At 42.4% G+C, this 144,179-nt stretch overlaps 3 protein-coding genes across 7 annotated transcripts in view; 1 reads left to right on the forward strand and 2 right to left on the reverse strand.

The window, feature by feature from the left end:
- The first annotated feature begins 9,792 nt into the window (after window positions 1–9,792).
- Window positions 9,793–40,019, forward strand: DLD (dihydrolipoamide dehydrogenase). The gene is made up of 14 exons (XM_046669709.1): window positions 9,793–9,914; window positions 11,409–11,487; window positions 17,117–17,196; window positions 17,695–17,763; window positions 18,325–18,394; window positions 19,563–19,663; window positions 19,976–20,119; window positions 20,557–20,658; window positions 33,886–34,076; window positions 34,749–34,919; window positions 35,231–35,420; window positions 35,841–35,978; window positions 36,900–36,989; window positions 37,085–40,019. The coding sequence occupies exons 1-14, from the start codon at window positions 9,876–9,878 to the stop codon at window positions 37,148–37,150; spliced, it is 1,530 nt and encodes a 509-aa protein (XP_046525665.1). The 5' UTR covers window positions 9,793–9,875; the 3' UTR covers window positions 37,151–40,019.
- Window positions 40,020–40,510: 491 nt separating this feature from the next.
- Window positions 40,511–110,254, reverse strand: LAMB1 (laminin subunit beta 1). Of its 2 annotated transcripts, none has more exons than XM_046669708.1 (34): window positions 110,085–110,254; window positions 109,131–109,253; window positions 107,885–108,060; window positions 105,205–105,340; window positions 102,152–102,225; window positions 95,044–95,232; window positions 94,886–94,949; window positions 90,309–90,511; window positions 87,972–88,092; window positions 86,309–86,497; window positions 85,880–86,059; window positions 85,632–85,744; window positions 84,045–84,124; window positions 76,350–76,485; window positions 74,913–75,071; window positions 73,891–74,018; window positions 73,555–73,678; window positions 72,927–73,131; window positions 72,157–72,300; window positions 71,697–71,928; window positions 68,794–68,957; window positions 67,524–67,748; window positions 66,086–66,300; window positions 65,232–65,328; window positions 55,473–55,842; window positions 52,593–52,777; window positions 51,406–51,647; window positions 48,559–48,762; window positions 47,749–47,893; window positions 45,401–45,608; window positions 45,070–45,211; window positions 42,683–42,859; window positions 41,013–41,172; window positions 40,511–40,817 (listed from the first exon to the last, which is right to left on the reverse strand). In XM_046669708.1, exons 2-34 carry the CDS (start codon window positions 109,165–109,167, stop codon window positions 40,681–40,683), a joined length of 5,361 nt encoding a protein of 1,786 aa, XP_046525664.1. In that variant the 5' UTR covers window positions 109,168–109,253; window positions 110,085–110,254; the 3' UTR covers window positions 40,511–40,680. The 2 variants fall into 2 exon arrangements, with proteins under 2 accessions (XP_046525664.1, XP_046525663.1); XM_046669707.1 differs by lacking the exon at window positions 110,085–110,254 and adding an exon at window positions 109,390–109,516.
- A 15,966-nt stretch (window positions 110,255–126,220) lies between these two features.
- LAMB4 (laminin subunit beta 4) overlaps window positions 126,221–144,179 on the reverse strand; it is a 106,664-nt gene continuing 88,705 nt past the window's right edge. For all 4 annotated transcript variants that reach the window (XM_046670493.1, XM_046670494.1, XM_046670495.1 and 1 more), the window contains 5 exons: window positions 140,963–141,170; window positions 138,018–138,156; window positions 135,169–135,342; window positions 133,639–133,792; window positions 126,221–128,215 (listed from right to left, as the gene is read on the reverse strand). In XM_046670493.1, coding sequence (XP_046526449.1) covers window positions 128,076–128,215; window positions 133,639–133,792; window positions 135,169–135,342; window positions 138,018–138,156; window positions 140,963–141,170 — 815 coding nt within the window. In that variant the 3' untranslated portion in view covers window positions 126,221–128,075. The remainder of the gene's footprint in view (window positions 128,216–133,638; window positions 133,793–135,168; window positions 135,343–138,017; window positions 138,157–140,962; window positions 141,171–144,179) is intronic.

Below are 144,179 nucleotides of genomic sequence, written 5' to 3' on the forward strand. Positions count from 1 at the left end.
CCTTTCCTCTAGTCAACCACTTAGTGCTTTAGTTGTGTATTCTTACTATTTCCTTCATCTCTTCTCTTCTCTCCACCTCAAGCACTCATCACTTGTTGCTTGGGTGACTTCAAGAGATCTCTCTTCCCGGGCGGGGGGAAGCCCAGACTCTAAGGCTACTCTCCTGAGAGAGTGAGGGGAGAGGCCTCTTTGTTCTTCTTGACCCCAAAAGCCAGGGAAATGAGGCAGTGAGGGTATTCCAGTTCCCCCCAAACCAGAACTCCAATGAACAGAAAACCCATTCCTCTTCACCCATTCCTCCTTTGAGTAGACTCTGATCTTTCTTTTTACCACAAAATGTCGCATTTACATTTTCTGCCTACATTTCCTTACCACGCAGTTTTTATAATCCTTAAATCATGGCTTTCGTCACTTTATGACTGAAATTTTCTCTTAAAGATCATTAATGTCAAACACAAAGGCGTCATGATTAGGAATCCTTCTGCTGAAAGTGATAGAAATTCTAAACCAAACTAGCTTAAGCAAAGAAGAGAATGTATTAGCTCCCATAAGTGAGGAGTCCAGGGACAGAACTAAGTCAGGCATGGCTTCATCCAGGACTCAAAAAATACCACCAAGAGGTCATTTCTCTCCTTTTACTGGGTCTAAGTCCTTGGTGTTCACTCCATCTTAGGTACGTGAATGGAAGCAAGACAGTTGCAATGTCTCCAGTTCCTACATCCACTTAGATGGACATTTAGAAGGAACAAGATTCTGTTTCCCTTTCTAATTGTGCCCTAAGTCCCTGAACCAATCACTGTGGCCATCAGTATGTGTCACTCTGATAAGGCAGACTAGAGTCACATGTTCTATTTTTAACCTTAGGGGCAGAGATGTCCAATAAAAATATAATGGGAGTCACAAATGTGAGATACAGATGTGAGCCATATATGTAATTTTAAATGTTCTAGTAGCCACATTATAAAAAGTAAAAAGAAACAGGAGAAATTAAATTTAATGATATATTTTATTTAATCCAGTATATCCAAACTATTATCATTTCAACATTAATCAATATAAACTATTACTAATGAAGTATTTTACACACTTGTACTAAGTTTTCAAAATCAGAGTTTTAACAAGGCTTCCAAGTGACGATAATGTAAGCGAGGGGAGCATCCTTTGAGAAACACTGTCCTATAGTCTCTTTTCTTTTATTTTGTCTGTTTTCCCCAAATCACATTTATAGTGGTGGGAGTACTGAGAGATCTGCTGAAATATGTTTGAGCAAGCGAGACTGAAGGTAGGATTGTTGCTGGTTAGATCAAGGATAGAATTAGCGACATTTAATATTGCTTGCATGTTGCTGCCACCTGTTGGTTGTAACACACATTGCAGCCACAGAAACAACCGAACCCATTTTGGTCATTTGTGAGCCTTTGACATTTCTGTCAACACACCTCAACTGTGTCTTGAGATGACTTTCCTTTGCAATTCCCATTCATACCGGAGCACAGAAACTCTTAATAGTTTGTTTTATGGGTTCTCAGACCTACGTTTACCAGGATGACTTTTTTTTCTGCTCGCTGCAGCACACATGGATTTCTCCCTCCTTTTAACCCTTATCACCTATATAAGTCAGCAATCCATTGTAACTGTTCCTGCTTTCTGTTTCTACAGGTCATTTCCCTTGCTATTACTGTACACCCTCTGAAGGCAGGGGCCAGAGGAAATTTCTTAACATCTCTAAGCCCTCAGCTGTAAAATGTAGCACAATCATGTCAGCTTCTTCTCAGGATCACTGTGAAAATTAAATTGCCTACTGTTTGTAAAATGTTTGGCACAGTGACTGACGTATACGAAGAACTCTGTAAATATTATTGTTCATAATGACAGATCTTAAATGGAAATTTGAACAGCAACTGCACATCTGATGATATTAAGGAATTAATTTTTATGTTCTATTTTTTAAGACTTTATGTTTTAAAAATCCTTATCTTTTAGAGATACATACTGAGATAGTTATGGATAAAATGATATGACTACTGAGGTTTTGCTTTAAAATAAAACAGGAGGAGGGAAGTGGTGGTGATATAGGTGAGCAAATATTGGCCACAAGTTGATGATTGTTGAAGCTGGGTGATGGATATATGGGATTCATTACACGGTTTCATCTATCTTGCGTGTGTTTGAAAATTTCCATAAAAATTAAATTAAAAAAGAATCATAAGTTTTTCTATTTCTCACAGCATTGTGTGCTAAACATACTGTGGGTACTACCTGATTTGTTGATTAATTGCTACCATAGGATAGAATTCTGGCATTTTTAGGAGAGAGTTGTTATTGTCTTTTCTGAAGATGAACTTCAAAAAGTTGGCTGCATATGCTTCCAGAAAAAATGTTAGATGGGAGCATGTTCTAGCCACCAACTAAGGCTCATTTTGTCAGAAAAATAATGATAAGGTGTAACACCATTGGTGCAGGAAAAATTTGCAATTCTTTAAGAGGTGCCAAAAGAATGAATTGCAGAGATTACCTCTTTGAGCATCTTTCTTCTCGGTTCTAGTAAATGAATGAAGAAAATACTTACTTGGCTTGTGGACGGTGATCAAAGAAGTGCCCAGTTGGTGCAGACGATGATTATGGTCTCCAGTACAGTATATCAGAGACCCCGCTTAATCACAGGGATGGCTGTATTTCCACAGAAGTTGCATCTCTCTCATACACTCTTCTAATCCCATGGCATCAAGTTCCTTCATAAACCTGCCCCTAGGTCCTTCACACCCTGTCACGTCAAGAACAAGGTCACTTTCCTCCCTGCTTAATGGGTTTTCTAGTAGCCTACCACAATTTCTCCAGTGTTATTTCTTGCTCCGTTAATCCTTAGATGTAGCAACAACCCTCTCACCTCATGTATTCACGTATCCTAAGTGTTTTGGTTATTTCACTTCTTTTTCTTTCCATTTCTTAATGACTACCATGAATTCCTTCTTAACGGAAACATTAAATGAAATATGTTGAATGAGATAAAGTAAAGGGTATTTCCAACTCACTTCCCCTCAAGGACCATTTCCACCTTAAGGGGTTTAAATTCTGTGAGAACAAAAACCACCAAGAGGAAATCTTTCATAAGCTGGCAGCAAGTGGCCTTGAGAGACACATTCCAATTCTCCAGTTGCTCTCATCTCAGTCTCAACATGAGAGAGAGAGAGAGAGAGAGAAAAAGAGAGAGAGAGAGGCCAATTGAAGTCTAGGCAGCTACGGATTTGAGAAGCATCAGGAATTTTCCCATTGATTGAACAGGTCAACAATATAATTATGCGGTTCAAATCCACACAATTTCTTTTTGGTGTTAAATACATTTATTGTAAACTTTAGACACAAAAAGAGATTCTCTACGCTATTCACATGCACATTAAAACCAAAAAGCCACAAACAACAACAACAAGGCATATAATTATACAAACGATGCCACTCTCTGGTGTTCACAGAATTGCTGTCCATGCAAGTGATGACCTAGAAGCAGAAATCCTGGATAGGAGTCCTGCCTTTATCACTTCATAGATCTGTAAGCGTAGATAAGCCCTTCATCCCACTGAAGCAGGAATTTCTTCTTTACGGTCAGAAATGGTGCTGCTAATACTATTGATATTAGGGGCACCACGTAGACCTGGGCTAATGTATGAATTTTATAAACTGTAAAATGCCAGTCGCCTTCTCATTCTGAGAGATCCTTAAAGATTCACACTTCCTGACCACCACCTTAACGCATTTTATGAAAGTCTCACTAGAACACCCACAGAGACTCAAGTCAAGTGACTTGTATTTTTTTATATATAATTTTTTTTTTGAGGAAGATTAGCCCTGAGCTAACATCTGCCGCCAATCCTCCTCTTTTTGCTGGGGAAGACTGGCCCTGAGCTAACATCCATTCCCATCTTCTTCCACTTTATATGTGGGACGCCTGCCACAGCATAGCTTGACAAGCAGGGTGTAGGTCCGCACCCGGGATCCTAATTGGCGAACCCCGGGTCACCTAAGTGGAACGTGTGAACTTAACCATTGTGCCACCGGGTCAGCCCTTTAAATGTGTTTTGAATGTGAATTCAAGTCACCTGCTTGATAAGTGTCAGAGCGTGTTACAGTGGTGTAATAATAATTTCCCTTTTTAAGGACCTACTACGTGCCAGGTGCATTATTTAAGTTTTTAAAAATCTTTCGAACAATCTTCAACGTAAGTATTATTCTCTCCACTTTACAGATGAGGAAACAATTTAGAGACAGTAGTAAATTTGTCCAAGAGCATGAGCAAATGAACTGAAAAAGGAGAATTCATGACCAGAATGCCCATGCCCTTTTCCTCTACCACACTGTAAATTATTGTGCTTTTTTGCCCTTCATTCCTATTTGCCCACATGTCTCCATGCCTCAGAAATCACATTCTCCTTGGTCTTTCCTCTCCTCCCAACAAAATCCTAGCCACTTTTCAAAGACCAGTTTAAGTGATTATATCTTGCATGAAGGCTTCCCTCAGGTCCCCAGCTGTTATAATCTCCCTACCTCTAAATTCCTGCAGTACTTATCATCTTTTTCACTTACTTTCATGCATCCAACGATATTTTTGAATGTTTATCCTGTGCAAGGCACTGTTCTAGGCTTTGGGGAGGTAGCAATGAACAAAACAGACAGGAACTTAGCTCTCGTGGAGATTAGATCCTTGTGGCAGCAGAAGACTTTATAAAATAAACACAACAAAGTAATTATACAGTATGTTAGAAGACGATGAGTGCTGTAGAAAAAATAAAGTCTGGTCAGGGAGAATGAGCGTGAAGGGCAGAGATGGTGTTTATTAGGTGGTCAGGACAGGCCTCATTGAGAAAGTAACTTTAGAGCAAGGAGGAAGGGAGCAAGCCATTGGCTAACGGTAGTTGGGGGTGGAAAGGTGTGAATAGAAGGTCAGCTGGAGCTGGCTTCTGTCTCATATTTCTTGACTGCTTGGATCTATGCCTGATCTCTTCAACTAAATTATGAGCTCTCTCAGATCTGGGAGATTTGCTGAAAGTATTTTTGCATTCCTCTCATTGTCCCACACAATATTTTGTACCTAGTAGATATTCAACAAACAACACTTGGTAATTGTTGATTTATTGATTCTGCGCATTAGTGACCTAATATCTCTGTATTTAGAATCATTTTGAAGCATTACTGGTAAATCCCTCCATCCTTACCCCAATATACACATTTCATTTGGGGAGTTTCCTGCTTGTTCAGAAGTTACGGCAGAGTGACTATCGCAATGAGAGAACACTGCCCCCTTTGGGCAGGTAGTACTAGCCACTTTTGACTAAATTATTCTCTACCTTCATACTGTTAACTACACTGTAACTCATTATTACCTAGTCAGTCAACCACAAATGCTTAGATTAGCATTTTGATACAATTTTGTTGTTGTTGTTTAAGCATCATTGAAGAAAACGAAATTTCTCGGGAACAAAGGAGATGATTAAGAAATGGAGTATAGCTATTCCCTCAATAAACCACAAACTATCCAAGAGAGAGGGCTGTATGGCAGTAGCTCTGAAACCATTTGGGCTGGTTTGTCTCATAATAGATGGGGAAGTTCAACCCCCGTAAACCTGGGTTAAACAATCAAGGCAGGCCAATGCCAGCGAGGAAGACTTCCACCGCAAGAGTGTGAGGGAGTAGAAGAAAGAGCCGAGGAACTCTATCGCCTACCACTTAGCACTGTGTCCAGCATGAACGGATGTAGCATGGAATTGTAGAAAGAGCGGGGGCAAGCTGGTGTTTGCCCCTTACTGACTGCATGATGTTAGGTTTGTTATTTAAACTCTCTGAGCTTCTGTCACCATGCCTGAAAAATGAGGTTAATAATACCTGTCTTGCAGTGTTAAGAGATCTTTAAAAATAGTTCATTTAGAGAGTTTGGTATGCAGTAGCTTTTCAATAAATAGTAGTGGACCCGTTCTGATTCTGGATTGTAAGTAATCGCTGAGAAATAATCTCTAGTCCACCTTTGGAAAAAGGACTTTGTTGGCAGGCTATCTGATAGCCACAGATCCAATGTGAAGTTTTGAGAAGCAGCAGGAAGCTAGATGACCCAGCTGAGATTTTCCACAGGAAGGGTCTAAATAGGACACTGACATTGCTACCATTGGCCATTGACACTGGAGTCAATGCAGCTGGCAGTGGGGTGAATTCTAAATTGTCAGTTTCTTTGTGCCACCTCTTTTGACTCAGGTCCTGGTGGGAGCATCTGATTGGCTTAGATCCTGTGCCTGCTCTACATGCCAGCAGCCAGGAGAGCCAGGGGAAGCCACTTGGGCTTCCTAGTGGAGTCTGGTCTCTCGTTGTAGTGGATCCCTCAAACATGGAAAGGGGGTTCCAATAGACAGCAGCCCCCAAAGTAACAAACATCTACTACAGATAGCTACTGTGACTATAATGTGGTTTTCTAGAAGCCAACTCTTTGCAACTCAGTGGAACAGCTCTATAGCTAGAAGGGAGCCCCTCATTTTAAAGTTTGGGAACCCAAGGTCCAAAGAGATGACTTCTCCTGAATTACACAGAAAGGGAATAGCAGTCAGGTCTAGAACTCAGGTCCCCTAACTGTCAGTTCAGTTTCCCTCACAATCTTCTTTCCCATCTGTAAAATAAGCACGATGATAATGCTCCTGCCTGGAACACTCCTCATTGTTTGAGTCTTAGCTGAAACATCACCTTCTTAGGGGAGACTTCTGTCCCCACCTTGTCCAACTGGTCCAAATCCCCCCTTAGATCACCATAGCTTCATCATAATTATACTTTCTATTTCATTAAGGAAGTGTTTGGTTGGTGTTGTGTTCCCATTAGGGTAGGGACTGCTTCTGCTTTGGCTCCCTGTTGCTTCCCCAGCTTTTAAGACAGTGCCCAGCACACAGTGGACCCTTGGTGATGACTGGACCAGCGAATAAGTGAATGGATAAAGACAGCTTACAGACTATAAAGAAAATTCAGGTTAGTATTAGAGTTGTTACTATTATTGCAGAGGTTACTACTCAAAGTGAGGGTCAGGCAGAAGTCTTTGACTTCTCATCTATTTTGGCTCCTCTTTTCTTTCTGCCTATGCCCTTCACCCTGTGTCCACTTGTCATCCATTCTGTTTCATTACCCCCATCCCAGGTCTTGGGACTATTCTTACCCTCCAGGGGAATCCCTCCAGCCATCTGAGGATCTTATTTTTTTTGCCAACCACCCAGAAGAAGATCCACTGATAAACCATTTCACAGGGCTGGGGTGAGCATTAAATGGAAGAATGATGTAATTAAATGCTAGAGGGATCCCTCTAGCACAGGCATTAGAACTTCTGCTCAACAGATGTTAATACCCTTACCCTCTTTTCCCTCAGGGGAGAATTGTAACCAGCAACTGATAGCTTATTTCAACAGAGAATTTTTGAGAAAAGGACAATAGGAATGAATGTCTAATGGGAAACTTTCAGGCTGGGAGTTAGAGCAGTGGTTGGGTGGAGTAGAAATATCTTGGGGCAGAGGGCCATTTAAGGATCCCTTAAACCCCACTGTGTGGGTATTACCAATTCTGCCCTTGTTGAGGCAGTCTGGAGGACAGTGGCAGTATATGGGGCATTCTACTGGTGCAGCAGTCTCTTCCAGGGGGCCACATACCTCAATTAAGAAGTAATTTAACGAAGAGTAATTGGGACTTGCTCTGTGCCAGACACTGTGTTAAGTGCACAATCTCTCTGATAGCTCCTTCTCACTCCCCCTCATAAGCTCCTTTTACAGTGTTATCCTTAGTGAATTCATCTCTTCCTACAAGTGTTAACCACTACCCACATGCCAGCAAACTTTCAAATCCGTGTCTAGAGTTTCTAAGCTCTAGACATGTGTTTCCAGTAACTACTCAGATCTCAACTGGGTTGTCTAGCTGGCATCTCAGATTCAAAGAACTTAACTCTTCTCCCCAAAGCTGTTCTTTCTCCTACATTGCCTATTTCTGTATTGGTTTCACTACCCACCCAGCCATTTAAGCTAGAATCTTTGGAGCTATCGTCTATGTTTCCTTCACTCTCATTCTCACATTGAGATTTGACAGAACTTGGTGATTGCAGCAGATCTTATTGGTGTCTCACCTGTATCCTTTTAGCACTCACTCTTCCTCTGTGTGCTCACCCAAAGCCTTCTTACCGCAAGCACCAGGGACTCTTTGCCTGAGAGATTTCTCTGGCTGCTGGTGCTCGCTCAGCCCACTTATGGGGCAGGCCAGAAGTGCCGGGGAGTTAAAATCCCTGGGAGCAGTTCTCGACCAATCACTGATGGAAGTTGATGGATATATTTTGGGTAGGATAACTCTGAAGCATGCTCTGTGCTGTCTCCCAGAGGTCTCCAGTGAGTCCGAGCCTCCACTGCCCACAGTGGTAATCTATTCACTAATGTGTGTGAAATAGTTTCCATCCCTTTTCCATCCTCTACTGATGCGTCCTTGGATTGCCTCTCAAACAAACTTGTTGCACTCAAATCCTTGTCTCTGGGTCTGCTTCTAAGAGTAGTCAGCTAAAACAGTGACCGCTTAGACATTGAGGTAAAGGGAGGCATTGCGAATGGCTACAACATTTTTTACTATGGATGATCGGCCATTTGGAGGTCTCAATAATCCTAAATATAAGGGAGGAAATATGTATTTTATGTTTTAGACATTAGATAATTGAAACCGAGGTGGCAGCAGGACCACCCACTTGGATGTGTTCAGCAGACAGCTGAAAACACAGAACTGGAGGTCAAAAGAGAAGTAGAGGCCAGAGATAAGGATCTAGGAGTTATCAGTGTATGTAGTCTGGTACTAAAGCCATAAAAATGGTTGAGATTGCCAAAATGCTTATGTACAGAGGGAAGAACAGGAAGAATGGATAGTAGATGACAACTAGCAACCTCTATAACCAACACTAGATATCAGTCATATCTTCTCCCCTAAAACTGAGCATATTTAGGTAAGAAGTAATTTCTAACTAGTGTTTAAATCCACAGAGCCCAACAAAGTGCATGGGCAGTAAACTTTCAAGAAATGTAGAATTAAGTTTCATCCATATAGAGTTCTTACAAAGCAAGAATCAGAACCTAGACCTCTGTGCTCAGTCTTGAAGACAACGTTTTTCACGGTCTCCTATGAAACCCTAAAATCTCATCTGCCCATTCTTATTTGCCCTGCCCGGGAGGTGTGTTTCCCACCTAAGGAAGTAGAAGATAGCGTGTTTTCTACATATTGCCAGTTAGTTACTTAGAGCAGGATGATGGTGATGCCCAAGTCTGTGGCCCCATCCCTTATGATTTGAGGGAAGAGATTATAAACTGGTAGTTAAGACCAAAGGCTTTGATCTCAGCGCTGCAGTAATCTTTCTCTTGTGACTCCGCGTGGTATTGTTCAACCTCTCGGGGGACCTCACTCAAGAACTGGAAATAGTCCTCGTAATCCTTCGCATGCACATTGTAAAGAGGAAGCGAGATAATGCCTGCAAAGTACTGACAATCAAGAATTTATGAAGCTCTACTTTCTGTAGCGTGCATTAAGCAAACGACAGTTCTGTTTACTTGTCTTCCGAGTACAGTATCACGTTACAATTCCGGACATTTCTCTATTACTGCTAAAATGGTCCCTCCACCCACTGCTGCCACAAAGCACCACGCTTCTTACGGCAGTGTACGACGCCGACCCTGACAGGACCGCTTCGCCCGGAGGGCCCGGGCCGCGCGAGCCAATCGCGCCGCTCCCAGCCGATGACGTCACTGCGTCCGTGCATGCGCAGGGCGGGGAGACCTTGGCGGGGCGGTGGAGGCTCTTGGCGGAGGTGAAGGCGGTGGCGGAAAGGAACATACACCGGCGACATGCAGGGCTGGAGTCGTGTGTACTGCTCTTTGGCCAAGGTGAGGGCCGGCGCGGGTGGTGCCGAGCCCGAGGCGCTGGGAGGCCCGCCCACGGCGTCTGGGGCGCGGCCTGACTGGTAGTGTGGGAGAAGCCGGCTCCGCCTTGGAACCAGGTCTGCCCGGCCGCGGCTCGGGGGCAAGGCCCGCGCTGGAGAGGCCCTGCGGGTGTATGATGGCCCTCGGCCACACGCACCACTCCCGAGCCTGGGCCGTGGGCCCTGCGGGTCACACACAGGCCTCTCTCTCCACATTTGCGGAGGAAGTGCAGGTCGCCCTTGCTCCACATGGCCCGGCTCTGCATACCTTCTACTTTTTCCTAATGCCGGCCCTTGAGCAGCCTCACTTGTTGCAGTGGGCAGGTCACCTTGGGGCCAATGCTTGAAGATCCAGGCCCAGTCAGCCCCAGCAGGTAGCCTTAGGAATTTCTCAAAGGTCCCGTCAGTGTGGGCGGCTCTAAGCTGGTGTCCATTGCCTTCCCTTCTGGAGGTTTGTAGTTTGAGTTCCGGCAGGTTGTCGTTCGGCTCTCCCTTTGCATCTTCGTGCCAAATACGGCCAGGTCGTATAGAGGGGAGGATCGTGGCTGAGTATTATATCGATGGAGACCTTAAAGGTCATACTATGGCGGTCAGACTCCTTTGTTTCAGAGATGAGTAGCCTGTGTTTCCGAAAGTTAAGGTAACATCCTGGAAGTTGGACTTTTAGTGAGAGGCAGGGCTGGGACTGAAACTCAGGACTAACATCTAGTCTGCAGCTCTTTGGTCGGCTGTCCCGACCTCGGGTGCAAGAATTGCCTTGGCATAGAGAACATTCAGTGTAGGATTTGCCTGCTCTGATAGGAGCTTTTTGCCTTGTTTCTTTGTGCCTCAAGGTTCTTAGGAAATAGTAGCCATCCCTATTTAGAGATTGTTGTGGAGATTCTGATGCACTTTGTAAAACTGTAGCAGCTGTTGAATATGAGTCCATAGTGCGTTTTCCTGAGTTACCTTGTCTAACTTTCTGTTCCCAGTTGATGGTTCAGGAGCATCTTCATAGATTATACGTTTGAGTGGATTTGAGTTAGGAAACAATAATTACAAATGAAATGATTGTCCTACCGTAGACTATTCAAGTACTTAAGTTAGAACTTTAAGAGCTTTAATTACGACATGAAGACACTTGGTGGCACAAAAAATTAGCCATGCTTTCTGCAAATCTAGTAAAATTTAACACCATTAGTAAAATTTAACACCATTCAAAAACACTTTTTCATTAGGTTCAATATGAGACAGTTTGTTGAATAGTCATGATAAAGGGATAATGTAGCAAGCTGAGTTCGATAAGTTTAAATAATTTTTGTTACCGAAGAGGAGAAATGGATATGTAACCTGTGTGGCAGTGGAAGATACATTAATAATCAGCACTCGATACATTTGCCCAAAATCAGTGTTTTCGTCAACCTTCAGTAGTTCTGTGTTTTGAATGCATATTACATAATAGGAACATTTTCTTTTCCAGAGAGGCCATTTCAATCGAATATCTCATGGCCTACAGGGAGTTTCCGCAGTGCCTCTGAGGACTTATGCAGACCAACCAAGTAAGTACTTGGTAAAACAGGTTTTCCTCAAATTAGCTCATAGTTCCTTTGTGTTTAAGTGTAAAAGCTAGTGAGTATTAGAGTAACTAACGATAAAGTGATCTGTTGTAGAATTCGTTTGTTCATGTGTTTAGTCACTTAAAAGTTTATCGTGCACCTAATGTGTTCCTGGTGGTGAACAAGGCAAAGCTCTGCTCTTGTGGAGCTTACAGTCTGATGATAAAAGACAAGCAGTACAGGGGCTGGCCCCTGGCATGGTGGTGAGGTTCGTGCACTCCTCTTCAGCAGGCCCGGTTTGCAAGTTCGGATCCTGGGTGTGGACCTACACCACTCATCAGCTATACAGTGGTGGCGACCCACATACAAAATAGAGGAAGACTGGCACAGATGTTAGCTCAGGGCAAATCTTCCTCAGGCAAAAAAAAGAAAAGAAGACAAACAGTACATAAGTGATGGTAAATATTTGGGGAAGTGATTGAAAATTAAAGCAGGTAGTTGGGAGGAAAAGAGTCTATTTTAGATAGCGTATCGGGCTTTTCTGAGGAGATGATGTCCAAGGTGGGGCCTGAGTGCAGTGAGGGAGTGAGGAGGTTATTTCAGGCAGAGGGAAACAGTAAGAAGGGTCTGAGGTGAGAATTAACTTGTGAGGTGTAAGAATTTGCAAGGAGGCTGGTGTGGCTGGCGCAGAGTCCCATGGAACGTAAAATCAGAGAGGCAGACAGGGGTCAGATCTTGGAGTGTTTTGGAAGCTGGGCCGAGGAGTTTGGATTTTACTCCAGCTGTGATGGGAAACCACCGAACGGTTTGGAGCAGGGGAGCGGTTTTATGTGCTGACATTTGAAAAGCTAATTCTGTCCACTGGGTAAGATTGAGTGTGTGGTTGCTTAACACTATTTAGAATGGTGAGACGACTTTTTTAGTATCCTGAATGGAAGTCTTGAGGAGCTCATCAAAAGCACATTTTAAAGACTAGAAGGATATAGACTGAAAGGAAGCTATGGGTTATGGATATTTTCTTTATACTTTTCTGTATTTTTGAAGTTTCCATAAAGGATATATATTTTATTTTTTAAGTATTTAAAACGGAAAGTTAATGGACTTGTAGTAAAGTATTTTGGCCTCCCAGTACCAAGGATATTGATTATTTGAAATTATCTATTTTGACATTTACTGGAATCACCCATATGATTGTAATTTGCACGTGATGTCCTAAAGCTTTATTGTGGAAACCTTTAGCTGGGGGGAACTGTGACCCTCAGTCTCCCTGCATTCTGTGAAATAATTTTATCCTGGATCCTTAACTGCTGTCAGACTATTATCACTTTGGATATTTTATTTGGAGAAGAAAGAGTAGGGGGAGGTTTCTGGTCACCAATGACCAACAGTGCGTGATTTATCCTAGCTTTGAGCAGGTCAAGAAATCCTTTAAAAATACTAATTTGATGGTAGGGAGAAAAGTTGAACCCATCGTATCCTTTGTCCTTTTTTTCCTTTTGGTTTTATTGAGATGTAATTAGCATATACCCTTGGTTTCCTTTGTTAAATGGGAATATTACGTGTTCTTCTCATCTCACACAACAGGAGAAATGTTAGATTTTCATTTCGAAAGCATGCAGCTAAAGACTTTTCATGGCTAATTCTCCACCTTTGGAATCATTCAGCAAAGATTCATTCAGTGCCTTCTATTTGACAGGCAGTCCCTGAGCAGGAACTTAGATTTCCATGGAACGAGGGTAGCTGAGCACTCGTGAATCAATTTAGTGATCCCTTGATGCCCACGTAGATACAGTGTGTAAAGCCTTTCGTTGGAGTAACAAGCATTTTGTGTACATAGTTATATTCATCTGAGGTGTTTATTTAATGGCTATCTTTTCCTCAAGAATGCACACTTCATTAGGGCAAGGACTGTGACTGTTTAGCACCTGAAATGGTGCACTGGGTGCTCAGTACATATGTATTTGAATAAATGAACCCTGAGACCATGTCTGTCTTAGTTACTGCTCTATCGCAAGCATCCATTATGGTGCTGCTACAAAGTAAGTACCCAGCAACAACAACAATATTAACTGATGCGTTGATGGCTTACTCTGTCTCAAGCACTGTTTTTAATCATCATGGCAATCCTACAAAATATATGCTGCTTTGGGGCTGGCCCAGTGGTGTAGTAGTTAAGTTCATGTGCTCTGCCTCGGCAGCCCACGGTTCACAGGTTTGGATCCCAGGTGAGACCTACACACTGCTCATCAGCCATGCTGTGGTGGCATCCCACATACAAAGTAGAGGAAGATTGGCACAGATATTAGCTCAGGACCAATCTTCCTCACCAAAAAAAAAAAGAAAGAAGAGTACTATTTTCCCCATTTTATAAATGGAAGAGCTGAGTCAAGAGAGGTTCCTAGCTAGGAAAGGACAGAGCTCGGAAAATTCTTCTGATTCTAGACCCTACACTCTTAATCACTATTCTATTTGGTCTGCTGCTTTAGATGAGTATTGGTTGACCAGCGTGAGGAATTCAAAGCTTATTATGATATAGTCTCTGTTATAACAGCTGGGGGATGTTTGTATGAACCAAGTTCATCAAGATTTGAAAAGTATTGTGTGTTATGGTTGCTATGACCTTCCATTTCATGGCAGGAACAGACTTAAAGCACTTACATTTGCTGTATTCATTCATTCATTTATTCTTTTATTTATTCATTATCTCAACAAACATGAACTATCTACTATGTGCTATTCTTGGGCTAGTTGCTGGGATACAGCAGTGAACAAGATAGACAAGACGTGACTTTTATACGTCCATTTTGCAGTCCATTTGGGGAAGACAAACACCGAACAAATAATTATAATTGGGCTAAAAACTCCACAGGCTAAGCACAGGGAGCTATGAAATTTGTAAATAGATTGGGAATGGTCACAGAATTCTTGCTTAAGAAAATCATGTTGACATCTGAAACGGGTTGGGGTGGGGGTGGGCATGGGAGGAGGTGTTCCAGGTAGAAGGAACAGCATGTGGAATATTTTGATGTGAGAATGGGCCTAATACACTTGAGGAGCTTGAAAAGGGCCAGTGTGGCTGAAATATGTTGGAGATTGAGATTTGACTTCTCCAGATATGAAGACCCTTTATTTTAAAGGCAGCTGGAAGTCATTGAAGTGTTTTAAGCAGGGGCTTGTTACGATCAGATTTGTTTTGAAAGATATTCTGGTTTCAGGTTGGAGTTTTCATTGTAATGTTTTTTCCTTCTCTCTTCTTAGACTATAAGAACCAGGGCTGTGTCGCATTACTTCTAGGTAGATGGAACAGAATGTACATGGGTAGATAAGCATAATTCTGTGAGTGAAAGCTAAGAGTAGTTCACTATTGCTGAAGCCTCAACTGCATGGTATTGGTGGATAAGCAGAATATGGTGGGAGATGGATGAATCTGGAGAGATAGTTATTGATGAGATTTGGATGCTGTATTTAGGAACTTGGACTTTATCCAGTGAGATGCGGAAACCAATGAAGAGCAAGAGAATAAGGTCTCAGTTGGATTTTTAGCAGGCGGTAACACTTGGGTAGCAGTGTGCAGGGGGTTATGGAGGGTGGGAATGAGACTGGAGGCTGCAAGACTAAAGGCGGGAAGTGGATCTTAGATGGGGAGAAACATTTATTGAGCGCCTGGTATGCCACTGGCATCCTCCCAGGGTCTTGACGTACATTTTCTCTGACCTCACAGCCCAGGGACGTAGATATTACTGTCACTATTATCTCTACGCTATATCACAGCCCAGAGAGGTTAAATAATTTGCCCAAGAATTTAGAGGTGGTGGAGCTCATATTTGAACTCAGTTTTGTTTTACTTTAAATCCTTTCTTCTTTTACTATATTCTCCTTTCTTATGGACTATGAGGTTGTAGGGTTAATGTGAGAAACTGAAGTAATAGAATTCAAGATTTTAGAGGCTGAGCAGTTTGGGGTGATGACCAGTATTGGGTGTGACTATGGAGGAAGGTCACTGAAATATACTGGAGATTAAGGCCATTGATAATTTAAAAACAGCCCCCCTCCCCAAGAAAACAACAACAGATAACCTTACCAAGTAGCTCTTCTACTCATTTACTGAATTCAGTCATGAATGATTACTGCCTTATGATACCTCTTTTCCTGTTCCTTTTTTTCTTTTTAAAAATAATATTGATTTATCTACGTTTTGTTAATGTGCCTGTTTTCCCTAACTATAACGTAACGCTGTTGACGGTGGCGATCATTTCCTCATAGGATAGGCATTCATAAATATTTGTTGATTTCATTCTAATAGTGAAGGAGCTTCTTGTCATTTTAGTTGGAGTTCCTGATTGCCCTGGAGATTATGGGATCATCTGAATGTTTTGGAAGGCATTAATGATATAGGAGCATAGGTTTCAGAATCTAAACCTGGTTTGAACCTGGCTAGATCGCTTATTAGTTGTGCAACCTTATGCAAGTAGTTGAATTATTCAGCCTTATTTTCCCCCTGTTAAATGGAGGTAATCGTAATAACAATGTCATAGAGATGTAATGAGGCTTAAATAATACAACATGAAGCGTTTAGCTCACTGCCTGGCACATAGTAAATTATCTAAATGGTAGATATTATCGCAGTCTGACTTCTTTTTTCTTCTTCTCCTTTTTTTGCGAGGAAGATTCGCCCTGAGCTAACATACATTGCCAATCCTCCTCTTTTTTTGCTTGAGAAAGATTAGCCCTGAACATCTGCACCAGTCTTTCTCTACTTTGTATGTGGGATGCCGCCATGGCATGACTGATGAGTGGAGTAGGTCAGCACCTGGGATCTGAACCCGTGAATTGGACTTATATTTACATTTGTATAAGATTATATTATATTTTTATATTTGTATTATGATTATTATTTTCCTAAGCCTGCTGATCAAAGTTAATTTTCAGTTTTTTATCTTTGATAAATGTCCAGAATAGTTCATTGAATATTCTGGTTAGCTTAGTCTATTATCTTAAACTATACAAGTTTTATCAGTATTCAAATAAATTTCAAAACATAGTTGCCATGTATTATAGGATGCTGATTTTTTCCCCCTGGTATCTCAGAAGTTAAGTACCCAAAAAGGGTATAATCAGTCTTAAATTTATTGACAGTACTAAGGTATTATACAAAATTATCTTATTTAATCCTAACGTCAATCATTTAAGGCAGTGTTATTATTCTTATATGATGGAAAAGTAAGTCACTTGGTCACACACTAATAAGTGGAGAGCTGAGATTTGAAGGCAAGTATGTCAGATGCCAAGCTCAGGCTCTTTCATACAGGTGTCTCTTCCAGTGTTGCTAAGTGCACATCTGTTATCATTAAATACAACTGTATGGAATGTAGCGAAGTCGGTGGATGCAGAACTCCGTTGTATTTTCATGTGCCATAATGAACAAGTAGAAAATGAAATTTAAAAATCTCTGCCATTTTCAGTTACATCAAAGAATGTCAAGTACCTACGAATAAAATAATGCTGTGTAGAAAACGCTGGTTATTTGCACTTTCTTTGAGGTTTAAAATATCAGGTTTTTTGTTTGTTTTTTAATGTACTGTTTAGTACATTAAGCAGCTTACTGTTTTATATCAATTTGCTTTTATTGTAGTTGATGCTGATGTAACAGTGATAGGTTCTGGTCCTGGAGGCTATGTCGCTGCTATTAAAGCTGCCCAGTTGGGCTTCAAGGTAAGGTTTAGACTCAGACTAGGTGTTGATTCATTTTTATTTGGGATGAATTGATGTATTCACAAAATACTTGGCAGGTAAATAATAATGGTAAATAATTTCTTATTTCAATACAGTATATTTAAGCCTGAGACTAACGAAGAGAGGGTTTATTATAATGGTTGTATTATTCTCATGAAATGGAGAGTGAAGTCCATTATTCTTCCCTTCCACCCAGTAGTTTTCATTTTGGTTTCTAATCACACTTTGGAAGGTAGAGTAATAGAACTGAAAGCATGTATTCAGTAATGTTAAACAAAATATCTTTTAAATAATTCACTTTTGAGTTAGAGTTCAGTAGTAGTCATATGATAAATTATAGGAGACTATATTTCATTCTCACAAATACAGCTTGAGTAGCTTGTTTTGTAGAATAATTAAGATAGATAGATTTGGAATTTTAGTGAGCTGAAACATTGCAGGTTATGTGCAGTGAAATAATGTTTTCTTTGGTTGTAGACAGTCTGCGTTGAGAAAAATGAAACACTTGGTGGAACATGCTTGAATGTTGGTTGTATTCCTTCTAAGGTGAGCATATGTTTTGTACAGTGCAGAGATCTTTTCATTAGCCACCAAACCAGAAGAATGTTATCGAGACTAGAATACTAGACTATTATAGTTATTAAAACATAACCCATTGATGATAAAAACACCTTTTTCTTGGTTAAACTTAGAGTGCTGTCACCGGTCTGCCATGCAGGCTAGCCTTTCCATTCAGACAGACTCTGATGTTCCATTTTTTTCTTTAGCTTTCTTTTACCAATAGATAATAGGTAGTAAATTCTTCTTTTATCTCCTTTATGTATGTAAACATGACTGCCTTTTTCACCTGCCACCCTGAAGTGTGTACTTATTCTTTTGCTTTTAAAGAAAGTTAAGGTGCTTTGTTTTTCATTCTTGTTTGTTGAATGATTTTTATGTCATTATTGTTTGTCTTAGATTAATTACATAAGAACAGAAACTGAGTTGATATAGTCTTATGTAGAGTTATATAGTTTTCCATGTAGAGAATGTTATTTCATAAGTGTTTTTGATTGTGTATAGTCTGTTTATGAACATTTGATAATTTCATCTTTCTATTTCCTTTAGGCTTTATTAAATAACTCTCATTATTACCATCTGGCCCATGGAAAAGATTTTGCATCTAGGGGAATTGAAAGTAAGTCTACCTTTCATATTTAGCGATATTACCAGCCATACTTGACTTGACACTTCTGGATAAAGACTTAGGTGTGTTTAATGAGTGTGTAATATATGTTTTGTGAGGGAAGAGTGAGAAAAAGATCTTAAAAATGTAGAGAGATTTACTTAAGAAAGAAGGTTTAAATCCTGATTTTTACTCTGACATCTTCTGTTCCTCTGCCAACTTTTGCATGAAGACTACTTTTTCTGTGTAGAGTCAGTTTTTGTTTCTCTGAAACCTGGAGATCCTGGGATAGGGGCTGGATTCCTGAGTGCTAGGGACAGGTAATGACAAAGGAAGGAAGAAAGGTCTACCTAAGTTGTTGGTAGTGGAAAGAACAGAGGGGAGAGGGAGGGATGTGGCATAGTGGAAAAGAAGGACGTCTCATAACATTCTCATTTGGTATTAAAATTCTCATTAAAATCAGGTTGGTGGGCCCGGCCCCGTGGCCAAATGGTTAAGTTCACGCACTCTGCTTCAGCAGCCCAGGGTTTCGCCGCTTCATATCCTGGGTGTGGACCTAGCACTGCTCATCAAGCCGTGCTGAGGCAGCATCCCACGTGGTAGAATTAGAAGGACCTACAACTAGAATATACAACTATGTACTGTGGGGCTTTGGGGAGAAGGAAAAAAAAAAAGATTGGCAACAGATGTTAGCTCAGGGCCAGTCTTTTAAAAAAAATCAGGTTGATTAAACTCTTTTATATTAAACTTCTGTATTGGAAGTCTTCAGATGTGTATTTTTATTAGTTGTTGTTTCATGAAATTTAGCATTTCCTTTTACTTAAAATTTCAGGTGATGTTGTACTTTGTCATGTCTACTTAAATCTCTTCCAGTCTTGAATAATCATTGTAAGGTGTTTGGAGAATATGTTGTCACAGTGGGATGTAATGTTTTACTTTGGACTACGTTTTTCCCAAAGGGGACAGTGTTTGACAGGTTCTCTTGTTGTGATATGAGGCTCTCGGCCTTTTGCCAGCTATGATTATTGTATCATTTATTAAAATTAAAAATTTTAGTACTACCTTTTATACAATTCTGTAAGCATTAGGCTAAAATTTTCTGGACTTTGATTAGTGAAAAATATCTAACATCGCTTCAAGAATTTAGCTAAGGACTAAAGATTTATTTAACCAATTACAGTGTCTGAAGTTCGCTTGAATTTAGAGAAGATGATGGAGCAGAAGAGTACTGCAGTGAAAGCTCTAACCGGGGGGATTGCCCACCTGTTCAAACAGAACAAGGTCAGTGTGCTTAATGTTCAGACGTGCTTGTTTTATATACACATCCAGCATTGCTTTATGCTGACAGAGTGGTGCTATTAGAATGTGGCTGTTGGGGGGTATTTATTTAATTTAAAACAGTGTGCTAACCTGAAATAGATTTCCCTGACGTTGTTAACAAACTTTTTACTGCCCCATGTGTAGCATTACTAAGTAAAGAAGCATTTTGTATTGGATACATTATTTAATAGAGTATTTTGTTCCTATTAATCATGTTTGTTTATCAGAAAATCATTTTAAACCTTTTGAATTTATAAACATTGTTTTATAAAGGTTGTTCACGTAAATGGATATGGAAAGATAACTGGCAAAAATCAGGTCACTGCTGCGAAAGCCGATGGCAGCACTCAAGTTATTGACACAAAGAACATTCTTATAGCTACAGGTTCAGAAGTTACTCCTTTTCCTGGAATCACGGTATTTACGTTTTTTACAACTGTCACAACCTTCCTTCAGAAATACATTTTATAAACTACTTTATTCATGTTATTTATGAACTTTGAATGACAGACATCTGACTGAAATACTGTATGTTTATAGTCATTCAGCTTTGGGAAATTGCCTGTCTTTATTCTGCAGTGATTTTGACCAGAAATATAACACTTTATATTTAGATATATTTGGATTCAATATGAAGTTAAAATTGACCATTTCGTTTCGAAATGCTGAATGATAAAATTTAAGTGAGCGTTTTTAACGGGATTTACTAAAATTGACTGTATGGATGGAAATCATAAATACTTCACAACAAATAAATGACTTAGTATTTTTAGTGATTATACTTAGATCACAGTTTAGAAATCAGTAGGTTTTCCAAATAATTTTGATTGTCTGTCTTGGTTTTTTTATTATAGATTGATGAAGATACAATAGTGTCATCTACAGGTGCTTTATCTTTAAAAAAAGTTCCAGAAAAGATGGTTGTCATTGGTGCAGGAGTAATAGGTGTAGAATTGGTAAGTGCTGTCTTTTCTGTCTCCTATTGCCCCTGTGGAGTTGGAAGTGACTTAACTATTTGATTCTTTGTACAACATTGCAGATAGGTCAGCATTGAGTTTTGCTTAAACACTTGTAGTAATAAAGAGTTTTCAAGACAACTTATTTCTGTAATCATTAGTTGTTAGAACTTTCTCTTCAATTTGAAACCTGCTTCCCTGTATCTTCCACCCTTTCTGTTCCCTAAAACTGGACTAATTTTTTAAAAAATCTAACAGCCCTTCACTTATTTAAATTTGATGGCCCTTCACAAGATGACTCTGAGCAAATTGCATTTCAGATAAAGACCATGACTTACGTGATCTGGCTCTTCCCTTCCTATTTATCCTTGTCTTGATCCTTCTTAAGTTTTAGAAATGTCAAAGTACTTGCAATTCTCTGGATTTCTGAAGTATAAGCTATTGCATACCTTCTCCTTGCCGTGTTCTTCCTTTTTGTCCATCTGGCAAATTTCCTGTGTTTCCAGTGACCTATTCCCTCCATTTTAGGTATCCTTTCCCAGGGGTGTTGTATTTTGTAATTGCCAGGAATTGCTCTACTTCTGAAATCACAAATTGAGACATTTTATTCTCTAACCATAAGCCCCTTTCCTCTCTTTACTCAGTTATTCCTAGTAGCAGGCTTTTTAACTTTATTAGGTTTTCTGGTCCATAGATCCCTCTACGTTTTTGCTGTCTGCCCTTTCCTGTCTCGATTGCTTTCCTGATCAGCTTAGATTCCATAGTCCATCACTTAACCACTCTCTTTGCCTTGCTTTTCTGTCATACCTACTTGGCAAAACTCTGGTCCTGGTTGAATCGAGCTGTTTGCCTTTTTTATGCTATACTCAGGCTATTGACTATACCAGGAGAAAAACACACTCTCTACGGATTAGCCTGTGTAAATTCTTGGTCACAAATCTCAACGGAAACTTCAACCTTGTTGACAGTGCCGTTATTTCCCTAGCTGGTGTCTGCAGTGGCTGTTTCATTTCCCACTTGTCTCAAACCTCTGTGGTACACTGTCTTTCCCTGCCTGCTGATGACCTTGTCTCCTAAATATCCCGTGAAGGAGAAACCATCAGATGAGAACTCCCTCAACTTGATGCCCCAGATTTGAAGATGTTCTTACCTGGTGTACACCTGTCCTCTTCATCTTCTCTCCCGTAACTGTGGAACTGCTGTTTTCCCTGACACTGAGCCCCTCACCTGTGCTTGGTAGTGCTTCATCTCCTGCCTTCTCAGAGACTTGGTTTTGTGATTTTTATTTTTGTATTTTTTTAGTCTTCGAACTCCCCTACTTTTGCTTTCTTCTCATTTATATTTAAACGTGCCTCTATGTGGGCATCTATGTGCCATACACACATGCTCACATGCATTTGCACTCATAGATACGGGCTGTGTCCACATAAATAAGCCTTTTCTTGATCCCATGTCCTCCTTCAATTAACTAATTTGCCCCTCACTGTGGCCCGGGGTTCGCAGGTTCAGATCCTGGGCACAGACCTACACACCACTCATCAAGCCACGCTGCAGCAGAATCTCACATACAAATTAGAGGAAGATTGTCACAGATGTTAGCTCAGGGCCAATCTTCCTCACACACACACACACACACACACACATTCTTGAAAGGGTTGTCCATGCTCTGTTTCATCAACTCCCACTCCTCGCTCCATGGCTTCTTTGCCATCCAGTTGCTCTTGCCAGCACACCAGTGGATCTATTGCTCAGTCCAGTCACTGTTTTCTTCACTGCTTTAATGGTAGCAGTCAGCGTTACTGAGTTTCTTGCCTTTGAAACTCTTTCCCTAGCTTCTCTGATTCCATATTCTGTTGGTTTTCCATCTACCCTTTGGGCTCACTTCTCTATCCTCTCTGCAGGTTCCTCTTCCTCAGCTTTCCCTTTAATTGTTAGTGTTATGCTAGCTTCTGTCTCAGGGTTCTATCCCAGACCCTTTTTGTCTTTCCACAGAATATTCTCTTCACTTCCATCCCAGTTACTGAAGGACTCATAAATACTTGCAGCCTAATCCTCTCTCCTTGCCTCTGGACCCTTATCTGAATGCCTGCCAGCGTCTCTCCGTATAGGTCTCCCAGACGCCCAATTCACCGAATGTATAACTTAGCCTTTCCCTTCCCCCCCTCCCTCTTCCACCCCCAAACAAACAAAACCAAACCTGTTCCTTTTCTAACATCTCCCATCTCAGTGAATGGTTTTGCCATCCATCTAGAGGCCTAAGCAAGAGTTTGGGAATTGCGCATGCCTTCTCTCATGCTTCATGCCCTATATTGCGTCAGTCACTGGGTCCTAATGTGATACTACCTGATAGATGGCTCATGCATATATCCTCCTCTTTTCATGCAACTACTTAGATCCCCGTTCAGGCCAGCATCACGTTTTGCCCTAGGTGTCTCTAGCTTTTTTCATCTTTTTCTAGTCTCTTCTCCCCAGAGTGGCTGCAGTGATCTTTCTGTAACCCGGATGTAATCATGTCCTTTCCCTGTTAAAAACACTTCAGTGACGTACTATAGCCGTTAAAATAAATCCAAACTCTTCAATTTTGTTTAGAGGCCAGCATGAGGTGGTGCTGGCTCAAATCTCCAGCCTCATTTCCAGCCCCTCTCCCTCTCAAACTATGTTCCAGGTATACTGAAGTATCAGTTCTTGAACAAACCGTGCTCTTTCTTTTATCTGTAGGCCTGCCTTCTGTTTGGAACATTTCTTCCTTCTCCCAGTCTTTGACTCGTATGAGCCCTTCCCTGACTACCCTAGATGTCTTTAGGTACATTGCACCCTGAACTTGTTACAGTATTTATCTCACTTTCCTGATATTACCTGTTCACTTATGTCTCTTTCATTAAATTGTAAACTCCATGAGCGCAGAGATCATGGCTTTTTCATTTACTGTGTGTCTTTAGCACCTAGCATAGTGTCTGGTATGTGATACGTACTCACGTAATAGCTTTTATTATTGCTCAATGAACATTGTTGATATAATCAATATCTTTCAAAAGTTAGTTTAGAAGTTACCTTTTTAGTGAAGATTTCTTTCTTCTATGAAAGCTCGTCTTTCCTTGAGTCCTTAGTATAGGGTATCTATATCTTTCTACCATATACTAATAACAGTAGCTTGGATTTATTTGTTTATGTCTGTCTTTTCTACAGGACCGTAAGCTCCTTGAAAGCAGAGACTGAGTTTTATTCATATTTGATCTCCATTGCTTTTTTTTTTAATTGAGTTAATGATATGTTACGATCTTGTGAAATTTCAGTTGTACATTATTGTTTGTCAGTCGTGTTGTAGGTGCACCACTTCACCGTTTGTGCCCACCCCTCACCCCATCTTTCCCCTGGTAGCCACTAATCTGTTCTCTTTGTCTACGTTTCTAAATTCCTCATATGAGTGGAGTCATACAGAGATTGTCCTTCTCTAACTTGCTTATTTCACTTAACATAATTCCCTCAAGGTCCATCCATGTTATTGTAAATGGAATGATTTTGTTCTGTTTTACAGCTGAGTAGTATTCCGTTGTATAGATATACCACATCTTCTTTATCCATTCATCTGTTGATGGGCACTTAGGTTGCTTCCATGTCTTAGCTATTGTAAATAATGCTGCAGTAAACATTGGGGTGCATAGGACTTTTGGAATTGCTGACTTCAAGCTCTTTGGATAGATACCCAGTAATGGAATAGCTGGGTCGTATGGTAGTTCTATTTTTAATTTTTTGAGGAATCTCCGTACTGTTTTCCATAGTGGCTGCACCAGTTTGCATTCCCACCAGCAGTGTATGAGGGTTCCTTTTTCTCCACAACCTCTCCAACATTTGTTACTATTAGTTTTAGATATTTTTGTCATTCCACTGGGTGTAAGGTGATATCTTAGTGTAGTTTTGATTTGCATTTCCCTGATGATCAGCGATGATGAACATCTTTTCATGTGCCTATTGGCCATCCGTATATCTTCTTTGGAGAAATGTCTGTTCATGTCTCCAGCCCACTTTTTGATTGGGTTGTTTGATGTTTTGTTGTTGAGTTGCGTGAGGTCTTTATATATTATGGATATTAAGCCTTTGTCAGATATATGACTTGCAAATATTTTTTCCCAGTTAGTGGGTTGTTTTTTTGTTTCAATCCTGTTTTCATTTGCCTTGAAGAAGCTCTTTAGTCTGATGAAGGCCCATTTGTTTATTCTTCTATTGTTTCCCTTGTCTGAGAAGACATGGTGTCCGAAAAGATCCTTTTAATACTGATGTCAAAGAGTGTACTGCCTACGTTTTCTTCTAGAAGCCTTATAGTTTCAGGTCTCACCTTTAGGTCTTTGATCCATTTTGAGTTTATTTTGGTGAATGGTGAGAAAGAATGGTCAATTTTCATTCTTTTACATATGCCTTTCCAGTTTTCCCAGCACCATTTGTTGAAAAGACTTTCTTTTCTCCATTGTATGCCCTCAGCTCCTTTGTCGAAGATAAGCTGTCCATAGATGTGTGGTTTTATTTCTGGGCTTTCAATTCTGTTCCATTCATCTGTGCACCTGTTTTTGTACCAGTACCATGGTGTTTTGATTACTGTAGCTTTGTAGTATGTTTTGAAGTCAGGGATTGTGATACCTCCCATTTTGTTCTTTTTTCTCAGGATTGCTTTAGCAATTCGGGGTCTTTTGTTGCCCCATATGAATTTTAGGATTCTATGTTCTAATTCTGTAAAGAATGTCATTGGGATTCTGATTGGGATGGCGTTGACTCTGTAGATTGCTGTACGTAGAACGGACATTTTAACTATGTTTATTCTTCCAATCCATGTACATGGAATGTCTTTCCATCTCCTTATCCAATTCTCATCCAGTTCTCTCAGAAAGGCCTTGTAATTTTCATGGTATAGGTCCTTCACTTCCTTAGTTAAATTCACCCTGAGGTATTTTATTCTTTTTGTTCCGATTGTGAATGGTATTGTGTTCTTGAGTTCTTTTTCTGTTGGTTTGTTATTAGAATATAGAAATGCTACTGATTTATGCAAATTGATTTTATACCCTGCAACTTTGCTGTAGTTGTTGATTACTTCTAAGAGTTTTCCAATGGATTCTTTGGGGTTTTCTATGTATAAGATCATGTCATCTGCAAACAGCGAGAGTTTCACTGCTTCCCTCCCTATTTGGATTCCTTTTATTCCTTTTTCTTGCCTGATTGCTCTGGCCAGGACCTCCAGTACTATGTTAAATAAGAGTGGTGATAGAGGGCATCCTTGTCTCATTCCTGTTTTCAGGGGCATGGCGCTCAGTTTTTGCCCATTGAGTACGACTTTGGCTGTGGGTTTGTCATATATGGCCTTTATTATGTTGAGGGAGTTCCCTTCTATGCCCATTTTGTTCAGAGTTTTTATCATAAATGGCTGTTGGATCTTGTCAAATGCTTTCTCTGCATCTATTGAGATGATCATGTGGTTTTTATTCCTCAGTTTGTTGATGTGGTGTATCACGTTGATTGATTTGCGGATGTTCAACCATCCCTCTGTCTCTGGTATGAATCCCACTTGATCATGATGTATGATCCTTTTGATGAATTGCTGAATTCTGGTGTAGATTTGCTGAATTCTGGTGAAAATTTTGTTTAGAATTTTGCATCTGTGTTCATCAGTGATATTGGCCTGTGGTTCTCTTTTTTCGTGGTGTCTTTGTCAGGCTTTGGTATCAGCGTGATGGTGGCCTCGTAGAATGTATTAGGAAGTGTTCCATTCTCCCTAATTTTTTGGAATAGCTTGAAAAGGATAGGTATTAAATCCTCTCTGAAAGTTTGGTAGAATTCCCCAGGAAAGCCATCTGGTCCTGGGGTTTTATTCTTTGGGATGTTTTTGATTGCTGTTTCAATCTCTTTCCTTGTGATTGGTGTGTTCAAATTGTCTGCTTTTTCTTGAGTGAGCTGTGGGAGATTGTAGGAGTCCAAGAATTTATCCATTTCCTCTAGGTTATCCATTTTGTTGGCATATAATTTTTCGTAGTATTCTCTTATAATCCATTGTATTTCTGCAGAGTCTGTTGTTATTTCTCGTCTTTCATTTCGGATTTTGTTTATTTGAGCTTTCTCCCTTTTTTTCTTTGTAAGTCTGGCTAGGGGTTTGTCAATTTTATTTATCTTATCAAAGAACCAGCTCTTTGTTTCATTGATCCTGTCTACCGCCTTTTTCGTTTCAATAGCATTTATTTCTGCTCTGATTTTTATTATTTCTCTCCTTCTGCTGACTTTGGGCTTTATTGGTTCTTCTTTCTCTAGTTCAGTTAGGTCTAGTTTAAGATTGCTTATTTGGGATTTTTCTTGTTTATTAAGATGTGCCCGTATTGCAGTAAATTTTCCTCTAAATACAGCTTTTGGTGTATCCCATATGAGTTGGTATGGCATGTTATCATTTTCATTTGTTTCCAGGTATTTTTTGATTTCTTCAGTGATCCATTGCTTGTTCAGTAGTGTATTGTTTAGTCTCCACATCTTTGTGACTTTCTCTGCTTTTTTCTTGTAATTAATTTCTAGCCTTATAGCATTATGATTGGAGAAGATGCTTGTTATTATTTCATTTTTTTTAAATTTGTAGAAGCTTGCCTTATTTCCCAACATATGGTCTATCCTTGAGACTGTTCCATGTGCACTTGAGAAGAATGTGTATTCTGCTGTTTTAGGATGAAGTGATCTATATATGTCTATTAAGTCCAATTGTTTTAGTTTTTCATTCAGCTCCACTATTTCCTTGTTGATTTTCTGTCTGGATGATCTGTCCATTGATGTGATTGGGGTGTTGAGGTCCCCTACTATTATTGTGTTGTTTTTAACATCTTCCTTTAGGTCTGTTAATAGTTGCTTTATGAACCTTGGTGCTCCTGTGTTGGGTGCATAGATATTTATAAGCGTTATCTCTTCTTGATGAAGTGTCCCTTTGATCATTATATATTGTCCCTCTGTGTCTCTCTTTACCTGTCTTATTTTGAAATCCACTTGGTCTGATATGAGAATTGCAACACCTGCCTTTTTGTCCTTGCTATTTGCTTGAAGTATTGTCCTCCACCCCTTCACCCTGAGTCTGTGTTTGTCCTTGGGGCTGAGGTGTGTTTCCTGGAGGCAACAAATTGTTGGATCTTCTTCTTCAATCCATTTTGCCACTCTGTGTCTTTTTATTGGAGAGTTCGATCTGTTTACATTGAGGGTGATTATTGATGCATGTGGACTTAATGCTGACAATCTGTCGCTTGTTGTCTGGATTTCCTGCATTACCTTTGTTTCTCGTCCTGTGTGCTTTAGCCTACCCATTGAATACTGCAATTTCTTATGCTGGGTTTCATAGATTTTTCCTTATTTATGTTTTGTGGCTCTGTTCTGTTTTTTAGTTTAGTGGCTACCCTGAAGTTTGTGTTTAGAATCTCATGAATAATATAGTCTATTCTCTGGTGGTCTCTTACTTACTTGGCCTAGACTGATTTAGTCCCTTTGCTCTTCCCCTCCTAAATTATTATTTTCATTTCTTATTCCAACTCGTGTTATGAGTTTGTAGTTAGAGTGATAAGATCATCTTTGCTTTGGTAGTTTCCTTACCTTTATCCTAATGGTGTAGTCGAATATTTGCTATCCTATTCTGGTTCTATCTGTCTGTCTCCCTACTGTGTGGTTTGTGACCCTTTCTCCCTTTTTTCTTTTTTCAGGTATGAGAGCCTTCTTGAGGATTTCTTGTAGTGGAGGACTTTTGGTTACAAATTCCCTTAACTTTTGTTTGTCTGGAAAAGATTTAATTTCTCACTCATATCTGAAGGATAGTCTTGCTGGATAGAGTATTCTTGGCTGAAGATTTTTATCTTTTAAAGTTTTGAATATGTCACTCCATTCTCTCCTAGCTTGTAAGGTTTCTGTAGAGAAATCCCCTGACAGTCTGATAGGAGTTCCTTTGTAGGTTATTTTCTTCTGTCTTGCTGCCCTAAGTATTCTTTCGTTGTTTTTCCTTTTTGCCATTTTTACTACTATATGCCTTGCAGTAGGTCTTTTTACATTTACAAATCTAGGAGATCTGAAATCTTCCTCCACACGCATTTCTCCCTTAATCCCTAGATTTGGGAAGTTCTCTTCTGTAATTTCATTAAGCACACTTTCTGCTCCATTTTCCTTTTCCACGTTCTCAGGAATTCCAGTGATTCTTAAATTCTTTCTCCTCCTTGAATCTGCTATTTCTCTGATATTTCCCTCATTCTTTTTAATCCTTAGTTCTCTTTCTTCCTCTGGAGCCATTCAGCCTGTCTATCTTCGATTATGCTAATTTGCTCCTCTATGGTGTCTACATGGTTATTCAGGGAATCCGTATTCTGTTTTATCTGGTCCATTGTATTTTTCATCTCTAGTATTTCTGTTTGATTCTTCTTTATAGTTTCAATTTCTTTTGTGATGTAACTCCAGAACTCATTGACTTGTTTCTCTATCTTTCCCTCTACCTCATTGAGTTTTTTGATGATAGCTACTCTGATCTCATTTTCACTTAGTTCACCTATTTCCAAGTCCTCAGGACTTCATTCTGTGTTTTTATTGTTTTCCTTCTGGTCTGGAGCTTTTATAAATTGCTGAATGGTAGAGGAGTGGTCTTTTTGCATGGTGGTAGAATTCGGTTGCAGTTACAGCCTGTCGCCACTAGATGGGGGTCGAGAGCTGTGCATTCTGAGCCCTCTGCGTTCAGCCAACATGGCAGCACCCAGCGCGGGTAGGGGTGGGAGGGGCAGTTTCTCTCGCCCACCGATCTGGATTCGGCTCAGCTCTCGTTCTCTGGTCTCCCCGGGGCGTGGCTTGATGGGGTCCCTGCACACGGAAGCTTTCCCTCATCAGCGGGTTTCCACTGCACCGGCGGCGGCAGGAGTCCTGGACGATCCCCCGGTTGCGCGGCCCCTCCCCTGCTCCTTCCCTCACCCGCGGCAGCCATCCCAGTCTCTAGCGGAGGGAGCGAAGTTCTCTCCTACCCTGTTCCAGTTCCTCTGAGGCCGGCTACAGCCTCTCCGTCCTCTGTCTTCTTGCTCTGTAGGTCTCTGATGGTCTTGACATTAGGGGTCATTGGTTGAAATTCAGTTTTTCTATTTCTTTGATTGTATTTTGGAGGGGAGAGAATCCTGGGTCAGCTCACCCTGCCATTTTGCTCCGCCTCCTCTCTTCCATTGCTTTTCTTAATGCTTCTTCCTTAGGTTTCATAGATCCACATCACTTATTTTGTCATCATCCTTTTGATCCAGTCTAGTCTGCAGGATCACTTGTAAATGGTGTTCGAAATTAAACATAATATTCTGGATTTTGGAGAGAACTTTTTTTGATAGGTGTACTTCTTTTAATGTAATCCTTTAAGATCAGTTTAGTGGTTTGTTTTTTTAAAGGTATCGTCGAGCTTGTTGTCAGGTGACAACCTCACATCTTTTGCTTGAGGAATTTCTGATTTTTTAAACCTAAATGAAGGACTTTGAACTTTTATCTTTGCTTTAATTTCATCTTGTTCACTTGTACCCGTTATTCCAGTTTATTTCTCTGTCTTGATTCTGTCATTCTTATACTTAACTCCTTTTTTCTTGCTTTGTGTAATTCATAAATTTGGGAAGGATGTTAACTAAGGCATGTGGTCCATCATCTGATGTTATCTAACTTGGTCAATCAAACCTTCCCTGATGTCATTCAGGTTGTCAGTACAAAGTATTGAAAGCTATCTGACACTGTAATGTTTAACCAGTTACAAGCATATTTGATTCCCCATTGATCCATCACATCTACGAGGCTATCATGAAATTTTCTTTTTTTGAACACCTTGCTAATAGCAAAATATGCTACGTTAACCAGTCCAGAAAAACCTTCAGAAAATAAGTCATTTACACTTGTTTTTTGTGGTAGCATCTGCTAACTATCAAACCAGCTGTTGACTCATCTCTTCTAGTATTTAGTAGTGGTTGACCTCTGCTCCACATTTTAGAATCTATTCTTTTCTAGAATCTATTTTTTTAAATTTAGGCAATATTTGCCTGTCTGCCACCTTTTGACAGTTCTCTTATGCTAATTAAGTTCTCAGAGTTCACTGACAATGTTTCTGTTATCAAAGTTAATGATCTAATTTGTTTGATTGGGAAGTTAACACATCAAAAATGACTGGTTGCTCTTATTTTGGGCTTCGCTTCTTGCTTAATGATATTTCTTCTATTTAGTCCACTTTGAAAATTATTCTCATAGGTGGATAAAACAAGAAAAAAGGAATAACAGGTTTACTTTGTTTTGTTGGTCAGTATAATAATATCCCCAGGCAATAATTCTCTCTCTTCCATCTCAGCACTTTTGTGTGTGTGTGTGAGGAAGATTGGCCCTGAGCTAATGTCTGTGGCAATCTTCCTCTCTTTTGTGTGTGAGATTCTGCTACAGCGTGGCTTGTTGAGTGGTGTGTAGGTCAGTGCCCAGGATCTGAACCTGCAAACCCTGGGCCACCAACATGGAGCACACAAACTTTACCACTCTGCCACTGGGCTGGCCTTTTAGATTTTTTCTAAGGCTTGGGTCATTTCAAACTTCTTGACACAATGTTTTAGGTGTCTGTTACTATATTGAGTTAGTTTTCATGTCTTTTTAAAAGTTGAAACTTAGAGAATTTATTGTGTAGTTATACATATCTCTTTACTTTCTCATAAAGATTATTCATGTGACTACTTTTTAGTTTACCTTCCTTCTTCATTTAAAGAACATAGGTTTTGGAATCAGATAGATTAAATTTGAATTTCAGCTCTGCCTCTTAATGACTTTATGCCCTTGTTACATTAATGAGCCTCTGTGAACTAGTTGATTCATGATAAAATGGGGATAAGAATAATTGCCTTACAGGGTTATTATTGCGATTTAATAAGGTAATACATTTAAAACACTTAGCACAGTGCTTGGCCTCCAATAAGCTCTAGGTAAATAGTAGATATTATTGGAGTTTTCCTATCTTTAAGGGTTTTGTGATAGTATTCCTAAAAGTAGGGCACTTGTCTAGCTATGCTCGTCGTTCTCCACTTCGAATTATAGACATCAAGATGATTTTTCATTTCCACACTCTTACTATTTCTTACTATTCTGATTTAGGTTCAGAGGAGTGTTTGGGGTTTTTTTATTACCTTTATTAAGATATAATTCACATATCATATGGTTCACCCATTTAAAGTATACATTTCAATGATTTTTAGTATATTCACAGAATTGTGCAGCTGTCACCAATATCCAGAACATTTTTGTCACCTCAAAAGGGAACTCCGTGCCCATTAGCAGTCACTCTGCATTCCTCCCTTCTCCCAGCCTCTGGACTCCACTAATCTACTTTCTGTGTCTGTGGATTTTCTAGTCTGGACATTTCATATAAACGGAGTCATACAATATGTGGCATTTTGTGTTTGGCTTCTTCACTTAGCATGATGTTCTCAAGGTTCACGTACACTTCATTTCTCTTTATGGCCAAGTAGTAGTCCCTTCTGTGGCTGTAACACATTCTGTTTATCCATTCAACAGTTGGTGGATACTTGGGTTGTTTCGATTTGAGACTATTATGGATAATGCTTCTATGAACATTTGTGTACAAGTTTTTGTGTGGACATCTGTTATCATTTCTCTTGAGTATATAGCTAGGAGTGCAGTTGTTGGGTCAAATGGTAATTCTGTGTTTAACCTTTCGAGAAACTTTGTTTTCCAAAGTGGCCACACCATTTTACAGTCCCACTAGCAATGTAGATTTCAGTTGCTCCACTTCCTCACCATTACTTTAATACTGGATGTTTTGATTTGAGCCATTCTAATGGGTGTGTGGTAGTATCTGCTTGTGGTTTTAATTTGCATTTCTCTGGTGGCTTGTAATCTTGAGTATCTTTTTATGTGTTTATTTGCCATCTTTATATCTTCTTTGGTGAAGTGCCTGTTTAAATATTTTGTGTTTTTTATTGGGTTTGTTTGTTTTGTTAATGAGTTTTGAGAGTTCTTTATGTAATTTGGATATAAATCTTTATCATATAGATGTTTTGCAAATAACTTTTCCTTGTCTGCGGCTTATCTTTTTGTGCTCTGAGTATATTTTGAAGAGAAGAAGTTTTTAATTTTGATGAAGTCTAATTTATCTTTTTCTTTCTTTTATGGATTGTGCTTTTGGTGTTGTAGCTAAGAAATCTTTGCCTAACTCACGGCCACAAAGATCCTCTCCTGTGTCGTCTTCCAGAAGTTTTATAGTCTTGGTTTTTACGTTTAGCTCCATGATCCCTTTTGAGTTAATTTTATGTATGCTTGTTACTGGATTTTTAGTGTCATTGTATTGCCTCTAGTTAATTCAGCTCTCACCAGAAAAACTCATGAAATTTTGTAAATGAATGTACAAACCTAATTTAATTGGAAAAGTAAAGTCTTATGGTGAATTATAAGTTACTAGATGATTCTAATATAAATTCTCACAAAGGATATCCATTCATAGGTTTTCATATTTTATGTAATGCTGTAAAATTATGTTCATCTTGCCTGTTTCACATGTAAGTATTCAGAAGTTATAATTGTTAAAATAAAAAATGAGCATTGAGTTTAAATTATAATTTGAATGAAAAAGCAACATTTCTCTATTGAGAAAATAAAAATATGAAGCCAGTTTAATATTTTGCAAACATCAGTAATTAGTAGTAATAAGAGGCTACTTCTTCTCCCTCAGGACCTTCCTTCCCACTTGGTGTCTCTTCTTCCTGAATCAGTTACCTGTATAGTTCATTCCCTCTCTTTGTTCAAGTCTCTGCAAACGTCACTCCTAGTGAGGACTCCCCCCAAACACACTATTTAAAATTGCGCTTCTTTTCCTTTCCGGAGTCCGGGTTCTACTTCCTGCTTTTTTTTCCTCATAGCATTTTACTCTCCTCTGCATGAATTTTACTTATTTGTCTGTCTCCCTACCAGAATATAAGGTCCTCGAGGGCAGTTCACTGATGTCTGCCTAACACCTGAAATGGTGCCTAGCATATAGTATAGTGTAGCTGCTCAGTAACTGTTGGAGCAATGAATGGGTCAATAAAAACGTAAAGGTATACGTAGTTGCCACTGTGTTAGTTTTAAACCTCAGAGCTTCTAATCGGGACATATTAAGAAAAGAAAATCTTACAATAAACTGTTTAAGATGATTCAGTAAACATTTGCTATAGAAACTTTTATTTTTATGATTTTTATTTGCAGGGTTCAGTTTGGCAAAGACTTGGTGCAGATGTGACAGCAGTTGAGTTTTTGGGTCATGTTGGTGGAGTTGGAATTGATATGGAGATATCTAAAAACTTTCAACGCATCCTTCAAAAACAAGGATTTAAATTTAAATTGAATACAAAAGTTACTGGTGCTACCAAGAAGTCAGATGGAAAAATTGATGTTTCGTAAGTGTACTGCTTGTTTTCGATATGAAATCCTTGTCTGTGTGTTTAAGAAAAACACTCAGTTTTCAGAATCAGATTTTTTATAATTTAAGACCATTTCATTGCTTAGTATATCTCCGTATTGCTTATTAAATCAGTCCTTTGAAATTCATGATTAAGTTGATGCTAGAAATATTAATCCATTGTTCTCATTGTAAGTTACTTTTTTATAGTATACATCCAGAAAAACTTAAACTCCCAGCATTCAGTAAAATTAATTCAATATTTTTAGACATATATGGGGAAATCATAATAATAATACTAATTAGATTGCTTCCTATGTGCCTGGCTCTCTATTTATTAAATATTTATGTGACTTGGTGAAATAACTTGCCTGAGGTCACACACTTAGTGAGTGGCAGAGCCACTGCTTGAACTTGGATCTTTCTGACTGTAAGACTTGTGTTCTTAACCCGTGTTATACTGCCTGTCTTTATGAGGTTTTAATGATAGACCTCTGGAGGATATGTGCATTTCTTCATTGCCTGACCCTTAAGTTTGTTATATTTATAATAAAGTGAACGTACACTGTTAGAAGTGTCATCAACACCTGAGAAATGTCTGGTCTTAAATTTCCAAGTCTACCAGCTATTTATGTAGATGTATGTAACAGTTATACTATTCATTTTCTAGTATTGAAGCTGCTTCTGGTGGTAAAGCTGAAGTTATCACTTGTGATGTACTCTTGGTTTGCATTGGCCGACGACCCTTTACTCAGAATTTGGGACTAGAAGAGCTTGGAATTGAACTAGATCCTCGAGGTAGAATTCCAATCAATACCAGATTCCAAACTAAAATTCCAAAGTAAGTTGGCTCATTATCTGCATTTTCAATATTTAAAAATTTCAAACACTATTTTCAAAATAAGACTTTTGTCATGCTTAAAAAATGCATTGGCTTTGGAAAAGAAGGGTAAACATATAATATGTAAAAGCGAAAATAATTTTTTCATTACATAAAGGCTAGAAACCAAATTCATAGATACTTGAAGAACTGTATTTGATACATTTTTTGGTGACTTAATAACTAGAAACTTACCTTTTTGTTACCATGGCATAACTGAAAATGAGTATCTGATTTCAGAAGTTCACTGTTTCTTTTGGTCTCTCTGGTAGTATCTATGCTATTGGTGATGTGGTTGCTGGTCCAATGCTGGCTCACAAAGCAGAGGATGAAGGCATTATCTGTGTTGAAGGAATGGCTGGTGGTGCTGTGCACATTGACTACAATTGTGTACCGTCGGTGATTTACACACACCCTGAAGTTGCTTGGGTTGGCAAATCCGAAGAGCAGTTGAAAGAAGAGGTAATCCTGAATGGGGGTAGTTTTATTCCAGTGTGTGAATTGAATTAATGATACTGGTAGCTGAGAATCATTATATTACTGTATTAATGCATTCTAATAACTATGTGGAATATTATAGTTTATTTTTTCTTCCTTTTTTAGTATCATAAAGGAGATATTCACTTGTCTATATTCAAAAACTAGTAATTCCACAGCTTTTATATTGGGCTTTTAAATATACCCACATGAACCAATACTTGCATTTGCTTGTGTTTGTACCCAAAATATATTTCATTAACAAGCCTTTTGGTCTTTCCTTCAATATGCTCTGTGAAGAATTACCTTCTTGGGATTTATGTTCTGAACAAATGTAGATGATTTCACCAATGGGAGCAAACTTTTTCAGAGTTTATGTAGCTTCTCGTTTTCTGTCTCTCACAGGGTATTGAGTACAAGGTTGGGAAATTCCCTTTTGCTGCTAACAGCAGAGCTAAGACAAATGCTGACACAGATGGCATGGTGAAGATTCTTGGGCAGAAATCGACGGACAGAGTATTGGGAGCACATATTCTGGGACCAGTGAGTATTGAAAACCAGAAATCCCATTAGGATTTCTGGAAAGCATTGCTATTTAGTAGATTAATTTAAAACCACCTGGTATTTACGTTCTGAGGTTATTTTTTACCAGCTAAAGTTTCAGTGTGACCTTTTTGTGTGCCATTTCTAGCAAGATACTGACAGCACTTGGAAAATCTTCCCTACCATATCCTCTACCTTCCACGTGCAACTAAGGTTATCCTTTTAAAACATGCACAGGCCATGGGCCTGCTTACAGCTCTCCAGTGGTCCTTTTCAACTTCAGACTGTTAACATACAAGGCCCCACTAAATCTGCTCCTGCCTACCTTTTACCTCATCTTTTCCACTCTTCCCTTTTGCTCATTAATTCCCTGCCTCCTGGGCCTTCTCTCAATTTCATAACAGGCCAAACTTGTTCCTATTTTAGAGCCTTCATGCTGGTGGTGGCCTTTACCTAGAATGCTCTGGCTCCAGATCTTTGCATGACTGGCTCCTTATTATTCAGGTCTCAGCTCAAAATGTTACCTTCTAAGAGAAGCCTTTCCTACCACTGAATCTGACGGATCTTACGTAGATGGTATAACAATGATCATAGAACATCTGAATGCTTACTTTGTAATTTTTCCTAAATACATGCGTTAACTTTAATTTTTACAACTCTGTGAGGTAGGTGTTGCTATTCCCATTTTTGAGGTGATAAATGGAACGAAGCACACAGAGTAAGTGGTTGAGGTAAGTGGTGGTAGGATTTGAATCCAGGCCATCTGGCTCTGGATCCTGAGCTCTTCTGTGCCACCTTTTCTGTTAAACTTTTCTTGACTGGAGGCAGTTATTTAACTGCTCTAACAACTGATCTATCCTGTTAGCAGGTAGTTCTTTTTGCTATGGAAACAAAATTACTTTTTGGCTTATTATTTTAAAGGGTGCTGGTGAAATGGTAAATGAAGCTGCTCTTGCATTGGAATATGGAGCATCCTGTGAAGATATAGCTAGAGTCTGTCACGCGCATCCGGTAATTGTTAACAACGTACAGAATTAATGACTACCTAAATTTTCTTCTGACCCGTGAATTCTTGCTTTTTAATTTTAAAAATTTCTTCCCTGCAGACCTTATCAGAAGCTTTTAGAGAAGCAAACCTGGCTGCATCATTTGGCAAATCAATCAACTTTTAAATTAGAAGATGATATATTTTTTTCTGAAATTTCCTGGGAGCTTTTGTAGAGGTCACATTTCTGGACAGGAAATGCTCACGGCTCCAAGAATTTCTAGGACTGAATTATGAAACTTTTGGAAGGTATTTAATAGGTTTGGACAGAATGGAATAATCTCATATCTGTATTTTAAATAAAGTTAATATTTTCTTTCAGTGCATTAATATTGCAGAAAAAAGCTACTTATAGTAGCATCTCGGAAAATTTTCTTCAACTCTTATTTTCATGTTCTTTATGAAGGATCACCTTCACTGAATTTATGTTACATAGCTTTTACTTCTGATATGGTAAAGTTGGATATTTACAGGGAAGGAACTGAGTATGGTATGTGAACAACTGTGTTTGAAGCAAGATGATCAAGTTATTTTAAACTTGGTTTTCATGTTGGAAACAGAGTCAGTCATTAGAATGAGATTAAAATGTGTATAGACTGATGTAAATAAAAAGTGATGGTCTCTCACACGTTTTATTTAATCCCCAAATTCTTGCAGTTGAGAGGTAGAATTTACGTGTTTAGGTTATTAAGGTTCCATTGAGGTGTACAGTCTGAAGTATAGTTACACAGTTAGCTAAATTAAGGAAGTATATCTCTAAAGTTCAAATATTAAATGGAGACTCAAATGTATTACAGTGGGGAATGAAGATACAGAAATAAATGTCTTAAATGTTCATTTAGTGGTTTTCTGAGTGGATGTCAAGATGGTCCTAGTTCTGTTATGACTACCTCTAGTGTATACTCGTAGTCCTTACTATTATTGCTCTGAGTGTCCTGGATGTCTGTTTTTTCCACTTTGTAGGACAGCATTAAGGCATGTAAAGGGCCGTTACCCTTTGATCTGTTTTAGTGATACTGACTGAGTGTTTAGCAGTTACTTTTGGAGAAACAGTGTAAAGGAATCTTTAATCTGCTTTCTTTTCTTACAGGGATTTCCAGTGTATCCATGGCTGGGTAAATGACTGTTTCTTTAAAGAGTGCTGTAAAATTGTGTTTATTGATAAGTATTTAAAAGGGCCATTTCTTGAAACAAATAACCAAGTAGTAAATGCTAAATAGGCTTTTGCATATTGTAACTGAGTTTAAGAATCCTTTCAGATTCATTTAGTAGTTCTCAAGTTTGGGATAGCATAAATTTCTACAGAGGAAAGTAAACTATCTTAAAGTACTAGAAACATGCAAACTAGATATTCACTTGATTGCAATTTAAAGGTTATAGTCATAAGAAAAGTGTGGAGAATATAATTTATCAGCAGAAAGCTGTATGGAGTAAGATACCATCACTTGATCATAGCTAAAAGGAAAATGTTCAGTAGTCTTCAGGTTTTAATTGCATTGTATTGGGTCACATTTTCCTTTTTCTTCATATGTCCAGTGGTCTTGGATTGTATTATGGTCATTATGAATGATACGTTGTAAAGACTCTGGATTCTGTTACATACCTCTGAAAAATACTGAATTTATTTTAGTAGGCAGTTAACTTGGCTGAACTCCAACCTCTTACCGTCTTTGTGGGGAGCAGCAGCTGAATCTCTGCTCAGTTGTTTTAGCTTTACCTGGGCTGCCTGAAGTCTGCCCCACGCGTGCGTAGTTCATGGGTCTACCAGAGTTTTGGCAAAGTATTTACAGAATTTGGGGGCCCTCTCCTCTGTGGCTCTCTTTTTTTCAGGGGTTCCCCCCCCCCACATTTCAGTTGCTGTGGTTGACCCAAACTGTCCTCCAATTCCTTAACCAGTAAAACTTGGCTTCTGCCTAGGTTGCCACTTACCGGGACCTCCCCTCAAGTGAAAAGCTGTTAAAAGTGGGAGTTTCACCAAGTGCCGTTCTTTCTTGTCAGCTCCCCTCTACCTCCTGCCTGCTTGTCTCCAGTGCCTTTACTTTTAAAACTGATTTTGTTCAGAGTTTGTCGTCATTACAGCAGGGGGCTTGGTCTGGTATGTTCTACTTTGCCATTGTTGGACACAAACTCTGCATCTTTTTAAAATCTGAAATCCCAATATTATGTGAAGTGCCGGTTTATTTAAACCTCAAACATGTCTCCTACTCTAGGTAAAAAGTTTCTAACTAGGGAATAGTGAGGAATAATTTAATATCAAATCCTAGCTATCGAGAGACACAAAATAATAGTTAAATCCAACTTTAAGGGTTCCCATTCAGTAAGAGGATGCAAATATATCTGGGTGAGAATGAAGTCCTGGGTATAAAAAATGTTCACTTACTGTTATTTACTAAGTTCTCAATATTTTCTTGGCTTGGGAAGGATGGGGCTTCGTTGTCCAGTTCATTGAGCTAATTAAAATTAAAACTAGTAATTTCAAAGTGAGCTCTTTGGTTGTTTAGCTGAAAAGGAATAGGGAGAAGCGAAGCTTTTCTACTATTTTAAGTAAAATATTTATAATTAAGGAAAAAAATAAGACTTAGTTGCTCTAGTAGTTGATGAGGTCTGACCACTTTGCTAGTTATTAGGATTCCAACCTAAATACAAGTGACAAATAATTGCCTTGAACCAGAGGGAAATTGCCCTATTGCTTAAATTACAGCTGTTTACATAACTTTTGTGCAGGCTCAGCTTCAAGTGCAGCTGTGTTGGGTGTGTGGGTGGTTGTTAACTGGTAGACAGAATGGCCGCTCTGAGAACAATGTGTGAAGAGACCACTTAGGGCCTGGCCTGTTACGAGCTAGCTTGGCTAGAAAGTTGACACAGGTTTCAATTGTATTCCAGCTATTTTCTTTATCCTGTGGAATAAGTGATTGTTATATGATTGTTTTGGCCTTACCTAGACATCCTAGCAGAGAATCTTTACTTTGTGAAATAAAATAAAATATAATATAAAAGCTGAGAAATTACAGCATCATTCTGTATGTTGAGAAGCACCGCTCAATTGGCAGAAGCATTGTCTGTAAACCCTGGCCCTATTCTAGGTGGTAACACTTAAAAGCTACAACTCACCCTCCTGATTTTCTAAAAATTACTGCTTTTTGTTCTCTTTCCTCTAGAGCAAGGAATACTTATGGGAGTTTTGGAGGTTGGAGCAACTAAGCAGCCACTGAAATGGTGAAGGTAGCTCAGGCTGTCGTTCCCCATACCCTCCACCTGGGAATCCCGCTGCGCCGTGATGCTGGGGGTGGATTTGTGGAAGATACTGACCTAGCAAACAGATAAGTAATAGCTTGTTTATAGACATAACAGAAATGAGGGTCTCCATGGAGGCAGTCAACTTGTTTATAAAACCATCTTTACAGTGAAAGTCACATTCTTTGTTAAAGGGATTCACAAACACTCAATCAGTAAAAGTAACAGTGAATTAAGAATTATACTAAATATATATTTATACAAAAGCAATGTACTTTATTGAACTCCATACAAAATGTGGCGCTTAAAAACATTAAATAGGTAATGAGTTTTATTTTGAAGATCATTATGTCAGTTTTTAAAATGTAGCTATTTGACTTTGGTCACTTCAGCCGTCTGACACTTCCAGCCCATCCTCCTTTGTTACAGGCAGGTGCTATACACAGCGACTTTCTGGCTTATATCCTTTAGGAGTGAGCGGACCTCTCCTTCCAATTTTACTAATTCTTGAGCTTTATCTTCTAAATATTTTTGATTGTCCTCATATTTTCTTTCTAAATCTGTGGGAGATAAAAGGAAAAAGTCTGAGCAGTTTATACTATAATCATTGCAAAACCTAATACTGATCCTCTTTGCCTGTAAGGCTTCAAGTGCCTAAGATAAAGTGAATAGATTTCCACCTTTTAAATAAACTCTATGGATGTCTTCATTTTCAAATACTTTACTAAAGCCCGAGCCTAAGTGAAAAGACGTACCTTTCAGGAGTTGCAGCTTGCTGTTTGCTTGAGCCAAAAGTGTTTTTGCTTCATTTTGTAGCATTTCAGCTTTCCTTCTGGCATCAGCTGACTCTTCGGTTTTTTTGGCAATTAAATTTTCTACTTTTTTATACTTTTCATCAAGTTCGCCATCCAGAGTCTGCAGTTCCATATTTAGACACAAAGAGGTGATACTGTTAGTGTCAGTAATTACATTCAAGAGCAGATGTGTAATCAGGGCGAGCTGGGATCACAGACATTAACTGGCGCGGCACGCATTCTGGATTAAGGCCCACCACGAAGTGCACTTAGGCTTCAAGCTATTCAGTGGTAAATAATACCATATCGACATGACATTTCAAAGACATTTTGGAACTGTAGCAGGGCTCTAGGGCTGCGCCCTCTTTCTCTTCTACTCATTAGCACTTTTCTATGGACATGCTGAAAGGAAAATTACATGGAGAGTTGGGGTAGGAGATTTTCTCAAAAGTAGATGTGCTGAGATCCAAACATTTACACATCAAAAAAGGCTCATTTTGAAGAAATAGAAGGAGGACCATCTGGATCTTGACTAATTTAAGGTTTGTAGAGACTTGCTATCAGGAAATCAGAGGGAAAAGGCAGATTTAACCAAAGGAAGGCGAGATTGTAGCGTATGTGGGATGGGTGAGGAGAAACTGGTGTGGGTTTGGAAAAATGGTTGCAAGTAATCTTTTGAGAAACACTGTTCAAACAATAGCCATTGCTGCAGGAATTTCATGTCAAGGGGTTCTGTCCCTCTTCTTTGTAATCAGATGTCATATTTATGCAAAATGCTCTGTAAGAAGGCTACTTGGGAGATACATGCTCTCAGAATTGCAGGAACTACAACCCACAATGGAAAAGACAGATGTGGCAGTGAACTTTTCTTTTTGTTTGGTTCTCTTCCCTAAGACAGAGGCGTAGGGAAGTCACCCTTCTGTAATGCCTAAAAGCCAGAGTAACTTCCAGGAAAAATCTGGAGTTAATTTCAGTGTGGAACTCCTTACTGTTCATTGGACAGTTTCAACACTCGCCTCCAAAGTTCAAAAAGGTTTCTTTAGAGATAGACGTTTTCCCACAAAGTTAGAAATTGAGCATGTGTTTCAGTGATTACTTGGCTTCTGATGAAAAATTTGGGTTGTGTGAGATTTTCTCTGCAAAATACAGTGCCCTCCAATGAGAAAAACACGAGGTGGTTGATTCAAAATGAGTGTGGAAGAGGTGAGATTTGTTCCCTCCTAGCTGTTCTCTGTTAGGAACTCTCTAAGCTTTTTCTACCCTGTTTTTAAAGATTGGCCAGGTAATTAATGTATTTCGTAAAGAACTTCCTAATTGAAAAACAGAAATACAAACTCACTATGCTTGCTTTTAAAGACTTCCACCCCTGAGTTAAATTAATTTCATTTTCCCAAACCCTTATCCAAGTTTGGATTTGAGGGCCTAGGTTATGCTTATTGGATACTTTCATATTCACTCCCATTCTCTTCCAGCTGTCTCTCTAAAGACTGCTATTTCAAAACAGGTCACTTGGGATGTTTCTGATGAAGAAACATTTTAGGTTGTTGTCTCTTATTAATTCCAAGGAAGGCAATGAGGAGACTAGCTGCTCCTTCATCAACATAGCTATGAAGTTACAAAGATTTACTTACCTTCTTAACATCATCTGCACTTTGTTTTACGGTATATACAACTTTTTCAATATATTCTGCCTCCCCAGAGTTCTGGGCAGCCTTCCGTTTAAGTTCTTCCACATTCCTCTCCAGCTCGCTGATGCGCTGGGAGGCGTTGAACAAGGTTTCCTCAGAAGCTGCTGTTTCAGACTCGATCTAAAAGTACAATGTCGGTCAATTAGAAGTGGTATGAAGTTCTAGAGGGAGATTTAAAAGGCTGCTGTGCCATTCTGCTCTAGAACAGAAGTAGTAAACTAAAAAGAAAATATAATTTCAAGAAAACCTATGTAAAGTGCCCAACTTTAAATAGTCTTTGCTACATCTCATATATTAACTTTTATTCATTTGGTACTTCTGATGATCTAGGCTGAAATTCATGTAAAATTTTTCCTTACCGAACCACCCCCAGACAGCCTCATTTGTTGAGAAAGCATTTTAAGAACACCTGCAAACTTTGGCTGAACAATGGGCATTTCCACATAAATTTCCAAATTAATGTGGGTGGGAAAATTATAACTCCCAGCCCCCTTTAGTTTTTTCTATCAACTCTAAATGTTAAACTCTAGTAGTGGGGGTTATGGCATTTCAGAAACTACCTAGAAAGTTGATTTGAGTGCTTTTAGCTAATTACTGAAGACATGGAGCTCAGGAATGTTCTTTAAAACTCTGAAAAGTTACTGTAGGATTGTGAGATGGCATATGGTCTGAGAGAGTTATAGCTGGAAGCTATAAATACTCATGTATTTACGGGAAAAATATCTCATCTGGGCAACTGGTGAGGATCCACATTTGACCTCTTTTCAAAGTATAATCAATAAACACTGATTTTGAAAGGCTAGCCAAAGTAAGCAGTCTGACCCAAGGACAGAAGAACCAGTTTCCTGAGCACCTAATTTTTCTTAAAAATGATCTTCAAGGATGGGTCTGTTCCCTAGAATTCACTCTGAATAACAGTGGTTGAACTACGAGGCCAGTATAGGTGTGCTCAAACCTGTAAGTATTTCAAACCAAATGATTGACCTAAAGTTTCACCCATTAATTAACTTACAAAAAAAATTCTTAGAGAACAGTTTTACTTCTTAGAAAATAAGCTTTGTAGTTTGATTTTTAAATGGGTGGACTGTTTCTGACAAGCCTTCATTAGTGTCGTGTAGCTAGAGGTTCTCTTTGTTTCTTATCTGCTAACCTAAAACACTTCCTCCCCAAGGCTCCCTGCAAAACAAAACCGCCATTCACTTGCATCCTCAAGCCAAATAGCTCACCTATATTTGATTAATGTTTTCCATTTTGCTTTTCAAAACAGTACTTTTTAAAAAGTCACCTAAATGAAGTTCATGTTATATCTGCTCAAAATTTAAGGTGGAAAAGTAGCTGAGGAACTGTCAGGTTCGTTTTACTGAGAACAGGAGAATAGGGGAAGACAGGTTTCCATCAACTAATGGTAGGAAAAGCAGGTTGAAAAAACCATCTCCTAGGTTTTAAACATTCGGTATTGTTGGCCTGAGAATGCTGACAGTGCCAAGTAACGGGAGCATCCAATTTCAAAGTATACTCTGAGAAGATGGGTATGGATTGCATGAGCCATCAATTTTCTTCACCCACTGTTTAAAACAAATGAACTTTCCTAAATTGGAAGAAAAAAATCTGCCTATAGAACTGATTTTTGAAAAAATGAACAACTAAAATAGAATTATGTTTGCATTACTTTTAAGAGCGAAAAAGATTTTTAGAATAAAGCACTAAATCCATGTGAAAAATTCTTTTCTTCGAGACTACCAGATATTAAAGGCATCCATTAAGAGGATTTTGCCTAGAAAAAACATTGTTTTCCATGCATTCTGAACAAAACAGATTGTGTAGCTATAAATCTCTACTAGGTTCCTCTGGAATTGGGCATTGGAAGCAGATATTTTGACCTTCGTTGGTAAAATTTTTGTGACAGATCACCTCATAAATCTTGAGACACTGGTCTTAACCATGCATCTAGGTTGCTTTGAAACAGCATGAGTTTTCTCAAACTGGGTTTTGAAATTAACATTATACTTCATACTCCTGAGTAGAGTCTATGCAGTTCCTTGAAAGAACAGGAGACAGCAACACACACTGTCTTTCTTAGGCTGTTTGCGGGGGTTAAAATGAAAGGGGGCTACATATTTTAGGGTCTTCAGAGTCCTTTTTTTTTCCCTTGAAAACACTTTAGCATCTCTGCTAAGGAGTAGTTCAGATTTATTTAAATTAGAGGAATCCTTTCATGTTCAGTTGTAGGAATTTTTATAAATAACTGTCAAATGCACTTAAACCTTCCTGGTAAAAGAGTGTATGTGAGTGTTTTCTCCCACATATATAATGATTGTCATAAATCTTACGGAAGTCAGCAGGTTCTGGGTTCCTTGGATGTCTTCATCCGCCTGCTTGATTGCCTTCTCTGCCGCAATCTGGGCCTTCTCCGCTTCTTCCAGAGCTTCCTTCACCATGTCTGCGGTGACTTTAACGTCTGTTGCACTTTTGCTGAGTAAAAGAATGAGACGATATATGTGAACATGAGAAAAGCACTTCCCTTTGAAAGAACAGCCTTCTTGGAGTGACCCAGAGAGACGCACAGAGCTCACTTTCAGAAGTTTCACTGGTTCAAGAAATATTTTACTCCATGCTAGATACACAAAATAAGCTCCCAAGCGCCACAATCTCTTCAGATACCTGGCTCTTTTAGCTTCTTCTAACAACATCTCAGCTCTGGCGATGTCGGCAGCACTTTGCTGTAAAATAACCTCTACTTGAGAAAGGCTTTCAACTCGTTCACGAATATCTTCTGTCAGGTTCTGTAACTGCTGTGGGGTGCTAGGCATTTCCATTTTCAAGACTTCGTTAGCAACTGCTTCAATGCTGTCCAAGTCAGCACTATCCTCTGTTAAAAGCAAAGATGTCCCCATAAAGTGGTGAAAATCATAGGTGGTTCACTCATTCAACCAGTTACTGGTCACCCAGTAAGTGACTAACATGGTGGGGTTACACCAAGACACACACACTTCCTGTTTAAGAGTCTGTAGTCTATCTGAGTGGGGAGATGAGACCTACACACAGAAAGAGTGGCCCCAGACAATGAATACAACAGGAATGTGCTGTAGGCTGGGATGGTCGGGGAAGACCTCATGGCGGATGAGGAACTGATGAGGTTTTGAAGGATAGCAGGATTTGAAAGAAGGAGGACATCTCTGGATGGAGAGACAGTGTGGGCAGAGCATGTTACCTGAAAGTTGAGTGGATGAAAGGTTCAGATTGTAGAAAACAGTAGAGGCTAGAGTATAAAGATGGCACTTGATTCCAAAAGGCACTGAAAACTTTTGAGGTTGGAAGAATAGCTAGGAAACTACTGTAAATGCAGATGTAAAGAGCTGATATTCCTTATAAATTATCTGGATTCAGGAAATTACAGAGGGAGAAAATCCAGTCAGAGAAGCAAGAGAATCAGGATGGTGTTTTTTCAAAGAAGCCAAGGAATTTCAAATGTCAAATGTGCAAGGTGGTCAAAAAAATGCCAAAGAAGTTAAGCTTCAAATATGTCATCAATTCTTTTTTTTCCAACTGTCAAACAAAATAAAAATGGACCCCTAAGGATGTAAGCACAGGAAAATGTGATTGAATGATGGCTTTCTTACTTATTAGCCATTCCTCCTTTGTCTTTGCTAACAGAATACTGATTTGTTCAGGACCTACCTCTAAGGTAAAGTAAACTTATCAACTCAGGTTAAATCCTGACTAGTCTGCCAATTATGGTAATCCCATTCCACTTGCCAGTGACATGCATGGGGTGCATTTCTGACCAATGAGATTTATGGAGATGACTGCTCAAAGGCTTCTGGGGAAGATTTCCTCACTTTCAAAAGGTACAAAGGGGGTCAGCCTGGTGGTGCAGCGGTTAAGTTCACACATTCCATTTTGGCGGCCCAGGGTTTGCTGGTTTGGATCCCAGGTGCAGACCTATGCACCGCTTGTCAAGCCATGCTGTGGCAGGTGTCCCACATATAAAGTAGAGGAAGATGGGCACGGATGTTAGCTCAGGGCCAGTCTTCCTCAGCAAAAAGAGGAGGATTGGCGGCAGATGTTAGTTCAGGGCTAATCTTCCTCAAAAAAATTTTTTAAAAAAGATACAAAGGAACAGATGGTCTCTTCTTCCAAGAGGTAGTATTGAATCTCTATGTGAAGTCTAGAACTTTGGCAACCAAAGTTACAAAACCAGGAGGAGCTAGCCTGAGAACAAAGCTGATATGCTTAAAATAGCAGAGCAGAAAGATGAAAAGTACTTGGGTCCTAGAACCACGGAGCTATTCTACTACTGAACTTCTTTTTATATGATGTAACACACTTTTTGTTTCTATTAAGTTCATTTCAGGTGACGGTCTTCTGTAACTTGAAACCAAAACCATCCTTACTGATAACACTCAGACCGTGACCAGCAACACTTAGGAGCTGGACCACAAACTCTAGAGATTTTCTTTTTCTCTACAGAACACTAAGGTACAGAGCTGTCTAACCATAGGTATAATATCCCATGAACAATAGGATTACAAACCTTTGCGGGCAACGTCAAAGTAAATTCTACTTTGAGTTGAGGTTCTAATGATATTATATGTAGTCTCCAACATAAATTCTAAATTCAGTTCTCACAGTATATATTTGACTTCTTGATGTCCTACTTGCGTATCCCGTACAGAGCCGTCTAACCATAGGTATGATATCCTGTAAACAATAGGATTACAGACCTTTGCGGGCAATGTCAAAGTAAATTCTACTTTGAGTTGTGGTTCTAATGATATTATATGTAATCTCTCACATAAATTCTAAATTCAGTTCTCACAGTATATATTTGACTTCTTGATATCCTACTTGGGTATCCCATCAGATGCGTCTGTATCTGCCTAACATCAGAAGGTTACTTACATACACATATATAAGCTTCTTAAGAAATGGAAACAGACTCTTAGAAAACAGTTTTCTATTCCAAGATAAGAAGAAATGTCTAAAAGTAAAATGAGAAAACTCCTTACGGGTCAGAAAGTTCCTGATCTGCTTGATGAGATTTCTCAGGTCCTCATTGCTCTTGTCCACTTTTTCTTTGGTAGCGTTGGTTTTCAACAGAACATCTTGAGCGTTTTGTTTTGCTTCATCTGCCCTCAGTTTTGCTTCAGAGACCTATAGATGAGGAATAAATTACCCACGGAACAGCTGCACTGTTTCTAAAGCAGACCAGAACATTATAAATGGCCCAGAAAATGATGTTGAAACACTAAGCGTTTGGAATCACAGCTTTTAGAAACAAATGTCTCCCATTCAACAATCTAGTGTTATATTCCTACACAGACGGAAAGTCTGCAGTATACAGATTCCTATACAGCATTCTTACATAGACAGGGCTGGCATATAAAATTTTTTATAGTTGTTTTTAACTCCTCCAAAACATTTGTGGCCTATAAAATGTTCCTTAGTCTTTTTCTCAGGTGCCAACATAAATACTTTAGTTAACCTGAACTTAATACTTCCTGTGTCACTTTAGATGACATGCTCAGTTGTTTAGTACAAAACTTGTGTAATACAGCTGGATGCATTCATAACCCTGCACCCATGGTAAATAACGGTTATCTCAAATTATCGTCGTGAGAAGAAAGCAAATTCTTAAACTGTCTATGAATAAAACCTCATCTCTTTCCATGACCTCACAAAAACTCAAACTTTCGTACTTGATTGTAAAACGCCCTTTCATTTTAGTCAGCGTGTAGAATTGATTTCTCCCTTTCAGATCCTCCAACCCATAATTGAAAGCAAACAACAACAAAAACCGAGGCCGTCCACTGAATTACCATCTTGGAGAGCTGTTCCACCTCAGCCAGGGCACTCAGGACATCTCGGTCAAAGTCCATGGCTTTCTGCCAGGCACTGTGTGCAACAGTGACCAGACCGCCACAGCCAGGCCCCCCACACTTCTTCTGTCCGTCGTCAGTTCTGCAGTTTGGGCCGCCACACTCGGTCTCGGAACAGGAGGCCCCCGGAGGCGTGCCGCAGGTCTGCAAGAAGCCAAGGAGCAGGCACAGGAGTTCAGAGAGTGAGCCTGCTGCAGCCTAACAGCTGTGCAGGGCCTGGGTGGCCCCAGAGAGCGTGTAGGTGGTCCTCAGCAAGGCTGCTTGAAAACAGTGTTCAAGATGGACAGAGGAGCAAAGAGCTTAGGAATAAGCCTACCTGCTTATTTCCAAGCAAACAGAATTCACAACGCTTCATCAATACCTTCTGCCCTAGTGAACTAGAATACCATGTGGGCTCTGCGCAGGGTGCAAACATATCTGCTGTATCAAGTTGAAGCTGGCCAATAAAGCCAACGAATGCTTCCCTTTATTCTAACTAGTTGGATTAAAAAAAAAAAAGGTATTGAGAACCTTCTTTAGACCTAGCACCTTGTTAACTGTTCTGGTGAATAGGGTGAAATAAAAGGCCCATTATCTGGCTGTTTAGTAACTTCCCATCCAGTTAGGAAGACGGGATCACCCTACGTAACAGCCAAGAATAGGTCAGATGCAGTACCTATAAAGGACAGCAGACAAAGCGAGACTACTGAGGATTGGAGTAGTTGTAGTTGGGGAAGAATGTGTTGGCTGGTGGGATTGGAGCAGGCGAAGTGGGGGAACATTCCAGATGCGAGAGGAAGAGAGAAAACAGTATAAACAAAGGTTTATATTTCCAAATAAGCAATCCCCCCCATCTACCAGAAACTCCCAAAGATCAGGGCTTGGTTCTGGCATACTCATGCAAATTGATAAATTACAAGTTTGCTATAAGATGGAGAAGGCTCTTAGGAAGAAAATTGTATGTAGAGCTATCCTTCTGTGGAAAATGCTCATATTGAAAAGAAGGAAAAGATTTACTGTACTGAAAAGCAGTTAACAGAACACTCCCCAACAAGGGAAGTATTCTGTTTAAGAAGCAAAAAAAGTAGTTTTTGAATAAATACAATCAACTCTTTAGCCTAATAAGTTTATGATAACTATAATCCCATTATCTCTCTAATAAATAAGTCTTTCATGTATCTGGTTTACAGTACATAAAAAGACTCAGAAAATAAAGTTTATTCTACGTGGTGTAGAAGAAGATGAGCCTTCAGCAGAGAAGCATAAGACCTCAGGGATGCTTTCTAAAAACAATCTGACAACACTAGAAGATCTGTTTTATTTCAAGACAGGCAGGCATGAAGAAAACAGCGTGGGTCTAGCGAAATATACACAAAGAACTGAAGGTACTTGAAGAACGCAAAGGGACAAAAATCTATTTCTACACGAGAAGTGTCAGTATGGAACCTATGAAGGGAATTCCTGTAGGATAATTAACAAGGACACACACATACCATGAGAACAGCGAAGAAGCCGGCTAACCCCAGGAGCTCACCAGATGGAAAAGCAAGCCCAGGGAAGGGCCCCCACTCACTTGGCCAGAGGATCCTGCCCACCGCCACCCACTCCCGAGATGTCTTGTGTTGCAAGGCAAACATCCTTTACCATGCTTAGCTGCTTTCATTTTAGTTTGCAGACGCATTATTTGTGATTACCGGTTTTTATTAGATGTAAGGAAGGAATCGGTACTGAAAGGAAAGAAGATTGAGAGAACTGGCATCTCACGCCTACGTATAATGACTTTGTCTCCTAGTAGGTGCAGTCTACACATTGCTCTGAGCCTCCCCACTTTTCTTTCTATTAAATGGTGACAGATCTACTTATTCCCTATTTCCACTAGATGCTATTCAAGTTTCCTAAGCTAATGAATATATAGCCTTGTAGGCATCAATTAAATTTGTCACAATACATACAGACAGTATGTTTCGTCTATTTCATAGAGAGAACGGGGAAGGGAAGGAGACAGGGAGGGAGGGGGGAGATACCACTAAGACAAAATTGTGTGATGAAGTCCGAACTCTTCGCAGTCTTCTGTGCACCCACCTTCCCCCTTCTTTTACTGTCTCTCTGTTTCTAAGCTAAGAGAGCACAAGCCTTAGAAAAGTATAAAAAATACTCTCCAGATTCTCTAGATAGGTATTCTTCCATGAAAAACAATAAGGAAGCAAGAGGAAATAGGCTGAGTGTGGCTTTTTTTGGCCTTCTGCCTGATTTTCATTAAACTCACTACTCAATTTCATTTGGCCTCAGAGTTACTTTTTAAAAGCTTCTGGGAAATGAATCTACTTTCTAGGCTGGTCTCAGGGTTAATCTTCACCAGGTAAAGTTACCGGAACAAAGGAACATTTTAACTAACACCGTGGAAAAAATTCTTTAGCTCCCTTTAATTTTTTAGGAAGTCCCTCCCAGAATGATTGTGAATTGCTCCACTGAGATGGAGTTTGCACTGCAAGTCGGAACAAAGTAAAAAAGCAATGTCCACAGCATAAAAAGGAGCAAGTCTAAATAAGTCACTGAGTCAATACAGCAGGACAGGAAGGTAGTCATGTGTCTTCGCTTGTGCCACACACAAGCCACCGGAGGAGAGGGAAGGTTGGAGACACACATGTTTTTAATCTGTCTTGGTCATTGGTACCCCGAGGTCCAGAGACGGGAGCCTTGGGGTTTTGCTCCTGCTGATTCATTTGCAAAGTAAACAATATTAAAGACAAAGCAGGGTGTTTTCCCTCTATAGGACAACAGCCTTGAGGCCAAACTCTCACACCTTACCATTTCGGCGGCAGCTGAAAGGTCTAGGCTTTGTAGTTTCCCGGCCAGCTCATCCAGAAGGCCGGCCTGTTCCTCTTGTTTTTCCCTGAACTGGGACTCCCCCTCGACTATCAAGGCTTCCACTTTGTCTCGAGTGAAAGCCGACTGCTCCACGGTGCTGCTGGAATCCGTGGTGGAGGCATTCACCCTCTCCTCTGCCTCCAGAGACATCTGGAAATACTTGGTGATGCTATCCAGGGCGCCTGCGGCACAAAACGAAACTGCCCACGGTTAATCCCCTGTCCCCCATCTCTGCATCAAGCACTGTCTGTATTTGCTATGTTCCAGCCCTCAATTTACTACATGGTTTTGTTTTAAAATTCAGGGAATAAAATCTTTATGTAAAAATGTAACTTTCCTCTTATGACTAATGAATATACTTTGTCCCATTAGCACCGACTGGCTCTGGAGGATGCCAAACATCTGGATGAAAAATTAAGTCAATCATGCAGATCTTGTTTCTATACACAGGCAAACATCCATTTCTTTCTAAATAGCTAGTGTCAGGCAGCCCATAGATGGCCTGTCCAGGTGATTTTCCCTTTTCTCAGTCATTTAACTATTCAAATCCACTCCAGTGGCTGGTATTAAATACATAAAATAGTATGAGATGTTTTGGCTTTAAGGACCCAGCCAAAAAAATAAGTTGATCATGCATAAAAGAGGATGGATATAGTGTGATATTTCTACTTTCTTTTGCTTTTTGGGGGGAAGGTCCTATATATGGCCTATTATATCAATAAATGAAGGATCTGCAAAATTAGTTCCTGACCAAGCAACATTCTTGAATATAAAAGGATTTTCAGAAATATCAACTTAATTTCTTAACTATTCAAAAGAGCCCCTTTCCAAGGAAAGCCAAGGAGGTTAAACCACTAACAGGAAGAATCAGGAAACATGCCATTCTAATGCAATGACTGCTGCTGGCTCCAGGGGACCTCTGCTGTGTCTCCTAGTCTCTCTGCGCCCCAGCAACCACATTTGTCAAACGGGGACTTTAATCCTCATTTGTGCCAGAGACTCAATGAGAAAAAGCTTTAAAATGATCAGAAAACACTTCATTTTTTTCTGCAAGTGCTGCACTAACAGGCTAGACAGATGGTTAAATCCACTATCCAGGATTGAGTATTTGCACAAAACATGCTCACCCCGAATATCTGAGTTTTTGATAAATTCCAGTTGTTCAGCAAGCTCCTTCACTGTGTTGTCTAAACTCTCTGCTTCTGTCTGTAGAGCGTCTAGTTCTTTGGCTGTGCTGTTGCTTTGTGAAGCTGTGTCAGCTAATGTCACTTCTGCTTGAGCCATCTTTTCCGTAACATCTTTGGTTAGTTTCCTGTAAAGAGAAGGGTAGGTTTCCCTAAGTAAAATAAAACAAAGGGGAATTTTGAAGTTTCATTTTTATCTTTTCTACTAATACTGGATCCATTTCTCTGTAATTTCAAACCAATTCAGTAATTGCTAACAATTTATCTCCAGGTACTGGTTTTATTCTCCTTATCATTAAGAGACTATTAAATCTAACAATTTTTCTTTCTTCAAAGAGTTTGAAGAAAAACACAGAAGCACCACTCAGCTGTGGTGTGGCAGATGGACCATTTGAGGGATTCCGAATCCACAGTAATGGGAGCGCAGGTCCAGACCGCGGGGTTCCAACTCCATACTAAGCAGTTTCAAGCCCGTACAGTGCCACTCACTCAAAAGACAGAAGTGACTCCAGTATAGAATTATGCCTCCCAGCCATCCACCCAAAATGCTCTTATCTGAACAGCAGGGATCTCCTTCAAGATAGGACATGCAGAAAGGAAGCCCCACGGCCACCAGTTAGACAAGAGGGCTTTCCACACACTCCCCCTTTAAGCAAGGTCCCATCAAAGGAGCTCCTCCTTCCACCAACAAGCAACCCGTTTATTTTTCATCAGAAAGAAGGTAGCACCTCCTGGGAATGGAATCTGATAAACCTTTAGCTTTCACATATTTCATTTGGAATCTAAACGCAACTGCATTTTGTTCTGTATTTTTCCTGTCTCCAAAGCTGTACGTGAGGCATCAATTTGTATATTACTTGTATAGACAGTGTGCATGTGTGTTTATCACAAAAAAAGTAATATTTGAGGAGACCTTAGCTCTTGGTATTACTGGGTCACCTAATGGAATATAATTTTCTTCTCAAGGATATAACAGTGAGTATAAAAACTGGGACAATGTAGAGATGTTGAAAGGTTGGGGGCCACCAGAAAAATAATATTTGAGGCTGAGATAATACCACGACCCAACTCAAAGAAAAAGTACGTAAAAGGATTTGTAGGTTAAATTAATTTCATAAACCCAGTGACTTTTTTCCTGAGGCCATTAGAACATAGTTTCTTTTAATGCTTTGCTTGTATTAATCTGTTGATCCACAGAAGGCTTTCATTTCTTCTCAGGTCTCATAGAATTTTTTAAAAAACAATCAAATCCGACATTGTATATTTTTAAATAATGACTCTCTGGATCCTAAAACATGCATCCTTGGATACTCTGTTGAAAAAATATTAAACTGGTTTTCCTGCGATGATTACAATCTATCTAGTTAAATGAACAGTGAGAGTAGAAACAGCTGTTTCAGGAATGTAATCTCCTTTCTGGCGGGCTCTCAAAGGACACCGGGTTTTTTGTTTACCCTTAGGTGCATGAGACCAAGGCCAAGGGCTTGCGCTCAGACTGCAGCCTTCCAAAACTCGTTACTGCTGCGTAGTAGGAGGCTAAGCTGCACCAGTCTTTTTAATGAGGTAAAATTCCTCATTAAATGCATTATGGCCCCACATCAGACATTTTTTAACACCCTAGTCAACCACATGGTCTTGGGCACAAAACCTGAGGCTAGAAATCAAAGGACCAGTTCCTTTAAATCCAGAAGGTCTAGGAAGAACCTTCCACAAAGTACTCGAGCTGACGTAGCTGTCCCCTTCCAGCTTCTCAGACATCGCGTTGAGATGAAAAGTCCATATGGCTTCTTAGAGATGCTGATTAGAGTCCTGTCATACGAAACATGTTGCTGTAGTTCGGTCATAAGGTCAAGTCACCTCACTGTACAGGGATCAGCTGTTGAACAGGCCCCCGCTCACGCCACATGGCGTGTCTGCAATCAAAAGGCCACAGCATTTGGGGAAACAAATGCTTCATACCCGTTCCTGTTTTGCCCTCCAGCCAAGATCTTATTGTGCTGCTTTCTGGGGTCCTTTTTGGCAAAGGTATTTAGAATGTTTGAGAGCAGGACAGAGAAGGCTAGGAGAAACGGTAGAAAAATAATCCCTGAGAAGCTGGGCATCACCCAGGTCAAGTCTGTCTGCTTTCTCTGGCAAATAACACTATGCAAGCAGAGAGATGATTACTTGGAGGAGAAGGGCTAAGAGGAGGGTTCTTCATCATGGAGTTTGTTAGAATTAAATGAACGAAGCACCGCTCCACTGGACCAACTGCGGGGCAGCGGAAACAACGTGGAAAGAGGAATCTTATTCATGGTAATGGAATTTCCCTGGTAGCAGCAAAACAGATAATGACAATGTACATTTCCAATGGTTTTTGCAATTACATCAGCATTTCAGAGATCAATCCTTTTGTTATTCTGTAAGGTAAAGGCAAATATTACCTTCCCCTCTCCCAGAGGGGAGAAAAGACAGGCTCAGGAAGAAGGGAGTCATTCAAGTTTGCAAGCCTAGCAAGTAACCCAGCTGTGACTCATTATGGATCCTTGTCTCCGAATGCAGTGTCCTTGCCATTCTACTGCTGGAGCCCTACTGCAAAGTGCTGAACATAACATGCACACACCCTATGCGGCAGCCTTCACAGTTCTGGTCCCCAGCGACGTGCCCACGTTCACTCACCCACTGCCCAGAGGAGACTGCCGGGAAATGAACGGCCCAGCATCTGTTCACTCACAGGACTAACCGTACCTTCCGAGGGAAGCACCAGGTCCGGATGTCTCTGCTGTTTATTCATAAAGTTGAAGCAATATTGTGAGTTGTTACTCTGGCTCAGTAAGTACTTACTCTGCCTCCTCAAAGAGATTCCCAATGTTCTTCAGCGGCTCTGCGGCTGGGCTCTGGGCCAGGATGTCTCTGATCTCACTGACTTTCTTCTCCACCGAATCCACCGTCTCCCGGTAGGGCCCGATCACACCACTGATCTTCAAGGCCTTGGCTCTCTCCAGGAACTTCTGAGTCCTGTTGGTCAACTCAGCGATGATCACGTCCCAAAGAGCGAAGCACTGGTGGCAGGGAGCGCAGTCGGGGAAGACCCCCGAGTACCCTCGAGTGCACTTGTCACAGCGTGGGCCCTCAACACCCTCGACGCAGATACACTGGCCAGTGGACTGGTCACACTGCGGTGTCTCAATGCCCCTGGGGTCACAGTCACAGGCTAGAAAGGAAACAGCAATGCCAGCTGATCTAAGTCACAAACGTCAGTGACAAGATTTGGCATTTAGAATCCTCAGTCATTGTTACAATGGGCAGGTGTCAGCCATCAGTGACAGTTTACCATCGGCTCTTGAAGAGGCTGCAGCAGCTTCCTCCAGCACGTGCATTACCTCAACCCTTGCTAACCACTTCTTAATAATAGTAATAATATTTTTTTTTTTTAAAAGTTAACACTTACTGTGCCTGGCATTGTAGAAATGGTTTACATGCACCATCTCATTTAACCCCACAATAGCCCAATGGGATAGGTGACCTGCCCCAGAATTACAACAAGGAAACGGCCAGGCCAGGATTCAAACTCAGCACTCTGCAATTCCAGAGTCTGTGCTCTTCAGCTCTGTCCTGCCTCTGCCTCCCTCTTACTGCGACTTCCCCATAGATCCTATGGGTACAGACAACTCGGGTGACATCCTGATGACATGAGGCATCTGGCCTAAGATACAACACTAACAAGCAGCAACTAACATACCTCACCCTACCTGGTCACAAAACAGAAGGGTGAATGCTTCGTGAAATACAATAAACATGATAAAAAGAAAACCAAATCAGAAGTCACAGGAATTCTAAGATTCTAGTTGAAAGGCTTTCAACTAAGTATATTCTAATCTGTGGGTGTCTGCCATTGTGATAACCACCCCCAGCACTAGGAGCAAGGCTCATAAAATGTCAGAAGTGATAGAAGGGACCTTGGGAGCCATTCAGTCCCAACGTCTCACTGGCCCAAGAGGGTTGGCATCTTAGGCAGAAGCAACGGTATAGGGTAAAATCGGTGTTCTTGGCCAATGGACCGTGGCTGAGGTTACTTATCACAATACCTGTGCCATTGAACTCTGGCTTAGAGTCCCTGATCTCATTTTTATATCAACACGACATTTCATCACAGTATTTGTATAGTATTCAAATTTTTAAAAGTCTGTACACACATCTCATCTCTGGCCTTAAATCCCTTCTGGGGAAAGGTAGGGATAAAAAAATTTTAAATAAAAACAAAACCAAATATATTATCTTATTTCCCTAACTAGACTGAGGACTCCAGGGGCAGGGTTACATCTTAAACCATCTTTCAATTCTCAGCACCGAGCACAGGGTTAATTTTCAAAGTGGAGTTCAACCATCTTTGCCAAATGAAGTTCTAACCTCATTTTCAGTACGGGCATGCAAGGGATGTTTACACACCTCTATAAAACAAAATAATCCCCCTAAAAATGCAGTTTCAACTGTGGCAAAGCACAGCAGATTCATACTCTCTCAGATATCATCATAAAATCCTGGGTCAATCAATAGTTGCGAGTTGCCTCTGAAAGACTTTCTAATGGACCACCTTCCAGAAGCAGTTTCACGGATGGTCCTGCAAGCTGTTCACAACAGCTCTATCCTCCAAACCCAGAGAGATGTGTTTGCAGCTTATTCCATTCCCCTGACCCTCCCACATCCCGCCTTGGATTGCGTCTATCTTTGCATTGCTTCATTGGCCCACTGCACTCCAAGTCCTCGAGGAGCAAGTGTGAGGAGTGTGGTGTTGTGGTTAGTGCACAAGCCCTGGGCTCAGGGGGTGTGGTTGTGCATCCTGCCTTCCCCAGCCCCCCGATATGCGACCCTGGACAGTGAGGAAACTGAGTCATGGTTTCCACATCTGTAAAAAGGGGTCATGATTATACCCATCTCATTGACTTTCAGGATGAAATAACTTAATTCTAAACTGCCCAGAGGAGTGGCTAGCCCATAGTAAGCACTCAACAAATGTTTTTATCATTATCACTTTCTGTGTCCACGCAATGTATCCCAAACATCGGAATCACCTGGAGGGTTCATGGCACACACATTGCTTCCCCACTCCCCCACCCCCGGATTCAGAATCAGGAGGTCTGGGGCGGGGCCTGAGAATTTGTATTTGTTATCTAACAATTGCCAGGGCATGCCGACGTGGAGGGTTACTAGACCCCATTTTGAGGAGTACCAATTTGTTACCTTCCCAGCGGTTCCAGCCTGCCTTGTGGATGTTGTATGTGTGTAGGGGTGAGACAGAGTGCGGAGCTGGAGCAGAGTCACGACTCTGGAAGTTCACCAAGGTAGGCTGGTGCACACACCTAAGCACCTACGTCAGCCGAGGTCCTTAATGATGCCATCTGTATACATGAGACCCTCAGTCTGCTCCTGCCCGCAGGCCCCTGAGGGAAGCCCTACGTGGGGCCCAAGTGGCCCAGCAGACCTGTGCCTACTTTCTGTCTCCCTTAGGCTTGGGAGTACTGAGGCAGATGCTGCATATGCGTACAATTTGTTTAGAAAATTCTTTCTTTCTCATAGATAATGGAAGACTTTAGTTCAGTCCTAAAGAGGTTTCTCCTGGATTCACGCTTGGGGCAAGGGATGTGTGCATATGTTCAATTTGTTTTTAGTCTAATAATTTTTCATTTATTTCATTGGTAAAGGCATGTCTTGCTCTCATTCTGTCATGGCCATCTCTGAGGAGGAAAATACTGGCCCCAAACTGGAGGATTTCGAAAGGCCAGTGCACTCCATCAAGGCTTTTCTCATTTGTCTTTTACAGAGCTACTCTTTTCCCATAAGGAGAACACTCAGCTATGACCTAAGTCTTTCTATAGGCATTTTGTTAACGAGGCGGCACCAGAAAGTCTGAATCTGTGTCCTCCAACAGACCATTTCAACTGACAGATTTGCAATTGAAACATATTTGGCAATTAATTATGTAATTTGAGAAAAAGCAGCCCTATTCTTTTCCCACAGTTCCATCTAGTTTGGATGACACCTATTCTTGTCCTGGCTGATCTCTGGATCCTGTCCCTTCCAGACCAGCATTCCAAAGGGCCGGCAGAGGTTCGGCTCTCAAGACAACAAGGACCAGTTCAGGTGAGCTGACCAACATTCCTTTCCTCCAAGTGAAAAGCAAAGAGTCACATTTCACAGATGCCTGGATTGCAGTCTGATCATCGGAAAAAAGTGGATCCTGAACTTTCTCTGGAAGGGTGCCAAATGACTCCTCTAAAATGCGTCAGGTTTTAATTTCAAACTGAAGCTGGGAAACTGCTAAAATGCCTGTGGACATGAGCTTCCTTCCCTGCCTACTGAGTTTCCAGAATTGCTTCTCTAATGGGGTCCCTGGGAGGCAAGCACCAGAAGGCCAACATTTGTGACCTTCTAAAAAGACCCTCAAGAGAATTTTCAGGGGCCAGCCCAGTGGTGCAGTGGTTAAATTCACACGTTCTGCTTCGGCAGCCCAGGGTTCATCGGTTCGCATCCTGGGTGCGGACCTACGTACTGCTTGGCAAGCCATGCTGTGGCAGGCGTCCCACATTATATGTATTATAGTAGAGGAAGATGGGCACGGATGTTAGCTCAGGGCCAGTATTCCTCAGCAAAAAAAAAAAAAAAAAGTATTTTCAGCTGAAGCAGAAAGGTTGGTTCTCACCTGACAATTTAAAACTTCATGGACACTAAAATTATGGAGACTCTCCTATCGTCTCTCACATTCACTGGGACCTAAAACATTATAAACTAACTGTGCAGGCTCTCTCTGATGAGGTCCAATGGGTTTACTCTTCTTTTAAGGAAAAGGATAGGAGTCCAGAGGGATGTGCAGCTCGGCATTGCTTTAAGAAATGGCATTATTCGGCAGAGCATCAGAAACTTGACCTTAGAAAGAAGAGGAGTGTATATAGCAAAAGTTGTTGCCAGATCTTTAAGATGAATACATCATGAAGATGAAGAATAGCATTTTTAAAAGGAGACAGTAAGCATTTTAATGAACCACAAGAATTCCACCTGCATCTGTAAATACACCCTTGGTTATGTGGTCAGGAGGCTTCCTCTATTTTTACTAAGGTTTCTCGTCATTTAAAACACCATCTCTAAGAGGTAGATAAATGAAGAACAGTACACCCATTTCACAGACAGTGAGGCCTAGAGGAAAACGCAAGCGAGTCAATGCCCGAACGGGAAACATTAGCCTAGGTACCTCTTTATCAGCAGGGGCAGCTTTTCTGCTTGCTTTCTATCCTTCTCTCTGCTCCTTCAGACCTCCTCTGCCCACTGCAGAAAGCCCATCCTCAACGGCTTGGCATTCAAGGCTCTTCATAATCTGGTGAAACAGAATCTCACCCCCCACCGCCCCATAGCCTTGCTGCTACTTGTCCTTTAGCCAGGACAATAATTCCCTCTCTCTAAATATCAGCTGTCACTGAGGACTCACCAGGCCTTGCAGGAAGAGCAGGGACACTGGGCCATACAGCCTGGCTTCAGTTCCCAGCTCTGCCCTCCCTTGCGATTTGTCTTCGGGTAAGTCACTCACCCTCTCTGAGCCTAAGATTTCTCAACTGTGAAGTGGAGATTAAACGTACCCTCAGAGGCTGGCTGTTGTAAGGACAAAATCAAGAATATGCATGCAATATCCCTAAAAGTGTGCAGCACACAGCAGATTCTCTGTCAACAACCACGAGAGCGAACCTGTTCCATGAAACCTTGTCTAACGACTCCCATTCCTAGCGGTCTTGCCTCTTCTGACAGTTGGCAGGTCTGCAGCCCTTGCGTCCTGCCTCCTGCTGCCATGTTACCCTACGTACCCCATCTGCCCACGGAGCCTGCCAGGGCCTCCCGCTCAGCTAGCAGCTCTTCCCTGCTGTGTCCACCCCCACCAGGTACCCCTGGGCATCACTCCACGTTGTGTTGCTTATCCACCTTTCCTTATACAACTTACATCTGCTTGGGGACAGAGGAAGAGCTGTATCCTAAAACCAGGTGACAGGGTTTATTTTCTTCTGCCAGGGACCTTGCCTCAAAGTACCATGGGACTCCAGGAGTTGCTATAAAGCCAAAAGGTAGACTGATACTTTACCTAGACATTTCTATTTTACCACAAGCAAGCGAAATGTAAATTCTTTTTAATCTCTTAAATGTGATTTTCTGTTTCTTTAAATCCTCCGCCTCCCCCAGCCCCACCTGTATTTTGGTCTCAGTCACATAACTTCGGTTTGGGAATGAAAGGTGGAGAATGAATATGATTTCGCCCGCAGAAGTGAGCTGGCTGTCTGGTCCAGGGGTCAGCAAACTTTTCACAGAAAGGCCCAGATGATAAATACTTAGGCTTTGCAGGCCATATGGCTCTGTCACGACACTCAGCCCTGGCACCGTGGCATGGTGGCAGTCCCAGATGACACACAGACAAACCGGCACGCTGTGCTCCAGAGAAACTTCACTCACCGACAGGGGCAGGAAGCTGGTTTGGCACATGGGCTGTCGTTTGCCTACCTCTAGCCTAGCCCACTGCTTCGGGGACGCACAGAATCCGTGATAAGATTCTACAAGACTGCCTTCCCTCTATGAACAAGACTACTGTGGGTCTCTAAAGAATCAAATTAAATCTGATTTCCCAAGTCGTACTGGAAATAAAGAGTAAGGTGGGTAACTGTCAATGAATCCTAGTCTGAAAAAAGAATATAAGCATTCTAAAACTTCATGTCTGAGCAAAGGAATGTAGTTAATTTTTCTACTAAAAACAATTTGAAATGAGAAACAAGCATGATGGGAAAATGGCCACTACCCAGAGCCTCTCACCTATGCCCCACATTCCTAATTTGCCTGGGTCTAAGAGACACTGGCCTTTTCCAAGAGCCAGAGGCCCTCCCTTCGCTATCTATGAATCAACAGAGAGATTCCTCATGTGACCTTTGACTCCCGAGGGGCACAACGCAGCGCTGCAAGCTGAGGTTTCCTCCGGCACGTTCAGTGGTGGGTGGATGAAATTCTCCCGCCATCCCAGCACAGAGATGGGCTTGTTCAGACTTGGCACGATCGGCCACGGGCCCCAACCCGCCTGGACAATAGGAACATTCAACAATTTACAATTTTGAGGCTCCACTCATTTGTCTTTTACATAACTACATTTTTTTCCATAAGCAGAATACTTAGCTATGACCTAAGTCTTTCTATAAGCGTATAGTTAACTAGGTGGCATGAGAAAGTCTAAATCTGTGCCCTCCAACGAACCATGTGCAGTGAAAGATCTGCAGTTGAAGACTTCTGGCACTTCATTATGTAATCTGAGAAAAGCGGTCACATTCTTTTCGCACAGTTCCCTCTAATTTCAGATGACACCTGCTCTTGTCCCTGCTGGTCTCCGGACCTTGTCCCTTCAAGTTTTTGTCCTCCCATTTCCATTTGTGACTACATTCCAGTACAACTAGAGCCCTGAACTCGGCCTGCATCTGCCTTTTTGTCCCTGCCCTCATCAGATCAGGCTGGTCCCACTCTTACTGCCATCCCGTATGCACAAGGCCCTGTGGCTGGCAACGACTTCCCCAACATCAAGTCAGTCCTCACTCTCTCTGGGTGCTTCGGAGATTATGAGCTTCCTCCACAGGGTGTCAAAAGCATCTGAGATCCAACACACTCTCTGTGTGAGAGCCTGTCTTAACTGCAAGACATTTAGCGTCCTTGGCTCCCGACACCAAGTGCCTATAGTGGCCACCCATCATGGCGATGACCCAAAAATGCACCCCCACCTCCCCCTTCCACCCAAATTTCCAAATGGCCCCACTCCAGCTCAGGCAGTGTGGTCACAAAGGAGAGACACTATGGACCTTAACATCCCCAAAGACGCAACAACATTTTATCACTTTGAATTGCCAAAGGTAGCAACTAAGTGGGCAACTCCACCTGACATTAACACTTCTGGGAAAGGGGCTTTCTGGTCCCCATTAAAAATAAAAGCCTACAGATGAGGTTGGAGAGATGACATAATTTAGTAGGAAAGCAAGGAGAGGATGGAACCCCTGGATCTGGAACCTGACAAAATCTCCTGGGGTCCATTCTCTTGAGCCCACATCCTCCATGGAGAAGATTATAATACCTCCAAAGGGCTTGGACCAACTCTGCCTGCTGGGTGTGAGCTGAAGGGATGTCAAAACTCAGATCATAATATTAGGGTCACAAATATGGAAAGATCTGAAAGAGATTAAGATTTGAAAAACAAATTCCTCATGTAAATATTTTTTAAAACTATGTATGTATACATATGTATACGTATGATGTATGTATGTCAGTGCACAGAAAGAGGACGGAAAACATTGGTACCAAACTGAGAAAGGGGGCGTATGCTAGGGTGGGGGAGACAAGCAGGGACTTAGTTTCATCCTAATATGTACATTTGCTTGGTGTGAAGCCAGACAGCCTGGCTCCGGAACCCATGCTCTCTACTATGGGATCTCTTCACCTGCCTGCATCCCTGCGGCCCTCGAGCCACTGGGATCCACTGAGCACACGTGAAAACCATAAAGGAGATGGTCTCTACAGTTCCTTCATTAACTCAAGTTCTCAGGTGATCTTAAAGACAGTAACGAAATACTGAAGGGAGGAGCGGAAAGGAAGAGGTATTGGGCATGTCTGGTTTCTTGTGCATTCTCCTCATACAGACCACGTTTCCTTGCAGAATACTCAGCTTTTGTTGTGCATTGCCTGTTTGTTTTCCCGATTGTCAGTTTCTTGTGTAATAAGCTGACCTTTCTTCTCAATAAAACGAACAAAGAAGTTGGTGAACATCGACACCGTGGATTTCACTCTTTGCAAGGTTTCTAAAACAGGATCTAACTTTTGACCTAAACAAGTTGACACTGTTTCTATAAGCCACAATTGGGGCAGATTTAAAGCTGAAAGTGTAAAGAAAAGAGAAAAGGGTGAGGGGTAAAGTTCTGAGTCCTAAATGAACAATCCTCTGACTGACTCTGACTCCGGGGAACAGGCTTTTCATGCTAACGAAGCTTAGACGGAGCAAAGGTCAGAAAGCTTTGGCAGCCAGAGCCATTCTGCCAATGACACATGCTGATAGAATCTGGCTATAGGCAATGATAGACCCATTATCTGGAGAAAATCAAGCTTTTGGGGCCTCACAAAAGATTGAGGAATTTAACAGAACAGTGGTTAGAGCCTGGAGAAACCAGACTGCAAGCAGGGTTTTACTTGCAGGAGACAACTTGGAGCAAGTGGTCCAATGAATGTCGCGGACCTTGTAATAGAAAACCAGATCCCACTAAGAACCAACGCCTGCCCGAAGAATGATGAATAAAAAAGCACTTGTTTATCGACAGGGCCCACACCACCTCTTCTGTGGAACAAACCTTCCTCTCATCTAAGATGTTGGTCCAAACCCTTCTGGCTCAGCCTCAGCCGAAAAAACAAAGCACACGCCATTTGTTCTGGTCTTGTCACTGCTCGAAGCTTTCCTGCTGTTCAAGAACAGACGGCTTAACTGAAGGAACACACAGTACCTAGGTTTCTGACCTTTCACAGGAGATACTGAAGGCACTGCTAACTTGAAGATCTGTATTATTTCTCGCTACGGTTGCTTCCAAAAAAGAAAAAGGTCATTTTTTAATTTAAAGTCCAACAGGGACCTAGAATGTCAGATGTGCAACAAAGAAAATAAATCAAAGAGGAAATAAGAAACTACAGAAGATCTTTATCCATAGTGACCAACTTGAAACATAGGGAAGAAAACCCAAGCAGGCAAGAAACAGTAGGAAGACAGAACAGAAACAGTCTACTAAAAATTTTTCCACAAATGCTTTCACTTTAAGAGCTGGAAAATAATCTGGCAGGTCAAAAAAAAAAAAATTGCAACAGCGCAAAAATTAAGCAATCCTTATGATTCACATGATTTTAAGAAGTTTTTCTTCTTAAGAAAATGTCAAGCTCTCCCTCACAGTCCTATTTTACCATAAGCCTAAGTGGGAATCTGGGTTCTACTCACATTCAACAGACTTGGGGCTCTTGTCACCTGTTCCTTTGTGGTGCACTAGGCTCTCCGACATCGCCCTGCAGCCCCCACTGGTGGGGACATCACTCACATGCACAGACCCCAAGGGGTTTAACTGTCAGCACAGAATACTTGATACACTGGACTCAAACGATCCTGCCAGAACAACTCTGCATGAGCTGACAAGGAGGCTGGCCACAAAATACTGTTCAGAGGAGGGAAAAATAAACTGCAGAAATATATGGTTAATATAAGCATTTTGGTTAAAAGCATTTGCAAAGGCAATCGTGTGTGTGTTTGTGGTACGTATGTGCATTTGTCTGTGCAGACACATTTCCCTTGGGGAAAGGACCTGGAGAAGTGAGTGGGTCCACTTTTTGCTACCTACACTTCTACAGGGCCAGATTGGTTAGAGTTTTTTTTAAACAATGAGCATGAATTTCTTTTGTAACTAAACATAGAGGTTTCAGAGACAAATACATTTATGCTGCGCTTTAGGGTTTATAAAAAGCTCTTGCAGACATCTGCTCCCTCCACTCAATCAACACCCCCCGAGAACACCTCACCTCGGCACTCCACGTTGGGGTCTCCCCAAAAGAGCTCCTGGCACTCGCTGCAGGTGCGACCTCCGAACCCAGGCATGCACTGGCACTGCCCCGTGAACTGCAGCCAGAAAACAGACCTCAGTCAGGCGGCTGCGCGGCAGAAGCCAGTCCGCATTTTCTCTTCCACCTGCTCTTCGGGAAAGTGGGACTGACTGGCTGCCTGAGAAGTCCTCTCCATCCCGACCAGGACAAGGGATCTTCCTTCCATCGTGGGTGCTGAGGGCCCCAGGCCACCTCTCCTAACTGCTCCTCTGCACCAGGGGTTGGAAAGGCCTGGAGCACGTGACACTTTATTTACATGTTTCTCCCTCTCATCCTCACAAATCACCAACAAGCCTGGGCCACCTGTGACTCACCTGCCGCAGGGAGCACTTCATTCTTAGTGTGTGTCAGGAAACAGCACTGTTTACAATGCTGCGTGGCTATCTGGTTCCTTTCAGACTGTGTGACTAAGAAAGAAGTTTGATTCGGCAGCCAGGTATTAAAGAGAAATTAAAGAGAACAGCACAGCCTTGTCCATGCCAGGGTAAGTCTGCACCTGCAGCTGGGGCACTGCCCTGAAAGGCTGTGGGGGCAGCATATGGGGTCTCTGCCACGGTTGTACACAGAGGGCAGTCCCAGCCAAGGGGGACGAGTGAGGGCTTACATCCAGTCTGTGCTGTGTTTGCAAAGCTGTGTGCTCTGGTGCAAGGCTGCGACCATGGGGTGCCTTTCTCTAATTGGGGCAAAGCAACCAAATGGGCTAGCTGTCACCTGGACTCCTAAAGGCATCTTTCCTTATGCCACCACGGCCTCACCCCGGCCATGCACCTCACCTCATTACAAGATGGCCCGAAGGAATGAGCAGCGTCGCAGTGGCACGGGTCACACCCGGTCCCGCTGGCCAGCTGCCAGGTGTTGGGCGCACAGTGGTCACAGTTCTGCCCGATCACATTAGGAAGACACAAGCACTGCCCAGTGGTCTTGTCACACTGGCACTCAGAGCTGTTACAGTGCTCCTGCACAGTGCCCAGGGAATTGCAGACACACTCTGAAAAACAACGGTGCGACCAGATTTACTTAGTCACATTCACAAGTATACGGACAACGCAAAGGTTAGCTACATCCAACAGTGACATTTTCCCTCTCCAGATTTCGACCTGGAAATGCCAACAAGCGAGGAAAGAAATGGAGGTGATGAAAAAAGAATCTCAAACTCGTTCTTCAGAAATTCTTACGATGTTCTACACAGTTGTGACATTTTCCAGGCAGACACACGTGACCCATTTTGCCTAGCATTATTCTCAAAATACTCAGTTTTAATAAGCCGCTGGTGAATCATTTGAAAATTGAGGATTTCATTGGAAATAAAAAATACGCCATGAGGGGGGCCAGCCCCGTGGCTGAGTGGTTAAGTTCGCGCGCTCCGCTGCAGGCAGCCCAGTGTTTTGTTGGTTCGAATCCTGGGTGTGGACATGGCACTGCTCATCAAACCACGCTGAGGCGGCGTCCCACGTGCCACAACTAGAAGGACCCACAACGAAGAATGTACAACTATGTACCGGGGGGCTTTGGGAGGAAAAAAAAAATAAAATCTTTAAAAAAAAAAAAAAATACGCCATGAGGGTTGAGAGACCTAAGGATTTCCAACTGTGGGCAGGGAAGAGCAGTAATGAACACTGGGACATAGCAGGTAGAAGCTGTTTAAGCTGGTAAGGCTTTGAGGAATCCAGTCCTGCTGGTCCTCAACATTCCGCTAGTGTTTGTATAAACAAAGACAGGGACCTGGGGGCTGCAGCAGGAAGTGTGGCCGATCCCTTGATAAAAGATAAATACTGAGTTCTGAAAGAGAGACTTCAAAGATGTTACTTCCTTCTTTTCCTTAATCTGGAAGGCTCTATCACCAATGACATGCAGGAAGTCCAGAGTGGGCATTTAGGATCTATGAGGCCCAGCCAATCAGCTAGTGCATGAGCAGAATGTAAAATCAATATGCTTTATCGGATGGCATTTATCATGGTTGACAGCTACATAGTTTTTCCTTGTTTCTCTCTCTCTCAGGCACTGAGCCACATCTTGGGACTTCAGTCCTGCCAGAGGATGAGGACGTAAAGAAAAAAAAAAGGATCGGTCTCATCTTTCTTTTGTTGAAAGTGAAACTTTACCTATCTGAACAAGGGTTTTGCCAAATGAGACAGTGGAAGAATAAAATCGCCTGATGATGAGGAAAGTGGAAATCATTGTAATGAGTGGCAAAATGATTCTGCGGCTTACTTCGACATTCCTGCCGGAGGGCGTCTCCATAATACCCGAATCGGCAGAGCTGGCAGTGCTCCCCTTCCGTGTGATACAGGCACTTGAGGCATCTCCCGGTCTCCTTGTCACAGGCTTCTGGGTCTGTCGTGTCAATGTTGTGGTGACACTGACAAGGCTGACACGTCCCCCCAACGTCCGAGGGATTGCCAAAGAAGCCTGCGGCACAGTCGTCGCATCTGGAGCCTATTGTCCAATAAAACCAAGCACAAAGCCTTCAGCTTGCTGACCGAAAGGTCTCGTCCCCCGACACGCCTGCCCAGAGAGCCAACCCAGGTGGCACCCCGCTCCTCACTGCTCTCGTTACCCCCCAGGATGACCACACCTTTGGGGAAAAAAATGGGCTTTTAGTTGCGAGGGGAAAGAAGCATTTTGTCATGTGTAACACAGCTGCAGCCTGGCTCAGAGGCCCCAGCAGGGCACGGACAGTTGGACGAGTTCTAGCACATGAGACTTCAGCTTCTCATTATCCAGGGATGGAGCAGATTAGGAACTAAATAATGATCCAACAGCGTCAAGCTCGGCTTGATGTTAACTCCTAATCCAAGGATTATTCGAACTGAAAAATCAGGGCTCCTGCGTGAGCAACCCAAAGTGGGGTCCATAATGATAACCAATTTCCTTTTCTAAAGAATCCTGAAACTGCGTGCAAATATTTACTGAGCTATGGATAAGCATACCTAGTATGTGAAACAGTGGCATCAAGGATGAAAGAAAAGGGAGTTTACTTTCACAGCTAGCTACACTCCTTGAGCATTGACAGATAATGTATGATAAACACTAAGGAACAAATCGAGCTTTGACCCATTCAGTCATGTGGGGAGGGGACCCTAGCTCCCTAGGTGATACTCTCTTCTTCCTTTTGCCCACCATTTGGCCACTTCACTGCCCTGAGACTCTTCTGCTAGGAGTTGGATAAGGGAAGGGAGAAGTAAAATGCAAATTCACCTTTCTACTGCTTAGTAACAGAAGTGTTCATCAGATTCATATATGGATTTCAATGAGCTTGCTATCCTGCTCTGTATTACAACATGATCACAGAGACTCAAGAATTGACTCTATCCCACATGCCAAACAGGAAAAGAGCATCCTTAGATTTCAGATTCCCTTCACTTTTAATTAAGGATTGTAAAAATGAAACCAAATTGGCTCACTCTTCAGCTTTATTCTTCATGAACAACTCAACTCATAAAGATCCATCTTTTCCTTCGAAAGTCTGCACACTACTTACCAATGTATCCAGGATTACAGACGCACTCAAGCTGTAAAGTACCAGGATCTTGATAACAACTACTGGCAAACTGGCGTCCGCTGTCGGGACCGTCTGGGCAGGGACAAGGGCGGCAGTGATCTCCCGACCCAATGATGGGATCACCATAGTAACCAGCCAAGCACCTACATCAGTCGCAGAACAGAGAGGGTCATGCACCACAGTTGTGAGAAACCTGTCACAAGAAAACATCCTAGAAACTGTGATTTCTGTTTAGGAACATTCACTCCCCATTCCTCAGGGAATGGCTTTCCACGAGAGCAGTGGTTTGCAAACTGCAGCTCCAATCAGAACTCTCCAGAGCCATTGCTGGGCTCTCCCGCCATTCTGATTTAGCAGGTCCCAGGTGACACTGATGCTGCTGGTGTGGAGATCACAATTGCAGGGCCACTGCATTAGGGGGACACCCCTGGCCTCACTCAGACCCTCACTCACTCCTTTCCAGAGGAAGAGGTACATCTCCCCAAGTGCACCCTATTGTCCCCTCAGCTGCCGGCCTGCCCTGAGCGTTCTGGTCAGCTCCCTCCTTGCTTAAGGAGTCTGGGGGTGGGGGGTGGGGGGTGGGGGAGAGAGCTTGTGGTTGTCTGTCTCTGGGACAGGTGAGGTGTCAGCAAGCCCACGGTGGCATGTTCTACAACCCAGCCTTTACCAGTAACAAAGCTGATGAGGACGCTCTCCAGCTGCATGACTCTTGTGTCTGTCTCTCAAACGAGGGCCGAGGGATGTATTTATCAACTCGCGAACCCAACAGGTCCCATCTCCTCTCCTTACAGATAAGGAATCCTTGGAGGTTACATGATTTGCAAGGCTTACACAACTCGTTAGTAACGAGCCAGGATTTGATTTCAGCTTCCTGACTTTTAGCAAAGAATTCTTTCACTATGACAAGCTGCTTGTCAGCATGAATGGTGATTGGGTTACTTTTTTACTTCCTACAACAGAAAAGCTTGAAGGAACTCTGGAGATCATCTGAACCAACCTAGTTGCTTTACTAACAGAAGTCAGATACTCAGAGAGGTGAGTTAACTCACCCAAGTTTACAAAGCGAGTCAGAAGCAGAACTGGGCCTGAAACTCGGTCTAAGGATTTCTAATTCAGTTTGTTTTTCATGGTTTGTGGGTTTTTTTTGAGGCAGAGGTAATATTTTTTTTTAATGGGGGGCAGGAAGTAGGATGAAGAAATGGGAGGGGAAGGTTGTTCTGAGGAAATTAACCTTCTACTTAATTAGACACAAACATAATGCAAGAACATGTTGCCCAGTTATGTTCCGGGGAAACTGGTAGTGATGAAGTAATTTTGTATAAAGGTTTCTGAGCAAGTTTTCTACGAGGCTTTTCTAGGTGAAATAAATCCAAACACATCAGGATAGTAACTGAGCGTTCATTTCCTGCCTCCCCTCCACTTCCACCCTTGGGAATAATCTGAGCCTAGAGCTTCTTTTTAAATTTATGGGATTGAAACTCTGATCATCTTGGAATGAGGCAAAACGATGAGAAACTGGCTCAAACTAGACAGCAGATTCTCAAATCTTTAATCAAGTTTTGTCATCCAAACTAAGGCTGAAAGTCCTTCCTCCTCCCACGCCATTTCTCACTCTCCTGCAAGAAATCAAAATGCTTTACAAATAAAATCCCAAACCAGTCTCAAATATCAACCAAGCCATTCTCACAGGATGTTCTTGCAAACACATTGCACATTGTGCCTGATTTCAAATCGGCATTGCGGACAACCACGTGTTCGCCTGTGTCCCCACGCAACTCTCTTCTCCCTTTTTCACCTGATTTTCTCATCTGTCTCTTTCTCTCTTATTCTCCATCTCCCATTGAAAGAACAATAATGAAAAGTTTAATGCAGAAAACAAAAGATGACACCAAGATATTAATTTCTTCCTTTCAATCTTGTATCACTGTTTCCTTGTTACTTTTTACAACACAATTTTGTGGTTGGAAGGAATAACTTTTCCTCAAAGGAGAGTCGAGGAGCCACATATTTGCTCCCATATACATCTTCATGCCAGAAGTTAATCACACATACAGTTTTCACTAACAATTTCTCTTTCATTTGATGAGGAACTTTTGCACTGGCTGAAGCACGTGCTGAAATTTTTAAAACAAAACTCCCATATAGAGTGGAGGGATATTAGAAGAGAAAAAATTTATTGACACGAAAGGTAGAGCCTAGTACTTCAAACAAAGCAGGTTCTAATAGCATGTCTGTCTTTCTTAATTAGTAAGGAACACTAAGTCAGCAAGCAGGTTTCTCATTTGCACTACTTATCTAACTGAGTGAGGCTGTAATGTTGTCAGAGGCAGATTCTATTCTTACTATTATCAAGCACAGAGCTTTGCATCTGTCGTAATTATTCAATTAATGTTTGCTAACAGGACAACAGATCTACTTTTCCACATTTCATGTGGTCTCCTGGAAACTGGAGCTACATAAAATGTTTAGGAAAACAAAGCTGTTTAAAATGACTAATCCCATTTGGATTTGCTTTCTACTTTGACCCAAATTAGGAATTAACATTTCACAACTCTGATCCTAGGCCAGAATCTGCGGCGACAGAGAGATGATTTCCGTCCAGATCTACGGCAACCTCTAGGATGATTCTCCAAGAGAGCAGACTCATGTCAGCTTTGTTCTCTGCCGTCTCCCCAGCACCAGAACAATGCCTGGCGCACACAAAAGGTGTGAACTAAATATGGACCGGATAAATGGATGATTTCCTAGAAAATACCCAGGTGGTCAGAAATGAATGAGCCATCTGGAGCCTGGTAGAGATTCATTCAGTGGTCTGTCTAAGATGCTGTTTGCTCAGCTAAAAACGATCTTGTTGTTATTTTCAAGAGGCAGCGTCCACGTACCTTTCACAGTTATGCCCCGTGGTGTAGTCCTGGCAGCTCACGCATTCCCCCGTCACTGTGTCACAGTCATCGGCATGGCCGTTGCACTGGCAAGGCTGGCAACTCGGAAAGCCCCAGTACCCTGGTAAGCACCGGTCACACTGCCGAGTGTACACCCCCTGGAAACAGTGGCACTGGCCAGTGACGGGATGGCAGAAAGCGTTGACAGATCCTTGCAGATGGCACTCACAAGCTGAAGAAACAGGCAACCAAGGACCCACCCTTGAGAAACTCATGAAACCGACAGAAGGGGTGCAAACACACCCCTTCTATCAACAACCCCCATGCCCAGTTCAGAATGCGCAGGGACTCCCGGTATGGATTTCCGGAGTCAAGCATGGCCTTCTGCAGCTGTGGACCCCACAGCAGTATTTCTCAGACAATCGGAATGAATATATTACAGTTTTTCTGAATAACCTACGTTTGCATCCACTGGGCCCAAAGCCAAAGGTGCCAGGAGCACATCTGTCGCAGGTCCTTCCAACCACGTTCGGCCGGCACTGGCACTGGCCTCCGTTGGGGTCGCAGACGGAACTTAAGGAGCCCTGAGGGTCGCACTCACAAGCTGCAGGGAAAAGAGGGGCCAGAAGCTGTGACACAGAGCAGCTGCTGTCCCCGTAGAAACGGGCACAGCATGTCACACCAGCTCTGAACTGGTCCGTCCCTTTCCTTGGGCTCCCCCGATCCTTCCTCTTTACTACTTCGGCTGATTCAGAATTCCCAGTTCAAACAGTAGCATCCATATGACAAGTGGGAGGGAGGCAACAGGAGGCAGGGTTGGCAGATAAAAGCAGTTTTTCTAGGAAGAAGCTCATTAAGGTTGTCCCCCCTTGCCTTCACAGCTCAAATATCACAAGACCTCAGACAAAAACCTAGTGACCTCTGGGGGTTGGTCTGACCTTTCGGAGAGAAAAACAAATTTCAGTAATGGGGCGCTCCTCTGATTCCATGCCAACTCCCCCCCCCCCACCCCCCGCCCATGGAAATGCTGTATCCTCATGACCTTTCCCCTAGTCACCTGCGGTCTATGTCTTGAATATTGACTGCAATTTCAGTGGGGCTCTATCACTAACATATTCTTAAAGATAAACTGTAGTTTGAGACACCACTTCCTTTTGCTGACTGCCTGACACAGAGCTGTGGGGTGTGCCTTCCAAGGCGCCCCAAGATGCCAGGTGTGCTAACACCTACCCAGGCCTGTCTGGTGTAACAGGGCAGAAATGCTGAAGATGATGTTCCTGCAAACGTCAGTCATCGGCGTCTTCACAACGCTTCTGCTGTTCTCCAGACACCGGTATCTCTGAAAGGTTTCCCAGGCACTGTTGGTGACCAGCCCATCTCCCGAACCTCCCACAGTGAAGATGTCCAGAGACTTGCAGAATGGCATGAGAACAAGCTATAAAGAACAAGAAGTGCAAACTGTCCTTACGGTGGCGTCCGTGGCATCCATTACAGCAAGTAAACACAGAAAAACCCCAAATGCTTCTTTGACTCTTGAAAAGATCGGAATCATTCAATAGAATGAAAACCTCCCCATTCTTAAAATATTCTTGCCAGAAAAAGTTTAGCTATACCTTACACAGTTGGTTTTTGAAATGTCATTTTTTAAGGCACTTGCTACTTTCAGAGAATCAGCTGCAGTAAAATCCTTTCCAGAGGGGGGAGTTTTATTAAAATAAATAAGCAGAGTGGCCTTGGAGGCAAGAAAGAATGATTCTGCCTGACCTCTCCACGTTATCCCTCCACAAGCCCTCCGGGAAGCAGATGGAGACTTACCCCCAGCCTCCCCCGCCCGTGCCAGAAACGACCTTCCACTCACCGAGTCGATGAGCGTGTAGGGACTGTCCACGTCGCTATCAGACGTTGTGTACTGGGGCAGCTCTAACCTCACGGTGTAGTTCACACCCTTCTCGAAGCAGACGGGGCGGGGAAGGACGACATACCTGACCCACAACAACAACAACAAGGCAACCTTTAAGTATCCAGTCAGTCAGTCAGTCAAAGCTCCATGTAGGTCCTTCCAAAGGCAGGCAGGCAACAGTCCACGCGTGGCCCTCGCTCTGAAATGCTAACTGTACGACTCACAAGGCAAGATCCCAGAAACAAATTTCATTTGCATATTCGTTCTGTTGAGCCGCAAACCACTGTCACTGACCTCGAGCCTGGCGACAAGGACACCACCTGGTTGTCATCATCGGGAATAGTGTTCCCACATCGGCTGCTGGGTGGAATCTTTCCAGGCCGCTGCACCGTGATGACAGCTTTTTCCCAGTGGTCAGGTAGCTAGAAGAGGAAACAAACAATCCCAGGGACCATGCACACTGGCCCGCGGCCACCTGTCTGCTCATGAAGACCCCTCCCCATCGATCGATCGTCATCTGCCAGGTTTAAATGGAAACACTCGCTTGCTTTCTCTTCCCTCTTTACCATTTCCCCTGCTACTACCCCAGCCCCTGCCCTAATCCCTTCTCACCTGGATGCTGAAACAGCTACCCAGCTGCTCTCCCAACGTCCCCTTCAATCCATCTTAAAACACAGCTCAGGTAATGACTACCCCCTGCTCAAAACCCTGCGGTAGCTGCCTGTCAATACAGAGTCCAAGTCCCTTTCCTGATCCCAGCATTTTTCCTAATAGCATCTCCAGCTACATCCCTTACCTAGCTCTGCGGAATGACTCTCAGGACACTCCCCTCCTCTCTGCTCACACTCTGCCTTAACTTCCCTTTGTGTCAAAATTCCATCTCCATATTAAGGCCCAGATCTGATTCCTCAGGAACCATTTTGGCAGCCCCTGGCCCAGCCTGGCTGGTACGGAACTTTCCATCGTCCAGCACTGTTTCTAGCTCTGCTCTCACACTTCCCACCTCTGGCCTTTCACTACAGTTATGGACATGTGTCTGTCCCCGGGCAGTGCAGGCCGGCAAGGCAAGGAGAGGATCTGATACGTTCTCATCCCACCTCCGTTCTCAGAAGGCTGAGTGCTGAACAAGAGATTACTCCATGTTTACAAGATAATTCAAGAAAAATGTGCATTTTCACTTCCATAGTGGATAGGAAATCAGAGGGGTTCCTCTATCCCAACACAACCTCTAAATTTCACAAGAACCTAGTGCCCATTAGAAGAAAGATTTTTCTACCAATATCTCCCCGACCGCCAGTAGTCTACCGAGTGTTTACCTGTGGCTCATAGCGGATTAGGATGTCATACTCCATGGAATACGGTATGTTGTCAATGAAAAACTCCAAATAAGCCCCTTCGGGCACTCGGACGAAGCCCGCTCCAGTCCAGGAAGGAATCCGGTCCTGGACGTACTGCCGCTCCACGATGCTGACCCCCTGAGGACAAGGGCGACAGTACTTATGCTTCACTTGAAATGGAATTCAATGAAATCTAACAGTCACTCAAAGCTCCAGAACTGTGGACACCTTACACCTCTTTTTCACAGTCACATTTTCCCAGTAGACTGTAAAAAGTTTTTGATATATAAACAGGAAATTGGTTTCTTCTTAATTTTGTGATTGAAGTGGCCTTGGGACCTTGGAGATGGGACTCAAAGCCTTAGGATATACCTTCCATGATATAACTAGGGGAATGAGCACAAAGGAAGGAAAAAACATCCCAAATGCTGAGATAAGCACCTAGGAGGGATAAGGTATTTCCCAGATTTTCGACAAGGCTAGTCCAACATCTAGTGGATGTACTTCTGTCTGTCTTTCTCACTGGCATTCATCTCAAGGTCCAAGTACAAGGAAGAAGCTGCCACAATCATGAATGTTCACTACTGATGAGTTAATTCTGACTGTCACTAAGACAGGAGAAGTGATCCATTTGAGCTGCTGAACTCAAACACGCATTTGAGTTTGTTCACAGGACTGTATATAATACCCGTGAGGAGTCAGCCCCAAGGATGAAGTCCGTCACTCCCTGTATACAGGTGTGTGTGGCTTTACCCATCAAGAGGTGGAAACTATGTCACTCTGCCCTCGAATCTGGTCTAAGGCGGCCTTGCGACTTTGACCAACAAAATGAGCGAGAATGATGTTCTGGGACTTCTGAGCTCAGGCTTTGAGAGACCTGGACCTGGCGGTTTCTGTTTCCTCCTTCTTGGAGGCCAAATGCCACGTAAGTCTTACTACCCTGACTCCACCATGCTGTGAGGAAGCTCAAGACAGCTGCTTGGAGGAGGCACGTGGAGAAGGATGCCCAGCCAGCCTCCAGCTGTTTCAGCCATCCCAGCTGAAGTGCCCGACATACATTTTAAGCCACTAAATATTGGGATGGCTCATTACACAGCAATAGAAAACTGAAACAGTATCCTCTCTGAGTATTAATTATACTAGAGCAATGATAAGTTTGGTGCACAAGTAGAGGGAAGAACGGAAGAAGAAAAAACCAAAACACCAAAAGTCTTCATAGTGAATGATCCAAAGTCCCTTTGTGAGTTATAGACTGACTTAGCTTGAAATATGACGGTTCTCAACAAGGCCAGGTCCTGATCTTACTTTGTGTTCACTGACAAAATGCCTCTTAAACCGTCTCTTTACAATGTGTCTATATGCCATTACTGCCCCCCAAACACTGCTTTACCAACCTGCCTGGCACCCCCTACTCACAGGCCCGAAGTTGGCTTCTTCTGCTTCATAGATGTAGTGGTCCAAGGTGGTAAAGTAGTAACCGGATTCCACTTCGTTGCACTGACGTCCGATCATGTGGGGTCGACACGCGCACTGGCCGGACTCCGCGGAGCAGCTGGAAGGGGAGTGGAGCGAGTCAGCTGCGCTCGTCACATTTATAAATGCACCCACTGGATGCAGTCCTACGTTCGCCATTAAACATTAAATGGGGTGAAATATTCAGGTAGGGTTTTCTTATTTCCTTCAGAAAATCAGTACATGGAAACAATACCGCCTATGAATTAATCCCAAACTCGGAAGCTGAAAGCTCTCCAGGGCCTGGTCTTTCAGTTTATTTCCCTTGCCCTCTCTTCACTGCACTCCATCCACACCCTCTTGAGATTTTCTGTAGATATCACAAATGGTCTTGTTTTGATATCTTCTATCTTTTGCCTTACGTCCAACTGCAACCCTGTTCCTGGGCCTCAGACCCAAATGCCCAACTCCCAGAAGGCCAGCCCCGAGTTACCTCCCAGATCCAAAAGGGCAGCAGTCCATCGTTCCCTGTTCTCTCTTGGGGAGAAGACACCGCCACCCACTGAGTCAACCAGGTCAGAAACCTAGAAGCTGTTTTCTAGATTCCTTCTTCATATCCAATCAGGAACCAAATTCTTCTTGCCAGTCTTCCAACTTCCCACCCTAACCTGCCACCCCCTACACAGCAGCCCGAATGACCTCTCCAAGATGCATTAATGGTACCACTTCCTGGCTCGATGACCTTGGGGAGGTGCACCAGGCCTTCCACGATCTGGCCCTTCCCTACTGTTCCAGCCTCATCTCTCCCCTCGACTCCCCAGCCATACTAACTACTTACAGTTTCTCCAATGAGCTGGGGGACTCATGACCCCTTCCCTTTGCTTATGTTGTTCCTGCAGCCAGGAACACCTTTCTCCTTATATCATGGTTTTGTGTACAAGGTAAAACGGAATCACACGCATCCAGTTTCACTTCAGTACGTCAAGATGTGGTTTGGAATTGCTACTTTAAACCCATTCCCAGACTTCTTTTTTTTTTTCATCCAAAAGTTTATTTTAAACCAAGTACCTAAGGCAAGTTACAACTCACAGAAAGACTGAACACTCAGACGTTTATTAAGAACGTCCCAAATGGCCCCGTCATGGCCCAGCTGAAGTCTTCTCCCTGTATATCATGGAAATAGTTTTTATCCTAAAGGAGGACGAATTCTTAACATCTCAGGGCCAATTCCCAGAGAAGAAAAGCTTGTTCCAATTAGGACCTAGCCCTCTTTTGGCACAGTCCACCAACAAAAGCCATTTTCAGAAATTCAGGCGTCAGACATTACATCATACAGACAAAAGAAAATCCTTCTTTCCTCCCCAGCAGATGTTTACTGAGGGAACAAAATGCCCCAAACACGGACCACCGAAGAAGAGAACAACTAGATTCTTCTCATGCCATCATTAGAGAAGAAGCAAGAGAAGGTGAGGATAAAGAGAGAGAGCAGACTCCCCACGCTGCCTGTTACCTGCAGCGCAATTCCAGAGAAGAAACGACTCATGGGAACCTGATCACGTGAAAGGAACTCACGGACCAAGAGCCCCGGAAATCACACGCCCCATTGTGTCCACAGACTTGAACTGTTGTCATTGATAGGCACGGCTCCAACTCAACATTCACGCCTTTAGCAAACTCCTTCTTGTGGCTTTGCCTGCCTGTGTAGACGGCCCTCACACCTACAGCTCTCAGCACTTACTCAGCTGTACTCAGGGTGTCCATTCCCAGCCATGAACAGGACATTCCCACGGGGTGCCCAGTTGTCATCTCTAATTCACCTTGTCCCAAACTGCTTGTCACCTCTCACTGACCTCTTATATTCAGCTCTGCTATTTCTGTCAGCAGATGGAAAATTCTTCTCATGTTGTAAGCGAAACATGACCTTCCCTTTTGTTTATTCTCGATATCCAAGTCTTATTTCAAGATGTTCCTCAACTGAGCAGTTTCCTCTCAGTGTCACTGCCACTGTCCTAGTCCAGCATGGCATCACTTCACACCTGTGCCTTTAGCAACCTTGCAAACTGGCCTCTTGAGCTCTTCTCTCCCCTGCCCAGTCCATCCTGTCTACCGCCGCCAGACGAATCTTCCCGCAGCACTGCTTCCATCATTTCACAAAAGCCCACTACTGTTTCTTTTTACTTATATCAAGTCACGATGCCTCTGCCTGATTTCCAGCAGCCTCTATAACCCATCCTCGGAAAACAACTCCTCTCTCTCTGGTGCCTGCCCTTTGCTTTCAGATGCGCCACACTCCTCACACTCTTCCACAAATATTTACTGAGCAAATATTGGCCCTGGGAGCTGTCCTTCCTGGTGTCAGTACTGTCACGTGTTAGTCCATTGTCAGCTTTCTTCTGAATCTATCCTTACTTCTTGGTAAGTCCATTATTTCTAGCTAAATGATATGGAGACAGAAAAATGGGGGGAAAAACACTTCCTGTCCTAAAAAATGTGCGATCTGATTGGGGAGATAAACCATAAAGCAATTGGCCAAGATAACAAATCAAAATGCAGTAAGTGCCTAGATAGAGCTCAAAGCCAAGTACGATGGGTGCAGAGGAAGACACTGTTCACCTCAGGGAGGTGTCAAGAAGGAGATGGCTCTGGAGGCTGCAGAGGATTTGACAAGCAAAGGGAGAACAGGAATGACAGAGCAAAGAGGGGTAATGGAGAAATGTGAGCAGCGATGGTCAAGGCCAGTCCAGATCTTGACCTTGCCACCCGCATTCGCATCACTGTGCCTTCACTCGTCTTCTTCCTCTCAGCTAGAAGGCTCTCCTGCCCACCTATAGCACTTCTCAGATCTCATCTAGCTTTCAAAAGGTCGGCTCAAAACCAACCTCCTCCATAGTGAGTCGAAAGATTTATTACAAGGAACTTCTTTCCTGTGTTCAAGTAAAAGTCACATCAGATAGAAATCGTGTGCTTTACAAGTTTATATGTTTCCTCCATAAATTTCCCTGTAACTAGATACAGATTCAACCCATTGGATCAGTAAGGTAGAATAATGATATAAGACAAAATTGTCCAGCCCTGTGGCAGGCAGAATAATGGCCCCCAAAGATGTCCATGTCCTCATCCCCAGAATGTGTGGATATGTTACCTCACACAGTACAAGGGACTTTGCTGGTGGGATTAAGGTTAAGGACCTTGAGATTATCCAGGTTGTGTTCAGTCTAATCACAAGAGTTCTTAAAAGTGGAGGAGGAAGGCAGAAAACTGGCTCACAGAGACGTGACTTAAGAAGGATTTGACTCACCATGGTTGGCTTTGCCGATGAGGTAGGAGGGCATGAGTCAAGGGATGTGGGCAGCCTCCAAAAGCTGGGAACGGCCCTGAGCTGGCAGCCAGCACGAAAATGGGAACCTGATCCTACAACTGAAAAGAACTAAATTCTGCCAACAACTCAAATGAGCAGGAAACAGATCCTCCGCTAGACCCTTCAGACAGAAACGCAACCCTACCGACATCTTGATTTTAGTCCAGTGAGACTGTGTCTGACACACAGAACTGTAAGATAGTAAATTTATGTGGTTTTAGGCCACTAAGTTATGGTAATTTACTATGGCAACAAAACAAAACGAATATGAGCCCATTTTTTTCTCAATAGGTAAAGGGCAAGATTCTTCCTTCAAAAAACAGATTTCTCACAAACATAGAAATTAGCAACTTGTTTAAAAATTCTATTGGAAGGGAAATTCTATTTCATTTAAATAGCGATGAGTAAATACTGTATAGTTTCAACTTTATTACTAAGAAATTAGACAAAAAAAGTAAAGGATAAAAAGCATCATTTGTAAGAACCAGCACTCTGTTCAACACTGACATCGCCTCCATAATTCTGAGTTGGTTCCACGCTGATCAGCAGTCAGCACCATCCATTTTATCCAAAGTAGAACCCTCTGGCCCCCCAGCTAGGATACTTTCTTAAGGGGCAGGAGCTGTGTTCTGGAACCTCTTTATGTCCAGCTACCATAGTAATTAACACAGGGTTAGATACCACGATTGTTCAATACACTGATGAAAACACCTGTTAACTTCTGCTCCAGTTTCAAAGTATAATACATTTCAGTTCCTCATTTATCAAGCACCTATAACGCCCACCGGGCTGGGTACAAAGATGCAAAAACAGATAAGACACCATCCCTCTCCAAAGACAACTTTTAAATACAAACAGCCATAAACCAAGGCAGAATATAAGAAGTTCTAAAAGAGATACAGAAGTCATGTGTTGTTGACACATCACGAGAGGTTGGGGACTTCAGCCTAGCAAGCAGACGTCTTCAAAAGAGCAGTGGGCTTCGAGCCAGATACCAAAGTCCTGAATTTAACTGATGAAATGATTTTGTAGGATGCCGTAAAGACATTTCTATTTCTCAATGTTTTTAAACATTTACAAGTAGCATTTACCTAGCAACCATTCTTCTTCACTCATTAAAGCAGGTTATCCACCGGGCAAAACTTCATTAACCTGGCTTGAATTACATTTTTTAAATTAATTCGGTCTTCTTTAAAAGATTCAAAGATTCAGATTAGCTGTCAACATAATAGATAAGGATTACTAAGCTTTTATTGTTCTACAAAAATCCATTTGGCTCATTATATAAAATATTTTAAAACTTTTTCCCTCTCACATGATTTTTACACTTAATTCTTTCTTGGTCAAAGTAACTCAGGAATGTTTGGGATCACATACAGAGATTGCCCCTCCTTAGGAGCGTGTATTAAGTTTTCATATCTTTTTTTTTTTTTGAGGAAGATTAGCCCTGAGTTAACTACTGCCAATCCTCCTCTTTTTGCTGAGGAAGACTGGCCCTGAGCTAACATCCGTGCCCATCTTCCTCTACTTTATATGTGGGACACCTATCACAGCATGGCTTTTGCCAAGCGGTGCCATATCTGCTCCCGGGATCCGAACCGGCGAACCCCGGGCCACCGAGAAGCAGAACGTGCAAACTTAACCTCTGCGCCACCAGGCCGGCCCATAAGTTTTTACATCTTAATAATCGTTGTTTCTCAAATCCTTTTACTCAATCAACATTTACTTAATACCTACTATGTGTTCAAGGCAAAGCAAAGGAGTATTATCAGGTAGCAGATATTTATGAGTGGACGCAATGATCAATCCTTCCGCAAGTACTTCTTGACTGTCTGCTATGCGCCAAGCATTCTAGCAGCATCGGTGCTTCACAAGACTGGGCCTCTCTCACCCCTACGGGACTCCTGCAGAAAGCCTTTGTTGGGGGAAAACAACTTTGAAAGGGATCACTACAAAACACTGTACAGTCCCAGGGCCAGAGGCATCTTTAAAGGTAATTTTCTTCCCCATCAATAATGCCAAAAGACAGGGCGTCTAATCGATCGTGCTGGAGATATCAAGTTACCTGCTTTAAAATCTTTACTAAAGATTTTTGCTTCACCAACTCTCTAGCTGAGCACATTCTGGTTTTTATAAATTTCTGCAGGGGACACTGGGGGCAGGCTAGGGGTTGTGCGTGAGTGGATTTAGAGACAGGAAGTGTGCGTGGAATAGAGAAAAAGAGCAAGGGAGTGTAAGAAACAAACGATTTAGGGTAAAAAAAACATCGGACGTTCCTGAGTTTATGACATAATTTGGAGAGTGCCACTTTCATGTAATCAAGAAGGATTTTAGGAATGGGGACAGTTTCGAATGGAGGGATCAATTGCTAACGGAATCCTCTGCGTGTGTTCTGGGAGTCACAAAGCAAAGTCAGAGAAGGGATTCCACGAGCAGACTAGCAGTCTGTCCGTCTTCCCTACTTCTATGGAATCATCCTCGCTTCCTCCCCTCTGGAGGTTTTCTAAGAACAGGAGGTCACACTGGCGTCTCACGGGCTACACGCTGTACTGAGTTTGCCACGTGACCTGAAATAGAACAAACCCAAATACAGGGGCCAAAGAGAACATGTTCTTGCTGCCTGAAGTCTCATTCCTTCTGCAGATTACCACGGCGTTGGGCAATAACCTTGCAAGAGAGTCAATTTGTGAGCACATGAAGCTGCCTGATGAATTCAGCATGTTCTCTCAGGGAAGATTCGGGGCCACAAGGAAACATCTGGCTATTCTCTCGGCCACCACTTACGCTATCTTTACCAGATGTTCTGAATCGGATCCAGGAACACAGACCAACATTCTCTTTGACTCAAAAGTCGTTAATTAAACTCCCACAAATTCAACATCTTGCCAAACGTGTATTATGATCATTTTTGGTAGAGCTTCAGGTCTCATCATTTCAAGGAATGCCAACATATTTAAGTAACTAAAAATTATTATATGTAATTGCCATTAATAGACTTGGAAGTTGCAAAAATAAAAGCAAGAAGAAAAAGTTTCTTTACACAAATCAAAATGGGAGTTCACTTTCTATCCTTTAGGTTGGTGAAAAAGAAAATGATGACACCAACTGCTAGTGGGGATGGGGAAAGAGGTATTTTTGTAACTGATCGGTAGGAAAATAAACTAGCACATTCTGTCTGGAGAACAATCTGACATTCTCTATGAAAACAAAAAACGCACATGTCCCTTGACTTAGCAGTTCCACCACTGGGAACCTTATCTATAGCTATATCTACAAACATTCATCAAGATATGTCTACAAGGATATGCACAGCAACATTCTCAAAAAGCAAAGAAGACTGGAAATAATTTATGATGCTTTCACACGCTACAATACCAAAAGCTATTAAAAAGAAAGAGGTAGATGAATGCATGCTGATGTGAAAAAAAGACCTTTAACATAAAAGCAAGTTGGAGAATAGTGTACATACATACATTACTGTGATTTTCAAAAAACATCAGTAAAGCTAAGTGGGAAATCATGGGCTATTTTTTTTTCTTTGTACTTGCCTGTTTAAAAAAATAAAACCTAAGAGGTTATTTAAAAAGAAATGAGAGGAAAGAAAGTGTAATTTTTAACAGGTATTCTGAGTACTATTATTAATTTCTAGAGAGATACAAGAAACTGTGGGGGCCACCCAGTGGCGTAGTGGTTATTTGTGCGCTCCACTTCAGTGGCCCAGGGTTTGTGGGTTTGGACCCCAGGTGCACATCTAGCAGCCCTCATCAAAGCACGCTGTGGCGGCATCACACATAAAACAGAGGAAGATGGGCACAGGTGTTAGCTCAGCAACAATCTTCCTCAAGCAAAAAGAGGAAGACTGCCAACAGCTGTTAGCTCAGGGCCAGTCTTCCTCACCAAAAACAAAACCAAAAAACCCGTCAACAGTGGCACTTCTAGGCAGTGGAACTCACTGGGACAAAGGGCAGGCGATCTGAACTGTTTGAATTTTTTTAAAACTATGGTATACATTGTTTCTATGATTAAAAAAATACTGAAAAGTAATAGTACAAAAACAAGGCACAACAGTACTATGAAAAACCAAGAAACAGAAACATATGAGAAGGCTTCAAAGGTAACTCTTGGAATGAATCCCTCTTTGTAAACATTGAGACCACAGGTAAAAGTGATTATCAGGCATTCAAAGCAAAGGTGAATGTACTTTGCATTATCTTCTTAAGAGACACTGAATGTCATACTTCTAGCGGCCACAGGGGCTTTCCCAGGCACTGAGTACAAGAGTGAAGTGCCGCTCCACTCACCTATTGTTTAAGGCTCCCCCAAGGTCACAGTCACAAGGTCGACATCCATCCAGATCATTGCTTAAGCCCCAGTGCTCTGGCTGCGGAACAAAAGTTTAAACATCTAAAGGTGGGTTCCTGTAATTACACAACAGACTCAGCAAGAAACAAGTCACGGCGTGTTTCGGTTGTTCCACCAAAACTTTGTTTGCACCGTGAAAGCAGAAAACCAACCAAAGGAAGAAGTATGAGTTTTCTGAAATAAAGGAGCCCAAGCTGCAGGTCACTGGGGTCAGAGAGGGTCACACGTAATCTCCTGATAACGCCACTACACACAGTAGTTTCTTTGCCCTGCCAACAGCCTTCATCCAAGAATGAACACGAGCAAGGAGTAAAGATGCCCGTCTTCCTCGTTAGACTTCCTCTGGCAGTAAGGGAGTTGGGGCAAATATTTGGCAGGCCTTTACATTTTCCCTAAGTTCAGTCTGTCATAAACTCAGTAAGCAAAGCTCTTCAAGGATTTATCTATGTGGAAACACAGCATAAAGGAAGCACTATTTTCACAACTGAAAGGTGAGATGACCTCGTCTTGAGAACACTGGAGACGGAAATAAAAAGAAATGGGACAGAATCGCGATAGGGGATCTCTTTGCACCTCGGCAAACACACATTTCCTAGTGAGCAGATAAAACCAGCTTCACCAATTTAAATCAGACTTCCAGAAATTTAAGAATCTATCAGGATACAGGCAAATATGCAGATTAGTGGTCATAAACATCATTTGGGGTCAGTGGACCCCCTCTCCCAAATTATAAAAGCAATCACAAGAATGTTATAAAAGATACAGAATAATTTTTTTAAATTACTCTCATAATGATTCTCCCCAGAATCATTACAGTGAACTTTTTGGGTGTATTTCCTTCCCGATTTTGTTTCTCTTGAGGAATTTTTTTCCTACATAATTAAGATACTAGTCACATCCTGTATTTTTTTTATACCAACATAAGCATTTCCTCATGTTATTGTCATTTTCAATGGCAACCAAATACCATGCTGTAAAGAGGCCCCCAAATTTACTTAACTATTTTCCCCACTTTTGCTTCCAAGTTTTGTGCTATGATTAATAAAAGACACAATGAGTCTTCTGGTGAATAGATCTTTGTCCAATTTCCTGATTATTTCATTAGGATAGAGTCCCAGAAGTGGGATTACTGGGTCAAAGGGCATGCACATTTCTACAGGCTGCTGATGACAGATCTCTAAGTGCTTTGCACAAAGCAGGAACCAATCTGCATTTCCATGGGCAGTATCTGAGTCCCAGCCCTCATTACGTCCTCACTAAGTCAGCATTCCCATTTTTGAAAAGTTTTGTTAATTTTGCCTGTAAAAACAGTATTTCACTGTGGTTTTATTTTATAGTTCTAACAGCGATGGTGAATATCTTGTTAAAACCATTCATTAGTAATTCTTCTTTTGCACACTGTCAACTCGTGTCTTTTAACATTTACATATAAGGGAGATGGTAGAATCCACAATGGCGAAAGCATTCTCTATTAAAACCTGTCATATTCACAAACTACCCATCCCACGTAATTAGGATTTACCTACCAGACACTGGTCACAATGCTGTCCTGTCACCAGACGCTTACAGTAGCAGTAACCAGTCCCAGAATCACAAGGGCTCCCGCCAGGAATCGTTCCCAGAGGATTGCAAGCACAAGCTTTATTAAAGATAAAATGGAGTAAAGAAACACAAGCCGAGTGAGTCCGACGTAGTAGTCTGGGTTTAGAATTGCACAGTAAAATGAAATTACATATAGAGAAGAACTCCCCAACTTTCTAACAAACGTACTCACATTTACAGCCAAAGGGCTCTTCGGCACTTAAACCATAGAAGCCTTCCTTGCAAATATCACAATTTTCTCCTTCCACGTATAACTTACACCGACACTGACCAGCAATGAGACCAGCCGAAAAATCAGTGTAACTGTCACAGATTCCCCCATTCTGAGAGCCAGCTGGGTTGCAGGCACATTCTAAGAAGAAGAAAAAGCACCAGGTAATCCAGTGTGCGTGTCTGTATAAATACATATGTTCACTTCATCCCTCCAAACGTCACCGAAATAAACTAATGAAGCCCCACTACCAAGTACATTCCACTCCCAGCATCCCGTATGACAATTCAAGTGACAACGCGGAGCCCTGAGAGGGTGGCAAGTGCCAGACGATCCAACTGGAAAGGTGACCCGGAAGAGGCCCCACGTCGTGGCCCTGTCCCCACGTACGTTCACAGAGGTTCGGGTCTCGGATGTCCCTCTCCGGGTGCTGGAAGTAAAACGGTTTGCACTGCTCACAGTTGCGTCCCATCGTGTTGTGCCGACAGTCATCGCACACGCCTCCGCTCACGTTTCCACTGGCCAGGTACACCGCCATGTCAAAGTGGCACGAGCTGGAATGCTCGTTGCAGTTACACTCTGTGAGACAAGAGCAGCGGCAAGAAAAGCCTTTTAAATCTACTTAGCAATGCAGGATGGGGTTGGCAGAAACAAAACTAATTTTGGAAACTAGGGACAAAGTGCAGGCAAAGTGGCATTTAACAAGAAGGCGCTCATGGTGAAAACGGACACGTCCACACAGACAGTTTAAATCCTAAATCAGGCTGAAACCTTCCAAGTGTGAACTTTACGAAATAGATGCAATCTGCTGCCCTCTTTGTTAGAGAATGGGCTATAAAAAGTTGAAAACCCTCGGGGAAAGTGCCGTTGCAAGATTATCAACAGAAGGACAGCTGCCATCCATGGAGGATGCCCCTGGGTCCCGCTCCGGGGGGGACCGGATGGAAGGACATCGCTCACCAGGCAGGCTCCTGAGTGAAATGACCTCTGATTTAGTAAGGTCTGTTGAACAGCCAGCTAAGCCAGCCCTCTCGAGCACGGTCTGCCCTTCCTCTGGCACCTGCGACAGAGTTATCTCAGTCCCAGCCCGCTTTCATCATCTTGCTCTCATGCTCAACAATCCACATCGATTCCTCTGGTCTTCTCACAATGCAGCTTCACTCAGCCTGGCCCTCAGGGGGCTCTATGCTCCAGGCCTGTCTGTGCAGCCCCCTGCAACAGAACATCCTGCAGAGAGGGCCTGTGTCTCATCCACTGAATCCTTGGTGCCTAGCCGAGTACTGCCCTTGATAAACTGGTTGAATTAAACCTCGGAATCTTTCCCAGCATAGTCTCTGAGGTGGTCACAAGAATGTCCTTGGGGCTTTGTGCTTTGTGCTGTTCTCCTTATCTAAACTCCCCTTGGCCCCCCCCCCCGCCCCCCCTTCTTGTCTTTACCTAAAAATCTTAACTATTCAAGCAAGGGCCAGCTGGTTGTACTTATTAGCAAAACCTTGACCACTCTAGCCCTCAGTGGTTTCTGAACTTCTCGAACAGTCCTTCTCAGTGGGGGCTGAGGCAGCAACACTCCTTGAGAGGAGGATAGGATATCACTGTGTGTGGGGTGGGGAGGAGTGGTGGTGTTTCAAACGACACCTCTGCCCAGAGAACACCACTGGGATGGATGGATGGAAATACGCCAGAGGCTGCAGCTGGGCTGGCACAGAAACAAGGCTGAAAACTCGACTCCCTATCTCCCAGCCCTTAATGATCTACCATGCCATGTTTTCCTCTCAGTTTTCTCTCAGGGTCATTTTGCCTTAAAAGCAATGTCAGGGACAACACCTCAGTCTTCTACTAAATCTGCCAACCACACAGTGCTGCTCAGTAAATATGAATTTATTAATTTAATTGAATGGATATTGTAAGTTTCATAGGAATATCAGGGGAAGCTGGGGAAAGGGCAGTAACCTTTCTTCTTTCTGCAAAACAGTGTACTATCAAGGCACCTCTAATCAGAAAATGGAGACTAGAGGCCAAGTTGATTCAAAATGTCCCTCTGACAGAGACTTACTTTTACAGGCATTGCTGTTTCGACCTTCAGCCGGTCTCCAAGGTAAGTCGTGGTAGAAATCCATGCACAGCTCACAGTTTAAGCCCTTCGTATTATGCCTGCACATGCAGTGTCCATGAACCTTGGAAGTTATCAAAACAGGAAAGAGCAAAGTCAGAGACAGACTAATGGCCAGATTTTCGCCACCATCAATGGCAAACATAAGCCCCCTTCCATACTGATCTCTAGCTCACCACGAGAGTTTCTTTGTTTTGATTTTGTCCCTCCCTGCAGTGAGTTCTAGCTCCTTGTGGATGGTGACAACTCCCATCTCTCGTAGTTCCTATTACATAATGGATGCTCACTAAATATTTTATTGAAGTATCTATGAAAAGAACCTAGGTGCACAAAATCAGTCACTTAAGAATTTTTTAAACAGCAAACTAGTTAAGAGTTAAAAAAAAAATCTGTTATCATAGAAATCAACAAACATCATAATATAGAACTAAACATATACACACCACCCAGGAACTAACTTACATTACGGCAAGTTTTACCACTAGGCCACGTAAAAGAAAGGTTTTTCTTCGCTCATTTGTTTTATTTTGTTTTTGACCGCAGGCACAGCACTCAAGTTTTCAACCAAGATGAGATTTTAAAAATTAACCATTTACCACATTTACATTTATTTTTTTCTTTAAGTAAGGAAATACGAAATCTCAGAAAAAGGTACAAATTAATTTGCTTTATGAAGGGCCTCCGGTGAGCTATGTTGCGTTGTCTGGCTGCAAGGCATGCTTAAGACCTCCAAGGCATAAAGATGACAAATTCTTTTGGTCCATCAAATACACATGGACCCAGGCACCTCACACTTAACACTCAACACCAGTTTCTATAGAATGGAATTCAGGAACACAACAGACAGGTCCGCCCTGGACCCACTTTGACAGGCGTGCAGTCAGCAGAAGACAAAAATCCTCTCATTAACGATGTGGTTTTGCACAGACTGGAAAACAGTTCCAAAGCACATGGCACAGGACTCTACAGTGTCCGACTAAACAATACAGTGTACTGTGGGACACCTGCGAGTGACGTGACTACACAACATTAGCCACACACCAGATTTGTTACACTGAGAAGGAAATACAATCTACCGAGCCTTCTCTGAAAGATGTAGCAGGAGGATTAGAAAGACACAGCCAGCCTTTAGGCTCCGTTAAAAACTCAACTTTATCTATGCAATAAATCTTCTAACTGGAGCAAAGGGAAGGTAGACGTTTTAGAGAGTTGAATACACTCAATCCTGCACCTTCTTAGCTGAGGACTTACAGTCTTTGAAAAGGCAAGTGGCAAGTAAGCAAGACACATCCTTCATCAAGAAGGGAGGCCCAGTCTAGTGGACGGAACCCGGGGGCCAGGTGGGGAGTGCCAGGTGTGAATTTCCATCTGCCACTCACTTACTTAGGACCCTTTGGTAAATGACTTAACCCCTGGTCTCTTCTAAGGACAGTTGATTTAGTAAGTCCTGTCTGGCTTTAAAATTCTATGGATCTCGGGGCTGGCCCCGTGGCCGAGTGGTTAAGCTCGCGCGCTCCGCTGCAGGCGGCCCGGTGTTTCGTTGGTTCGAATCCTGAGCACGGACATGGCACTGCTCATCAAGCCACGCTGAGGCAGCGTCCCACATGCCACAACTAGAAGGACCCACAACGAAGAATATACAACTATGTACTGGGGGGTTTTGGGGAGAAAAAGGAAAAAATAAAAAAAAATCTTAAAAAAAAAAAAATCCTATGGGTCTCTAAGAATTACCAGGTCACTTAGAAACTGGGAAAATACCCTAACTTTATCCATTTGGCAAATCACCCAAATTCCAAATTTTTAAAAGTACGTAATTCAAAAACACAGCATAAAAGTGAGAAAAAGAATGACATTAGAAGACAAAGAAACAAAGTCCATTTGATTCCTAAATGATGTCCTGCGGTTCTAGGTTCAAATTTCCAGTTTCTTGGGGCTGGGATCAGTTTATGCCTTCTAGCATAAAGACTGGAATGCTTGTGGTTTTTAATCTTCCCTAGAGTAAAGGAAGATGTGCTTATTATTTAGACAACTTTTTAATCCTTGTTGACTAAAATATCTACTGAGTAGTAGCCTGCAGCAACAATTTCCAAAAATTAATTCAGTGTTTATGAAATCAGTAATCCGTACGTTCTCATAGTGCAAGAAAGTCAGCAAAGGGAAAATCAAAGTCTGGAAAAATAAAACCCCTAGAAAACGTCAAAGGCCTGAGGGAGCCTAGCTTCAATTTGCCATTTAGAATCCCCTGCATAGAGGAGAAAGCCACACCAAGCACTCGCTTACCATTCCTTCTACTTCTTCATCGAATCCATCCACCGGGGCACATTCACTGGCATGGCCATAGCAGAAGCAATTTCCTCGAACCACCATGTCATAAACTGCATAGTAATACTTTTCTCTGATTTCCATTCTGGAATCCAAAAGGTTATCTCCCAAAGTATGTAGTTTCACAAACTTGATTCTCAGGTTGGTGATTTTTAAGAGATCTACAAAGGTCACCGAGAAGATGAAAAGTCTGATAAAACAAGCAAGACTTCTTTCGCAATTACACAACATCATTTCTCTTTACAGAAAGGCATGACAAAGAAAACGGCTTAAGTAGGGCCCAGCCCAGTGGCACAGTGGTTAAGTGTGCGCACTCCGCTTTGGTGGCCCCAGGGTTTGCTGGTTCAGATCCCGGGCATGGACATATGCATCGTGTATCAAGCCATGTTGTGGCAGGCATCCCTCATATAAAGTAGATGCATATGGACGCAGATGTTAGCTCAGGGCCAATCTTCCTCAGCAAAAAGAGGAGGATTGGCAGCAGACGTTAACTCAGGGCTAATCTTCCTCAAAAAAAAAAAAAAAAGAAAAGAAAAGAAAAAGGCTTAAGTAAAGTTTACCCCCTTTGTATGATCTTCATGACCATAATAGTAAAGTTTAACAAAATGTGACAGTCTCTTGAAGAAAGAAAAGTTCCTACCTTCTCTTCAGTTTAAGAAGAACGTCTATTCTGTGATGGATTTGTTTGCGGACTGATGTTTCAGGAAGAAGTGTGACAGTGGAGAAATTTCAGAATGCAGTTGTGTCATTGCCAGAACCCACTGGCACATAGTAATCCAAACTATTGCAAGACCATCTGGTTCCCACGGCAATTAGTGCCAGTCTCAAAATCAGAAAATTCCATTCAGGGGGAAAACGAGTTTATCAAAGCACTCCAATTTCATTATTATTATAAGATAGTTTGAGAGAAATAGTTTTGTGTTTACTTTTCGAGAGGAAAATACTATCTGAAGTTTCCCACCATTTAGATGAAACCCAAGTTACTAAAATAGATGTAAAACTACAGAATAACCACAATCCAGGGACAGAATTCTTAACCAAGTTTTTAAGTGACATTACAATCTATGACTTTTGCCTTAGTTTTACAATATAATTTATCAATACAATTACCAATATACTATCATGGCAAATTATTTTTTCCTAAATATCAGTTACTTATAAATCAATTTCTCATATTTTATCTTTTCTCCTTTTTCCTGGGTCTATAGACCTATGCTTATTGCAGAAGCTGGGCTATCAATTACATTCTATGGTAACTTGATAAACCAAGAGCCATTCAACCATCTCGACCAGTGTTTTCATTAATTACTAAGTTGCTCTGGCTGAGTGGGCCCCAAAAGGTTGATTAATCCATTTGCCCTCCCATTTAGCCCTGTAACTTGAAACTGCTCCTAAGCTTTACTTCCTTTTCTGCGGGTGCATTCTCATAATGTACAACACAGGACAACAGGGTATTGGCCCAGCACATCAGATACTTTCAAAGCCCAAATCCAATTTTAAATACTTATAATATATGCATAGCTTACAATGGAGACTATAGACCTAGCTGTGGGTTGAAAGAGAAAGTCCATGAGTCTATGCATTCAACTTAGGCCCTTTGTAAAATCAACAACTAAACAGAGAAACCGTGGTACTCCTTAGCTGAATGGAATTTATGAATGCCAACATTTCCTCCTGCACAAATGCTCCTGCACAGAATGAGCACAAGCGCCTATTGACGAAAGACCAAACAACAAACTTGAAGAGCAGCTGGAGTATTTAGAAACCCTTGAACTGATCTTTGTGGAAGCCCTCAGAAGAGCAAATACACCCCCTCCACTCTCTCCTGCCATATTTAACAACCGCTAAGCCTGTATTGACTGCAGCTCCAAGAGGCAAAATCTCTTCTGACGTGAGTCTTAAAGGTCTCGACAATAGGGGCAAAGAGATATTGTCCCCTGACTAGAAAGTAAATCGAAAGCATGATCACTTAAAATGGATGCTTCTTTAACACAGAAATCGATTTGCTGATGCCATTTAACAAGAAAACACAAGACAATAATAATGGCAATAACATTCGCGGAGTTCCACGAATTTCACCTAAAAAGGAGCAGACCGGGAGTCCTTTTAGGGACTAGGGGGTGTTCGCCAGGGAGCTCAGGACATTTCTCCCAGCTGCACTTGGAGAGGACGGAGGGCAGGCCTCACAGAGCTCACTCAGAAATGGCACAGGGCTGGACATGCCATTAAATATTTGTTTTACAATAGAATGAATGAGTCAATTACAGACCAGAGACAGTCCGGGCCACATGTAAAATTGACTCAAGTCAGGAAACAGCACTCTTCTGGCAATATTCCCTGGACTTCTTCCATTCTGCTCTTCCATGCCTCAAGTGGGGAAATTCTGTGGGGCCTTGATTAAAAATAGGGCCATGCTCGTGCTACACTTTGGCAGCCCGGGTTTGGTTCCCTGGGTGCGGAACCATGCCACATCTCTGTCAGTAGCCATGCTGTGGTGGCAGCTCACACAGAAGAACTGGAAGGACTTACAACTAGAATATGCAACTACGGGGGCCAGCCCCGAGGCCGAGTGGTTAAGTTCATGCGCTCTGCTTCAGCGGCACAGGGTTTTGCCAGTTTGGATCCTGGGCGCAGACCTGGCATCACTCATCAAGCCATGCTGACAGTGGTATCCCACAAAGCAGAACTAGAAGGTCCTACAACTAGAATATACAACTATGTACTGGGGGGCTTTGGGGAGAACAAAAAAAGATTGGCAACAGATGTTAGCTCAGGGCCAATCTTAAAAAAAGAATATACAACTATGTACTGAGGCTTTGGGAAGGAAAAAAAAAAAAAGGAAGATTCACAACAGATGTTAGCTCAGGGCAAATCTTTCCCAGAAAAAAAAAAAAACAGGGCCATGCTCAGCTGGGAAAGATGAGCAGGAATCAGCCCCACCTCTGCTCACTGAGTGCCCCTCAGCAGCAGGGGAGGGCATCTCCTCCTTTCACTCTGACACATGGGACCAAGTCTACAAAGGTCCTGAGTGACAGCTGATGGCAACATCAACATCACCAACAGCAGCAGCTTCAATTTATTGGACACTTTCCATGCGTCACTTTGGTGGGTCATTTATATACATTAACTCATTGTCCTTCCCTAACAACCTTAAGGTCAATATTACTATCTCCGTTTACAGATGAAAAAACAGAGGCTAAAAAAAAGCTTCAAGTCAAGGACTTGCCCAAGGTCACATGGCCATAATACACCAGAACTGGGATGGAACCCAGGTCTGACTCAAAGCCCATCCTTTCAATTAGTGCACACTCTGCCTCCCAAGATCAAAATGTAATTCTGTGAAAACAGAGGCGTAGTTGCTGAAGGTTAGAAAGAGCTCTGAACTGAGAATCCTAAAATACGGGTTTCAGGAGCTGACTGACACTCAATAGCCATGTCACCTTACACATGGTTATGCCAACTCTCTGAGCCTCAGTTTACTCTTCTGTTAAATGGAAATACAGCCCTCACCTTATTGAGGATACTGAGCATGGCTTCTGATTTTTCCCCAATATTCTTTCTTGTCTTCTTCCTTTGACAATAAGAGCCCTCGCTGAGTTTTAGAGAGGACATGGCCACCTGGCTAGAGATGTTTCCCACCGTCTCCCATGGTGTAGCCACATGACTAATTTTGGCCAGTGGGATGTGAACAGAAGTGATGTACAACTTGTACATCACTTGCTGTTCACTTCTTCTCCTCCCACAGGTTGGGATAAGGACACGGAGGTGTTGGGCCAGCTCTAACTATGTGCATCAAGACTATAAGACAGAAGGAACCTGAGAACCTGGGTGACCTAATTTAGCCAGATTTAGCAATAAAAATACAAAATGCTCAGTTAAATTTGAATTTCAGACAAACAGTTAATCATTTTTCACTATAAGTTGGTCACAAGTATCACACGGAACACAGTTAGACCAACTACAAATATTGCAGGGGATATATTTGGACTAGTCACAAATAGTACATGAGATATAGTTATACTACAAAAGTAGTTTGTTGTTGAACTGCAATTCAAATTTAACAGGGTGTCATCCTGTATTTTATTTGATAAGCCTACTTACGGCAACTGAACTACATTTCTTCGCTGGAAACCCCTCTGGGTAACTTCTTAAGAGAGAAATAAACTTCTATTTTATTTGAACCACTGTGTCTTGGGGGACACTTTGTTACAACAGCTTAATCTATACCATAATTTATATATATATTCTATGTATAAGATATATGTTATATATATGTTATCCTGAGCAATAAATTAGGTATTATGACCAGCATAAGTGTCTGAGTACTTAAGACATAAATCTTTTACTCTTATCAAAACATGTTCCCCATCAGTGAGGACTTTGATTATGCCAAGTTCAGGAGCTTCCAGTAGGGCATTGCAGAGAAGGAAGGAAATGAAGAGGGTGGAGTTAGCACTCAATATTTAGTGCTCTGGGTAAGAGTTCACCCATGATTGCTGTTTTCCATCAAGCCTTCTATGCAAAAACAAGCTTACTCTGTATCCTTGGACTATAAGGATCTTCTATTCTGAAAGCAGGATCTAAAGCACGAAATATCACCTAAAAATAGATAGAAGAGTAATTGGTATTCTTGCAATGATCAGAAACTAGATTTTCAAGTAGAATGCAAAACAAACATAAAAAGCAAACAAACCTCTCCTTCTGTTGAGGGTTCAATGTCAGAATATCGGGAGTCACAAATTATGTCATCGACTTTTTTCATGGGGCCGGTGGAAATGCCTGGAAACGAGCTCTCGCAGTCGTAGGCAAAGTATCTGTATACGCCCCACGTCTTCCCAAAGTCAGACGAGCGCTCTATCAGCATGGCGGCCGGGCGGAACGTCTAAGGGTGGGACAGAAAGGCTCATTGGCTACTTTTTATTGGTCATCTGTAGTTTTTGTAAACCTCAGAGGAAAATATCACTCAACTGTGTGCCACAAACCCTCACTGCATGAGGTTCGTATTTCAGACTGTGGCTGGATTTCAAATAGTTCCAGCTGTTCCACGAGCCTCTTCTTACAAGGAAAGTGTCTACCCTCTACATTTTGCACTTTCTCCCACTCTACCAAAGATTAGGATGCTGCTTCTCTTTAGAAGCTGATTATAAGCAGGTCTTAATAGCAGATAACTTTTGGTATAGTCACCATGCCCATAGTACAACTGGTTAGTTTCAGTGCTCATCCTTTCATTTGTTCATTGAATCATTCAATAGACATGTAATGACTGTTACTCAGTACCAGACAGGGGTCTATGTGCTGCAGTTAGTCCAATGAAGTGCAGACAAGGGCGTAAATCATTCACAATACAATACAGCCAACACCACAGTGGAGTCATATGAGGTGTGCTTTGGGAAAACAAGAGGAAGGAATTACTAACTCAAGAAACTGGGGAATCCTGCAATTCTGCTCCCAACTATACACCCCAAAGAACTGAAAACAGCGACTCCCATGGATACTTGCACGTGAACAGTCATAGCAGCATTATTCACAACAGCCAAAAAGCAGAAACTCCTCAAGTGTCCATCAACAGGTGAATGGATAAATAAAAGGTGGTAGATACATGCAGTGGAGTATTATTTGGCCATAAAAACTAATGAAATTCTGATACTTCCTACACCATGGATGAACTGTGAAAACATTATACTAAGTGAAATACGCCAGATACAAAAGGACACATATTATATGATTTCACTTAAGTGAAATGTCTTGAATAGGCAAGTACATTGAGATATAAAGTAGATTAGAGGTTATGAGGGGCTGGAGGGAAGGGGTAATGAGGAGTTATTGCTAAATGGTACAGAGTGTCTATTTGGGATGATGAAAAAGTTCTGGAACTAGACAGCGATGATGGCACAACATTGTGAATATACCTAATGCCACTGAACTGCACACTTAAAGATGGTTAAAAAAGCAAATTTTGTGTTACGTCTATTTTACTGCACACACAAAGCTAGGGAATGCTTCAGAGAGAAGATGGCATCGAATGGATCTGAAAAGGGTAAGTAAGTGTCTTCCAGGCCGGGCTGCGGGGGAGGCTGGCAGAAGTTTACACAAGGAAAGGGGAACTCTGAAAGGTTTAAGTGAACAGAATGAAATGATCAGATTGCATTTTAGAAAAATAACCCTGTAGCAGACTAATTGGATCCGGAAAAAACAAGAGACAAGAAACCAAGTGATAGAAAAAAGATGAAAGTTTCAACTCAAGCCTTACAGTATGGATGGAGAGAAAGGGATGGAATTGAGGTCTCTGAAAATTGAATGAAAGTAAAATATATTAAATTGCACTTGGTGATTAATTAGATTTCAGTGGCAAGGGAGGGAGAGGAAAGAAACACGAGCATCTGAGCTTAGGCAGCTGGGGGCACTGTGCTGTGAATACAACAAAGACACAGAAGAGAAGTGAAGGCATTTGGGTTTGGACTAGTTACACGTGAGGTATCCACACGGAGACGCCCACTGGACAACTGGAAACAGCGCTCTTGCACAGAGCTGCAAGAATGGACCTTGCAACTTAGATTTAGGAGTCATTGTACACATACAATATTTGAAACCTCCAAATATATAATTCCTCCCCCCCGCCGCTCCCAAAAGCAAAGGGCAAGATAAAAGAAAGCGAAAGTCGGTGCTCCAGGAAAATGCATCAGCAAAGGACCAGACAAAAAAGAGAGTTGTGCCAGGAACTTTCATTACATTTAATCTTCTCCTATAGGCTGAATTGTGTCCTCCCAAAATTCTTATGTTGAAGACCTAATCCACAGGACCTCAGAAGGTGACTGTATTTGGAGACAGGGCCTTTAAAGAGGTAATTAAGGTAGAATGAAGTCCTCCAGGTGGGCCCTAATCGACTGACTGGTGTCCTATGAGAAGAAGAAATCAGGATACAGAGTACGGAGGGAAGACCGTGTGAAGACACGGGGAGAAGACAGCCAGCCACGGGCCAAGGAAAGAAAGAGGCCACAGAAGAAACCAACTCTGCTGACACTCTGATCTCAGACTTCCAGCCTCCAGAACTGGGAGAAAATCAATTTCTGTGGTGGGAGCCGCCCAGTCCGTGGTACTTCGTGATGGCAGCCCTGGGAAGCCACACACCCTCACCACACATTTGTCTTACAGATGAGGAAAATGAGGCTCACAGACATTAACCGACTTGCTAGCTATCAGCAGAGCTCAGATCAAAATCCTAGCAGAATTAAGACCAAACCTATCTTCCTGCCTCACTGGCTAATGACATCATACAAGACTGAAACATGGATGTCAGAGAGGAAGGAGTAAGAAGACAAGAAGCTTCGGGGCCAGCCCGGTGGCATGCTGGTTAAGTTCGCGCTCTCTGCTTCAGTGGCCCGGGGTTCACTGGTTCAGATCCCAGGTGCGGACCTGTGTACCACTCATCAAGCCATGCTGTGGCAGGCATCCCACATATAAAACAGAAGAAGATGGGCATGAATGTGAGCTCAGGGCCAGTCTTCCTCAGCAAAAAGAGGATTGGTGTCACATGTTAGCTCAGGGCTAATCTTCCTCAAAAAAAAAACAAAGACAAGAATCCTGGAAACTGAGGCAGGATGGAGACTTAGGAGGGTGTGGTGAATGGGGTCAACTGGAAATAACAGAATGAGTGCTAAAAAGAGGCAAATGCTTCAACACCGAACAGGGTCAGTGCCTTTCAGGAAGTGGAAGTCAGATGACAATGGAAGATCAAGCAAGAGAAGCCAACCCAGCAAATGGACTCTGAACTCGCTTCTGAATTAAAACCATGGCTTGATAGAAATTTGGGTGACAACTAATGGTGAAAACGAGTAACTCCCCAGACTTCTGTGTACCTCCCTTAATAATCCTGATGGTCTTTCTCACTGATAAAGGAGACAAGAGTAAAAAGATGGAAGGTCACATTTTGACACATTCTTTGACTTATTCACTTACCAGTTGCTCAGGTTTTTATTGTTTTCCTTGTTCCGAAATACAAGAAAATGACACTTTATTAAACTCGAGAGTATTAGACTAAGAGTTTTAAAGCAAGGGCTAAAAAGCCCAATAACTGACTGAATCAGGGCAAACTCCCCAGGAGACTGGTCTCCTGGGTGGCAACACTTGGGGAGACACTAGGCTGATGTCTCTGTGTCACAAGGGAGCAGACAGGAAAAGCCTTACAGCCAGATCTGACTGTGCTTCCTTCTCTCTTCCTTCTGGTAAATTCTGAGTCCCCAAGGGCCATTGGTGAGTTATCCAATTTCCTGTAGAGTTAAGACGCAGCTGGAAACTGGAACAACACCTTTTACCAACCTAAAGGAAGCCTTTCCATGCTCTTTGCTCAGTCATCAACCTTCCCAGCCTCACAGTGCTGCACTGTTGCCTCTGAATTTATACCACGTAAAAGAGCTATGAGTGTGGGAACATCTGTCTACACAAAAAAACATGCTGTGTATATGCTAAATGAGTTTTGCTAGCCTAAGAAAACCTAACCCACTTAGCAGTCAGCCATCTCCATGGCAAACACGGGGAAGAATAAACACACAGGCTCACCCCCATCCTCTTCCTGTGCTGTTAACAGTATCGCCGCCCTCCTAGTCACTCAGCTTGGATGCACAAGTCAACTTTCATTCATCCTTCTCCTTACTCTTCCCCTTCCACCATTCTGGTTCTACTCTTTCTCCAGCGCACGGCTGAACTTTTCATCCTAAAGGGTCCAACTGTCTCCCTCAGAAAACAGGCTCGTCCTCTCAGCAATGATTCTCGAAGGCTGCAGTAGAAGAGTAACAAGGTATGGCAGCAAGGGGATGTGTGTGATTGGAAAAGGCTTCCCCAGTAAACCTTCCAGGACTCCTGGGTTGCAGGAGGAGCTCCCTTCCACTCGAGAATCACACCAGCCTTTGCATGAACACCCGCACTCTCCGAAGTCAGCCCTCCATCCATGCTGACTCAACAAGAGGCCCCCACGGTGCCCTCTCTTCTTGCTGACCCTCCTCTGCATTTCCTCTGGGCTCCCTTCCTCAACCACAGGTCTCATGTCCTTGTCAATGGCTCTCTTTTTCCTATAAACTTCATGCTCCTCAGCAAGGAGTCAAGGTCCTTCTTGGAACCCTCATACCCTGCTGGTGGGAATGCAAACTGGTACAACCACTATGGAAAACAGTATGGAGATTCCTCAAAGAACTAAAAATAGAACTACCATGTGACCCAGCTATCCCACTACTGGGTATTTACCCAAACAATTTGAAATCACAAATCCAAAGTAACATATGCACCCCTAGGTTCGTTGCAGCACTATTCACAATAGCCAAGACATGGAAGCAACCCAAGTGCCCAGTGACCGATGATTGGATAAAGAAGATGTGGTATATATACACAATGGAATACTACTCAGCCAGAAAAAAGACAAAATCGTCCCATTTGCAACAACATGGATGGACCTGGAGGGTATTATGTTAAGTGAAATAAGCCAGACAGAGAAAGACAAACACCACATGACTTCACTCATATGTGGAAGATAAACAAACACACGGACAAAGAGAACAGCTCAGTGGTTACCAGGGGAAGTGGGGTAGGAGGTGGGCACAGGGGGTGAAGGGGAGCACTTATATGGGGGCAGACAAGAAATAACGTACAAGTGAAACTTCACAATGATGTAAACTATTATGAACTCAATAAAAAAAAAATTAGAAAAAAACGAAACAGGAGTCAAGGTCCTTCTCACCGTAATCTTACTTCCTTTTCCTCCCCTCACTACCCCAAGCTGGGGGCAAATCTCCAGAGAACATGCCAATCAAACCCTGCCCGAAATGTGCTACCACCGCAGATTTGCAATCAGTGTCCTCCGCCAAGAAGGGCTTTTCTTTTGCCTCCTCCCATCAAACCCTGCTCACTCTTCCCGGCCCGGTCAAGTGCCATCCCAGCCCTCTCCTTTATTCCAGGCTTTCTTTACTCCAGGCTAACATTAATCTCACCCTCCTCCGCGCTAACGCACATTGTCTGAACTTCTGCTGAACAGTTAACACATGCTGTCATGTCATGTAAGTTGCTTGTATGTCTTTCTCCTCTAGAAGAATCGAAGAAGCTCCTGGAGAGCAGTAACTGTGCTATCTTTTAAATCTCCCATAGGGCCTGGGGCAGTTTCTTACAAACAGAAGATGGTTGAATGCCTTTATCCACTTACTCATTCATTCAGTAAATATCTGTAGAGCAATTACTCCTGCCAAGCCTTAGCATATGTAAAAAAATGACCATGTTCCCACCATTGCCATGGGAGCAAGATTACTGCTATCCCGAGAGCAGAGGGCCATGCCACACAACCCCACAACATACATGCTATTATTCTTCCCATTTTACCAACAAGGAAGCCAACGCTCTGGCCACACATGCCAGTAAGGGGCAGAGTGGGGATTCACACCCAAGTCTGTCCAACCTCACAGATGTGGCCTCTCACACACGAGAAGAATGAGTTCCCGCTGACAAACTCCAGTCTGACAACTCATACCCACTCCTCACATCTCAGTCCCCACCTCCTCTGCTGGACCTTGTGCACTTCTGTGCAGAATTTCATCTTCGGCCCATTGTCCTCACTCGAAGGAGTATTCCAGTACCGAATATGTGCCCAAAGGACTTCTGAATATAGACGAACTCAGAGCCACCCATGTATGCAAATGGATGCCCTTTCCAGAGTAAAGGATAGCACCATAAACGTTAACAAAGATGATTTTGACTATTTTTAGGTACCACGTCACACGAAGGCAACGTCCTCACGCCAGGCCGAGTTTCAAGTCTAACCGCCAGGCTGAGTACACGCTCAATGAAGGGACAAGGAGTCAGCGACGAGTCGTTCAGTGAATGCCCTCCCCATGTCCCTCTCGGTCTCAGGTGGCGCAGTGTGAACCTTCCTCCCCAGCGGTAACAGTAGGTGCCTGGGCAGGGGCAAGGGCATGAAGAGCTCAGGCCTGACATCCCTCCTGGTCGCATTCCAACTGCCACGCCCACCATGCTCCCTGGCCTCCCGGGCTTCGGGAGACGACACAAGTAAGACTTTCACGGCCACCTGCCCACAGGTAAACCTACCCTGGCACCTTTTCCTCACCTGAGAGGGTACAGATAAGGCCCCCAACTCCAGCTGAAAACTATTCACAAGTGATTTTAATCTGAGAAGCAATAAGTAAATTATGGGTTTTATGTGCACCAACATGTACTTTAAGCCGTGTGAAGTCTGTCATTTCCAGGCAGCTGCTTAAGAAGGAACAAAGGGACTTTGTACAGAGACATTCCCTAGTCCTGGAGTCATTTTACATCTCTAAAAGAAAAAGGATGAGAAAATGCACATTTAAGAAGGCATACACACTTCCTCAGGAACTACAAAACTGCTCCCGCAAATTCTGCAAAACCTTGAAATCTGAAGAGAACACATTTCCTTTTCAGTTACTCAACTCAGCATTCAAACATCAACACGAGGGATCAGGGGTTCGCTCTCCAGATGTTTTATTGTGGTTTGGGAGAGAGTCAAAGCTGCCTCTCTCCGGGGGGAAATAAAAGGATAGCTAATTAAAAGTTTACAGTTGAATTACCCTAGAATAGTGGCTCCCTCTACTTACTGCCATCAAGACAGGGTATTTAAACGTAGTTATTCATGCCCATGTTTAGAAAGCTGCTCAATTATCCCAATTTACGGCAATAATGATGTTTAAGTTCCCATCTAGGCCAACTCACAACAGACATCCATTTTGGAAGGGGGAACCACACCGTGCTCTCACGTGTCCTTTGTGACAAAGTTACGGATTCCTTACCTTGAAAGTCATTATGAGATGAGTGAAATGGAATTCTGCTTCCAAATCCAGTTGGATAGTTACATTTTCCACGCCTACAAGATTTTTAAAAAATAGAAAAGGAAACAGTAAGGTAAACAGGAACATCTGTGGACAGTTAGGACTATTTTCTTAAATGATCTTCCTGCTCCTCATAGAAATCCTCTTTGCAGTCTATCTTCCGCTGAAGCCGAAGATAAGAGACGAACAATAAACCTCTGTCTTGATTTAGGTGAGAAGGCACAGATCAGGATGATTCTTCAGTTCTCCACAAATCGTTCTGGAGTTCAACATATTGAATCTGCTCATTGAAACAAGACATCTGGCAGAATGCCTCTAGCTGCTCTCAAGAAAGACATCTTTTGCTTAGGAAAAAGTGAACCATCTTACTCGTCCTCTAAGCCAAGAGACTCTCAAAGGGGAGGGAGGAAGGGGGGGCGCTTCCTGCGCACAGTAGGGGATCAGCTTGCAGTCTGAAGCACAGAGACACAATCCTCCTCCAGCAGAAATACAAATGTTCCTTTTTTTCTCTGCAGCAGCAAAGAAAACAAATAAGAGTCTACCACGTCTATTAGTTATACTCCAATTTAGGAAAATCTATCCCTGATGGGGAAGCCTTTGGATGCATTTCCACAATGGAAAAACAATGCCAAAGAGACAAAGAATTGGTCAAATAAATAAACTGGCCCAGAACAAATAGTAACATCTTCTCTTTCAGGGGAAAGCCTGAACAAACAAACCAGCCTTTGCACCGTGCCCTGAGGGGCGATCAGGCCCACATTAACAGGCTAAAGAGGCCACTGGAATTCCAACATGGAAGCACCGCCTCCCCCATCCATTGGGCCCTGGAGCCTGCCTGTTTGGTAAAGGAGACCATTCCACATTTCCCGTGCTTGGAGCTTTTGGGGTCCATCTTCCACAGCAAGACAAGTTAAACGCAGAAAGACATGAATGTGTCAGAATGAATCATGTCACTAGCCGGTGTATTTTCAGGAAATCAGTAGGACTTTTGAAATAAACTCTCCCACTGGAAAACGGCCAAGTCAATTGTGGGGGGAAAGTGGTCACTGGAACGGATATGAGTTAGTTGGAATGTTCAAGAAAAACATTATAATCATACTAACTAACTTTATCTAACTTATTAAAAAGAACCATATAATAAACCTCCTCTGGACATTTCTTTCTGAGTGAAATGTGAGCTAAGCAGCTAGATGCTTCTCCTCTCCCAGGCTTTTAAAAACTTGCAATATTTGTTCAAAATGAATAGATAAAATAACGTAAAGTGTGAACAAAACTAGTACCATTTCTGTAGCATAAGAACAGATGCTGCAACGTGTGCCCTAAAACCACATTCCATTTTAGATTTAGAACCTGATAAAGCACGACAGGGCTTTTAATAAGGGAAGAAAAATCCACAGAGAAAAAAAAAAAGCAACGAGATCATTCTTCTACAGTGCGTTTGCTTTCTGTCAGACCTAGGAAGAGATCCAGGTGATGCATGCTCCAAGTCCCTTTTGTGCCTGAGCACTGATAACTTAATGCCGCCATGTCAAGCTCAACTTGGACAAAACACACTGAAAATAGATAAAAATCACACTCATCGAGAAGGTCTTTAATTGTGAACTATCAGACACCAGAGAGATCACAGGAGATAGTAACAGTCGGTCTGACTTTCTAAAGGCTAAGTTCCATCAGTCTAATCTCATCTAATCCCTTATGACAGAGTGACAGAGAACTCAAGCCCCGCTATCTGAAAATCCCTTCTTTCTGGCATTTGGCCTCTCTTGCCCCACAAACTCAAAGCTGCAGAAACTGATTAACTCCTGATGGAACCAAGAAACACCCTCGTCTAGAACTGCAGCACATGATGCACTATTTTACTGCGTGTCCACTGGATACTAACGTGGAGGCATCCTACTAATCGTCTTTCTGTCTCACTGGGAGACCGCGGGCAGTCAGGAAGTGCTGGTTTGTAATAAGCTCCAGCTATTTCAGAAGGCCCTCTGTGACTCAAGGGCAGATCTACAGAAACGGCTCTTTCACACGACTATCAACCAAGACTCCTCTAAGAATTAACAAGGCGCTAATGGATACACGCTTTCTGACAATCCGTCTATCTCAATCAAGTTGGTAACCAATGGAGTCCCAAGGCCAAAGGGTAATCAACCCTCCCCAGGAACCAAGAGTCTTCTCGAGAGCATATGTCATTTCATAATCAATGACAACGAAGTCTATGAAGGGAGTTCCTCTTTATAGAATGACAAACGACTAGAAGCATCCAGAAGCTTCCCAGGTGTAGGGCATATAATCAAGAGATCTAGTAGTGTCGGTGCACTTCTTTGAGAGAACTTTCTCATAAAATTTTTTTTCAAAAAAATCTAATGGTATATTGTTCGTTAATAAAGACAATAATTCTACCTTTACTCTGCAAATTTCAGCATTCAAGTTTGAAACAAACGCAAAACTGATTAGGGCTTAGTTCCACAGCAAGAGTGACATCGTATTTAACGAATTTATTAAACCAAAACCCAAAGAAAGTCACCGGGGAAACTGACTTGGGGTCATATCCATGTAGACAAATGCTTTGAAAAATTACATCTACTGCTCATTCATAGTACTATTACTAAATTTTCTCTAGATGGAAGGTGGTAATGGTGGGGCTGATTCTGCCCTTTCCTTGGGGTTGATCAAAATGAAAGATGCTATGTTTTGTGGACGAATAAGGGCCTTCCCATGCCCTCCCCAGACTGCCCCCAGCACATACACCGCCCCCCGCAAAGGGCCCCTCAGGATGGGGACTACGAAATAATTCCTTGGTCTGGCATGAAAGACTGCTTTCTTATAGGAAGCGCATGCTTCAGGCAGAAGGATCAGGTTTGACCCAGAGAAGTTAGTGCCCCAGGGAATAAATCTGTCAAAGGCCATAATTATAGGACAGAGAAAGCAATCCTAATTACAGACGCCCAGGAGCGGGTAAACCCCTTCCAGGTGACCGGTCACACCCCATGGAACTTGTTCCCACATCAGCCACATACCATTTTCAGATTGCCACCAAATCTTCAGGCGGTTTGGAGCAAATGTAGTGACCACATTTTCAATGAGATGACTGTCAGGATTGAGGGTGTCATGATAAGGATCTTGTGAATCACATATGAAGCATTTTTTGTCCTCCTGAAAGCAAAGTTAGTTGCATGAGTCTAGGTAGCAATCTCTCCCACACACACAAACAAAACAAAACAAAAATCAAGCTCACCGTACAAAAATCAAACCTGAGTTAAGAAAAACGAATGTGCCAAATTACTTAAATGACGTATCACATGCCCTTTACTTTTTAACTTACTGCGTGTGAAATACTCCTGAAAATTTCCTCCTCTTTTGCAACTTCAAGGTCAAAAGCAAAAGGCAGCATTGTTTCCACAAGCTATTAATTTAATCAAAACGAAATTTCGAGGCTTAAGCCTTAAGCTCAATAAACAGCTAGAGAAGCTTACTTTTAAAGTAAAATGCAGAAGAGGTATTAGAGAATTTTCGCTGACGTAAAGCAAACTGAAAATAAAAGAAAAAAAGAACAATTCATTTGGGCTGACTTCCTAAAACCTACAGAAGGCAGAAACCGAGTATTAGGCAGAAGTATTTAAGAAGCTTTGGGAACTACAGAATAAAATCTCTCAGTTTCTACTCTGCCCAAGCAGTGAATCCGTGGTGGTAGCATACAGGCTAACACCTATGAACCGCTCAGAATATCTGGGAAGGGGGTACCAGGCTGTCCTGCTGTGTCGGGAACATTCTAAACTGGGACCAACTCAAAGAGCACCCAAATGGACCTGAACTGGAATTAAGGTATACTTTAGGTTTTAGAGCAGCTTTGAACTTTTCTCATTTTCCTTCTCTCTAAATTGTGGCCCACAGCCACTTTGGCATTTGGGTCCGGGGAGTTCAAAGAACCCTTTTTGCCCTCCACCATGGCGAGTCATAAACAGCCTAACTTAATAGCTCCCTTTGCCACATGGAGCTTCACTCTCTGCATATTTTCTGAAATGCAGATTATTCTTAAGTCTGAAAATGATGCTGAGAGTGAAATCTGTAGAGACCCACATACATCTTACAAAGAACATTTCCACAAGGGTGATTTTCTTATAAGGACAGTATCAATTGACTGTATTTTTACATTCATATTTATTTAGTTACCTATCAGCTATCACCTTCCTCCTGAAAGGATTTAGACACTGGCATGAGGTACTAACTAAAACATAGAGACAAGAAGTCAGGGATGCAATGGGACCCTGGACAAAATACTTAAGCCTCCTGACTCAATTTTTACCGCCACTAAACGTCTAAGAAAATTGCACACCCAGCCCCTTTCTTTAGGCTCTGACATCTGCGAAGAGCACCCCACAATTTCATGGCTATCATGTAAACTAGAGTTTGGCTCCACTTGCTTTTAAGGCAAATAGTCCAATTTTCATTCTAGTCAAAGCAGGTTTCAGAATCTGGTGATTCATTTACAGCATGTCCTGGCCTCTGAGGTAAATGTTAGCACGGTATTTTAGGTAAAATTTACATGCTAATATTAGAAAAAGGTAACATCAACTGCCTTCATTAACTTGTAGTCAAGGAAACTAATACTGGAGAACAATTACCAGAACTTAAAAAAAAAAACGTTTAATTATAGCCTCCCTTCTAATCAGGAGGAAGCAGTCTAGACATCTCTGTATAAACCTGGAAGCAAATGAGCGAAATCCACTTTACCACATTCCTTTGGTTTAATTTATCAAGTCTCAGGAATGGTCTCTCTCTGCTTTGTAAAAGTGACTCCATTTTAAGGCATCTGCTGTGCAAACCACACAACACTCTGTCCTACTCCTAAAGGGCAGGTACATAGATGGGTGAAGTGACCAAAACTAGAGCAAGGGGCTTGGAACTTGCCCTACCTCTAAGACCAACATCTTCAGCTTGCCTTAGAGGCCAGAGATGTCAGTCTCCTCTTCAAAAACCAAGGAAAGACATGCTGATTCTAGATAGTTTATACTTTGTGTCTTCTATTAAAATTAGTTTTGACTTTGTAAAAACGTGACTTGTGAAATCTAAAATCTGCTTCTACTTTTAGAAACAGATAACACCCTGAAATTTCATTTTGGTCCTCCTCTATCAGGGTACCATGGCAACCACGCATTTTCAAAAAGAAAGCATCTGATCCTGATATCTAATGGAGGTAGATGGGAACAGCAGCAAATGAGGAGAAAAAAACAGGTTCCGAGATTGGAGCGACCTTGCAAGGCGTCGGTCAGCGCTGGAATACCCTTTATCTAAGCAAAAGATTCAGGAAACACCCAAGATCACTACTCAGTACAAAAAAAGGGGGATAAAGCACCTTTATACACGTTTCCAAAGAGGAAAGATTTAAAGACACACAACCCAACACAGGACTTCTGTAGCCCCCGGGTTGCAGCACGGGCCAGGGGCCAGGGGCCAGGTCTGCCTGCAGCCCTGCCTTTCCATACTGACTGTGCCGGCGGCGCCGCGGCAGGAAACATTTGGCGGATGCAACTGTGCAAACCGGCATGGGGCAGAAGGGTGAGCTGCTAGCCTACTCCCGGGACTCCCTGGCTGGCCGCGCTTCCTATCTGGATAGCTGGCAGGATGCTGAGTCCCCGGGACCTGCCCTTTAGGTCTGGACTGGAGGAGGCGCGCGCAGCCTCGGCTCTCCGCCCTCACCTGGAGGTGGCTAACGATACAATACGGCTCGGGCTTGTGCAGCCCGCACGTCGAGGTCACCGAGAGCCTCCGTGCTCGGCCGATGAGAAGGTCGCCCGTGGCCGGGTAGCAGCTGCCCTCGGCGCAGCCGTAGCTGAACTCTGGTTCTTGAGCGCCCACTTGGGCTCCGCACAGGGCTGCAGATGGGGCAGGCGACAGGGTAGAAGAGCATAAGTAGGGAGCGAGACCGAGCAAAAGAAACAAGCAGGGGCGGCGACAGAGTAGATTCAGGAGAAAGCAGAATGCACGGAAAAGAAACACAATGCAGAGACAGGCAAGGGAGAGGCCGGGACGTGGAGAGAAGGATTCGGGGGGAAAAACAGACACGACATCAGGTTTGTCCAGCAGCCCAAGAGCATCACTCGCGGTAAAGCCACTGACACTCGCCCCACCCTGATCTGCCCGGGGGAAGCAGCTCTGGCCACAAAAGGTAGATGTGCAGACAAGCCACTTCCATGTGCCTGAACCTGGGCGCAGGGAGGCAGGCGGCCACACACCGCACGCGTGCGCGCGTGTTTATGTGAACCCGCGTGCACGCGGCAGCCTATGCGTGTTCAGTGTGAGAGTGCTAATGTGTAAGCGTGGAAATTTGAGAGCGTAGGGGGCGCGCCAGTGTGTGTGCGTGCATGCTCGGAGGTCGTGGGCGCTCCCCAAGCGGGACGAGGTGGCAGGGCTCGCGGCGGACACCGATTTCCCGAGCAAGGGGCGAGTGGGCAGTCCCTGCGGCTTTGGAGTGGCTTCAACGCTTCGTCATCCCGGGGAAGCACCCGGTCCAGCTGTTTCTGGCGCCATCCGGGGGCAAACGGCGATGCTTAATTAAAGCCACATGGCCCCAATCTGTTCCCAAGACTTAGCCTGAGCTCAGCTCGGGCACTCTCCTGGGAAATGGGCCCCAGGGGAGCCCTCCGCGGAGAGCGCCTCCACTGTAGGGAGCCTGCCTGCCACCCCTCTCGGGGGAGAGACCCACCGTGATCAGGCTGAAGGCGCAGAGCCCCGAGCGGCGGCCGCGGGAGGCCCCAGGATGCGGGTCCACAGCGATCCTCGCGCGCCGTCTTCAGCGGCCACCAAGGGCGCTGGCGTTTAATCCCAGGGCATAATTTCCACCCCAGTCCCTCTCCCGATCCTCGAAGCTGGATCAAATGGCTTTGGGGTCTCCTTCCCCCAGGTCCAAGCCCACCCCCTTCCCCCACTGTTTCCTCGGAATTACCTACGACGCTGAAAGCGAACACCTGGAGCAGCCTCATGTCCAGACCCTGCCGCCGAGGGGACACGGCACAGGAGGTGGAACACGCCCGCCGAGCCGCCTGCTCTTTTTTCCCCGTCTTTCTTTCTGGAGAGGTGGAAGAAAAAAAAAAGGCAAATGTTCAGAGAGTGGAGAGGGGCCTTTCCATTTCCTGCCGCTCCCACGGAAGCAGGGGTGGAGGGTGGGGAGGGGAAAAATCGCGCAGCCACTTTGTTCTGCTCACCCGGCGGTGCAAGCGCTCTCCCAGCGCCGGCGGCCCCGCAGCCCAAAGAAGGGAATTAGAAAGTTTAGCGTTGGGAGGAACCGAGGGAGGCGTCTCTGCTCATGCGCACACGGGGAGTAGGGGCGAGGGGGCGGGCGGCCGCAACTTGGCGAGGAGGGGGTGAGGTCCGGGTCCCACCCTCCGGGGAACCTCTTTTGTTTTAACGCGGCGTCTGCCGGCGCTGCGGGGTTTGTCTTTTGCGGTCGCCGGGGGGGGATGCGGGGCCGCCGCTGGGGGCTCGTCCCGAGCAGGGCGCTGGGGACGCGGGGGCGGCAGGGCTGGGCTCGGAGGTGGGTGCTCGATCGCCGGCGAGAGGGGCTGGCCGGGACCTCCCGCGCGCTGGTGCATTTACATTTGCAAGGAGTGAGTCACGAAAACGTGCCCAAGGCTCCAGCTTGGCACCGTGCGCTCAATCCTTAAGGAAGAGGGGTCGACCTGTCAGGTTTGTTCCTGAGAGGGAACCGAGCCTCCCGGGGTCCCTGAGCTTGCTCTTGTGCGCGACCCCTGCAATGTCTTCGTCAGGAGGAAGGAACTGCTCTTTTCTACGCTTCTTTTGCGCCCACGTTTATTCAGGGCCTGTCTCGAGTCCCTGCCACGCAGGCGGCCACAGCACTGAACTACCCCTCTAATTCTGTTTTTAAAAATCTCCTTCTTACCTAAATCCAGAAGATGGCCCTAATTCAGGTAATTTCTCGAACGACACTATTGTTAGTGACGCCTTTTCCCATCTCTGTGACAAAGGTGACTCAGTCCCGAAGCCGGAGGTCTCCCATGAGGCGCACTTCTGCACAATCTCCACAAAGTACAACCCGGGCAATTTTAGGGAGGAACTTCCAGGTGTACAACTGGTGAGGTGGGCGAGAGGGCCGCTCCAGAAGGGTCTCAAACAGCGCTGTGTGGACCTGTCTGGTTAGATAAGGGGTAAATATGAGCTCACCCATCTCCTGGGGGTTGGAGAGGGAAGAGAGGCAGGTGGTGGGACTCTGCCACTCTTTCTGTGAATTAGCCCAATTCTGCTGCCTTTGCACTGGGTGGGGTCAAAGCTGGGGCTTCCTTCAGTCCTGCTCCGGGCAGAAGTGCTCCAAACAAGGGGACTGGAGTTAGTTGTTAGTCTGGTCAGGTTTTGCTTGATTTCTAATTAATCACCCCCAGGGAGAAGGGTTTAAGTGGCCAGTTGGTCAGTTTTTAACTTAGCTGCGATGAAGTCGGGCCCAGGGAAGTTTAATCATTAGAGCATAGAGTAAGCTGCTTTATGAGTTTATAAACATCCTTCCCGCTGAGGGAGGCAGGAGCCTCAGGTCTTGCTGGTGCATTAATTATTCACCAGATCAGCACTTGCTCTGCTGCAGCCTGGGGATGGTGCCTCTAACTGAGGCTCAGGGTCCGCAGTGCTGCCTGGGCGGCCCTGAGAAAGCAGGTGCTGGTGTGAGGGTCTCATATTCCAATGAAAGGTCTTCAGAGCTTAACTAAAAGAAAAATTTTTAGAGGCAAATGTCTTTTCCCCCAGTGGAGCTTTCAATATCTGGAGCCAAAGTTGCTTCTTGGAGTTGTTTGTCCATACAGATTGCAAGCATCCCTGGATTCTGCCTCTTTCCTGAGTCCGGCCTCTGCTCTCCCAGGAGCTGAACCCTCCCTCCCACCTGGCAGTTATCGCTGTCCCTGGTCAGCGTCCTCCTGGGAGCAATGCTGTCGACACACAAACCTGCGCCATTCCCCTACTTTAAGGGAAAAAACCAAAACCTGCCTTTATTCTACACACCCTCTGCTCTCCTCTTTTCCTTCTTTTGACTCCGTAGCCCAGGTTCTTGAAAGGATAGTCTGCACTTAGTTTCCTCCTAGTTTTTCCTTCATCTCGTTATAATATGACTTCCATCTCCGCCATTGTTCTCAGTTGTTACCACCTGACCCTCTAACTGCCAAATGCAATGGAGGTTTTCCCTATTTGATCTTTGTGGCATATGTTTCACATGCTCACTCCCCTCTTCTTGGGACCCCTTTTTCCTTGGCTTCCAGGACACAGTTCCCTCCAAAATTTTCCCACAGAATGCTGAGTCCCCCTCTTGCATGTCTCTTCCCCTTCTCTGATCCCTTAAACATTGATGCTCCAGAAGGCTCTGTCTCCAGCTTCTTTTCCCTCTACACTCGTTCATCTGCAACCAGGGTCTCCACCACCTTGGCGTTGGTACTCCCCACATCTGTAACTCTAGCCTGTACCTTGCTTGGGATGTACATCCATTTCTACAGCCTCTTGAATCTCTTGACTTTGATGACCTATGAGTTGCAAAACTGAACTCATCTCTCCACTCACCCCTCGTAGAACAAAATGTGTTCTTCTGTTTCTAATTTGTTATTGGCACCATGATCTACCCCTCAGCTCAAGATGGAAACCTGGGAACAGGGCTGGCTATATGATTAGCATGTGGGGCCCCTTGTTCAAAAAGTCACAATTTCAAGATGGTGGCCATAGAGCATGAAACTAAGCCTGGGACCCTTCTAAGCGGAGAGGCCTTGTGAGTACACAGATCACATGCCCATGAATCCAGCCTAGCTGGGAGTCAGGCTGGACACTTCTCACCCCATCACTAGTGCCTGTCACTTCTACTTTACTAGCAACTACTCATCACGTCCCCATTGCTCCAGCCTCATTGCCCTTTCTTAGTTCAGTCTCTCATGTCTGGTCTGAATGCCCACAGGAGCCCCCTGGCTGGTGTTCCTCCCTCCAAACTCTTCCTTTCTCCAGTCCAATTCTCTGTAACACTGCCAGAAGGATTTTTCAGAGGCACAACTTTGATCATGTCCCTCCCTTGTTCAGAAGGCTTCAGTGGCTTCCTTCTGCCCATGTGAACTTCCTAAAATGACATGCTTTGTATACCTTCATTTCTTTCTCTCTGCTACATGGGCCCTCCTTGACTTCATCAGCTTAGTGAACTACCAGGCATCTTTGAAGCCTCCTCTTCCACATGAAGGCTCTCCACAGCACCTTGTAAAAACCTGTTACCGCGTAAATGACAGAATGCTGTGACTGTTTGTGCCCTCACCTCCCCCAATAGACAGTGGGACAAGGACAAGTGCTGTGTAACATTCATTTGTGCATAAACATTGCCTAATGTGACATGGGGTACGCTGTGGTGCTCAAACGTTTCTTGAATGAAACTCAATAAAGACTGGTCTCCGTGTTTGAGAAACTTTCTTAAATCTTAAATGTCTACTTTCTACCTCACTAATTTCCAAAGAGAAAAAGAAATCTCACCAGACTTGAGTTCATTTTGGGAATACTTCCAAATTCACTCACAAACAAATTCTTCCTCTCTGTTATATTTCACATAACTTCCTGATTTCTAAAGATGTTGCAAGTTTGGAAGGAATGAACCACTTTTGTTAGAAAAGGCCATCGAGGCTTCGCCCCTGCTGATGCGACCCTCTCGTCCCCCACCTGTACTTACCATGTACTTCAGCATCAGGCAGTCTTTACCGGAGAGTTCTGCAGTGTTTTGAATGGCAGATGGAATTGCAAATGGTTGGCTGTTCCATCTCAGACTGTGTGACAGCGATCTCCCTGAGGCATTTATTATTTTTGTTTGAGAAAACCAAGAGCTGCTTTCAAGGTCACCTTCACACAGTCTTACAATGCCACTTATGTGTCTCATTTTAAATCCTGGATTGACAGTGGAACAACAAGGACGTTACATTCTAGACTTTGATCTTTAGGTCCTAAAACCTGGCTGTTTACATAACATTGTTCTCAGGCACAATACTAGATTTTTGCTGTTTTGAAAAGATTTTAGTGTACTTTGCGAGACTCAGGATTGATCTAGAAAAGTAAGTTCAATGGTCAGTAAAGTTCAGGACAAATGTCACACAGCACTTTCCACATACCTCTTTTATAATAGGTAGTACTATTTGGGGTTAAATGTCCTTGCCCCCCAGGAGCGCTTTGAAGGCAGAGACTATTTTATTGGAATTCGTATTCCCATCAGGTGGCAGAGTTTCTGGTGTATTGTACACATTCAATATCTACTTCTTGGACGAATAACTAAAATTGAATAACCTTTCCTTATAACCAATAAGGGAGCACCGAGGGGTCGTTACTGTCACCCTCTATAATCAGGAAACCATCATGGCCTGAATGAGGCGGGGAGTCACGGCACTGTCAGTCTCGGACCACACAATAGAAACTGCTGTGTGGGCTTGCATTAACCTCCCTTCGTCTGGTCACGGCACCTCGAGTTTCTTTGAGGGGACGAGTCCTTTTGCATTTTCAGCCCACATAATTTGGATGGGGCTAATCCCCCCACGGGCTCCAGGCGCGTCTGTGTGTTTCCGTCCCCTTCTTCCCAGTAATGGATTGAGGGATAGGTATGCAACTGGCATTTGCCAGTTAGAATGACTTCTGAGATTTTTGTGGGAGTTGTTGGGATTTATCATGGGCGAGCTAGAAAACCTCTCTTCCCCATGAACTTGGAGTTCTATGGATGTCAGCCTGAAAGTGGTAGAGGCTGCTTGAGACAGGAGCCAACACAGTGGAAAAGGGAACTGAGGGAGGCAAGAGGGCAGATCCTTAAGGACCTCCTTGGAGTATCTTGATCCAGCTATGCCTGAAGTCAGAACACATTACGTTAGCCAATAAATTTTTCTGGATATGCAGCATGAGAGTTATAAACCTTTGTTGTTTTTAGCCTGAGATTTGGGACTTTTTTTTTAAACTGCAACATAACCTAGTTTATCCCTTCAGGCAGATCTTTATCAACATGTAATGTCTTAAAAATGGCCATCTCTCTATTCTTAAATATCTTAAAAAAAGTGTCACAAATGAGTACCCAAGTCTATACTTGAATGTTTTAAAATAGTCACTAAAATAGGTGTAAGAAGGCCTCATTCGAGCTCTTTACAGGCTTTCTGCGAGGTTGAAAAGCCATTGCATTCCACCTCCCAGAAAGGTGGTGGGATGACTCTTTAGATCCAGAGGGAGATGGGGGCACTTTCTCTTTACCCATCTACACCCTTGAATTCCGAACCTTTTTAAGTTCTAACCTATATTTAACAGGAGTGTCATAGAAACACTCTAAATGGGGCAAATTCACTATTTATTCTTTGTTTATGGATTTTAGCATCTGGTTGTTAACCTGGCCTTTTAAATATGAGTAGGAGAGAGATTAATGTCTGAGGTAAGGCTAGAGAGCCTTAGGAAAGCTCTTCAAAATTTTTTTTATCAGATTCATAGCAGGATTACCTTAAATGTAGTCCGTTAAACACCTTAAGACTTGAATGGTATTCATGAGCCCAAGTTTCATTTTGCTGGCATGTTCCATCTCCACCTTCATGTGTAAGTGATTCATCATGTTTATTGCAAATCACTAACATCAAACTCAGCAGGCAGCTAACGCTCAGTGGTTGATACTTAAGTTTTAGAAAAAATTGTCTTAATTAAACTGAGTTCATCTCTTAGAGCAATCCACCTAAAATTATACTTTAAAGGTTATTTTGAAAATTTCATTTCGGCCAATGGTGTTACTTCCCCCTGCTGTATGAGGATGCTGAAATTCAGTAATAGCCAGAAAAGAAAAAAGGACTTCCTTTATTCCAATAATGTTTTATATCTTCCTTTACTCTGCTTTTTGATCCAGATTGTATCTTTCTCCATTTGAAAGGTCAAGTTCAGCTCCCAGTGAGCCCCTGAAGTCCTTTCCACATCTCCCCATGAGTTCCTAGTCTCATGCCTGGCACACAGTAGGTCCTTAGGAAATGCTGAGTGAATGAAAAAGTGCTTATTTAACCCGTGTTTTGAACCTAGTAAGATTCAGGCAATCTCTTTGTACCAGAGGCTTGAAGTGACAATCTATTCTCTTGCTACAAACCTATCTCATAGTTCTGGGTTGTTAATTATTACCTAGGGTGATCCAGGAAACTGGATTTAATTAGCAAGGTAAACGCTCCCCTGCTATTCGTGGCGTGAACTGGGAGTGGATCCTAATTCTCAATCCTGTATTTTGACCCTGGGAAGATGAGATCTTTGATAGTGAGCACATTTCAGAAGGGATAGAAATGCGAGTAAAAACCGTCCCCTCTCTCAAATAGTAGCAGTCTTGCCTCATCTCCTCCGACCGTAATGCCCTTGGCCTTCTAGCAGCATTAACTCTACAACTGCAGTTCCTCTAAAAGCACAAGCCTGCTCTTCTGGAAAGAGCATTTATTTCATCACGGCTGCCCCGCTTGCTGCTGCCAAGGCTGCTAATCAGATTTACGAAGGCCAGCCCACCCGGAGCCGAGTGGCTGCGCGTTTTTATCGCATCAGAAACAAGTCAGCACTAGGTCTCACTCCAGGATTAGGTGCCGTTTCACCTATTGGGCTGTTTGCCAGACAAAGAAGTTGTGGGATGTGTCTGCTCTTTTCAAGATGGCTGATGAAATGTTGCTATTAACCTCTAGGACTAAATGGTTTCTGTGGAAGTCATGGAATATGGAGCTGACAGTTCAGCCATGTACCCAGAGGACATTCTAATCCAGTGGGCAATAATCACCACTATTTGGCTGACCTTTGGCAACTCCTCCTGTCTACCCAATTTAGTACCTTAAGCCTTCGCAGCAACATACGTCTTACTCTTTAACATTTCTTGAGCATTTACCATGCACCAAGCTCTGCTATATACCAACAGGATATATTCTACATTTTGGGAGGACTAAATGTGTACGCTACTGGCAAAGGTCAACAAGGGCTAAAGTCTAAGACAAAGGAAGAATGTTACGGTTGTCTATTTCTATAAATATACACACACACGTAAATAGACAATGATAAAGTTCTAGAAGGCGGCATGGCAAATGGGTAGGGGTGGGTAATTTGAGGGAAAGTACAAAGATCGTGTTTGGAATGGGGTTAAAGGGGACTCTTGCCTTATATATAATTTTAGCTTCCTCTTAACAAGGAGAATGTATTTGTCTACCACTGGTATAATTAAAGACAAAAAAAAATCTAACCAAAATCTTTTTTGAAATATAAATGTTTGTGATGCTTTGAATAAAGCGTACTATAAATGTTGACTAAGTCTGAGTTCTTACTATGAAATGTAGATTCAAAGACTTATGGAATTAAAAGTCATCATGTCTCGTCACTAATGGATTTACTGAATGACATGACAAGGCTCTCACACTGGGACCATGTAAGTCACATTTCTGTGTGCTTCAGTTTCCTTATCTGAGAAACAAGTACAAAGTTCAGGCTCTTTGAAATCTGGCGCCTGTATAATCTCTCTCATCTCTGCGTCCTCAGTCTATCAGCGTCCCACCCCACCAAGCTCTAGCTTGATAGCCTCACCATTCTCAAAACTCAAACCCTGTTTTTTTGGCTCATCCAGTTCCTTCTGCCTGGAATGCCTTCTTCCTCTCCTCCACCAAGCCAGCTTTTACTTATGTTCAAAGTCCACCTCTGATGATACTTCGTGTGTGTAACCTTCTCAATTCCACTGCCCAGGTACAATACTCGGACATACACCTATTGGAGGTCTTCTAGATTGTTCTAGAACAGATGCACCATGCATGAGGCCAGGTGCCCTGCCTCTTGCACTCACTGCTGTATCCCCAATACTAGCATGGCGCAGAGCACATTGTAAGTATGCAATGAATATTCACCAAATAGATGGTTAGTGTATGAATATATTTTTTGTGGGTGCTAAATTGAGATGCCTTGACAGCGTCTTAATTTCCCCAGCACTGAGCACAGAGCTCATCAGGTAATTGTTGAATGCATTCGTTCAATAAATGCCTGGAACTATGCCCATTGTTCTTTCTGGGGAGAGATCATTCACAGGTAATTCTTTAGCCAGAATGAGTCATACCCGACACACACTGATACTTTTAACAAAAGTCATATACCACGTTTCATTTTATTCTGTGGGAAAAATAAAAATGTGAGCAGTCTGCTATGATTTAGATACAAGAAGTATGAGCAAATACATCCAGCATTAACATAAACTTGCTCAGCGACTGCTCTGTACTGTAAGGAGGAGGGTATAATCTACTCGAGGATTACAAGAGGCACCTGCACTTTCACAATCGTGTGAGAAGCTGCAAGGGGGCATTGATATAGTGGTAAGTCAAGTCCCCATGTCTCATCACCTCATCTCTAATGAAGTTCATGAGCACACTAGCATAAAAGTGATGACTGGAAAGGTAAAATTGTGCCTTTCTGGAGGGCAATCTGAAATATATTCAAAATCAAAATGTACATAATTTTGACTCTGGGAACATGTGCCAAATTATGCCTATAAAGATGTTGACACTATTGTGCATAACAAGATTTATAATCTAAATCACCAATAGGGGATTTAGGTAAGTAATTATGTTAGACTCCTGTAATGGAATACTAAGCAGTTGCCTAAAAATATGAGGCCTATTTCTATGATATAATTGGGGGAACAGTAGGCTCCAATTATGAAAAACATGTACGCTATATGTATATTATATTCCTTGAGGAATTAGCAACAGGGGCTGCCCAGGAATTGTCTGTATATACAGCCCAAAATATTAAATGATAGCTTTTCCCCCTTTATGATTTTTTCCATAATAACACGTATAGACCTTGTCCTAAAAATTATTTCAAAGTTAAAACATTTTCCTATGGTTGCAATCTCACAAGTGACCTATATTTAGAAGTGAAGTTCACTTTAATATAGTCTGCAACCTAGATGGAGAGGTGGGGCAACGTTCACATCCCCAAGAAAAGGGTCTGTCTTCTGGTCAGCCAAAACTGGGGAAAACCAAATCAAGCTTGCTACTATCCCTTAAAAGATGCTGGTACTTGATGGAACTTGAGTTTGGGTTGAGTAGAAGTGTTACTATCTATTTGGGTTTGAATGCAGTGTTATAGGAGTCACGATTCGTTTTTGTTAACCACTTCTTCTCCTATGTTCTCATCAAAATATGGTAAGCTGTGTTCACAGCTGAAGGTTGATTTTCTTTTCTTACAAAGAAATGTGTTTATGTAAATGTTTAAGTCTTTCAAATTGCATGTATATTAGAGTTGCCCCCCCCCACCCCACCCCCGACAAACTGGGTTGAAAGAAAATTGAGTTTGTTAAGGAGAAAATTTAGTATATGCATTTCTATATATCTGCTGTATGATGGTGGGCTGAAGAGTTGAAGAACAGAACAGGGATTTTAAAGAGGAAAAATTATAACAAAAAACATTATCAATCATGTCTAAATAGATTGACTTTTTTTACATTGTAAGAAATGTTAGACTTCCTCTTTTGAAATGAAAACAGTTGTTCTCTTAATCCTGAATATTTAATCTTTTCCATTCATATTTTGCCTTTTCTAGATGAGTCATAAGGCAGTATGGCCAACACAAAGCTAAACCTGAATGCCATAAAGATCCCCAAGTGTTTATCTTTAGATATGGGATGTTTATACAGCTTTTCCAAGCTTTGAGCTTCTTCCCATGATACGAATCTCTGGAATCCTCAAACACTCATTGGGTTGTTAGATTTTCAGGCTCCATTTAATGCCCATTTCTGCTCCTTTCTAGAAAGTTCACAGTATGGTGATACCTTTAATAGACTCAATTAACTGAAAACCAAGAAAAAAAACTTGGATTAGTTCGATATTCACTTTAACAGTGGTAATAATCTGGATAGCTGTTTGGTTATTAGAGAGTCCTAGAAACTGGTTCTATATTATATAGAAGTAATGTTCCCAATGAAGGAGCTCCTTTAGTAGTAAGGTTCATTTTCTTTTCTTACATAATCAAATGAATTTTGTTGAATATATATTGTAATAAATTTGAGATATAATAGGGCTTAGTATCTAAAATTTCACCTACCTTATTTATAGGTAATACTGTTAGTCCTATTTTTAAAAGCTACATGGGAAGTTTTGAGGACTGAAAACAATTCTCTTGAATGTGTTTAATAAGGACAACTATGTGCTCACTTAGTTGGCTAGTCTCAAAACTAACCCCCCCAAATTATACATTTTTGTTCACTAACATTAAGGATAAAACGTTTCTATTTGTTTAGCTACTTTGGACATTGTTTTAAGTAGAATTACTTTCTGTGAAATATTAACACGTTAAAAGTATTTAACTCCTAAGACATGCCATTTATGTAAAGAAATAGGTTAGTCAATTTTAAGAAAATGTTCTGCTATATTTGATGGTCCATTTAATAGAGCCTTAGTTCAAAGAGCGAGTTGTCTTGAAAGAGAGGGTGCAATGAGCATCATCACAGGATATATTTCCCATTACACCGGCATTGGCATATCTGCCAACCAGCTGTGTGATCCTGGCTAAGTTAACGTTAATATTCTTCAGAAAACCAGGGGATGGGACTAAGAAATTCTTTAAATCTCCTGCATTATGGGTTTCTTAAACCTCTTATCTGAAAGAGAGGCAGTATGAGGGAGCGTATAATGTAAGAGTTCCTGATGTGCCTGCAGCTAGTGTCTCTAAGCATTTATCCAGCTGTATCTAGAACTTTCCTGACAGTTATTTTAAATCTTTCCCCATCAGAGGCAATATCTCCAACTAGTAGATTTAAGTGTTTTTCCTGTGAATGTTTAGTGGGGCTAAATATTTCAAAGTCTTCCCTGTGAGGAAGTCCCAGTACTGAAGATTAGATTTGAATCGTGGTGTCCTGTTGGGATGACTAGAGAGAGCTCTGAAATGCAGTATACTTAGTCTATTAGCCCCTAGTGAGTATAAGATAAAATGCAGCCAGCCACTGGTCCCCACTCTTTGGGTGTTTGTCATCAAAGAGAACTATGGTTGTGTGTGGAACTATGTTGGCTATCGCTATGAATCAAACACTTGACTGTTAAAAATCAATTTATATGAACATGAAGAAGACACATCTCGGTTCAAAAAACCCTGTGTTCTGACTAATGTGTTTGATATAGATTGCGGTAAGCTTGCTTTGTGTAGCAAAGTTCGTTCGGTTGGCGGGCTGAATCAGAGGCAGGTCAGGAAGAACGTTCTAGAATGACCACTCACAGCATTTAATGAGTAAAGCTAAGATTACATGTAGGTTCAAGTTATCCCCAGAAGAGAAAAGCGAGGTGCTGATGGATGAGCAGGTGTTAAGAAAAGTTCTGCTTCAGCTGCTTTATGTTGGAAGGAGAGAAAAAAATGCTCCTTTTTTTGGTCTCTCAAGAGGAGAGAAGCAGCTGAGGGCAGGAAAGGTGAAAGAACAGACAGGGAGACTGACTTCTGGCAAATTCTAAGCAGGAGGCTCTGTTGCTAAAAGCCTCAAACTTCATAATGGAAAAAGCCTGTGGAAACTTTGGTCACCAAATTCCTTCACTTTTCTAAGGCACCAGAATCAGAAGCGGGAAAGAACTTTTAGTTAGAAGCATAAAGTGAATGCAAAAAAGTTCTCTTCAAGCCTGTTGTGGGGTGGGGTTGAGCCAGGGAGGAGGAAGACGGGGGATGTATGTGCTGGGGTTTGAATACTGCAAGGTTTGATTAAACTAATTTGTTCAATGGCTAAGGATTATTGAGAAATCGACAAATTATAGTTGCATTTATATAGACCTTGCATAAATCTTAAATATATATAAATACATAAACCTTTATATTTGTATATAAAAATGTGTTTTCAAATGTGTCCTTTAATGTTTTATGCAATCGCTTTTTGTAGACAGAGTCTAATTGAAGGAAAAGGAAAGTCTCTCCCACTTTGGCTCAGTGAGCTCTGCCTGGGAAGTGTAGATGTTGCACGTCTGTGAGGCCATGACCTTCACTTGGGAGTGGCTCACCCTGACTTATGGTCGCATGACCAGGAAAATATCTACAGTCTTGTAAACAAACATCCATGGCAGAGGAAAAGCGAGAGTGAGCAAGTGCAGAGGGCAGAGACTAGATTTGAGAGGAGAGAGCCCAAGAAAATGAAGAGTTGTGTGAGCTTGGTGTGGGGAAGTTTCTAGCAGGGGAGGAGTTTCCAGAGAGAGCAGAGGATTTCCATTAGCCGCTTTAGAGTGTGTTAGTTATTGAGAGTGGGTGTGATGGGGAAAAGGATTTCTTTTGCCTTATGCGTGTATTCTATTCCCACTGGACAATTTTTCCTCTAAATATTGAGGTAAAGATTTGAATTGTTCCCAATTACATTTTTAGAGGGGCTGAACCATATAGTGAGCTGGTTTCGTATTACAGTTGAAAAATTTTAATTCAGGGATGGTCGGAGGACTGCCTGACTTGCAACAATTTGGAGTCGATTTATGGAACTAATATGTAAGTGAACGAATAGAGCATTCCATGCTGTGCTAAGTTCTATGAAGGACTTAGAAGTGGCTGAACACATGCTCTATGTCCTCATGGAATTTACTATCTGGTTAGACAGATAAGGGATATCAATCAACTGGCAACATAAGCGAACTTCAGAGAAATGGCTTTGAGCTAGGCTAGAGAGAGACGCCTCCCAATGAGGGTTTCCTTAAGGAAAGGTTAGGTTTGGTGGATAGATAGCAACCGGGATTTCAAGGAGGCCAACGCTATGGAACTGATGGAGCAGGGGGAAATGCAGATGTAACACACATGATGTGATAACAAGGCTGTCTTGAAGGATTTCAGCTGTATCTCACTCTTCTCAAAGCCCTTCCTCATGAATTGGCTTGGTAATCCTGGGACGTGCACCAGGTACATTAATTAGCATTTTACAGCAGAAGGAAATGAGAACATGAGATTCAGAGGCTGTGAATTGCCTAAGGTCATGTAGGGGACAAACCAGGATTTGCGCTTATCATCTGACCCTTGGTCCCTTGTCCTCATGATGCGGGGCAGAGAGGGGACTGTTGTAGCAGTCTGGAGGGGGTTTGGAGTCCCCTTAGTGCCCTAGAGATATTGATGAGGATGTTGGTTCAGCTGCTTTAACAGAGACCAAAATCATAGTGACATAAATGGGAGAGCTTTGCTTTTCCATCTTGTGCAAGTTCAAGCTGGCATGTAGTCCAGGGGAGTCGAGCACAGGCAGCTTTAATCCATGAGGTCATTGTGCCTCTCCTGATCCAACTTGCCCCTCCTCTATGCCCCAGGAGACTGATCTACATGGGAACATCAACCTGGTCCCTTGATTTAGCTAATGGGGAGCACTAACAAGAGATTGGACAGGACGAGGAGTGACATCAGGGTGTCAATGCCCCAAGATCCTCTGCAAGTTTGTCACAGCGGGCTGCATCCCTTGACCAATATCAGAGCTCCTGTTAAGTGATCCTCCCACACAGTCTGTCTTCAATTTGCAGTTGTCACTCTCTCTCCTCACCCCAGGCCAAGGGAGATAAAGACCCCTTGTCTAGTGCTGGCTCCGGGATGCTGCACTTTCCTTTGTGGCTTTCCTCTGCCCTGTGTGCATCTTTGTAAATAGGTCCCTTATTAAACTGTCCCAACTCATGTCCTCATATCCTGGGACCCTTACTGGTACAGTCAACCAGGGATCCAGGTTTTTCTATCTTGTTTCACTAGTATTATCTGCATCTACATGGTCATAGTTACTTCACCATATTCTGTCCCAGTTAAAGAGGGAAAAACAAATGGATGGTGTGTTTCCTATTCCTACTGTAACCAAATACCACAAACATAGTTAATTAAAACAACACAACTTTGTCTTACAGTTCTGTAGGTTAGAAGTCCAACACAGCTCTCACTGGGCCAAAAGCACCGTGTTGCACGGCTATGTTCTTTTCTGGAAGCAGTGGGAGAGAACTCCTTCTCTTGTTTTTCCAGCTTCTAGGACCACTTACATTCGTTGCTCCATGATCCTCTCCCTCCATCTTCAAACCCAGCAACATCAGGCCAAGTCCTTCCCGTGCTGATGTCTCTTTGACTCTCCCTTCTGCCGCCTTCTTCCACTTTTAAGGACTGTTATGATGACATTGGGCCCACCTGGGCAATCTAGGCTGATTGCCCCAGCTCAAGGTCAGCTGATTAGTACCTTATTTCAAACATCTGTAACCTTGCTTTCTCTTTGCCGTAAAACATATGCACCGGTTACGGAGATTAAGACGTGGACTTCTTTTGGGGGCCATTATTCTGCCTACCACAGAGGGCAAACAGCTTCCTTTTAAGGTTGTGCCCATAAAGATGCACACAACATGCTCACTAATCTCCTCTTGGCCAGAATTTAGTCACATGGTCACAGTGACTTGCAAGGAAGGTTGAGAAATAGTCTCTCTAAGTAGGCAGCCATGTGCCAGATTAAAACGTGGAGGAATCTATGACCAAGAGAAAGAAGGGGGGAGAATAGATACTAGACAGTGACTTCTAGCCTGTGCCCCATCAGACTCATTTGTTCTTGCCAGGATCTACCTTCAGTTTGCTTTCTTTTTGACCCCTTGTGATTTGGCTAATTGCACTCAACTACTGGCCCTCAGCTGCCCTTCACATGGGATCGGTTCTAATTTAGGAGAAGATACAGAATGATTTCCTTAATGGACCATACCAGCTATCTCATAGTCACTTGTTTCCTGATCATCACAGTGATTTTCTGATGTGACCAGCTGGGTTGCAAATGTCTCTGCCTGGCCTCTGGTAACAGAGTTTCCTCATGCTCACTGGCGGACCCTCATTGTGTGTGAGTACTGTCCACTGTCTTGCTCTCTCTTCCATATCCAGTGTCTTAAATCCTGTCTACCTGCCCCCGTCATTGAATCTTGCCCATCTCAGTCTCCACAGGCCTGGTCACGACTCTCAGTCTGAACCTTAGCTCTCTAACTCCTGCCTTCACCCAACCGCCGCCCTGAGATGCTCAGAATTCAGTCCAGACTTCTCTGTGTTGGTCCCTCACATGCCTCAACAGATCTCCCAGTGCTAAGTAGATGTAGTGTTCCCTCAATTCAAATTTAGGAAACCATTAGAATAATTGTAACAGAGACAAAGGAAATACGTGCATGTGGATGCATGTAAGTTTTTTATATGGAGAATTAAAATGTATCTTCTAACCATAATTTCAGTTGACTATCGTGTATACGTGCTTTATGTACTTTAATTTATTTTAATTAATTAATTTTTTTGGCTACTCACATCAAATTATCTTTCTTAGATGGGAGGCAGAGGCGTGCCTTCTACCATGAAAGCTGACGGAGCATCCTATGGGCAGAATACGTGGATCTAAAACCAGGAGGGGAAATAGATGTGGCCCTGCTCACAGTTGTATCCAATTGATTCACAGGCAAAACTTTGCTTCCATGCCTATGACTTTGCGCTCTGGTCTCTAAGGAAGTATGTTTTTACTGGATGACACAAGAGTCGTTCCACTGAATTGGTATACATACCAATACCCAGCTGTGTCAGGCTCCTCATGATAAAGGATAAACAGGCCAAAAAAGGGGCAGGGAATTATAATTTTTTCTGGGGTGATTGCTCTTGATTCTTAAAGGGTGATAAAGCTGCTGGTACACAGCGGCAGCAGGGAGGGGTGAGACCGGAATCTGGACAATCCAGTCCTGCCACGTCCCAGGGAAAGATGTAATGTAGGAGCTCTCTGCCCCTGCACGTGCAGGACCTCCAAAGGCTCAGAACCATCAGGAAAGAAGGTTTGGGTCATTCTACCCGGGAAAGAGATGCTTACTGAAGAGAGAGGGAGCATGGGATGAGTAAAGAAAGAAGATCGTACCTCCCACTATAACCTCTTGAGTAGTTAGGGAGATGAAGTCTGCAACCTCCATCTGTGTTTCTCAACATGCAACGTTTTGTATGTACTTATATTTTTTATTATAAGATGTACTTAATTTCCTTTTTATCTCCCTTCTTTCCTCCACTATCCTATCCTTGGTGTATGTTGGTGGCAGACTTTATCATTTTGATTACAAGTTGCAGTACATCAGGGCAGAATTGTAACAGAGGTGGAAAAGGAAGAGAGCACAGCTGGAGACCAGAGCCTTAGAGCTGGATGCACTCCGGGAGTGATGGGACTGTGGGCTGGTTCCCTTGAAGACGAGGCGGATGCACTTTCAGATGGCTGAGTGAATGGACCATTATCTTGGTGGGAACATTTGTTTGTCTTTAGAAGAAAAAAATGGGATAAAAATGTATTTTGATATTAAGAGTCTAAGAGGTGAACTGTAATGGAAATTTGTAATTTTTTGATGCCTGGCCTCAAAATCCTTCCTCCTTTGGTAGATTCAAAAGATACATGAAGCCAAAACCCCCTCCCACTACCAAGACCAGAGTGGGCAGGCATCCTCTCCTCTCACTCCCTGGCAGCCAGGGCACATGAAGAGGCTCAGCCAATTGGATGTTTCTACAGGGATGTTGAGTCATGAGAGAGTGACACAAGATGGAGAGACAGTTGGAAGTTAACAGGATGATGGAGAGCATGAGCAGGCCAGCACCCTAACCTGAGTTTACTGAAGTGTGAGCTTGGATATATCGCCAGATGCTTAGCTGTCCTTGGTTACATTTTCTCCACCCATTTCTTCCATTTTATGTGCTATCAGATATTCTTTCAGTAAATTCCTTTCCTGCTTAATAAACTATAGTTGGTTTTCAGTGTTTGCAGCCAAGAAATCAGAATGGTAAAATATTTAATTGGCTTTTTATTGTTGGTTATTTGGATTCTTTGTAATTTTAACATTAGTGTTGCAATGAATTATTCACAAAGCTTTTCCCCCTGAATTTAAGATTTTCTTAATATACAGGTTCAGCTGGTCTTAAGATAGATCTTGTTACACACTGTCAAATTACTTTGCAATGTGTAAGAGAGATGATTTCACTGAATCTTTGCCTTTACATCTTGAACAACTGATGGAGCAAATAATAGAAGTTAGGATGACTTATCTGACATTACTGAGGAATGAGATTTTCACACATGTACATTTTTAAAAAGATAACCAAAGTTTATTATTCTCAACACCAAAGTTTAGAAAGCAAAACCAGTTTTAATTGCAATGTTTCCAAAGTCCATCAAATACTTCCTAACCTCATCCAACTGCAGCCCCTGGAGGCCCACAGACATGATGGGTTTATCTTGTTCTCGATTCCCCAGATTACTGTGCTTTCCTCATGGCTTGGGAATTTTCTCTTTCTCCAGAACTCAACAGCCTCCCAGTCAGAGGACAGAAACTCTTTCCTCTTTGACCCTGTCCACACTCTCTGGCCTGTTACTTGTATAGTCTCTGGGCACTGAAAAGGTGGAACAATCGACTGCTGCTATTGCAAACAGATAACCATGCTTGTAAAATTAAGCCTATCATTTGTACAGAGTTGAAAGTCAGCATCCTGGTGGAAAAGCTGAAGGGCGTTCCACGCTCTACGATGCAGTAAACAACTTAGATTTCGTGACAGCTATATTTTTCGACTCTCTGGTTCTTTCTGTGTGCCATTTGTTGGTGGAGGTTTCCAAAAGTCTTAAGTGCTGGATATGTGCAGCATTACAATCATATTTCAAGAGAGATTTCTGGGTGGTTCTTCCCGTGGAAAAGTTTCATTCTGTTCTTCAGGATCTCCAGGGAAACTGCAATTTTCCTTATTAACCTACATTTTAAGAAATTTCATATTTATGTGTAACCCTAAAGCCTCTTTGTTGAATTTTTAAATCCATTTTTAATGAGTCAGTCCTTAAGAGACATGGCTCCAGCTGCTTTTCCTCCTTCATACATCAATGTTGATGTATATTATTTCTTATTTGAAAACGTGGGGCCAAATTCCCTTAAAACCCCTCTGATGGATAGCTGTCACCAACAGAAGCAATGTGCTCTATTACATATCATACATGCAACAAAAATTACTGTGAAATCATAGACCACCTTGAAATAAGACAATTTCAAGATGAAATAAGACATCTTGAAATCAACAACAACAACACAACTGCTAGTCTTTTAAAAATAAGTAGCAGATTTTACAGCAAAACAGCCCGCAGACAAATTATGAAAAGTAGTGCCATTTGGGGAAAACAGAATCCTTTGGTTGGGAGCATCAACACACAGGAAAGTGGGTGTAAAAACAAGTTACATTCTGAATTGTATGCATTCCATTCCAAATAGAATAGTTTTACAGATAAAGTGAATCCAAATAAAAATAAAATATAGAACAATCTAGTGCATTCCATCCATACTTATTCCATCCTAGTATGAGATATTTATTTACTTTAGTTTAATTCATTTAAATTTATATATTTATTTTACTGCGGTAAGAACATTTAATATGAGATCTACCCTCTTAACACAATTTTCAGGACACAGTATAGTACTGTTGGCAGTAGGAACAATGTTGGATAGATCTCTAGAACTTATTCATCTTGCTTAACTGGAACTTTATGCCCATCGATTAGTAACTTCCCATTTCTCCCCTCCCCAGCTGCTCGCAACTTATTTAATGTTTAGGTTTATTTGACTGAAATGAGTATTAGTATATAGAATACTAACTTAGATTTGTACTTGTCATATGTAACTAATTATTTTTAGGTGATGAAAGGAAAGGAAGGCAAGAGGAAAGGTTTCTGAAACCAGAGACAACCTCTTTACTCCCCCTTCTCTTCCAAATGAAGCGGCCTTTCCTTGGCCCAGTTCCACTCCCAGCCACACTGGGCAGATCTACAGCAAGGAGAGACCTCGGGGAAGGAGGCAGAAGAGGCTGACCATTAGTGCTTCCCAAGTCCCGCACAGCTCCCCAGGTCCGCTCATCAGAAGCCAGAAAAGAAGGAAGAGGTGATTTTGCACTCTAACTCTGCCTAACTATAGCAGGTAGCATATTTATTTTCTTGCACAACAATTTCATTTTTAATGGCAATGACTTGATCTTCCAACTGTTTCAGTTGATCAGCTTTTTCTTGTCTACTTAGATTCAAATCTTGGATCTTCTTTTCTAAATCTGAAAGAAGAAAATGAAGTAAATGATATATTTCCGTTGGATAGATTCCTCCTGGATACCCATGTTATACCAAACACAGGGATTTATGTGTCTCTTAAAGGTGTAGTTAGTTTTGTGTTTTGATTCAATAGATAAAACATTTATTTTCACCTGACTTCTCAAGGGTTTCACATAAATCAGACTAGACAAACTGATATTTTTGTCTAAAATATATTTTATATCGGGGCTGGCCCCGTGGCCAAGTGGTTAAGTTCGCGCGCTCCGCTGCAGGCGGCCCAGTGTTTCGTGGGTTCGAATCCTGGGCGCGGACATGGCACTGCTCGTCAGACCACGCTGAGGCAGCGTCCCACATGCCACAACTAGAGGAACCCACAACGAAGAATACACAACTATGTACCGGGGGGCTTTGGGGAGAAAAAGGAAAAAATAAAATCTTAAAAAATATATATATATATTTTATATCTAAAGGCATTTACCAATGTGAGTTTAAATCTAGTCAGAACTCATTAGACATGAAAGACGGATGAGAAGCCTTGATTGGATTTGGGGAATTGCTTAAAAGGACTGACATTTTCATTTCTTCATTCTCTCTTGTCGATACTGAAGTCCCTGAACAGTAAAAGCACAGTGATGCCTTTTACTCTTGTCCATCCATCCGTCCATCCATCCATCCATCTATGTATCCATTCATTTATCCATTCTTCATTCAACAAATATCTGAGAATTTTATTAAACCCTAGCAAGGAGCGCATAGAGTAGTGGACAGAAGAGGTACAGAGAGCTACAGTTAACGTGTGATGTAGACTTTAGAAACGAAACTGACCTTAGGTAGAAGTGGAACTTCTAAAAGAAGGAAGGTAAATGTTCTACTTCACTTGGTCAGATCACACCTGGATACTCAGTCGGTTTGGGGTAATTGTCAAACTAGCATGTAGTAAGTCTTTAGAAGAAGGAAACAGATCGCTGAGGAAATTTGAAACTATCCTATGAACAAAAGTTGAATTAGGGCCAGCCTGGTGGTGTAGCGGTTAAGTTTACGCACTCCGCTTTCCCAGCCTGGGGTTCGCTGATTCGAATCTTGGGTGCGGACCTACATACTGCTTATTAAGCCATACTGTGGCAGGTGTCTCACATGTAAAATAGAGGAAGATGGGCACAGACGTTAGCTCAGGGCTCGTCTTCCTCAGCAAAAAGAGGAGGTTTGGCAGTGGATGTTAGCTCAGGGCTAATCTTCCTCAAAACAACAAAAAAAAGAAAAGTTAAATTAACTGGTGATGTTTGATATAGAGAAAAAAGATTCAGGGCAGGGGCTGGCCCCATGGCCGAGTGGTTAAGTCTGTGCGCTCCGCTGCAGGTGGCCCAGTGTTTCGTTGGTTCGAATCCTGGGCACGGACATGGCACTGCTCATCAAACCACGCTGAGGTAGCGTCCCACATGCTACAACTAGAAGGACCCACAATGAAGAATATACAACTATGTACTTGGGGGCTTTGGGGAGAAAAAGGAAAAAAAAAAAAAAAGATTCAGGGCATGTGCTATAGCTATTTTCAAGTATTTGAGGGCCAGAAAAGCAGAGTAAATGTGTTTTTTTGTCATCCTGAGAAAATAGAATGAAACTAGCAGGTGAAATCTCCACAAAGGAAGATTTTGTCTGAATGTAAAGAACTTTCTAGAGGTCACAGCTGTTCAAAGACTAAAGAGGCTGCTCTGGAAGGTGGTGATCATTCTGTCACCAGAAACTTTCCATTTTAGCTCCTTTGGGATTGAAAAGGGGCTTCAGTATTGGAAGTGTATTTGCACAAAAAGAAAAAAAGACCCCTGTGTTTCTACCACGTAAGTTCACAAGATTGCACTGGCTACTTTTCACTTGCTCCACCAGACCCATTCTCCATCTTGCTCTGTGTCCTGGAAAGCTAGGCTTTATGGATGACATCACCTGGCTCCCTTGACCTCTGGCTTTCATTCACACGTGGCCACTGGACAGTTCCGAGAAGCGATCAGAGGTCGGGAAGAGCAAACAGACTCCCGCCCCGCTGAGCAGCAGGCTTCTGGCAGTTCTTACGTCCCTCAACTCCAGCTCCTGCAAGGTGGCCTCTTCCCTTCCGCACCGGCATTCCCAGAGCTACTCCACAGCATCCCCGCTCTTGCTTCCCCCTGCTCCTGCGGGCCCAGGGAGGCTAACGCCTTCTCACTGCTGCGGGTCACCCAGTACCTCCGCACCCTTAGTCGATTCCCTTAATTCCTATGCATTTTTTGCAGTTCCTCCCATCAAGAAGTCAAGTCTATTTACCTCTCCCTGTAAACCAGGTCTGGCTTTGCAAGTTGTTGTTGGGTTTTTTTCCTCTCTTTTTCTCTGCTTCTCCCCAAAGCCTCCCAGTACATAGTTGTATATTCTAATTGTAGGTCATTCTGGTTGTGCTATGTGGGACGCCACCTCAGTGTGGCTTGATGAGCAGTGCCATGCCTGCACCCAGGATCTGAACCAGCAAAACCCTGAGCCTCCGAAGCGGAGAGCGCGAACTTAATCACTTGGTCACGTGCCAGCCCCTGCAAGTTGTTTTAACCAACAGAAAGCAGAAGAAATGATGTTGCAGGACCTCAAGAGTCTCGCAGCTTCTGTGCTCATTCTCATGGAACCCTGAAACAAGCATGCTGTAAAGCAGCCTGGGGTGAAAGACCCCGTAGAGAGAGGTCCAGCATCTTAGCAAAGCCTGGCCCCTGGCAGACCTGCCAGCCACCTCATCAGCCAAATGCGGCTGCTTGAATAGATAACAGAGACAACTCTGCTGATAAAAACAGGATCCAGAATTACATCCAAGCGTGCTTCCCATTTCCTGCTGGGACCTTGACTGACACAAAGCTCTACGGAGGGACCCTGGCTGTAGCCTGGGGCCCATTCTCCACTCCCTGCATTTTGACCCAGCATAGGTAAGTAAGGACTCCATTCTGGGCTCCCATGGGCATCTCTTCCTAACAGAGGGAACAGAGCACAACCCTTGTGGTTCAGCCCCTTCTCAAGTGGCAGACTTGGGAAGATGGCCAAATCCATGTCTTATTTTCCTGCCTTATTGAGTTGCAAAAACAGTTTTAAGATGGAAAGAGAAAAAGTGGAATGCATTATTTTAGATTTCTCCTCAGAGAAGTCTAACTTCAACTTCTCTTCCAACCTAATTTCAAGAACTGTGAAAGTTTTAGTCTACAGGGATGAGTAGAAAGAATTTGGACCCTGACAGAAAATATAAGACAGAAAATATTCTTGCCATGTTTTTGCTCCTATAGTAATGATGAGGTCTGGGAATAGCCGAAACTGATTTTCATGATATTGCCCATGGAGGGTAAGGTAAAAAAACATTCTGTCATTTTTAATCTTTCCTAGTATTTCTTTTTTTAAATTATTAGGACAATACCGAAAATTAAAAATATTACTACCCACAAGCTCACTACTTTTTAAAAAGTTTTTAAATGTAAAAAGTGTGTTCCTCTTGGGGCTGGCCCCGTGGCCGAGTGGTTAAGTTCGCACGCTCTGCTGCAGGCGGCCCAGTGTTTCGTCGGTTCGAATCCTGGGCGCGGACATGGCACTGCTCGTCAGACCACGCTGAGGCAGCGTCCCACGTGCCACAACTAGAGGAACCCACAACGAAGAATACACAACTATGTACCGGGGGGCTTTGGGGAGAAAAAGGAAAAAATAAAATCTTAAAAAAAAAAAAAAAAATACTTTAAAAAAAAAAAAAAAGTGTGTTCCTCTTCACTCTCCTTCTCCCCAGAGATAACTCATGTTAACAGTTTGGTATGTATTTTTCCTGACTTTGGCCCACACTAACGTTGCATTTTCATTTTTTCATATCATAGTGATGATATAAGTGGCTGTAAAGCCAAAGACCCATTTTATAACACAGAAGCATTTATAAGTGAGGAGTTTTGGTTATTTTAATGCTTTGAGAGTTATTGATATTCCAGATGAATATGATTAATTTTAAAGTTTTGGGAGACAATAAATACAACCATCATTTGGTATTTCTTGATGATTTAGAGGCAGTTAAGGACGTGAGGACTGCCCAGAAAAATCATGAGTATCCATAGTGAAAAAGATTCTGATGAACTTTCTGATTGTACATATTCTATGTTTACTACACTTTGTGTGCATCGAAATTTCCATTTTTATCAAAATCCTTGTCCAGAATATGATTCCTTCCAGATGGCTACCTACAGATCTATGCTAGATGACCCAGTGCCCTAGACTCTAGATTTTCCCGTCTCCACAAGAGTTACCTGCATGAGAGGACAGAGGAAGCGGCACAGGTTAGGAGAGGGGTTTCCATCGCAGCAATATCGATACCTTGGCTGGAATAATTGTGTGTCGTGGGGGGATGCTGTGTGCATTGTAGGATGTTTAGCAACATCCCTGGCCTCCATCTACTAGCTGTTAGTTGTACTCCCTAGTTGTGACAAGCAGAAATGTCCTCAGACATTTTTGTCCCCAGGGGAGGGGATAAAATCACCCTTGGTTGAGAATCACTGGGTTAGGAAAAGGGCATTTCAAGGTGACCAAAGGCAAGCTCGGTCTGTTCTGATTCACGCCGAGTGGATGGCCTTTAGTGCCTCAGAAGTAACACCATGCAAGAGGCCTGGGTATGTGGCGGTCCCCAAAGCACAAACCCAATTCCTGTTTCTCTCTCCTAGTGACCTCATATGTGGTTAAACTGCGTCAACGCTACATAGAAATTGGTATAAATTATACCAGGAAGGTGGAGAATTATGTCATTATTGTCAAATTGAAGGAGTGGAGAAAAGAATAGGTAGAACTACCATACGATCCAGCAATCCCACTTCTGGGTATATATCTGAAGGAAATGAAATCCGTATCTCAAAGAGATATCTGTACCCCCATGTTCATTGAAGCATTATTCACAATAGACAAGACATGGAAACAAACTGAGGATCTGGGTCTGTCAACAGATGAGTGGATGAAAAATGTGATCTCTCTCTCTCTCCCCATCATCAGAAAACATTTGTAAAGCATGTACACATGCATGATGTTTGTCTGATACTGTTCTCTATCTATCTATCTATCTATCTATCTATCTATCTATCTCTGGGGCTTGGGGGTGGGGGAAATGGGAAGATCTTGGTCAAAGGGTACAAACTTTCAGATATAAGATGAATGAGTTTGGGGATCTAATGTATAGCATGGTGCTAAGTATAGTCAATAATATTGTATTGCATATGTGAGTAGGTCTTAAGCATATTCACCACAAAAAGAAAAAAGATAACTATGTGGAAGCGATGGATGTGTTTAACTTAATTGTGGTGATCATGTCACAATGTATACATCTATCAAATCGTCACTTTGTACGCTTTCCATAGGTAAAATTTTATTTGTCAATTATATCTCAACAAAGCTGGAAAAAAAGAATAGATACCTGTTATTCTTCTTATCTTGTCCTCTGCATCTCCAGCCAATTTTTCTGCAGCATCTTTTAGCTGTTTCACTTTTCCTACTGTTTCCTTTGTCAGTCCTGTAGCGCTTGTCTTACGTTGAAGAACAGCATATTGATGTTTTAGCTCAACAAACTCCTGTAACAGAGCACACTCCCGTCATCAGAAAGTATTTATTTATTTATTTCCACAGAAATGCAAATATGCACTTTTTCTGGTATAGCCATATAAGAAAGTATTTATAAAGCATGTACACATGCATGATGTTTGTCTGATACGGTTCATAAAGAGAATAAGAGGAAACCATAATCCAGTCAATATCTGGAGTCACTCTGATATATCCAACAGGACTTTTATTTGCATAGTTTGTTTATTTTCAGGTTGAAAAAAAATCTCAGCTTTAGTTAATTAAAAATAAAATTTCTTTGTTATAAAACATCAATCATTATTCCATGTAAAGGCAACTCTTTAAGAGGCACTAATTGTCTTGAACTGTGTTAAGGTGAGGACAGAGCTGATCCAATACCATCCTTGACAAATCTTTGGTTCAGTTGCATCAAACAGCTGCACGTGCAAGATGAAGGACAGAGGGAGTGGCAAAGATTTAGATGCAGCAAGGATCCATCATTTGGTTGGCACAAAGGTAAGAGACAAATGAGGTATAGGAAGAGAGGCAGGAAAGGAAGTAGGAGAGTTAGTATGAAGATCTCCCTTGGAATTAGAATGGAGATCTTTAGGGTCAGCGTGTGGTTGACAACCTAGAATGTTCAATAGGTGAATAAAGGCAGACCCAGGAACGGAATACAGAAGTGGGCAGAGGTGGGCAGGGAGTACCTATCTCAACCTCTGATCCCTAGGAAATGTTCCCAATGCCCAAGTCAGTGGGAAATTTACTCAGCACATTAGGAAGAAAAAGCAAGAGAATAGACCAATTGTAAAAAACACTCGAACATTTTCCTTTTGTTTAAGCTACTATATTAATGTGACCAACCAAAGATATCCTGCTAAGAAAAAGTGTTGATAGGTTCTTTCAGCAACCTAAATTAATGGGCCATTTTCCATAACTGTTTAATTAACTCTGATTTTTGTAACTTGATCTATTCTCTTTGGCAGGTGACTTTTGCTTCTTGTTTTCATCATATGTTATGCGACTTAATTAGAGTAAAGGGGAAATACATACAATATAGACTAGTGACATAAATTGTGAAAGTTTGGAAGGTCAGGAAAATTTGACCAGGACACCACTAGCAATCCCAGGGTGAGCAGATGGGGGAGTAAACCCTCCAAGATGATTTGGCCAAAGGACTTCTGTCTTCTCCAAAGACAGCTCTACACTCAGGAAGAGGCTTCATGCCCATTGGGACCCTACATACACCACCGAGCACAGGCCAGCACTACGGGAAATGTTGATGAATGGTACGAAAATCTGAGGATTATCCAGGTTTTGTAGATTTGAAGGATTATCCTTCAAAGAAGCTCTGTTTGTCCGCTCTTGGTAGCAGTCGTGGGTGTACCTCCTCAAGGCCCCCAGCCTGGCGTCGGGCTGACTCCGCCTGAGCTTTCACATGGCTGGCTTGGTCTTGATTCCTTTGTAACTTGGTCCACAGCTGGGAAAGTCCATCCTCTAAGGCTGACTGTTGCTTCGCTAAGTGCAGCTCATTCTTAGTCTCCTTGGCTTGATTTTCAGCCTGTTGTTGGTTCAAAGACCAGAACAAAGAAAGTCTCTTTATGTAACAAGAAACAAACAAGAAAATAAATAATATAACTACCCCTCAAAAAATAAGTTAGGTGTAAAGGGAAAGAAAATCATTCCTTCGCTTTTTCTGTTCCATTCATAAAAAGAAGTTAAAATATTTCAGGCATACAACAGGATCTAAAAGAAAATATGACACATATCCATGTGCCTACCAGCCAGTGTAAGAAAAAAACATTGTCCGTGAGCCAGGGTCCTCATAATGTTCCACTCCGCATCATATCTTCTCTCTCCCCTTAAAGGTACCCACTATCCTGAATCTAATATTTGTCATTCCATGTACTTTGATATGCTTTTTTATGATATCGTGTGCAGTATTTCTAACAATATATTGTTTTCCATTTTTTAACTTTATTCAAATATATCACACTGTATATTTCTGCAACTTGAATTTTTTAATTCAAAATATGCTCGTACAGGTCATCTAGGTTAATTTGCATAGCTCTTGTTTATTCATTTTTACCAATTTAAAGCATTCCATTATTGGAATATACTACAATTTATTTTTCTATTCTCTGGCTGATGCAGGTGACTTCTAATTTTTTTTCCCTAACAAACAATAATGAGCATCTTATACTTGGATCTTGTTTCAATGACTATACTTGTCTTATCTAGAAGTCCTGTTCAAATATTTTTCACATCTGACGAGCCTTTTGTTATCTCATGTCTCTTGTTCTTTGGTCAAACTTTCATACTTTCTTTGATTTCCTTAAACATAATAACTATTCTTATTTTGTATTCTATATCCAATAACGGTAATATCCACAGTATCTCGCATTCTGATTCTGTTGTTTACTGTTTCTGCTGACTCTTGCTTAGGGCAATTTGTTTCTGTATGTGTTTTGCGGGAATTCTTTGAGGCTTGGTTTTAAGCTGCATTCCTTCAGAGGGGATTTCTGCTTGCCTCGGTCAGGCATCTGAGAGCACTACAAACCTAGGACCACTTTAAATGACATTTTAACCTTGGGTTGTTGGTGCTACCCGGGTAGTGCGAATTCTAGCCCCAAACTCACGTGAGAGTCAGCTTGTGGTCAGCAATTCTTAGCAAAGACTCTCCTCCTCCACCCAGAAGCAACTGTCTATACTGGCTTTGGCTCTCTCTGTCTCCCTCCGTGTGTGTGTGTGTGTGTGTGTGTGTGTGTGTGTGTGTGTGTTTGTGTGATAGTTTAACATTTCACTGGGGGTTTTGCCTTTTGGGGTCCCAGCTCCATGCAGGGGTCTTATTCCTTCCTTGCGTGGGCTCTGTATTCTGTCTGTAATGCGTGGTGGCCATTAAAACCAGGGGTTGGCAGATGCCCTCTGCCTGCTGTCAGCTTCATGCTTGATTACCTCTCTAGGTTATGCCCTCCTGTCATTTTCGGCCTCTGAGGATCTCCTCCACTTCTTACTAATTCAGCTATGCATTTTTTAAAAATTCAAATATCTTATCTAACATTTTTAGCTTTTTCCTACTAGGAGGGTTTCTTAGGGTACTGGTCCGCTGTATTGTGAGCAATGGAAGTCCCTTCCTGTGCTCTTGGGTGTAGGAGTTTTTCTAGAGCAGGAATCTGCAAACTTTTTCTGTAAAGGGTCAGATAGTAGATATTTTCCACTTGTGGCCCATACAGTCTCTATTACAACTATTTGCCTCCCTGCCATTGCAGCACAAAAGCAGCCATAGACATTATGTGGCTATATTTCTAATCAAACTTTGTGACTTTGGCTGCAGAAAGAGTCGGTGGGCCCATTTGCCAACCCCAGTTCTAGAGAACATGGCTAGAAGGGAAACACCTGGAGGCCGTCTTTATTTTTCTGCTACCCTATACATGCAACCTCTTCATAGCTGACCTCTTTATTTCCTGATGTGCTGCTTCCTGTTCTGTAGCTTTCTGCTTCTCTGCTCGAGATGCGGGTATTTAGATATTCAAAACCCGGCTGAAGAAGGAGACTGAGCCCCTCGCCATCTGCTGGGAAGGGGATGTGCCATAGGATGGAGCCCTGGAGGAAGAGACTCACACACACCCCCTGGGGCTGGGTCCTGTCCTGTCCTCCAACTGCCAGGCTTCCTCCCCCAGATCCATCTCATGGATTAGATCATGGCCTTGCTCACGCCGAACTCTGGATGGAACCTTTTCTTTTGAATAAGATATTCTTTCAGTCTCAGGATACTCTGATGAGATTTTTATGCAAATTTAGTTACAAAAACCTGGCAACAATTAACTTTATTTCTTTGATTTGTGAGCTTTAAAAAAGTCTATTACTTTCCCTGGTATCAGAAAGGATAAACTCTGGCCTCTAATCTACCACTAATTAGCTGTGTGACCTTAGGCAAGTCACTTAACCTCCCTGAGTCTTAGTTTCCTCATTTACAAGCTGGCAGCAGCACCTGCTTCGTCCTTTCCCCCCCCCCCCCACCCCCGCCCCAGGCTTGGTCAACAATGAAATGAAACGATGCTGGGAGAGCTCTGTAGAACATTAATTAAATGCATAATATTACCATAATCTTATTTTATCCTCGCAATAATCTCATCAGACAGGTAAGGCAAGCGTGATATTGGCATCCATAAAAACTGTACTGCTTCCACACTCAAAATCTATTTCAGGTTAGTTTCAAAGAAGACAGAGAAATACCTGCAGCACATTCTTTTTTAATTTTGTTATCTCGGCCGTCAGCTGTGTGATGGTGGAATTTGCCCGTCCTTGAGTGATTCGAACTTGTTGCAACGTATGCGACATTTTGTCGAGATTTAACAGAACATGGGCTGCTTTTCTGCGGTAAGATATTAACATAACAGATTAGATAAATATACAATTATTCATTTATTTCACCTTGAGAGTTCGCTCGATTCAGCCAAAAACTTTCCTGAATTATTTATAATGTAAATTTAAATTACTCTTAAGCCAGGCAAAGTGCTGAAGTCTTCATTTTGAGAAATAGGTATATTTAAATGCCAATAAAAACACAGATAAATGCATATCCAGTAGACGCAGATTTTGCCAGATATGGAAATCAAGGATACAGTCTTGTTTCTTCTTAATTTGTCATAAGCAGAGAGGTTTGGTGGAAATAACCGCCAAGCTTTGAACAAAACAACTATCCTCGGCCCGTTCCAGTTCCCTAATTTCTCACACTTAAGCAAGACTCTCTAAATCCTTATCAGAGTGGGGGTGGGAGAGTCAAGAGGCTCCACTGAGGGCAAAGGGAACTAAAAGGCCTTGTGAGTTCAGGCCGTGTTTATTCAGGTTTATTTAAGCTTCGCTGACATTCCAGCCGCCCAGGGGCCCAGTCAGAGGTTAAAATCACAAGCATTCCAAGTGATAGTCTATTTTACAGAAATGAGCTCACCTCAAGTCAACATTCGCCAGAGGCTTAGAACTGTGGGCTCCAAACCACCTTCGGGAGAATGTACCAAGTGCGGGAAATGTCAGGCAGACCTCCGCAGAGGCATAATTTCAAACGCTTGTGCCCAGAGCAAAAATAGCTAAATTGCAAAACAGAGTCCCTTCCCCATCCAACCCATCCTCTCCTCCCAGTGGTAACCTCTCTCTCTTTTTTCAAAAAGACTATTTTTTCAGAGCAGTTATAGCATCACAGCAAAATTGAGAGGAAGGTAGAGAGATTTCCCATATACCTCCTGCCCCTATACATGCATACTCTCCCCCACTATCAACAACCCCCACCAGAAGGTACAATTGTTAAATTGATGAACCTACATCGACACACCATAATTGCCCAAAGTCCGGAGTTTACATTAGGGTTCACTCTTGGTGTTGTACCTTCTACGGGTTCAGACAAATGTATAATGACATGCATCCATCATTAGAGTATCTGATACAGTATTTTCACTGTCCTAAAATTTCTCTTTGCCTCACCTATTCGTCCCTCCCTTAACCCCTGGCAACCACTGATCTTTTTACTGTCTCCATAGTTTTGCCTTTTCCAGAAGGTCCTCTGGTTGGAATCATTCAGTATGTAGTTCTCTGTGTCTGTGCGTCTTTCCCTCCAGTTACAGCGGGGATTCTGGAGCCTTCCCTTCTCCTAAACCCCCCCCCCCCATATCTTTTTACTGTATTCTTTATTTTTCCTTTAGATTTTCAATGTACATTATAGTAAATTTAGAAAGTACTAAAAGAAAAAAAGGAGAAAATACCAGGAAGGGAAAAATTTATCAGTAATATTACCACCCTTTGAGATATTGGCATATTCCAGCATTTTTGTCCTAAGAAATTTTTTCTTTCCATGATTGAGATCCTTTCCATGTATAATCTGATAATCTGTTACCTTCTTTTTAAAAGCATTAATATTACACTGTAAGAATCTCTGCATGTTATTAAAAATCCTTCATTGGGCCAGCCCTGGTTAAGTTCAGTGCACTCCGCTTCAGCAACCTGGGTTGGGTTCCCAGGCATGGACCTATACCACTTGTCTGTCAGTGGCCATGCTGTGGTGGTGGCTCACATGCAAAAAGAGGAAGATTGGCAGCAGATGTGAGCTCAGGGCAAATCTTCCCCAAAAGAAAAAAAAAAACCTTCATCAATATCACTTCTACTGCAGTCACTTAATCTTCCTAGCTTTAAATATTAAAACTGGAATGAGCAGGACTTTCAGTTGAGTCTGGTACACTTCATTCATATAAGTGGATGATGGAGACAGTGAGGGCAATTCAGGTCTGAATTCTGCGAGGCATCCCAAAATGGTGGTGGATGTTGATGATGTTACCATCATCCAACCGACCCTATGACCTTGCCCCCCAGCAGCCCATGCTCGTAAAAACATCAAGATGGCTTTTCCTCTTTGCTTGGCTAAGTCAACAAGGGCAAAAGGAAGCAAGAGTTAGTGCACTCTGTGTACCGTATGTATCATTTACTCCTGTATTCTTTCTTTTTTTTTTTTAAGATTTTATTTTTTTTTCCTTTTTCTCCCCAAACCCCCCGGTACATAGTTGTATATTCTTAGTTGTGGGTCCTTCTAGTTGTGGCATGGGGGATGCCGCCTCAGCATGGCTTGATGAGCAGTGCCATGTCCGCAGCTAGGATTCGAACGGATGAAACACTGGGCTGCCTGCAGTGGAGCGAGAGAACTTAACCACTCGGCCACGGGGCTGGCCCCTACTCCTGTATTATTTCTGCGGCACTAGTGCGTTTCTTCTATCTCTCACCACCACATCTTTTTAGCATAGTCTTTTTTTTAAATATTGATTTCCAAAATACTGCTTCCTATAGTAAATTTAGAAAGCACTGAAAATAGGTAAACAAGAAGGGAAGAATGCACAGATATTCCCACCACCTGTTACGATATTGGCGTCTAATTAGTACATGGCGTTTATTGGTATAAAAAGGTAACAGATCACTGGGAAGGAATTCAGGAAAACAGGAAACAAGCATCTCTGAATGCTGCCTCCCAATTTCCCAGCTTCCTGCGGCAGCTCCACACACAGCTTAGCCCTCAATTTGGACAACGAACTATTGGAGGATAATTTCATTTGAACGTTAGAGCTTCTCAGGCAAACATATTTCAGTGACCTTTTAGCAGATGGCCTGTTAGAGCGAGATGAGAACATGAATACTGTACTTACTTGGCTCCTTTTGCCTTCACCAAAACCTTTCGGGCTCCCTCTGCTGCTTTATTTAGCCTGTTCTCGTCTGCCCTGTAGTCCTCACAGAGTTGTGTAAGTTTCCGTATTTTGTCAAGTTCATGGGTTAGATTTTGTGATGTTACTGGTAGGCGGATGTCGAGTACACGATTTGCAACCTTCTCTATGTCCTCTGGAGGCACGTTTTCCTCTTAAAAAAGAAGGTGGGTCTTAGGTAATTGTGTCTCCTTGTCAAACACTGTATCTTGTAAATATAACCACAGTGAGTTCTAAGCCAAATGCACTTGCATTGGACTATGAGTCCCCAGAATACAGGGGTTAGAGTGTATACGTCCCATAGAGAATTCTTCATCCTCCATTTTCCCTTCTCTCTGAAAGAAACACTGCTCATGTCATGCTGAATATATGCAGTATAAATGCTTGTTGGAAAAATAAAATCTACAGTCTTGGGGGGCTGGCCCGGTGGTGTAGTGGTTAAGTTCACATGTTCTGCTTCAGCACCCAGGGTTCGTGGGTTTGGATCCTGGGTGCAGACCTACATACTGCTCATCAAGCCATGCTGTGGCAGCGTCCCACATAAAGTAGAAGACTGGCACAGATGTTAGCTCAGTGACGATCTTCCTCAAGCAAAAAGAGGAAGGTTGGCAACAGATGTTAGCTCAGGGCCAATCTTCCTCACCAAAAAAAACCCACCTCCAGTCGTGGGATATTGTGTATGTTCTACAAAATGTCCTTGCAAGACTTTGTTTACTTAAGTACAGATTCAAAAGCAATTAAAATGTTTAGATGCCTGTCATTAAGATTTAAACACAACAAATGTGACAACGGGGAAGCACTGGGTTTGGACTCTGCAAAACTCGACTCTAAGCCTCCATGACATTAAAGAAACTCACAATGTTCGCTCATCTGTGTAATTGGGTAACTATACCCGATGCTCCTTCTTGGAGGCCTGTCCTGAGAAGGGAATGCAACAATCCAGAGTAAAGGGCCATGTGACTAACACATCATAAGGAAACTTTTAAATACATCTCTGCCCTGCTTTTCAGAAAAATACAATTGGCCCCCTTTGAGAACTAAAGTGGAAGATGGCTTGTCAGCGTTTGGGGTGATAACTCTTTGTCACTCTCCGGCTCCTTATTGAGGCACAGATGCTAAGTCCCATGGGGGAAGTTAGAGGTTAATGAGACACAGATCTGATCCTCAAGGGGTTTACCCCTCACCTGGGGAAATCTAAGTCATTCTATAGAATGCTGATCACATAAGAACAGGAGGGATAACTTTAAGACAAAATGACGTGGGGTCTGGAGGGAAGAGAAAATATTTCAGGAAGCACTTCAAAAAGGCATTTCAACTGGGCTTCAGAGGAGAGCAGAGATTAAACTTGCGGAGACGCGGGGTGAAGTGAGGGGTCAAGGTATTCGAAGCCGAGGGAACCGCTCAAAGGGAAAGCTCAGGGTGGAACAAGAAACGGTGCCCGCGTCACTCTTGGCGGGAGAGTGGGGTGTCTAAATGGGAAGAGCAGAAGTTCAGAAAGGCTGGGAGCAGATCACACAAGCCCCTAAACGTGAGGATGAGGAAACTGGACTTTGTTAGGAGGCAGTGGGAGCCATCGATGGTTTTTAGCATTTGCGTGACATGACATGAATAAATATCCTTTTTGCAATCATTTTTGCTTTAGCTATTTTGTTTAATAAAAATAAAAGGAATATTTTACTTCCTGTAATGTTTTTGAAAAAAACTGACAAGAATTGTTTTGTGAATAAACTAAAACCGTATCTTAAACAGAATCAGGGGGTTGGCTCTTTAAAGAAATAGTAACTCTTTTTATATACAAAAAAAGTTCTAATAAAAAGTGAATTTAGTTTAACTACATACTCAGTCATCAAGCATTCATTGGCATTTATTATGAGATTATAAATGCAACTTTTTTATATGGGACTTTCAGGGGAAGTGACACATAACTTGGTTAATAAGGAATTCAGACCACAAGGAAAATATCAAGATGGTCAAAGAAAAGATGAATGGTGTGGCCACCATACAATGTAATGATAATTTTACTTGTACTTTATAGCAAAGAGAAGAGAGGAAGAAATGGGTGGGTGAAGGGCACTGCTTCCTGCAGACCAAGGGTCTTGGGACCCTGACCAGAGAAGTTTCTTTTATGGAACAGGATTGTTCTCTACACCGAGTCTAATTTTTGTTGTAATAATCGGGACACAGTTGTTTTTTTTTTTTTTTTTCCAATTCCTTGAATTGAAATAATAAATAAAAATAAATTTCTAATAAAAAGTGAAATTTTTATTAGAAATGTATTCAATAGCAATGAGAAATAGGACTAATAAGGAACAGACTCCATGACCCAGTAAACTAGGTGGAAAGCAGGCAGAACCTGCTGTCTGAACCACGGCTGGGACTCATGGACCGCATTCTACCATTTTCACACAATGGGTCCAGCAGCTTTGATTTTGTTTCTGTTTTGGTGCCTGAATTGCCTTCTATCTGCAGAAATGGCTAACGTGTTCCTCAACCCAGCCAGTTCCAGGATCCACGTCAGGTGAATACCAATCCATCTAGTTAACATTGAAAATTTGCTTTTGAACAAACAAACAAACAAAATGTGCAGTAGACTGATTCCACCCCCATTCATTTTCACTGACTATTTTGGTCATTTTTATTGATGATTTTTACTGCCTCATTTTTTTGTTATCTTAAAAATCAGGACTAGAAGCTTGCTCATACAATTTCTAGAAACATTGAGATGGAAAAAATACTTGACCATAGGGGTCTCTTATAAATATTAAACAGATTAATGAAGTGATTGCAAAGATTGCAATAGATATCCCAACTGTCAAGCAATTCCTGTGGAGAGAGTTAAATTATCGAATTTGGAAGATGGCTATGAAAAGGAAGCCTCTTAAGATTAATTCCATACAGGTTTGTACCCAAACTGCAGTGTGCACAGAAAGTGAGGTTTCAGGTCAATTTCTAGCTGTACTATTTTATTTTTATCTTTAACTAATAATTCTCTGGAGTTTAAAACAAACCTCTCCCAACTCAAGGCACAATCAAGGCTTGTAAGTTCCTAATTCTAACAGCAATTCACAATAATAATAAATCAAGCAGTTCCCCTTGGTGAGTCACGGAGAGCCCATAGGAGACTTGGAAACTAGTCAATAATACTCAGTAACCAATATTTTAG

This window comes from Equus quagga, chromosome 8 (genome assembly GCF_021613505.1).
Source record: "Equus quagga isolate Etosha38 chromosome 8, UCLA_HA_Equagga_1.0, whole genome shotgun sequence".
Taxonomy (NCBI): domain Eukaryota; kingdom Metazoa; phylum Chordata; class Mammalia; order Perissodactyla; family Equidae; genus Equus; species Equus quagga.

Excerpts from the sequence above, each read along its gene's own strand:
- LAMB1 (XM_046669708.1), bottom strand. The coding sequence starts at position 109,167 with ATGAGGCTGCTCCAGGTGTTCGCTTTCAGCGTCGTAG. Across the intron at positions 74,019-74,912 it reads TAATCCGCTATGAGCCACAG|CTACCTGACCACTGGGAAAA; the intron begins GTAAACACTCGG and ends TTCCTCTTCTAG. Across the intron at positions 55,843-65,231 it reads CCCCAACGTGGAGTGCCGAG|CCTGTGACTGTGACCCCAGG; the intron begins GTGAGGTGTTCT and ends TTTCCTTTCTAG.
- DLD (XM_046669709.1), top strand. The coding sequence starts at position 9,876 with ATGCAGGGCTGGAGTCGTGTGTACTGCTCTTTGGCCAAG. Across the intron at positions 20,659-33,885 it reads GAGTAATAGGTGTAGAATTG|GGTTCAGTTTGGCAAAGACT; the intron begins GTAAGTGCTGTC and ends TTTTATTTGCAG. Across the intron at positions 36,990-37,084 it reads GAGTCTGTCACGCGCATCCG|ACCTTATCAGAAGCTTTTAG; the intron begins GTAATTGTTAAC and ends TCTTCCCTGCAG.